Source organism: Pleurodeles waltl, unplaced genomic scaffold (assembly GCF_031143425.1).
Source record: "Pleurodeles waltl isolate 20211129_DDA unplaced genomic scaffold, aPleWal1.hap1.20221129 scaffold_72, whole genome shotgun sequence".
Lineage (NCBI taxonomy): Eukaryota > Metazoa > Chordata > Amphibia > Caudata > Salamandridae > Pleurodeles > Pleurodeles waltl.
In genome coordinates, this window is record NW_027150393.1 from 2,718,856 (window position 1) to 2,824,382 (window position 105,527).

At 48.6% G+C, this 105,527-nt stretch overlaps 28 non-coding genes across 28 annotated transcripts; all 28 read right to left on the reverse strand.

The window, feature by feature from the left end:
- Positions 1-3,235: 3,235 nt before the first annotated feature.
- Positions 3,236-3,307, reverse strand: TRNAP-AGG (transfer RNA proline (anticodon AGG)). The gene has a single exon. It is a non-coding gene; the product is annotated as a tRNA-Pro (tRNA).
- A 3,511-nt stretch (positions 3,308-6,818) lies between these two features.
- On the reverse strand, positions 6,819-6,890 carry TRNAP-AGG (transfer RNA proline (anticodon AGG)). The gene has a single exon. It is a non-coding gene; the product is annotated as a tRNA-Pro (tRNA).
- A 3,502-nt stretch (positions 6,891-10,392) lies between these two features.
- TRNAP-AGG (transfer RNA proline (anticodon AGG)) lies at positions 10,393-10,464 on the reverse strand. The gene has a single exon. It is a non-coding gene; the product is annotated as a tRNA-Pro (tRNA).
- A 7,079-nt stretch (positions 10,465-17,543) lies between these two features.
- Positions 17,544-17,615, reverse strand: TRNAP-AGG (transfer RNA proline (anticodon AGG)). Its single transcript has one exon. It is a non-coding gene; the product is annotated as a tRNA-Pro (tRNA).
- Positions 17,616-21,126: 3,511 nt separating this feature from the next.
- On the reverse strand, positions 21,127-21,198 carry TRNAP-AGG (transfer RNA proline (anticodon AGG)). The gene has a single exon. It is a non-coding gene; the product is annotated as a tRNA-Pro (tRNA).
- A 3,502-nt stretch (positions 21,199-24,700) lies between these two features.
- TRNAP-AGG (transfer RNA proline (anticodon AGG)) lies at positions 24,701-24,772 on the reverse strand. The gene has a single exon. It is a non-coding gene; the product is annotated as a tRNA-Pro (tRNA).
- A 3,502-nt stretch (positions 24,773-28,274) lies between these two features.
- Positions 28,275-28,346, reverse strand: TRNAP-AGG (transfer RNA proline (anticodon AGG)). Its single transcript has one exon. It is a non-coding gene; the product is annotated as a tRNA-Pro (tRNA).
- A 3,501-nt stretch (positions 28,347-31,847) lies between these two features.
- On the reverse strand, positions 31,848-31,919 carry TRNAP-AGG (transfer RNA proline (anticodon AGG)). The gene has a single exon. It is a non-coding gene; the product is annotated as a tRNA-Pro (tRNA).
- A 3,501-nt stretch (positions 31,920-35,420) lies between these two features.
- Positions 35,421-35,492, reverse strand: TRNAP-AGG (transfer RNA proline (anticodon AGG)). Its single transcript has one exon. It is a non-coding gene; the product is annotated as a tRNA-Pro (tRNA).
- Positions 35,493-38,993: 3,501 nt separating this feature from the next.
- On the reverse strand, positions 38,994-39,065 carry TRNAP-AGG (transfer RNA proline (anticodon AGG)). The gene has a single exon. It is a non-coding gene; the product is annotated as a tRNA-Pro (tRNA).
- Positions 39,066-42,567: 3,502 nt separating this feature from the next.
- On the reverse strand, positions 42,568-42,639 carry TRNAP-AGG (transfer RNA proline (anticodon AGG)). Its single transcript has one exon. It is a non-coding gene; the product is annotated as a tRNA-Pro (tRNA).
- Positions 42,640-46,149: 3,510 nt separating this feature from the next.
- On the reverse strand, positions 46,150-46,221 carry TRNAP-AGG (transfer RNA proline (anticodon AGG)). Its single transcript has one exon. It is a non-coding gene; the product is annotated as a tRNA-Pro (tRNA).
- Positions 46,222-49,732: 3,511 nt separating this feature from the next.
- Positions 49,733-49,804, reverse strand: TRNAP-AGG (transfer RNA proline (anticodon AGG)). The gene has a single exon. It is a non-coding gene; the product is annotated as a tRNA-Pro (tRNA).
- Positions 49,805-53,316: 3,512 nt separating this feature from the next.
- TRNAP-AGG (transfer RNA proline (anticodon AGG)) lies at positions 53,317-53,388 on the reverse strand. Its single transcript has one exon. It is a non-coding gene; the product is annotated as a tRNA-Pro (tRNA).
- Positions 53,389-56,899: 3,511 nt separating this feature from the next.
- TRNAP-AGG (transfer RNA proline (anticodon AGG)) lies at positions 56,900-56,971 on the reverse strand. The gene has a single exon. It is a non-coding gene; the product is annotated as a tRNA-Pro (tRNA).
- Positions 56,972-60,482: 3,511 nt separating this feature from the next.
- Positions 60,483-60,554, reverse strand: TRNAP-AGG (transfer RNA proline (anticodon AGG)). Its single transcript has one exon. It is a non-coding gene; the product is annotated as a tRNA-Pro (tRNA).
- A 3,501-nt stretch (positions 60,555-64,055) lies between these two features.
- On the reverse strand, positions 64,056-64,127 carry TRNAP-AGG (transfer RNA proline (anticodon AGG)). The gene has a single exon. It is a non-coding gene; the product is annotated as a tRNA-Pro (tRNA).
- A 3,501-nt stretch (positions 64,128-67,628) lies between these two features.
- On the reverse strand, positions 67,629-67,700 carry TRNAP-AGG (transfer RNA proline (anticodon AGG)). The gene has a single exon. It is a non-coding gene; the product is annotated as a tRNA-Pro (tRNA).
- Positions 67,701-71,210: 3,510 nt separating this feature from the next.
- TRNAP-AGG (transfer RNA proline (anticodon AGG)) lies at positions 71,211-71,282 on the reverse strand. The gene has a single exon. It is a non-coding gene; the product is annotated as a tRNA-Pro (tRNA).
- A 3,511-nt stretch (positions 71,283-74,793) lies between these two features.
- Positions 74,794-74,865, reverse strand: TRNAP-AGG (transfer RNA proline (anticodon AGG)). The gene has a single exon. It is a non-coding gene; the product is annotated as a tRNA-Pro (tRNA).
- Positions 74,866-78,376: 3,511 nt separating this feature from the next.
- TRNAP-CGG (transfer RNA proline (anticodon CGG)) lies at positions 78,377-78,448 on the reverse strand. The gene has a single exon. It is a non-coding gene; the product is annotated as a tRNA-Pro (tRNA).
- Positions 78,449-81,959: 3,511 nt separating this feature from the next.
- On the reverse strand, positions 81,960-82,031 carry TRNAP-AGG (transfer RNA proline (anticodon AGG)). Its single transcript has one exon. It is a non-coding gene; the product is annotated as a tRNA-Pro (tRNA).
- Positions 82,032-85,541: 3,510 nt separating this feature from the next.
- Positions 85,542-85,613, reverse strand: TRNAP-AGG (transfer RNA proline (anticodon AGG)). The gene has a single exon. It is a non-coding gene; the product is annotated as a tRNA-Pro (tRNA).
- A 3,512-nt stretch (positions 85,614-89,125) lies between these two features.
- On the reverse strand, positions 89,126-89,197 carry TRNAP-AGG (transfer RNA proline (anticodon AGG)). Its single transcript has one exon. It is a non-coding gene; the product is annotated as a tRNA-Pro (tRNA).
- Positions 89,198-92,707: 3,510 nt separating this feature from the next.
- Positions 92,708-92,779, reverse strand: TRNAP-AGG (transfer RNA proline (anticodon AGG)). Its single transcript has one exon. It is a non-coding gene; the product is annotated as a tRNA-Pro (tRNA).
- Positions 92,780-96,291: 3,512 nt separating this feature from the next.
- TRNAP-AGG (transfer RNA proline (anticodon AGG)) lies at positions 96,292-96,363 on the reverse strand. The gene has a single exon. It is a non-coding gene; the product is annotated as a tRNA-Pro (tRNA).
- A 3,509-nt stretch (positions 96,364-99,872) lies between these two features.
- On the reverse strand, positions 99,873-99,944 carry TRNAP-AGG (transfer RNA proline (anticodon AGG)). The gene has a single exon. It is a non-coding gene; the product is annotated as a tRNA-Pro (tRNA).
- Positions 99,945-103,444: 3,500 nt separating this feature from the next.
- TRNAP-AGG (transfer RNA proline (anticodon AGG)) lies at positions 103,445-103,516 on the reverse strand. The gene has a single exon. It is a non-coding gene; the product is annotated as a tRNA-Pro (tRNA).
- Between the last annotated feature and the right edge of the window lie 2,011 nt (positions 103,517-105,527).

Sequence of the window (105,527 nt, forward strand, 5' to 3'; positions counted from 1 at the left end):
GAATACAGCGCACCCCTGTGCTTCCCCCTGCGCCAGCTCTAAATTACCTGCTGAGCGCCAACGCAGCCGTTCTTGCACCATGGTACAAGGATGACTGCGTTGAGGGGGAAATTGTTTTTGTGCAGGAAGGGACACCTTCCTGCCCAAAAAAAAAATCTTCAATGGTGATTTGCTCTTACTTCTATGTGTGCTGCAGAATGCATCACACATAGCAAGAGCAAAAACAAGGAGAAATGAAAACATTTCTCCTCAGTGCGCCACTCTAACGACACCCCTGGGATGGCGTTGGATTTTGGCGCTGACGCAGATTTACGCCAACTCCTAAATCTGGAGCAGCATCAAAATGCTATGGTGTTGCTGTGGCACACTCCCAACAACACCCATTGCACGCCCCTTCCAGGGAACGCGCTGCGTGCTAAGGGGCCGTATTTACAAGGTGGTGTTAAGCCACAAAAAGTGGCTGAACGCCATCTTGTAAATACCGCGCAGTGCATAGTGCCACCGGGGCGTCACTAAAAGTGATGCTCCGGTGGCGATAGGGCCTTGTAAGTCTGGCACTTTATTTGCTCAAGGTGTGTGTTCTTGGTGAGGGCAGGAAAGCTATTTTCGCTCTCGTACCTTCCTTCCTTGGCTGGCTTGAATGCTGTAGGCTCAGGCTTCATTGCAAAGGTCAAACAGTGAGCAACTGACTGCCGTAAGCTGGCGCAACTCCTCTTGGTGAGCTGTGACAGATGCCCCAGGAGCGTAGTACCTCACGATGGTGAGGGATAGACACAGTCTCTTTTATCTCAGCTTGCCTGTCAGGTGAGGCAGGAAATGCAAATACTGTGAAAAAGCCCAGCGACTCGAACCAGGGACCTTTCGCATGTGAGGTGCGCATGATAACCACTACACTACACAAGCAGACACACTTGCCGGCTTGCTTCATGTGGCTATGCATTGTACTGGAACCACCACACTATGGAAACAGACACACCTGCTTGCTTTATGTGGCTATGCATTGGACTGGGATGCAAGGATGAGGGCCAATGTTCATGACGCTCAAAGCTGAGCCTTCCGGAACACAATCTCTTCCCTTGGAAGAAAGGAACTGGGATCACTTTCATTCCAAGAGGTGATTTCAGAACTGGACCCGAAATTACCATGGAGAAGCACTGTGCATTTAATGTTCCTACGAGCACTGCTGCTCCAGCACAGAAAAGCAGTTGCAAAGAAATCTCGCATACCTTCATGATGCTGAACCGTCTCGACGCCAGTATAAAGCATGTATTGCATTGCAACATGACATCTTACAAGAGTGAAAAGCAGAAATACTCCTGTTTAAAACACAGACTGAACCTCTAAAGGTAGGGGTTTGTCTGGGATTTGAACCGAGGTCCTCTCACACCCGAAGCGAGAATCATACCCCTATACCAACTAGACTGCCGCTGCATAGTCATTTGAAACATCTTCTGAAGCGTCTTTCAGAAAAGCAGGGCCATTTGGAGGCTCTCTCTCTCTAAGCGTGCCATAGCAATTGATGTTTTCTGTCAAGGATTTTTTGTTTGTCTCTAGCAAGGCAAGAGGTAGTCAAAATGCCCTGTGCCAGTGAGCTGAACTAGGGGACTGATGTGAAAAGCAGACCCTTTCTGGTAGTTGTAACCCGCTGCTAGTCATGGACCCTTGCACCTTAGATTTCCCAACCAGAAGCACTGAAGGGCCTGCTAGCTCTTGAGCCAGAGGAGCATGCCTCTTGGATTCAAGCACACTTGCTCGGTCAGCGCTCGATCAGGCTCGATCAGGCGAGATTTATATTAGTGGCTCATAGGCCTGAAACACTCACCTGGGAGACGCAGGGTGGCTGATTTCCCGGAATGGCCCTTGATGGGGAAATCACCTCCTTTCCCCCGCCTCATTTCAGAATTGTGTGCTAGTCGCAAGACAGTGTTCAGGGGTTCATGGGTACTGCCTACTCCCAGCTGCCTCTCTGTCTTCTTCATGTAAATTGCAAGTCACGAGGAGGCACCATTGCCAATATGCTCCGCCCACCTAACCAAGAAACCTAGTTTGAGCTTGTCTGCCTGTGTTGTTGCAGGGGCAGAGTCTTCTTTGCCCAAAAGGTGGCAGGAGAGCCTCACTTCAAACGATAGAATCAACTGCTTAAGTAGAAACCAGCATGGTAGTTACTGTCATAAAGTGCAGCTCTAACAGAAGGTGTGCCTGAGACGCCCCTTCCAGTAATACACAGAATTTTGATTGAGGGCCCAGCCGATGGGTTGGTGGATTTCTCCTCACATGCCACAGCAGCTTCCAAAGATAGTGGTGTGAGGAGCTGGCTCTGCAAGCAGAGCAAGATTTAAGGGAAGAAAATACACCTGTCAGAAGTGGGATTTGAACCCACGCCTCCATGAAGAGACCAGAAGGCTCAGCTTCACTGAAGATCAAGCTCTCTTGAGTCTGGCGCCTTAGACCACTCGGCCATCCTGACAGCCAAAACAGTGTGCAGGTCGGACTCTTCAGTCTGCACTTGTTGATTTTGCCGCTTGCAATGTTCCTATCAAAGTCACAGCTTTAAAGGCCCCACAATATAACATGGCCAAGAAAAAAAAAAAAAAACAGAACAAGAAACAATGCACATGCACGACCACCGAGGGATGCAGATAACTTTTTAGCGTCCTGCAATAGTAAAGCACGTTTTACACAGGTCACAAGTTTTTAAAGGTCATTTCTGTCTAAGTGTGCATTGAGAGAGACTGAGGTTTTAGGGAGCAAACACAAAAGCTGCTGCTGCCAAGTGTTTCTGCCCGGTCTCAAACCGGGGACTTTTCGCGTGTGAGGCGAACGTGATAACCACTACACTACAGAAACAAGCTTGCTGATTTGACTGAAGGAGCACAGTTCCCCTCATATGTTTGCACGATTTCCTCTATACTTTATCAGCAGTTGCTCGGAATGCGAGGGGTAAGTGTGAAAATTGCAGCGGTGTCGGCCAGCATGCATACACTCAGACGTCCTGAAAAATCCCATAGCTGCGGGCAGAGACAGACAAATATCTGATGCCTAAATGCCAGGAAGGAGAGCCTGTGAAATCATCACACAGGGCGCACTGAGAGCAAGCAGGAAGGAAGCCAAGGCATTGTAATCCATTTTTCGCCTGAGGCAAAAAATATGTTTTGCGCAACAATGCTTCGAGTAAAATGAGAAATGTTGAGGGGTTGTGTATTTTGAGCAGGATTTGATTGTTTTCCGCTAAAATGGGCTCGTCCGGGATTTGAACCCGGGACCTCTCGCACCCTAAGCGAGAATCATACCCCTAGACCAACGAGCCTGGGCACAGAAATGCAACGGCTCCGACCCTGCTCGGAGGATTGGTGACAGAGAGTGGGAGACTACATCCCAAAGCAAGAAACTGCACATGGTGCTCTCTTTTGCAGTACGACTAGAGTCATTTGCATGGTCTTCATCGAACATGACATAAAAAGCCTCTATCCTTTAGACATTTTGGCCCAGATTTACAAGAAAATGACTAAGCGCGACGCTGTGCCAAATTTGCAAGCCCCACGTGCCGTCATTTTCAAAATGCAGGAAAGCGCCGTATTTAGTAGAATACAGCGCACCCCTGTGCTTCCCCCTGCGCCAGCTCTAAATTAGCTGCTGAGCGCCAACGCAGCCGTTCTTGCACCATGGTACAAGGATGACTGCGTTGAGGGGGAAATTGTTTTTGTGCAGGAAGGGACACCTTCCTGCCCAAAAAAAAAATCTTCAATGGTGATTTGCTCTTACTTCTATGTGTGCTGCAGAATGCATCACACATAGCAAGAGCAAAAACAAGGAGAAATGAAAACATTTCTCCTCAGTGCGCCACTCTAACGACACCCCTGGGATGGCGTTGGATTTTGGCGCTGACGCAGATTTACGCCAACTCCTAAATCTGGAGCAGCATCAAAATGCTATGGTGTTGCTGTGGCACACTCCCAACAACACCCATTGCACGCCCCTTCCAGGGAACGCGCTGCGTGCTAAGGGGCCGTATTTACAAGGTGGTGTTAAGCCACAAAAAGTGGCTGAACGCCATCTTGTAAATACCGCGCAGTGCATAGTGCCACCGGGGCGTCACTAAAAGTGATGCTCCGGTGGCGATAGGGCCTTGTAAGTCTGGCACTTTATTTGCTCAAGGTGTGTGTTCTTGGTGAGGGCAGGAAAGCTATTTTCGCTCTCGTACCTTCCTTCCTTGGCTGGCTTGAATGCTGTAGGCTCAGGCTTCATTGCAAAGGTCAAACAGTGAGCAACTGACTGCCGTAAGCTGGCGCAACTCCTCTTGGTGAGCTGTGACAGATGCCCCAGGAGCGTAGTACCTCACGATGGTGAGGGATAGACACAGTCTCTTTTATCTCAGCTTGCCTGTCAGGTGAGGCAGGAAATGCAAATACTGTGAAAAAGCCCAGCGACTCGAACCAGGGACCTTTCGCATGTGAGGTGCGCATGATAACCACTACACTACACAAGCAGACACACTTGCCGGCTTGCTTCATGTGGCTATGCATTGTACTGGAACCACCACACTATGGAAACAGACACACCTGCTTGCTTTATGTGGCTATGCATTGGACTGGGATGCAAGGATGAGGGCCAATGTTCATGACGCTCAAAGCTGAGCCTTCCGGAACACAATCTCTTCCCTTGGAAGAAAGGAACTGGGATCACTTTCATTCCAAGAGGTGATTTCAGAACTGGACCCGAAATTACCATGGAGAAGCACTGTGCATTTAATGTTCCTACGAGCACTGCTGCTCCAGCACAGAAAAGCAGTTGCAAAGAAATCTCGCATACCTTCATGATGCTGAACCGTCTCGACGCCAGTATAAAGCATGTATTGCATTGCAACATGACATCTTACAAGAGTGAAAAGCAGAAATACTCCTGTTTAAAACACAGACTGAACCTATAAAGGTAGGGGTTTGTCTGGGATTTGAACCGAGGTCCTCTCACACCCGAAGCGAGAATCATACCCCTATACCAACTAGACTGCCGCTGCATAGTCATTTGAAACATCTTCTGAAGCGTCTTTCAGAAAAGCAGGGCCATTTGGAGGCTCTCTCTCTCTAAGCGTGCCATAGCAATTGATGTTTTCTGTCAAGGATTTTTTGTTTGTCTCTAGCAAGGCAAGAGGTAGTCAAAATGCCCTGTGCCAGTGAGCTGAACTAGGGGACTGATGTGAAAAGCAGACCCTTTCTGGTAGTTGTAACCCGCTGCTAGTCATGGACCCTTGCACCTTAGATTTCCCAACCAGAAGCACTGAAGGGCCTGCTAGCTCTTGAGCCAGAGGAGCATGCCTCTTGGATTCAAGCACACTTGCTCGGTCAGCGCTCAATCAGGCTCGATCAGGCGAGATTTATATTAGTGGCTCATAGGCCTGAAACACTCACCTGGGAGACGCAGGGTGGCTGATTTCCCGGAATGGCCCTTGATGGGGAAATCACCTCCTTTCCCCCGCCTCATTTCAGAATTGTGTGCTAGTCGCAAGACAGTGTTCAGGGGTTCATGGGTACTGCCTACTCCCAGCTGCCTCTCTGTCTTCTTCATGTAAATTGCAAGTCACGAGGAGGCACCATTGCCAATATGCTCCGCCCACCTAACCAAGAAACCTAGTTTGAGCTTGTCTGCCTGTGTTGTTGCAGGGGCAGAGTCTTCTTTGCCCAAAAGGTGGCAGGAGAGCCTCACTTCAAACGATAGAATCAACTGCTTAAGTAGAAACCAGCATGGTAGTTACTGTCATAAAGTGCAGCTCTAACAGAAGGTGTGCCTGAGACGCCCCTTCCAGTAATACACAGAATTTTGATTGAGGGCCCAGCCGATGGGTTGGTGGATTTCTCCTCACATGCCACAGCAGCTTCCAAAGATAGTGGTCTGAGGAGCTGGCTCTGCAAGCAGAGCAAGATTTAAGGGAAGAAAATACACCTGTCAGAAGTGGGATTTGAACCCACGCCTCCATGAATAGACCAGAAGGCTCAGCTTCACTGAAGATCAAGCTCTCTTGAGTCTGGCGCCTTAGACCACTCGGCCATCCTGACAGCCAAAACAGTGTGCAGGTCGGACTCTTCAGTCTGCACTTGTTGATTTTGCCGCTTGCAATGTTCCTATCAAAGTCACAGCTTTAAAGGCCCCACAATATAACATGGCCAAGAAAAAAAAAAAAAAACAGAACAAGAAACAATGCACATGCACGACCACCGAGGGATGCAGATAACTTTTTAGCGTCCTGCAATAGTAAAGCACGTTTTACACAGGTCACAAGTTTTTAAAGGTCATTTCTGTCTAAGTGTGCATTGAGAGAGACTGAGGTTTTAGGGAGCAAACACAAAAGCTGCTGCTGCCAAGTGTTTCTGCCCGGTCTCAAACCGGGGACTTTTCGCGTGTGAGGCGAACGTGATAACCACTACACTACAGAAACAAGCTTGCTGATTTGACTGAAGGAGCACAGTTCCCCTCATATGTTTGCACGATTTCCTCTATACTTTATCAGCAGTTGCTCGGAATGCGAGGGGTAAGTGTGAAAATTGCAGCGGTGTCGGCCAGCATGCATACACTCAGACGTCCTGAAAAATCCCATAGCTGCGGGCAGAGACAGACAAATATCTGATGCCTAAATGCCAGGAAGGAGAGCCTGTGAAATCATCACACAGGGCGCACTGAGAGCAAGCAGGAAGGAAGCCAAGGCATTGTAATCCATTTTTCGCCTGAGGCAAAAAATATGTTTTGCGCAACAATGCTTCGAGTAAAATGAGAAATGTTGAGGGGTTGTGTATTTTGAGCAGGATTTGATTGTTTTCCGCTAAAATGGGCTCGTCCGGGATTTGAACCCGGGACCTCTCGCACCCTAAGCGAGAATCATACCCCTAGACCAACGAGCCTGGGCACAGAAATGCAACGGCTCCGACCCTGCTCGGAGGATTGGTGACAGAGAGTCGGAGACTACATCCCAAAGCAAGAAACTGCACATGGTGCTCTCTTTTGCAGTACGACTAGAGTCATTTGCATGGTCTTCATCGAACATGACATAAAAAGCCTCTATCCTTTAGACATTTTGGCCCAGATTTACAAGAAAATGACTAAGCGCGACGCTGTGCCAAATTTGCAAGCCCCACGTGCCGTCATTTTCAAAATGCAGGAAAGCGCCGTATTTAGTAGAATACAGCGCACCCCTGTGCTTCCCCCTGCGCCAGCTCTAAATTAGCTGCTGAGCGCCAACGCAGCCGTTCTTGCACCATGGTACAAGGATGACTGCGTTGAGGGGGAAATTGTTTTTGTGCAGGAAGGGAAACCTTCCTGCCCCAAAAAAAAATCTTCAATGGTGATTTGCTCTTACTTCTATGTGTGCTGCAGAATGCATCACACATAGAAAGAGCAAAAACAAGGAGAAATGAAAACATTTCTCCTCAGTGCGCCTCTCTAACGACACCCCTGGGATGGCGCTGGATTTTGGCGCTGACGCAGATTTACGCCAACTCCTAAATCTGGAGCAGCATCAAAATGCTATGGTGTTGCTGTGGCACACTCCCAACAACACCCATTGCACGCCCCTTCCAGGGAACGCGCTGCGTGCTAAGGGGCCGTATTTACAAGGTGGTGTTAAGCCACAAAAAGTGGCTGAACGCCATCTTGTAAATACCGCGCAGTGCATAGTGCCACCGGAGGCGTCACTAAAAGTGATGCTCCGGTGGCGATAGGGCCTTGTAAGTCTGGCACTTTATTTGCTCAAGGTGTGTGTTCTTGGTGAGGGCAGGAAAGCTATTTTCGCTCTCGTACCTTCCTTCCTTGGCTGGCTTGAATGCTGTAGGCTCAGGCTTCATTGCAAAGGTCAAACAGTGAGCAACTGACTGCCGTAAGCTGGCGCAACTCCTCTTGGTGAGCTGTGACAGATGCCCCAGGAGCGTAGTACCTCACGATGGTGAGGGATAGACACAGTCTCTTTTATCTCAGCTTGCCTGTCAGGTGAGGCAGGAAATGCAAATACTGTGAAAAAGCCCAGCGACTCGAACCAGGGACCTTTCGCATGTGAGGTGCGCATGATAACCACTACACTTCACAAGCAGACACACTTGCCGGCTTGCTTCATGTGGCTATGCATTGTACTGGAACCACCACACTATGGAAACAGACACACCTGCTTGCTTTATGTGGCTATGCATTGGACTGGGATGCAAGGATGAGGGCCAATGTTCATGACGCTCAAAGCTGAGCCTTCCGGAACACAATCTCTTCCCTTGGAAGAAAGGAACTGGGATCACTTTCATTCCAAGAGGTGATTTCAGAACTGGACCCGAAATTACCATGGAGAAGCACTGTGCATTTAATGTTCCTACGAGCACTGCTGCTCCAGCACAGAAAAGCAGTTGCAAAGAAATCTCGCATACCTTCATGATGCTGAACCGTCTCGACGCCAGTATAAAGCATGTATTGCATTGCAACATGACATCTTACAAGAGTGAAAAGCAGAAATACTCCTGTTTAAAACACAGACTGAACCTCTAAAGGTAGGGGTTTGTCTGGGATTTGAACCGAGGTCCTCTCACACCCGAAGCGAGAATCATACCCCCATACCAACTAGACTGCCGCTGCATAGTCATTTGAAACATCTTCTGAAGCGTCTTTCAGAAAAGCAGGGCCATTTGGAGGCTCTCTCTCTCTAAGCGTGCCATAGCAATTGATGTTTTCTGTCAAGGATTTTTTGTTTGTCTCTAGCAAGGCAAGAGGTAGTCAAAATGCCCTGTGCCAGTGAGCTGAACTAGGGGACTGATGTGAAAAGCAGACCCTTTCTGGTAGTTGTAACCCGCTGCTAGTCATGGACCCTTGCACCTTAGATTTCCCAACCAGAAGCACTGAAGGGCCTGCTAGCTCTTGAGCCAGAGGAGCATGCCTCTTGGATTCAAGCACACTTGCTCGGTCAGGGCTCGATCAGGCGAGATTTATATTAGTGGCTCATAGGCCTGAAACACTCACCTGGGAGACGCAGGGTGGCTGATTTCCCGGAATGGCCCTTGATGGGGAAATCACCTCCTTTCCCCCGCCTCATTTCAGAATTGTGTGCTAGTCGCAAGACAGTGTTCAGGGGTTCATGGGTACTGCCTACTCCCAGCTGCCTCTCTGTCTTCTTCATGTAAATTGCAAGTCACGAGGAGGCACCATTGCCAATATGCTCCGCCCACCTAACCAAGAAACCTAGTTTGAGCTTGTCTGCCTGTGTTGTTGCAGGGGCAGAGTCTTCTTTGCCCAAAAGGTGGCAGGAGAGCCTCACTTCAAACGATAGAATCAACTGCTTAAGTAGAAACCAGCATGGTAGTTACTGTCATAAAGTGCAGCTCTAACAGAAGGTGTGCCTGAGACGCCCCTTCCAGTAATACACAGAATTTTGATTGAGGGCCCAGCCGATGGGTTGGTGGATTTCTCCTCACATGCCACAGCAGCTTCCAAAGATAGTGGTCTGAGGAGCTGGCTCTGCAAGCAGAGCAAGATTTAAGGGAAGAAAATACACCTGTCAGAAGTGGGATTTGAACCCACGCCTCCATGAAGAGACCAGAAGGCTCAGCTTCACTGAAGATCAAGCTCTCTTGAGTCTGGCGCCTTAGACCACTCGGCCATCCTGACAGCCAAAACAGTGTGCAGGTCGGACTCTTCAGTCTGCACTTGTTGATTTTGCCGCTTGCAATGTTCCTATCAAAGTCACAGCTTTAAAGGCCCCACAATATAACATGGCCAAGAAAAAAAAAAAAAAACAGAACAAGAAACAATGCACATGCACGACCACCGAGGGATGCAGATAACTTTTTAGCGTCCTGCAATAGTAAAGCACGTTTTACACAGGTCACAAGTTTTTAAAGGTCATTTCTGTCTAAGTGTGCATTGAGAGAGACTGAGGTTTTAGGGAGCAAACACAAAAGCTGCTGCTGCCAAGTGGTTCTGCCCGGTCTCAAACCGGGGACTTTTCGCGTGTGAGGCGAACGTGATAACCACTACACTACAGAAACAAGCTTGCTGATTTGACTGAAGGAGCACAGTTCCCCTCATATGTTTGCACGATTTCCTCTATACTTTATCAGCAGTTGCTCGGAATGCGAGGGGTAAGTGTGAAAATTGCAGCGGTGTCGGCCAGCATGCATACACTCAGACGTCCTGAAAAATCCCATAGCTGCGGGCAGAGACAGACAAATATCTGATGCCTAAATGCCAGGAAGGAGAGCCTGTGAAATCATCACACAGGGCGCACTGAGAGCAAGCAGGAAGGAAGCCAAGGCATTGTAATCCATTTTTCGCCTGAGGCAAAAAATATGTTTTGCGCAACAATGCTTCGAGTAAAATGAGAAATGTTGAGGGGTTGTGTATTTTGAGCAGGATTTGATTGTTTTCCGCTAAAATGGGCTCGTCCGGGATTTGAACCCGGGACCTCTCGCACCCTAAGCGAGAATCATACCCCTAGACCAACGAGCCTGGGCACAGAAATGCAACGGCTCCGACCCTGCTCGGAGGATTGGTGACAGAGAGTGGGAGACTACATCCCAAAGCAAGAAACTGCACATGGTGCTCTCTTTTGCAGTACGACTAGAGTCATTTGCATGGTCTTCATCGAACATGACATAAAAAGCCTCTATCCTTTAGACATTTTGGCCCAGATTTACAAGAAAATGACTAAGCGCGACGCTGTGCCAAATTTGCAAGCCCCACGTGCCGTCATTTTCAAAATGCAGGAAAGCGCCGTATTTAGTAGAATACAGCGCACCCCTGTGCTTCCCCCTGCGCCAGCTCTAAATTAGCTGCTGAGCGCCAACGCAGCCGTTCTTGCACCATGGTACAAGGATGACTGCGTTGAGGGGGAAATTGTTTTTGTGCAGGAAGGGAAACCTTCCTGCCCCCAAAAAAAATCTTCAATGGTGATTTGCTCTTACTTCTATGTGTGCTGCAGAATGCATCACACATAGAAAGAGCAAAAACAAGGAGAAATGAAAACATTTCTCCTCAGTGCGCCACTCTAACGACACCCCTGGGATGGCGTTGGATTTTGGCGCTGACGCAGATTTACGCCAACTCCTAAATCTGGAGCAGCATCAAAATGCTATGGTGTTGCTGTGGCACACTCCCAACAACACCCATTGCACGCCCCTTCCAGGGAACGCGCTGCGTGCTAAGGGGCCGTATTTACAAGGTGGTGTTAAGCCACAAAAAGTGGCTGAACGCCATCTTGTAAATACCGCGCAGTGCATAGTGCCACCGGAGGCGTCACTAAAAGTGATGCTCCGGTGGCGATAGGGCCTTGTAAGTCTGGCACTTTATTTGCTCAAGGTGTGTGTTCTTGGTGAGGGCAGGAAAGCTATTTTCGCTCTCGTACCTTCCTTCCTTGGCTGGCTTGAATGCTGTAGGCTCAGGCTTCATTGCAAAGGTCAAACAGTGAGCAACTGACTGCCGTAAGCTGGCGCAACTCCTCTTGGTGAGCTGTGACAGATGCCCCAGGAGCGTAGTACCTCACGATGGTGAGGGATAGACACAGTCTCTTTTATCTCAGCTTGCCTGTCAGGTGAGGCAGGAAATGCAAATACTGTGAAAAAGCCCAGCGACTCGAACCAGGGACCTTTCGCATGTGAGGTGCGCATGATAACCACTACACTACACAAGCAGACACACTTGCCGGCTTGCTTCATGTGGCTATGCATTGTACTGGAACCACCACACTATGGAAACAGACACACCTGCTTGCTTTATGTGGCTATGCATTGGACTGGGATGCAAGGATGAGGGCCAATGTTCATGACGCTCAAAGCTGAGCCTTCCGGAACACAATCTCTTCCCTTGGAAGAAAGGAACTGGGATCACTTTCATTCCAAGAGGTGATTTCAGAACTGGACCCGAAATTACCATGGAGAAGCACTGTGCATTTAATGTTCCTACGAGCACTGCTGCTCCAGCACAGAAAAGCAGTTGCAAAGAAATCTCGCATACCTTCATGATGCTGAACCGTCTCGACGCCAGTATAAAGCATGTATTGCATTGCAACATGACATCTTACAAGAGTGAAAAGCAGAAAAAATCCTGTTTAAAACACAGACTGAACCTCTAAAGGTAGGGGTTTGTCTGGGATTTGAACCGAGGTCCTCTCACACCCGAAGCGAGAATCATACCCCTATACCAACTAGACTGCCGCTGCATAGTCATTTGAAACATCTTCTGAAGCGTCTTTCAGAAAAGCAGGGCCATTTGGAGGCTCTCTCTCTCTAAGCGTGCCATAGCAATTGATGTTTTCTGTCAAGGATTTTTTGTTTGTCTCTAGCAAGGCAAGAGGTAGTCAAAATGCCCTGTGCCAGTGAGCTGAACTAGGGGACTGATGTGAAAAGCAGACCCTTTCTGGTAGTTGTAACCCGCTGCTAGTCATGGACCCTTGCACCTTAGATTTCCCAACCAGAAGCACTGAAGGGCCTGCTAGCTCTTGAGCCAGAGGAGCATGCCTCTTGGATTCAAGCACACTTGCTCGGTCAGCGCTCGATCAGGCGAGATTTATATTAGTGGCTCATAGGCCTGAAACACTCACCTGGGAGACGCAGGGTGGCTGATTTCCCGGAATGGCCCTTGATGGGGAAATCACCTCCTTTCCCCCGCCTCATTTCAGAATTGTGTGCTAGTCGCAAGACAGTGTTCAGGGGTTCATGGGTACTGCCTACTCCCAGCTGCCTCTCTGTCTTCTTCATGTAAATTGCAAGAACGAGGAGGCACCATTGCCAATATGCTCCGCCCACCTAACCAAGAAACCTAGTTTGAGCTTGTCTGCCTGTGTTGTTGCAGGGGCAGAGTCTTCTTTGCCCAAAAGGTGGCAGGAGAGCCTCACTTCAAACGATAGAATCAACTGCTTAAGTAGAAACCAGCATGGTAGTTACTGTCATAAAGTGCAGCTCTAACAGAAGGTGTGCCTGAGACGCCCCTTCCAGTAATACACAGAATTTTGATTGAGGGCCCAGCCGATGGGTTGGTGGATTTCTCCTCACATGCCACAGCAGCTTCCAAAGATAGTGGTGTGAGGAGCTGGCTCTGCAAGCAGAGCAAGATTTAAGGGAAGAAAATACACCTGTCAGAAGTGGGATTTGAACCCACGCCTCCATGAAGAGACCAGAAGGCTCAGCTTCACTGAAGATCAAGCTCTCTTGAGTCTGGCGCCTTAGACCACTCGGCCATCCTGACAACCAAAACAGTGTGCAGGTCGGACTCTTCAGTCTGCACTTGTTGATTTTGCCGCTTGCAATGTTCCTATCAAAGTCACAGCTTTAAAGGCCCCACAATATAACATGGCCAAGAAAAAAAAAAAAAAACAGAACAAGAAACAATGCACATGCACGACCACCGAGGGATGCAGATAACTTTTTAGCGTCCTGCAATAGTAAAGCACGTTTTACACAGGTCACAAGTTTTTAAAGGTCATTTCTGTCTAAGTGTGCATTGAGAGAGACTGAGGTTTTAGGGAGCAAACACAAAAGCTGCTGCTGCCAAGTGTTTCTGCCCGGTCCTCAAACCGGGGACTTTTCGCGTGTGAGGCGAACGTGATAACCACTACACTACAGAAACAAGCTTGCTGATTTGACTGAAGGAGCACAGTTCCCCTCATATGTTTGCACGATTTCCTCTATACTTTATCAGCAGTTGCTCGGAATGCGAGGGGGTAAGTGTGAAAATTGCAGCGGTGTCGGCCAGCATGCCATACACTCAGACGTCCTGAAAAATCCCATAGCTGCGGGCAGAGACAGACAAATATCTGATGCCTAAATGCCAGGAAGGAGAGCCTGTGAAATCATCACACAGGGCGCACTGAGAGCAAGCAGGAAGGAAGCCAAGGCATTGTAATCCATTTTTCCGCCTGAGGCAAAAAATATGTTTTGCGCAACAATGCTTCGAGTAAATGAGAAATGTTGAGGGGTTGTGTATTTTGAGCAGGATTTGATTGTTTTCCGCTAAAATGGGCTCGTCCGGGATTTGAACCCGGGACCTCTCGCACCCTTAGCGAGAATCATACCCCTAGACCAACGAGCCTGGGCACAGAAATGCAACGGCTCCGACCCTGCTCGGAGGATTGGTGACAGAGAGTGGGAGACTACATCCCAAAGCAAGAAACTGCACATGGTGCTCTCTTTTGCAGTACGACTAGAGTCATTTGCATGGTCTTCATCGAACATGACATAAAAAGCCTCTATCCTTTAGACATTTTGGCCCAGATTTACAAGAAAATGACTAAGCGCGACGCTGTGCCAAATTTGCAAGCCCCACGAGCCGTCATTTTCAAAATGCAGGAAAGCGCCGTATTTAGTAGAATACAGCGCACCACCCTGTGCTTCCCCCTGCGCCAGCTCTAAATTAGCTGCTGAGCGCCAACGCAGCCGTTCTTGCACCATGGTACAAGGATGACTGCGTTGAGGGGGAAATTGTTTTTGTGCAGGAAGGGAAACCTTCCTGCCCCAAAAAAAAATCTTCAATGGTGATTTGCTCTTACTTCTATGTGTGCTGCAGAATGCATCACACATAGAAAGAGCAAAAACAAGGAGAAATGAAAACATTTCTCCTCAGTGCGCCACTCTAACGACACCCCTGGGATGGCGTTGGATTTTTGGCGCTGACGCGATTTTACGCCAACTCCTAAATCTGAGCAGCATCAAAATGCTATGGTGTTGCTGTGGCACACTCCCAACAACACCCATTGCACGCCCCTTCCAGGGAACGCGCTGCGTGCTAAGGGGCCGTATTTACAAGGTGGTGTTAAGCCACAAAAAGTGGCTGAACGCCATCTTGTAAATACCGCGCAGTGCATAGTGCCACCGGGGCGTCACTAAAAGTGATGCTCCGGTGGCGATAGGGCCTTGTAAGTCTGGCACTTTATTTGCTCAAGGTGTGTGTTCTTGGTGAGGGCAGGAAAGCTATTTTCGCTCTCGTACCTTCCTTCCTTGGCTGGCTTGAATGCTGTAGGCTCAGGCTTCATTGCAAAGGTCAAACAGTGAGCAACTGACTGCCGTAAGCTGGCGCAACTCCTCTTGGTGAGCTGTGACAGATGCCCCAGGAGCGTAGTACCTCACGATGGTGAGGGATAGACACAGTCTCTTTATCTCAGCTTGCCTGTCAGGTGAGGCAGGAAATGCAAATACTGTGAAAAAGCCCAGCGACTCGAACCAGGGACCTTTCGCTTGTGAGGTGCGCATGATAACCACTACACTACACAAGCAGACACACTTGCCGGCTTGCTTCATGTGGCTATGCATTGTACTGGAACCACCACACTATGGAAACAGACACACCTGCTTGCTTTATGTGGCTATGCATTGGACTGGGATGCAAGGATGAGGGCCAATGTTCATGACGCTCAAAGCTGAGCCTTCCGGAACACAATCTCTTCCCTTGGAAGAAAGGAACTGGATCACTTTCATTCCAAGAGGTGATTTCAGAACTGGACCCCGAAATTACCATGGAGAAGCACTGTGCATTTAATGTTCCTACGAGCACTGCTGCTCCAGCACAGAAAAAGCAGTTGCAAAGAAATCTCGCATACCTTCATGATGCTGAACCGTCTCGACGCCAGTATAAAGCATGTATTGCATTGCAACATGACATCTTACAAGAGTGAAAAGCAGAAATACTCCTGTTTAAAACACAGACTGAACCTATAAAGGTAGGGGTTTGTCTGGGATTTGAACCGAGGTCCTCTCACACCCGAAGCGAGAATCATACCCCTATACCAACTAGACTGCCGCTGCATAGTCATTTGAAACATCTTCTGAAGCGTCTTTCAGAAAAGCAGGGCCATTTGGAGGCTCTCTCTCTCTAAGCGTGCCATAGCAATTGATGTTTTCTGTCAAGGATTTTTTGTTTGTCTCTAGCAAGGCACGAGGTAGTCAAAATGCCCTGTGCCAGTGAGCTGAACTAGGGGACTGATGTGAAAAGCAGACCCTTTCTGGTAGTTGTAACCCGCTGCTAGTCATGGACCCTTGCACCTTAGATTTCCCAACCAGAAGCACTGAAGGGCCTGCTAGCTCTTGAGCCAGAGGAGCATGCCTCTTGGATTCAAGCACACTTGCTCGGTCAGGGCTCGATCAGGCGAGATTTATATTAGTGGCTCATAGGCCTGAAACACTCACCTGGGAGACGCAGGGTGGCTGATTTCCCGGAATGGCCCTTGATGGGGAAATCACCTCCTTTCCCCCGCCTCATTTCAGAATTGTGTGCTAGTCGCAAGACAGTGTTCAGGGGTTCATGGGTACTGCCTACTCCCAGCTGCCTCTCTGTCTTCTTCATGTAAATTGCAAGTCACGAGGAGGCACCATTGCCAATATGCTCCGCCCACCTAACCAAGAAACCTAGTTTGAGCTTGTCTGCCTGTGTTGTTGCAGGGGCAGAGTCTTCTTTGCCCAAAAGGTGGCAGGAGAGCCTCACTTCAAACGATAGAATCAACTGCTTAAGTAGAAACCAGCATGGTAGTTACTGTCATAAAGTGCAGCTCTAACAGAAGGTGTGCCTGAGACGCCCCTTCCAGTAATACACAGAATTTTGATTGAGGGCCCAGCCGATGGGTTGGTGGATTTCTCCTCACATGCCACAGCAGCTTCCAAAGATAGTGGTGTGAGGAGCTGGCTCTGCAAGCAGAGCAAGATTTAAGGGAAGAAAATACACCTGTCAGAAGTGGGATTTGAACCCACGCCTCCATGAAGAGACCAGAAGGCTCAGCTTCACTGAAGATCAAGCTCTCTTGAGTCTGGCGCCTTAGACCACTCGGCCATCCTGACAGCCAAAACAGTGTGCAGGTCGGACTCTTCAGTCTGCACTTGTTGATTTTGCCGCTTGCAATGTTCCTATCAAAGTCACAGCTTTAAAGGCCCCACAATATAACATGGCCAAGAAAAAAAAAAAAAAACAGAACAAGAAACAATGCACATGCACGACCACCGAGGGATGCAGATAACTTTTTAGCGTCCTGCAATAGTAAAGCACGTTTTACACAGGTCACAAGTTTTTAAAGGTCATTTCTGTCTAAGTGTGCATTGAGAGAGACTGAGGTTTTAGGGAGCAAACACAAAAGCTGCTGCTGCCAAGTGTTTCTGCCCGGTCTCAAACCGGGGACTTTTCGCGTGTGAGGCGAACGTGATAACCACTACACTACAGAAACAAGCTTGCTGATTTGACTGAAGGAGCACAGTTCCCCTCATATGTTTGCACGATTTCCTCTATACTTTATCAGCAGTTGCTCGGAATGCGAGGGGTAAGTGTGAAAATTGCAGCGGTGTCGGCCAGCATGCATACACTCAGACGTCCTGAAAAATCCCATAGCTGCGGGCAGAGACAGACAAATATCTGATGCCTAAATGCCAGGAAGGAGAGCCTGTGAAATCATCACACAGGGCGCACTGAGAGCAAGCAGGAAGGAAGCCAAGGCATTGTAATCCATTTTTCGCCTGAGGCAAAAAATATGTTTTGCGCAACAATGCTTCGAGTAAAATGAGAAATGTTGAGGGGTTGTGTATTTTGAGCAGGATTTGATTGTTTTCCGCTAAAATGGGCTCGTCCGGGATTTGAACCCGGGACCTCTCGCACCCTAAGCGAGAATCATACCCCTAGACCAACGAGCCTGGGCACAGAAATGCAACGGCTCCGACCCTGCTCGGAGGATTGGTGACAGAGAGTGGGAGACTACATCCCAAAGCAAGAAACTGCACATGGTGCTCTCTTTTGCAGTACGACTAGAGTCATTTGCATGGTCTTCATCGAACATGACATAAAAAGCCTCTATCCTTTAGACATTTTGGCCCAGATTTACAAGAAAATGACTAAGCGCGACGCTGTGCCAAATTTGCAAGCCCCACGTGCCGTCATTTTCAAAATGCAGGAAAGCGCCGTATTTAGTAGAATACAGCGCACCCCTGTGCTTCCCCCTGCGCCAGCTCTAAATTACCTGCTGAGCGCCAACGCAGCCGTTCTTGCACCATGGTACAAGGATGACTGCGTTGAGGGGGAAATTGTTTTTGTGCAGGAAGGGACACCTTCCTGCCCAAAAAAAAAATCTTCAATGGTGATTTGCTCTTACTTCTATGTGTGCTGCAGAATGCATCACACATAGCAAGAGCAAAAACAAGGAGAAATGAAAACATTTCTCCTCAGTGCGCCACTCTAACGACACCCCTGGGATGGCGTTGGATTTTGGCGCTGACGCAGATTTACGCCAACTCCTAAATCTGGAGCAGCATCAAAATGCTATGGTGTTGCTGTGGCACACTCCCAACAACACCCATTGCACGCCCCTTCCAGGGAACGCGCTGCGTGCTAAGGGGCCGTATTTACAAGGTGGTGTTAAGCCACAAAAAGTGGCTGAACGCCATCTTGTAAATACCGCGCAGTGCATAGTGCCACCGGGGCGTCACTAAAAGTGATGCTCCGGTGGCGATAGGGCCTTGTAAGTCTGGCACTTTATTTGCTCAAGGTGTGTGTTCTTGGTGAGGGCAGGAAAGCTATTTTCGCTCTCGTACCTTCCTTCCTTGGCTGGCTTGAATGCTGTAGGCTCAGGCTTCATTGCAAAGGTCAAACAGTGAGCAACTGACTGCCGTAAGCTGGCGCAACTCCTCTTGGTGAGCTGTGACAGATGCCCCAGGAGCGTAGTACCTCACGATGGTGAGGGATAGACACAGTCTCTTTTATCTCAGCTTGCCTGTCAGGTGAGGCAGGAAATGCAAATACTGTGAAAAAGCCCAGCGACTCGAACCAGGGACCTTTCGCATGTGAGGTGCGCATGATAACCACTACACTACACAAGCAGACACACTTGCCGGCTTGCTTCATGTGGCTATGCATTGTACTGGAACCACCACACTATGGAAACAGACACACCTGCTTGCTTTATGTGGCTATGCATTGGACTGGGATGCAAGGATGAGGGCCAATGTTCATGACGCTCAAAGCTGAGCCTTCCGGAACACAATCTCTTCCCTTGGAAGAAAGGAACTGGGATCACTTTCATTCCAAGAGGTGATTTCAGAACTGGACCCGAAATTACCATGGAGAAGCACTGTGCATTTAATGTTCCTACGAGCACTGCTGCTCCAGCACAGAAAAGCAGTTGCAAAGAAATCTCGCATACCTTCATGATGCTGAACCGTCTCGACGCCAGTATAAAGCATGTATTGCATTGCAACATGACATCTTACAAGAGTGAAAAGCAGAAATACTCCTGTTTAAAACACAGACTGAACCTATAAAGGTAGGGGTTTGTCTGGGATTTGAACCGAGGTCCTCTCACACCCGAAGCGAGAATCATACCCCTATACCAACTAGACTGCCGCTGCATAGTCATTTGAAACATCTTCTGAAGCGTCTTTCAGAAAAGCAGGGCCATTTGGAGGCTCTCTCTCTCTAAGCGTGCCATAGCAATTGATGTTTTCTGTCAAGGATTTTTTGTTTGTCTCTAGCAAGGCAAGAGGTAGTCAAAATGCCCTGTGCCAGTGAGCTGAACTAGGGGACTGATGTGAAAAGCAGACCCTTTCTGGTAGTTGTAACCCGCTGCTAGTCATGGACCCTTGCACCTTAGATTTCCCAACCAGAAGCACTGAAGGGCCTGCTAGCTCTTGAGCCAGAGGAGCATGCCTCTTGGATTCAAGCACACTTGCTCGGTCAGCGCTCAATCAGGCTCGATCAGGCGAGATTTATATTAGTGGCTCATAGGCCTGAAACACTCACCTGGGAGACGCAGGGTGGCTGATTTCCCGGAATGGCCCTTGATGGGGAAATCACCTCCTTTCCCCCGCCTCATTTCAGAATTGTGTGCTAGTCGCAAGACAGTGTTCAGGGGTTCATGGGTACTGCCTACTCCCAGCTGCCTCTCTGTCTTCTTCATGTAAATTGCAAGTCACGAGGAGGCACCATTGCCAATATGCTCCGCCCACCTAACCAAGAAACCTAGTTTGAGCTTGTCTGCCTGTGTTGTTGCAGGGGCAGAGTCTTCTTTGCCCAAAAGGTGGCAGGAGAGCCTCACTTCAAACGATAGAATCAACTGCTTAAGTAGAAACCAGCATGGTAGTTACTGTCATAAAGTGCAGCTCTAACAGAAGGTGTGCCTGAGACGCCCCTTCCAGTAATACACAGAATTTTGATTGAGGGCCCAGCCGATGGGTTGGTGGATTTCTCCTCACATGCCACAGCAGCTTCCAAAGATAGTGGTCTGAGGAGCTGGCTCTGCAAGCAGAGCAAGATTTAAGGGAAGAAAATACACCTGTCAGAAGTGGGATTTGAACCCACGCCTCCATGAAGAGACCAGAAGGCTCAGCTTCACTGAAGATCAAGCTCTCTTGAGTCTGGCGCCTTAGACCACTCGGCCATCCTGACAGCCAAAACAGTGTGCAGGTCGGACTCTTCAGTCTGCACTTGTTGATTTTGCCGCTTGCAATGTTCCTATCAAAGTCACAGCTTTAAAGGCCCCACAATATAACATGGCCAAGAAAAAAAAAAAAAAACAGAACAAGAAACAATGCACATGCACGACCACCGAGGGATGCAGATAACTTTTTAGCGTCCTGCAATAGTAAAGCACGTTTTACACAGGTCACAAGTTTTTAAAGGTCATTTCTGTCTAAGTGTGCATTGAGAGAGACTGAGGTTTTAGGGAGCAAACACAAAAGCTGCTGCTGCCAAGTGTTTCTGCCCGGTCTCAAACCGGGGACTTTTCGCGTGTGAGGCAAACGTGATAACCACTACACTACAGAAACAAGCTTGCTGGTTTGACTGAAGGAGCACAGTTCCCCTCATATGTTTGCACGATTTCCTCTATACTTTATCAGCAGTTGCTCGGAATGCGAGGGGTAAGTGTGAAAATTGCAGCGGTGTCGGCCAGCATGCATACACTCAGACGTCCTGAAAAATCCCATAGCTGCGGGCAGAGACAGACAAATATCTGATGCCTAAATGCCAGGAAGGAGAGCCTGTGAAATCATCACACAGGGCGCACTGAGAGCAAGCAGGAAGGAAGCCAAGGCATTGTAATCCATTTTTCGCCTGAGGCAAAAAATATGTTTTGCGCAACAATGCTTCGAGTAAAATGAGAAATGTTGAGGGGTTGTGTATTTTGAGCAGGATTTGATTGTTTTCCGCTAAAATGGGCTCGTCCGGGATTTGAACCCGGGACCTCTCGCACCCTAAGCGAGAATCATACCCCTAGACCAACGAGCCTGGGCACAGAAATGCAACGGCTCCGACCCTGCTCGGAGGATTGGTGACAGAGAGTGGGAGACTACATCCCAAAGCAAGAAACTGCACATGGTGCTCTCTTTTGCAGTACGACTAGAGTCATTTGCATGGTCTTCATCGAACATGACATAAAAAGCCTCTATCCTTTAGACATTTTGGCCCAGATTTACAAGAAAATGACTAAGCGCGACGCTGTGCCAAATTTGCAAGCCCCACGTGCCGTCATTTTCAAAATGCAGGAAAGCGCCGTATTTAGTAGAATACAGCGCACCCCTGTGCTTCCCCCTGCGCCAGCTCTAAATTAGCTGCTGAGCGCCAACGCAGCCGTTCTTGCACCATGGTACAAGGATGACTGCGTTGAGGGGGAAATTGTTTTTGTGCAGGAAGGGAAACCTTCCTGCCCCCAAAAAAAATCTTCAATGGTGATTTGCTCTTACTTCTATGTGTGCTGCAGAATGCATCACACATAGAAAGAGCAAAAACAAGGAGAAATGAAAACATTTCTCCTCAGTGCGCCTCTCTAACGACACCCCTGGGATGGCGTTGGATTTTGGCGCTGACGCAGATTTACGCCAACTCCTAAATCTGGAGCAGCATCAAAATGCTATGGTGTTGCTGTGGCACACTCCCAACAACACCCATTGCACGCCCCTTCCAGGGAACGCGCTGCGTGCTAAGCGGCCGTATTTACAAGGTGGTGTTAAGCCACAAAAAGTGGCTGAACGCCATCTTGTAAATACCGCGCAGTGCATAGTGCCACCGGAGGCGTCACTAAAAGTGATGCTCCGGTGGCGATAGGGCCTTGTAAGTCTGGCACTTTATTTGCTCAAGGTGTGTGTTCTTGGTGAGGGCAGGAAAGCTATTTTCGCTCTCGTACCTTCCTTCCTTGGCTGGCTTGAATGCTGTAGGCTCAGGCTTCATTGCAAAGGTCAAACAGTGAGCAACTGACTGCCGTAAGCTGGCGCAACTCCTCTTGGTGAGCTGTGACAGATGCCCCAGGAGCGTAGTACCTCACGATGGTGAGGGATAGACACAGTCTCTTTTATCTCAGCTTGCCTGTCAGGTGAGGCAGGAAATGCAAATACTGTGAAAAAGCCCAGCGACTCGAACCAGGGACCTTTCGCATGTGAGGTGCGCATGATAACCACTACACTACACAAGCAGACACACTTTCCGGCTTGCTTCATGTGGCTATGCATTGTACTGGAACCACCACACTATGGAAACAGACACACCTGCTTGCTTTATGTGGCTATGCATTGGACTGGGATGCAAGGATGAGGGCCAATGTTCATGACGCTCAAAGCTGAGCCTTCCGGAACACAATCTCTTCCCTTGGAAGAAAGGAACTGGGATCACTTTCATTCCAAGAGGTGATTTCAGAACTGGACCCGAAATTACCATGGAGAAGCACTGTGCATTTAATGTTCCTACGAGCACTGCTGCTCCAGCACAGAAAAGCAGTTGCAAAGAAATCTCGCATACCTTCATGATGCTGAACCGTCTCGACGCCAGTATAAAGCATGTATTGCATTGCAACATGACATCTTACAAGAGTGAAAAGCAGAAATACTCCTGTTTAAAACACAGACTGAACCTCTAAAGGTAGGGGTTTGTCTGGGATTTGAACCGAGGTCCTCTCACACCCGAAGCGAGAATCATACCCCTATACCAACTAGACTGCCGCTGCATAGTCATTTGAAACATCTTCTGAAGCGTCTTTCAGAAAAGCAGGGCCATTTGGAGGCTCTCTCTCTCTAAGCGTGCCATAGCAATTGATGTTTTCTGTCAAGGATTTTTTGTTTGTCTCTAGCAAGGCAAGAGGTAGTCAAAATGCCCTGTGCCAGTGAGCTGAACTAGGGGACTGATGTGAAAAGCAGACCCTTTCTGGTAGTTGTAACCCGCTGCTAGTCATGGACCCTTGCACCTTAGATTTCCCAACCAGAAGCACTGAAGGGCCTGCTAGCTCTTGAGCCAGAGGAGCATGCCTCTTGGATTCAAGCACACTTGCTCGGTCAGGGCTCGATCAGGCGAGATTTATATTAGTGGCTCATAGGCCTGAAACACTCACCTGGGAGACGCAGGGTGGCTGATTTCCCGGAATGGCCCTTGATGGGGAAATCACCTCCTTTCCCCCGCCTCATTTCAGAATTGTGTGCTAGTCGCAAGACAGTGTTCAGGGGTTCATGGGTACTGCCTACTCCCAGCTGCCTCTCTGTCTTCTTCATGTAAATTGCAAGTCACGAGGAGGCACCATTGCCAATATGCTCCGGCCACCTAACCAAGAAACCTAGTTTGAGCTTGTCTGCCTGTGTTGTTGCAGGGGCAGAGTCTTCTTTGCCCAAAAGGTGGCAGGAGAGCCTCACTTCAAACGATAGAATCAACTGCTTAAGTAGAAACCAGCATGGTAGTTACTGTCATAAAGTGCAGCTCTAACAGAAGGTGTGCCTGAGACGCCCCTTCCAGTAATACACAGAATTTTGATTGAGGGCCCAGCCGATGGGTTGGTGGATTTCTCCTCACATGCCACAGCAGCTTCCAAAGATAGTGGTCTGAGGAGCTGGCTCTGCAAGCAGAGCAAGATTTAAGGGAAGAAAATACACCTGTCAGAAGTGGGATTTGAACCCACGCCTCCATGAAGAGACCAGAAGGCTCAGCTTCACTGAAGATCAAGCTCTCTTGAGTCTGGCGCCTTAGACCACTCGGCCATCCTGACAGCCAAAACAGTGTGCAGGTCGGACTCTTCAGTCTGCACTTGTTGATTTTGCCGCTTGCAATGTTCCTATCAAAGTCACAGCTTTAAAGGCCCCACAATATAACATGGCCAAGAAAAAAAAAAAAAAACAGAACAAGAAACAATGCACATGCACGACCACCGAGGGATGCAGATAACTTTTTAGCGTCCTGCAATAGTAAAGCACGTTTTACACAGGTCACAAGTTTTTAAAGGTCATTTCTGTCTAAGTGTGCATTGAGAGAGACTGAGGTTTTAGGGAGCAAACACAAAAGCTGCTGCTGCCAAGTGGTTCTGCCCGGTCTCAAACCGGGGACTTTTCGCGTGTGAGGCGAACGTGATAACCACTACACTACAGAAACAAGCTTGCTGATTTGACTGAAGGAGCACAGTTCCCCTCATATGTTTGCACGATTTCCTCTATACTTTATCAGCAGTTGCTCGGAATGCGAGGGGTAAGTGTGAAAATTGCAGCGGTGTCGGCCAGCATGCATACACTCAGACGTCCTGAAAAATCCCATAGCTGCGGGCAGAGACAGACAAATATCTGATGCCTAAATGCCAGGAAGGAGAGCCTGTGAAATCATCACACAGGGCGCACTGAGAGCAAGCAGGAAGGAAGCCAAGGCATTGTAATCCATTTTTCGCCTGAGGCAAAAAATATGTTTTGCGCAACAATGCTTCGAGTAAAATGAGAAATGTTGAGGGGTTGTGTATTTTGAGCAGGATTTGATTGTTTTCCGCTAAAATGGGCTCGTCCGGGATTTGAACCCGGGACCTCTCGCACCCTAAGCGAGAATCATACCCCTAGACCAACGAGCCTGGGCACAGAAATGCAACGGCTCCGACCCTGCTCGGAGGATTGGTGACAGAGAGTGGGAGACTACATCCCAAAGCAAGAAACTGCACATGGTGCTCTCTTTTGCAGTACGACTAGAGTCATTTGCATGGTCTTCATCGAACATGACATAAAAAGCCTCTATCCTTTAGACATTTTGGCCCAGATTTACAAGAAAATGACTAAGCGCGACGCTGTGCCAAATTTGCAAGCCCCACGTGCCGTCATTTTCAAAATGCAGGAAAGCGCCGTATTTAGTAGAATACAGCGCACCCCTGTGCTTCCCCCTGCGCCAGCTCTAAATTAGCTGCTGAGCGCCAACGCAGCCGTTCTTGCACCATGGTACAAGGATGACTGCGTTGAGGGGGAAATTGTTTTTGTGCAGGAAGGGAAACCTTCCTGCCCCAAAAAAAAATCTTCAATGGTGATTTGCTCTTACTTCTATGTGTGCTGCAGAATGCATCACACATAGAAAGAGCAAAAACAAGGAGAAATGAAAACATTTCTCCTCAGTGCGCCACTCTAACGACACCCCTGGGATGGCGTTGGATTTTGGCGCTGACGCAGATTTACGCCAACTCCTAAATCTGGAGCAGCATCAAAATGCTATGGTGTTGCTGTGGCACACTCCCAACAACACCCATTGCACGCCCCTTCCAGGGAACGCGCTGCGTGCTAAGGGGCCGTATTTACAAGGTGGTGTTAAGCCACAAAAAGTGGCTGAACGCCATCTTGTAAATACCGCGCAGTGCATAGTGCCACCGGAGGCGTCACTAAAAGTGATGCTCCGGTGGCGATAGGGCCTTGTAAGTCTGGCACTTTATTTGCTCAAGGTGTGTATTCTTGGTGAGGGCAGGAAAGCTATTTTCGCTCTCGTACCTTCCTTCCTTGGCTGGCTTGAATGCTGTAGGCTCAGGCTTCATTGCAAAGGTCAAACAGTGAGCAACTGACTGCCGTAAGCTGGCGCAACTCCTCTTGGTGAGCTGTGACAGATGCCCCAGGAGCGTAGTACCTCACGATGGTGAGGGATAGACACAGTCTCTTTTATCTCAGCTTGCCTGTCAGGTGAGGCAGGAAATGCAAATACTGTGAAAAAGCCCAGCGACTCGAACCAGGGACCTTTCGCATGTGAGGTGCGCATGATAACCACTACACTACACAAGCAGACACACTTGCCGTCTTGCTTCATGTGGCTATGCATTGTACTGGAACCACCACACTATGGAAACAGACACACCTGCTTGCTTTATGTGGCTATGCATTGGACTGGGATGCAAGGATGAGGGCCAATGTTCATGACGCTCAAAGCTGAGCCTTCCGGAACACAATCTCTTCCCTTGGAAGAAAGGAACTGGGATCACTTTCATTCCAAGAGGTGATTTCAGAACTGGACCCGAAATTACCATGGAGAAGCACTGTGCATTTAATGTTCCTACGAGCACTGCTGCTCCAGCACAGAAAAGCAGTTGCAAAGAAATCTCGCATACCTTCATGATGCTGAACCGTCTCGACGCCAGTATAAAGCATGTATTGCATTGCAACATGACATCTTACAAGAGTGAAAAGCAGAAATACTCCTGTTTAAAACACAGACTGAACCTCTAAAGGTAGGGGTTTGTCTGGGATTTGAACCGAGGTCCTCTCACACCCGAAGCGAGAATCATACCCCTATACCAACTAGACTGCCGCTGCATAGTCATTTGAAACATCTTCTGAAGCGTCTTTCAGAAAAGCAGGGCCATTTGGAGGCTCTCTCTCTCTAAGCGTGCCATAGCAATTGATGTTTTCTGTCAAGGATTTTTTGTTTGTCTCTAGCAAGGCAAGAGGTAGTCAAAATGCCCTGTGCCAGTGAGCTGAACTAGGGGACTGATGTGAAAAGCAGACCCTTTCTGGTAGTTGTAACCCGCTGCTAGTCATGGACCCTTGCACCTTAGATTTCCCAACCAGAAGCACTGAAGGGCCTGCTAGCTCTTGAGCCAGAGGAGCATGCCTCTTGGATTCAAGCACACTTGCTCGGTCAGCGCTCGATCAGGCGAGATTTATATTAGTGGCTCATAGGCCTGAAACACTCACCTGGGAGACGCAGGGTGGCTGATTTCCCGGAATGGCCCTTGATGGGGAAATCACCTCCTTTCCCCCGCCTCATTTCAGAATTGTGTGCTAGTCGCAAGACAGTGTTCAGGGGTTCATGGGTACTGCCTACTCCCAGCTGCCTCTCTGTCTTCTTCATGTAAATTGCAAGTCACGAGGAGGCACCATTGCCAATATGCTCCGCCCACCTAACCAAGAAACCTAGTTTGAGCTTGTCTGCCTGTGTTGTTGCAGGGGCAGAGTCTTCTTTGCCCAAAAGGTGGCAGGAGAGCCTCACTTCAAACGATAGAATCAACTGCTTAAGTAGAAACCAGCATGGTAGTTACTGTCATAAAGTGCAGCTCTAACAGAAGGTGTGCCTGAGACGCCCCTTCCAGTAATACACAGAATTTTGATTGAGGGCCCAGCCGATGGGTTGGTGGATTTCTCCTCACATGCCACAGGAGCTTCCAAAGATAGTGGTCTGAGGAGCTGGCTCTGCAAGCAGAGCAAGATTTAAGGGAAGAAAATACACCTGTCAGAAGTGGGATTTGAACCCACGCCTCCATGAAGAGACCAGAAGGCTCAGCTTCACTGAAGATCAAGCTCTCTTGAGTCTGGCGCCTTAGACCACTCGGCCATCCTGACAGCCAAAACAGTGTGCAGGTCGGACTCTTCAGTCTGCACTTGTTGATTTTGCCGCTTGCAATGTTCCTATCAAAGTCACAGCTTTAAAGGCCCCACAATATAACATGGCCAAGAAAAAAAAAAAAAAACAGAACAAGAAACAATGCACATGCACGACCACCGAGGGATGCAGATAACTTTTTAGCGTCCTGCAATAGTAAAGCACGTTTTACACAGGTCACAAGTTTTTAAAGGTCATTTCTGTCTAAGTGTGCATTGAGAGAGACTGAGGTTTTAGGGAGCAAACACAAAAGATGCTGCTGCCAAGTGTTTCTGCCCGGTCTCAAACCGGGGACTTTTCGCGTGTGAGGCGAACGTGATAACCACTACACTACAGAAACAAGCTTGCTGATTTGACTGAAGGAGCACAGTTCCCCTCATATGTTTGCACGATTTCCTCTATACTTTATCAGCAGTTGCTCGGAATGCGAGGGGTAAGTGTGAAAATTGCAGCGGTGTCGGCCAGCATGCATACACTCAGACGTCCTGAAAAATCCCATAGCTGCGGGCAGAGACAGACAAATATCTGATGCCTAAATGCCAGGAAGGAGAGCCTGTGAAATCATCACACAGGGCGCACTGAGAGCAAGCAGGAAGGAAGCCAAGGCATTGTAATCCATTTTTCGCCTGAGGCAAAAAATATGTTTTGCGCAACAATGCTTCGAGTAAAATGAGAAATGTTGAGGGGTTGTGTATTTTGAGCAGGATTTGATTGTTTTCCGCTAAAATGGGCTCGTCCGGGATTTGAACCCGGGACCTCTCGCACCCTAAGCGAGAATCATACCACTAGACCAACGAGCCTGGGCACAGAAATGCAACGGCTCCGACCCTGCTCGGAGGATTGGTGACAGAGAGTGGGAGACTACATCCCAAAGCAAGAAACTGCACATGGTGCTCTCTTTTGCAGTACGACTAGAGTCATTTGCATGGTCTTCATCGAACATGACATAAAAAGCCTCTATCCTTTAGACATTTTGGCCCAGATTTACAAGAAAATGACTAAGCGCGACGCTGTGCCAAATTTGCAAGCCCCACGAGCCGTCATTTTCAAAATGCAGGAAAGCGCCGTATTTAGTAGAATACAGCGCACCCCTGTGCTTCCCCCTGCGCCAGCTCTAAATTAGCTGCTGAGCGCCAACGCAGCCGTTCTTGCACCATGGTACAAGGATGACTGCGTTGAGGGGGAAATTGTTTTTGTGCAGGAAGGGAAACCTTCCTGCCCCAAAAAAAAATCTTCAATGGTGATTTGCTCTTACTTCTATGTGTGCTGCAGAATGCATCACACATAGAAAGAGCAAAAACAAGGAGAAATGAAAACATTTCTCCTCAGTGCGCCACTCTAACGACACCCCTGGGATGGCGTTGGATTTTGGCGCTGACGCAGATTTACGCCAACTCCTAAATCTGGAGCAGCATCAAAATGCTATGGTGTTGCTGTGGCACACTCCCAACAACACCCATTGCACGCCCCTTCCAGGGAACGCGCTGCGTGCTAAGGGGCCGTATTTACAAGGTGGTGTTAAGCCACAAAAAGTGGCTGAACGCCATCTTGTAAATACCGCGCAGTGCATAGTGCCACCGGGGCGTCACTAAAAGTGATGCTCCGGTGGCGATAGGGCCTTGTAAGTCTGGCACTTTATTTGCTCAAGGTGTGTGTTCTTGGTGAGGGCAGGAAAGCTATTTTCGCTCTCGTACCTTCCTTCCTTGGCTGGCTTGAATGCTATAGGCTCAGGCTTCATTGCAAAGGTCAAACAGTGAGCAACTGACTGCCGTAAGCTGGCGCAACTCCTCTTGGTGAGCTGTGACAGATGCCCCAGGAGCGTAGTACCTCACGATGGTGAGGGATAGACACAGTCTCTTTTATCTCAGCTTGCCTGTCAGGTGAGGCAGGAAATGCAAATACTGTGAAAAAGCCCAGCGACTCGAACCAGGGACCTTTCGCTTGTGAGGTGCGCATGATAACCACTACACTACACAAGCAGACACACTTGCCGGCTTGCTTCATGTGGCTATGCATTGTACTGGAACCACCACACTATGGAAACAGACACACCTGCTTGCTTTATGTGGCTATGCATTGGACTGGGATGCAAGGATGAGGGCCAATGTTCATGACGCTCAAAGCTGAGCCTTCCGGAACACAATCTCTTCCCTTGGAAGAAAGGAACTGGGATCACTTTCATTCCAAGAGGTGATTTCAGAACTGGACCCGAAATTACCATGGAGAAGCACTGTGCATTTAATGTTCCTACGAGCACTGCTGCTCCAGCACAGAAAAGCAGTTGCAAAGAAATCTCGCATACCTTCATGATGCTGAACCGTCTCGACGCCAGTATAAAGCATGTATTGCATTGCAACATGACATCTTACAAGAGTGAAAAGCAGAAATACTCCTGTTTAAAACACAGACTGAACCTATAAAGGTAGGGGTTTGTCTGGGATTTGAACCGAGGTCCTCTCACACCCGAAGCGAGAATCATACCCCTATACCAACTAGACTGCCGCTGCATAGTCATTTGAAACATCTTCTGAAGCGTCTTTCAGAAAAGCAGGGCCATTTGGAGGCTCTCTCTCTCTAAGCGTGCCATAGCAATTGATGTTTTCTGTCAAGGATTTTTTGTTTGTCTCTAGCAAGGCAAGAGGTAGTCAAAATGCCCTGTGCCAGTGAGCTGAACTAGGGGACTGATGTGAAAAGCAGACCCTTTCTGGTAGTTGTAACCCGCTGCTAGTCATGGACCCTTGCACCTTAGATTTCCCAACCAGAAGCACTGAAGGGCCTGCTAGCTATTGAGCCAGAGGAGCATGCCTCTTGGATTCAAGCACACTTGCTCGGTCAGGGCTCGATCAGGCGAGATTTATATTAGTGGCTCATAGGCCTGAAACACTCACCTGGGAGACGCAGGGTGGCTGATTTCCCGGAATGGCCCTTGATGGGGAAATCACCTCCTTTCCCCCGCCTCATTTCAGAATTGTGTGCTAGTCGCAAGACAGTGTTCAGGGGTTCATGGGTACTGCCTACTCCCAGCTGCCTCTCTGTCTTCTTCATGTAAATTGCAAGTCACGAGGAGGCACCATTGCCAATATGCTCCGCCCACCTAACCAAGAAACCTAGTTTGAGCTTGTCTGCCTGTGTTGTTGCAGGGGCAGAGTCTTCTTTGCCCAAAAGGTGGCAGGAGAGCCTCACTTCAAACGATAGAATCAACTGCTTAAGTAGAAACCAGCATGGTAGTTACTGTCATAAAGTGCAGCTCTAACAGAAGGTGTGCCTGAGACGCCCCTTCCAGTAATACACAGAATTTTGATTGAGGGCCCAGCCGATGGGTTGGTGGATTTCTCCTCACATGCCACAGCAGCTTCCAAAGATAGTGGTGTGAGGAGCTGGCTCTGCAAGCAGAGCAAGATTTAAGGGAAGAAAATACACCTGTCAGAAGTGGGATTTGAACCCACGCCTCCATGAAGAGACCAGAAGGCTCAGCTTCACTGAAGATCAAGCTCTCTTGAGTCTGGCGCCTTAGACCACTCGGCCATCCTGACAGCCAAAACAGTGTGCAGGTCGGACTCTTCAGTCTGCACTTGTTGATTTTGCCGCTTGCAATGTTCCTATCAAAGTCACAGCTTTAAAGGCCCCACAATATAACATGGCCAAGAAAAAAAAAAAAAAACAGAACAAGAAACAATGCACATGCACGACCACCGAGGGATGCAGATAACTTTTTAGCGTCCTGCAATAGTAAAGCACGTTTTACACAGGTCACAAGTTTTTAAAGGTCATTTCTGTCTAAGTGTGCATTGAGAGAGACTGAGGTTTTAGGGAGCAAACACAAAAGATGCTGCTGCCAAGTGTTTCTGCCCGGTCTCAAACCGGGGACTTTTCGCGTGTGAGGCAAACGTGATAACCACTACACTACAGAAACAAGCTTGCTGATTTGACTGAAGGAGCACAGTTCCCCTCATATGTTTGCACGATTTCCTCTATACTTTATCAGCAGTTGCTCGGAATGCGAGGGGTAAGTGTGAAAATTGCAGCGGTGTCGGCCAGCATGCATACACTCAGACGTCCTGAAAAATCCCATAGCTGCGGGCAGAGACAGACAAATATCTGATGCCTAAATGCCAGGAAGGAGAGCCTGTGAAATCATCACACAGGGCGCACTGAGAGCAAGCAGGAAGGAAGCCAAGGCATTGTAATCCATTTTTCGCCTGAGGCAAAAAATATGTTTTGCGCAACAATGCTTCGAGTAAAATGAGAAATGTTGAGGGGTTGTGTATTTTGAGCAGGATTTGATTGTTTTCCGCTAAAATGGGCTCGTCCGGGATTTGAACCCGGGACCTCTCGCACCCTAAGCGAGAATCATACCACTAGACCAACGAGCCTGGGCACAGAAATGCAACGGCTCCGACCCTGCTCGGAGGATTGGTGACAGAGAGTGGGAGACTACATCCCAAAGCAAGAAACTGCACATGGTGCTCTCTTTTGCAGTACGACTAGAGTCATTTGCATGGTCTTCATCGAACATGACATAAAAAGCCTCTATCCTTTAGACATTTTGGCCCAGATTTACAAGAAAATGACTAAGCGCGACGCTGTGCCAAATTTGCAAGCCCCACGAGCCGTCATTTTCAAAATGCAGGAAAGCGCCGTATTTAGTAGAATACAGCGCACCCCTGTGCTTCCCCCTGCGCCAGCTCTAAATTAGCTGCTGAGCGCCAACGCAGCCGTTCTTGCACCATGGTACAAGGATGACTGCGTTGAGGGGGAAATTGTTTTTGTGCAGGAAGGGAAACCTTCCTGCCCCAAAAAAAAATCTTCAATGGTGATTTGCTCTTACTTCTATGTGTGCTGCAGAATGCATCACACATAGAAAGAGCAAAAACAAGGAGAAATGAAAACATTTCTCCTCAGTGCGCCACTCTAACGACACCCCTGGGATGGCGTTGGATTTTGGCGCTGACGCAGATTTACGCCAACTCCTAAATCTGGAGCAGCATCAAAATGCTATGGTGTTGCTGTGGCACACTCCCAACAACACCCATTGCACGCCCCTTCCAGGGAACGCGCTGCGTGCTAAGGGGCCGTATTTACAAGGTGGTGTTAAGCCACAAAAAGTGGCTGAACGCCATCTTGTAAATACCGCGCAGTGCATAGTGCCACCGGGGCGTCACTAAAAGTGATGCTCCGGTGGCGATAGGGCCTTGTAAGTCTGGCACTTTATTTGCTCAAGGTGTGTGTTCTTGGTGAGGGCAGGAAAGCTATTTTCGCTCTCGTACCTTCCTTCCTTGGCTGGCTTGAATGCTGTAGGCTCAGGCTTCATTGCAAAGGTCAAACAGTGAGCAACTGACTGCCGTAAGCTGGCGCAACTCCTCTTGGTGAGCTGTGACAGATGCCCCAGGAGCGTAGTACCTCACGATGGTGAGGGATAGACACAGTCTCTTTTATCTCAGCTTGCCTGTCAGGTGAGGCAGGAAATGCAAATACTGTGAAAAAGCCCAGCGACTCGAACCAGGGACCTTTCGCTTGTGAGGTGCGCATGATAACCACTACACTACACAAGCAGACACACTTGCCGGCTTGCTTCATGTGGCTATGCATTGTACTGGAACCACCACACTATGGAAACAGACACACCTGCTTGCTTTATGTGGCTATGCATTGGACTGGGATGCAAGGATGAGGGCCAATGTTCATGACGCTCAAAGCTGAGCCTTCCGGAACACAATCTCTTCCCTTGGAAGAAAGGAACTGGGATCACTTTCATTCCAAGAGGTGATTTCAGAACTGGACCCGAAATTACCATGGAGAAGCACTGTGCATTTAATGTTCCTACGAGCACTGCTGCTCCAGCACAGAAAAGCAGTTGCAAAGAAATCTCGCATACCTTCATGATGCTGAACCGTCTCGACGCCAGTATAAAGCATGTATTGCATTGCAACATGACATCTTACAAGAGTGAAAAGCAGAAATACTCCTGTTTAAAACACAGACTGAACCTATAAAGGTAGGGGTTTGTCTGGGATTTGAACCGAGGTCCTCTCACACCCGAAGCGAGAATCATACCCCTATACCAACTAGACTGCCGCTGCATAGTCATTTGAAACATCTTCTGAAGCGTCTTTCAGAAAAGCAGGGCCATTTGGAGGCTCTCTCTCTCTAAGCGTGCCATAGCAATTGATGTTTTCTGTCAAGGATTTTTTGTTTGTCTCTAGCAAGGCAAGAGGTAGTCAAAATGCCCTGTGCCAGTGAGCTGAACTAGGGGACTGATGTGAAAAGCAGACCCTTTCTGGTAGTTGTAACCCGCTGCTAGTCATGGACCCTTGCACCTTAGATTTCCCAACCAGAAGCACTGAAGGGCCTGCTAGCTCTTGAGCCAGAGGAGCATGCCTCTTGGATTCAAGCACACTTGCTCGGTCAGGGCTCGATCAGGCGAGATTTATATTAGTGGCTCATAGGCCTGAAACACTCACCTGGGAGACGCAGGGTGGCTGATTTCCCGGAATGGCCCTTGATGGGGAAATCACCTCCTTTCCCCCGCCTCATTTCAGAATTGTGTGCTAGTCGCAAGACAGTGTTCAGGGGTTCATGGGTACTGCCTACTCCCAGCTGCCTCTCTGTCTTCTTCATGTAAATTGCAAGTCACGAGGAGGCACCATTGCCAATATGCTCCGCCCACCTAACCAAGAAACCTAGTTTGAGCTTATCTGCCTGTGTTGTTGCAGGGGCAGAGTCTTCTTTGCCCAAAAGGTGGCAGGAGAGCCTCACTTCAAACGATAGAATCAACTGCTTAAGTAGAAACCAGCATGGTAGTTACTGTCATAAAGTGCAGCTCTAACAGAAGGTGTGCCTGAGACGCCCCTTCCAGTAATACACAGAATTTTGATTGAGGGCCCAGCCGATGGGTTGGTGGATTTCTCCTCACATGCCACAGCAGCTTCCAAAGATAGTGGTGTGAGGAGCTGGCTCTGCAAGCAGAGCAAGATTTAAGGGAAGAAAATACACCTGTCAGAAGTGGGATTTGAACCCACGCCTCCATGAAGAGACCAGAAGGCTCAGCTTCACTGAAGATCAAGCTCTCTTGAGTCTGGCGCCTTAGACCACTCGGCCATCCTGACAGCCAAAACAGTATGCAGGTCGGACTCTTCAGTCTGCACTTGTTGATTTTGCCGCTTGCAATGTTCCTATCAAAGTCACAGCTTTAAAGGCCCCACAATATAACATGGCCAAGAAAAAAAAAAAAAAACAGAACAAGAAACAATGCACATGCACGACCACCGAGGGATGCAGATAACTTTTTAGCGTCCTGCAATAGTAAAGCACGTTTTACACAGGTCACAAGTTTTTAAAGGTCATTTCTGTCTAAGTGTGCATTGAGAGAGACTGAGGTTTTAGGGAGCAAACACAAAAGCTGCTGCTGCCAAGTGTTTCTGCCCGGTCTCAAACCGGGGACTTTTCGCGTGTGAGGCGAACGTGATAACCACTACACTACAGAAACAAGCTTGCTGATTTGACTGAAGGAGCACAGTTCCCCTCATATGTTTGCACGATTTCCTCTATACTTTATCAGCAGTTGCTCGGAATGCGAGGGGTAAGTGTGAAAATTGCAGCGGTGTCGGCCAGCATGCATACACTCAGACGTCCTGAAAAATCCCATAGCTGCGGGCAGAGACAGACAAATATCTGATGCCTAAATGCCAGGAAGGAGAGCCTGTGAAATCATCACACAGGGCGCACTGAGAGCAAGCAGGAAGGAAGCCAAGGCATTGTAATCCATTTTTCGCCTGAGGCAAAAAATATGTTTTGCGCAACAATGCTTCGAGTAAAATGAGAAATGTTGAGGGGTTGTGTATTTTGAGCAGGATTTGATTGTTTTCTGCTAAAATGGGCTCGTCCGGGATTTGAACCCGGGACCTCTTGCACCCTAAGCGAGAATCATACCCCTAGACCAACGAGCCTGGGCACAGAAATGCAACGGCTCCGACCCTGCTCGGAGGATTGGTGACAGAGAGTGGGAGACTACATCCCAAAGCAAGAAACTGCACATGGTGCTCTCTTTTGCAGTACGACTAGAGTCATTTGCATGGTCTTCATCGAACATGACATAAAAAGCCTCTATCCTTTAGACATTTTGGCCCAGATTTACAAGAAAATGACTAAGCGCGACGCTGTGCCAAATTTGCAAGCCCCACGTGCCGTCATTTTCAAAATGCAGGAAAGCGCCGTATTTAGTAGAATACAGCGCACCCCTGTGCTTCCCCCTGCGCCAGCTCTAAATTAGCTGCTGAGCGCCAACGCAGCCGTTCTTGCACCATGGTACAAGGATGACTGCGTTGAGGGGGAAATTGTTTTTGTGCAGGAAGGGAAACCTTCCTGCCCCAAAAAAAAATCTTCAATGGTGATTTGCTCTTACTTCTATGTGTGCTGCAGAATGCATCACACATAGAAAGAGCAAAAACAAGGAGAAATGAAAACATTTCTCCTCAGTGCGCCACTCTAACGACACCCCTGGGATGGCGTTGGATTTTGGCGCTGACGCAGATTTACGCCAACTCCTAAATCTGGAGCAGCATCAAAATGCTATGGTGTTGCTGTGGCACACTCCCAACAACACCCATTGCACGCCCCTTCCAGGGAACGTGCTGCGTGCTAAGGGGCCGTATTTACAAGGTGGTGTTAAGCCACAAAAAGTGGCTGAACGCCATCTTGTAAATACCGCGCAGTGCATAGTGCCACCGGGGCGTCACTAAAAGTGATGCTCCGGTGGCGATAGGGCCTTGTAAGTCTGGCACTTTATTTGCTCAAGGTGTGTGTTCTTGGTGAGGGCAGGAAAGCTATTTTCGCTCTCGTACCTTCCTTCCTTGGCTGGCTTGAATGCTGTAGGCTCAGGCTTCATTGCAAAGGTCAAACAGTGAGCAACTGACTGCCGTAAGCTGGCGCAACTCCTCTTGGTGAGCTGTGACAGATGCCCCAGGAGCGTAGTACCTCACGATGGTGAGGGATAGACACAGTCTCTTTTATCTCAGCTTGCCTGTCAGGTGAGGCAGGAAATGCAAATACTGTGAAAAAGCCCAGCGACTCGAACCAGGGACCTTTCGCATGTGAGGTGCGCATGATAACCACTACACTACACAAGCAGACACACTTGCCGGCTTGCTTCATGTGGCTATGCATTGTACTGGAACCACCACACTATGGAAACAGACACACCTGCTTGCTTTATGTGGCTATGCATTGGACTGGGATGCAAGGATGAGGGCCAATGTTCATGACGCTCAAAGCTGAGCCTTCCGGAACACAATCTCTTCCCTTGGAAGAAAGGAACTGGGATCACTTTCATTCCAAGAGGTGATTTCAGAACTGGACCCGAAATTACCATGGAGAAGCACTGTGCATTTAATGTTCCTACGAGCACTGCTGCTCCAGCACAGAAAAGCAGTTGCAAAGAAATCTCGCATACCTTCATGATGCTGAACCGTCTCGACGCCAGTATAAAGCATGTATTGCATTGCAACATGACATCTTACAAGAGTGAAAAGCAGAAATACTCCTGTTTAAAACACAGACTGAACCTATAAAGGTAGGGGTTTGTCTGGGATTTGAACCGAGGTCCTCTCACACCTGAAGCGAGAATCATACCCCTATACCAACTAGACTGCCGCTGCATAGTCATTTGAAACATCTTCTGAAGCGTCTTTCAGAAAAGCAGGGCCATTTGGAGGCTCTCTCTCTCTAAGCGTGCCATAGCAATTGATGTTTTCTGTCAAGGATTTTTTGTTTGTCTCTAGCAAGGCAAGAGGTAGTCAAAATGCCCTGTGCCAGTGAGCTGAACTAGGGGACTGATGTGAAAAGCAGACCCTTTCTGGTAGTTGTAACCCGCTGCTAGTCATGGACCCTTGCACCTTAGATTTCCCAACCAGAAGCACTGAAGGGCCTGCTAGCTCTTGAGCCAGAGGAGCATGCCTCTTGGATTCAAGCACACTTGCTCGGTCAGGGCTCGATCAGGCGAGATTTATATTAGTGGCTCATAGGCCTGAAACACTCACCTGGGAGACGCAGGGTGGCTGATTTCCCGGAATGGCCCTTGATGGGGAAATCACCTCCTTTCCCCCGCCTCATTTCAGAATTGTGTGCTAGTCGCAAGACAGTGTTCAGGGGTTCATGGGTACTGCCTACTCCCAGCTGCCTCTCTGTCTTCTTCATGTAAATTGCAAGTCACGAGGAGGCACCATTGCCAATATGCTCCGCCCACCTAACCAAGAAACCTAGTTTGAGCTTGTCTGCCTGTGTTGTTGCAGGGGCAGAGTCTTCTTTGCCCAAAAGGTGGCAGGAGAGCCTCACTTCAAACGATAGAATCAACTGCTTAAGTAGAAACCAGCATGGTAGTTACTGTCATAAAGTGCAGCTCTAACAGAAGGTGTGCCTGAGACGCCCCTTCCAGTAATACACAGAATTTTGATTGAGGGCCCAGCCGATGGGTTGGTGGATTTCTCCTCACATGCCACAGCAGCTTCCAAAGATAGTGGTCTGAGGAGCTGGCTCTGCAAGCAGAGCAAGATTTAAGGGAAGAAAATACACCTGTCAGAAGTGGGATTTGAACCCACGCCTCCATGAAGAGACCAGAAGGCTCAGCTTCACTGAAGATCAAGCTCTCTTGAGTCTGGCGCCTTAGACCACTCGGCCATCCTGACAGCCAAAACAGTGTGCAGGTCGGACTCTTCAGTCTGCACTTGTTGATTTTGCCGCTTGCAATGTTCCTATCAAAGTCACAGCTTTAAAGGCCCCACAATATAACATGGCCAAGAAAAAAAAAAAAAAACAGAACAAGAAACAATGCACATGCACGACCACCGAGGGATGCAGATAACTTTTTAGCGTCCTGCAATAGTAAAGCACGTTTTACACAGGTCACAAGTTTTTAAAGGTCATTTCTGTCTAAGTGTGCATTGAGAGAGACTGAGGTTTTAGGGAGCAAACACAAAAGCTGCTGCTGCCAAGTGTTTCTGCCCGGTCTCAAACCGGGGACTTTTCGCGTGTGAGGCGAACGTGATAACCACTACACTACAGAAACAAGCTTGCTGATTTGACTGAAGGAGCACAGTTCCCCTCATATGTTTGCACGATTTCCTCTATACTTTATCAGCAGTTGCTCGGAATGCGAGGGGTAAGTGTGAAAATTGCAGCGGTGTCGGCCAGCATGCATACACTCAGACGTCCTGAAAAATCCCATAGCTGTGGGCAGAGACAGACAAATATCTGATGCCTAAATGCCAGGAAGGAGAGCCTGTGAAATCATCACACAGGTCGCACTGAGAGCAAGCAGGAAGGAAGCCAAGGCATTGTAATCCATTTTTCGCCTGAGGCAAAAAATATGTTTTGCGCAACAATGCTTCGAGTAAAATGAGAAATGTTGAGGGGTTGTGTATTTTGAGCAGGATTTGATTGTTTTCCGCTAAAATGGGCTCGTCCGGGATTTGAACCCGGGACCTCTCGCACCCTAAGCGAGAATCATACCCCTAGACCAACGAGCCTGGGCACAGAAATGCAACGGCTCCGACCCTGCTCGGAGGATTGGTGACAGAGAGTGGGAGACTACATCCCAAAGCAAGAAACTGCACATGGTGCTCTCTTTTGCAGTACGACTAGAGTCATTTGCATGGTCTTCATCGAACATGACATAAAAAGCCTCTATCCTTTAGACATTTTGGCCCAGATTTACAAGAAAATGACTAAGCGCGACGCTGTGCCAAATTTGCAAGCCCCACGTGCCGTCATTTTCAAAATGCAGGAAAGCGCCGTATTTAGTAGAATACAGCGCACCCCTGTGCTTCCCCCTGCGCCAGCTCTAAATTAGCTGCTGAGCGCCAACGCAGCCGTTCTTGCACCATGGTACAAGGATGACTGCGTTGAGGGGGAAATTGTTTTTGTGCAGGAAGGGAAACCTTCCTGCCCCAAAAAAAAATCTTCAATGGTGATTTGCTCTTACTTCTATGTGTGCTGCAGAATGCATCACACATAGAAAGAGCAAAAACAAGGAGAAATGAAAACATTTCTCTTCAGTGCGCCACTCTAACGACACCCCTGGGATGGCGTTGGATTTTGGCGCTGACGCAGATTTACGCCAACTCCTAAATCTGGAGCAGCATCAAAATGCTATGGTGTTGCTGTGGCACACTCCCAACAACACCCATTGCACGCCCCTTCCAGGGAACGCGCTGCGTGCTAAGGGGCCGTATTTACAAGGTGGTGTTAAGCCACAAAAAGTGGCTGAACGCCATCTTGTAAATACCGCGCAGTGCATAGTGCCACCGGAGGCGTCACTAAAAGTGATGCTCCGGTGGCGATAGGGCCTTGTAAGTCTGGCACTTTATTTGCTCAAGGTGTGTGTTCTTGGTGAGGGCAGGAAAGCTATTTTCGCTCTCGTACCTTCCTTCCTTGGCTGGCTTGAATGCTGTAGGCTCAGGCTTCATTGCAAAGGTCAAACAGTGAGCAACTGACTGCCGTAAGCTGGCGCAACTCCTCTTGGTGAGCTGTGACAGATGCCCCAGGAGCGTAGTACCTCACGATGGTGAGGGATAGACACAGTCTCTTTTATCTCAGCTTGCCTGTCAGGTGAGGCAGGAAATGCAAATACTGTGAAAAAGCCCAGCGACTCGAACCAGGGACCTTTCGCATGTGAGGTGCGCATGATAACCACTACACTACACAAGCAGACACACTTGCCGGCTTGCTTCATGTGGCTATGCATTGTACTGGAACCACCACACTATGGAAACAGACACACCTGCTTGCTTTATGTGGCTATGCATTGGACTGGGATGCAAGGATGAGGGCCAATGTTCATGACGCTCAAAGCTGAGCCTTCCGGAACACAATCTCTTCCCTTGGAAGAAAGGAACTGGGATCACTTTCATTCCAAGAGGTGATTTCAGAACTGGACCCGAAATTACCATGGAGAAGCACTGTGCATTTAATGTTCCTACGAGCACTGCTGCTCCAGCACAGAAAAGCAGTTGCAAAGAAATCTCGCATACCTTCATGATGCTGAACCGTCTCGACGCCAGTATAAAGCATGTATTGCATTGCAACATGACATCTTACAAGAGTGAAAAGCAGAAATACTCCTGTTTAAAACACAGACTGAACCTCTAAAGGTAGGGGTTTGTCTGGGATTTGAACCGAGGTCCTCTCACACCCGAAGCGAGAATCATACCCCTATACCAACTAGACTGCAGCTGCATAGTCATTTGAAACATCTTCTGAAGCGTCTTTCAGAAAAGCAGGGCCATTTGGAGGCTCTCTCTCTCTAAGCGTGCCATAGCAATTGATGTTTTCTGTCAAGGATTTTTTGTTTGTCTCTAGCAAGGCAAGAGGTAGTCAAAATGCCCTGTGCCAGTGAGCTGAACTAGGGGACTGATGTGAAAAGCAGACCCTTTCTGGTAGTTGTAACCCGCTGCTAGTCATGGACCCTTGCACCTTAGATTTCCCAACCAGAAGCACTGAAGGGCCTGCTAGCTCTTGAGCCAGAGGAGCATGCCTCTTGGATTCAAGCACACTTGCTCGGTCAGCGCTCGATCAGGCGAGATTTATATTAGTGGCTCATAGGCCTGAAACACTCACCTGGGAGACGCAGGGTGGCTGATTTCCCGGAATGGCCCTTGATGGGGAAATCACCTCCTTTCCCCCGCCTCATTTCAGAATTGTGTGCTAGTCGCAAGACAGTGTTCAGGGGTTCATGGGTACTGCCTACTCCCAGCTGCCTCTCTGTCTTCTTCATGTAAATTGCAAGTCACGAGGAGGCACCATTGCCAATATGCTCCGCCCACCTAACCAAGAAACCTAGTTTGAGCTTGTCTGCCTGTGTTGTTGCAGGGGCAGAGTCTTCTTTGCCCAAAAGGTGGCAGGAGAGCCTCACTTCAAACGATAGAATCAACTGCTTAAGTAGAAACCAGCATGGTAGTTACTGTCATAAAGTGCAGCTCTAACAGAAGGTGTGCCTGAGACGCCCCTTCCAGTAATACACAGAATTTTGATTGAGGGCCCAGCCGATGGGTTGGTGGATTTCTCCTCACATGCCACAGCAGCTTCCAAAGATAGTGGTGTGAGGAGCTGGCTCTGCAAGCAGAGCAAGATTTAAGGGAAGAAAATACACCTGTCAGAAGTGGGATTTGAACCCACGCCTCCATGAAGAGACCAGAAGGCTCAGCTTCACTGAAGATCAAGCTCTCTTGAGTCTGGCGCCTTAGACCACTCGGCCATCCTGACAGCCAAAACAGTGTGCAGGTCGGACTCTTCAGTCTGCACTTGTTGATTTTGCCGCTTGCAATGTTCCTATCAAAGTCACAGCTTTAAAGGCCCCACAATATAACATGGCCAAGAAAAAAAAAAAAAAACAGAACAAGAAACAATGCACATGCACGACCACCGAGGGATGCAGATAACTTTTTAGCGTCCTGCAATAGTAAAGCACGTTTTACACAGGTCACAAGTTTTTAAAGGTCATTTCTGTCTAAGTGTGCATTGAGAGAGACTGAGGTTTTAGGGAGCAAACACAAAAGCTGCTGCTGCCAAGTGTTTCTGCCCGGTCTCAAACCGGGGACTTTTCGCGTGTGAGGCGAACGTGATAACCACTACACTACAGAAACAAGCTTGCTGATTGGACTGAAGGAGCACAGTTCCCCTCATATGTTTGCACGATTTCCTCTATACTTTATCAGCAGTTGCTCGGAATGCGAGGGGTAAGTGTGAAAATTGCAGCGGTGTCGGCCAGCATGCATACACTCAGACGTCCTGAAAAATCCCATAGCTGCGGGCAGAGACAGACAAATATCTGATGCCTAAATGCCAGGAAGGAGAGCCTGTGAAATCATCACACAGGGCGCACTGAGAGCAAGCAGGAAGGAAGCCAAGGCATTGTAATCCATTTTTCGCCTGAGGCAAAAAATATGTTTTGCGCAACAATGCTTCGAGTAAAATGAGAAATGTTGAGGGGTTGTGTATTTTGAGCAGGATTTGATTGTTTTCCGCTAAAATGGGCTCGTCCGGGATTTGAACCCGGGACCTCTCGCACCCTAAGCGAGAATCATACCCCTAGACCAACGAGCCTGGGCACAGAAATGCAACGGCTCCGACCCTGCTCGGAGGATTGGTGACAGAGAGTGGGAGACTACATCCCAAAGCAAGAAACTGCACATGGTGCTCTCTTTTGCAGTACGACTAGAGTCATTTGCATGGTCTTCATCGAACATGACATAAAAAGCCTCTATCCTTTAGACATTTTGGCCCAGATTTACAAGAAAATGACTAAGCGCGACGCTGTGCCAAATTTGCAAGCCCCACGTGCCGTCATTTTCAAAATGCAGGAAAGCGCCGTATTTAGTAGAATACAGCGCACCCCTGTGCTTCCCCCTGCGCCAGCTCTAAATTAGCTGCTGAGCGCCAACGCAGCCGTTCTTGCACCATGGTACAAGGATGACTGCGTTGAGGGGGAAATTGTTTTTGTGCAGGAAGGGACACCTTCCTGCCCAAAAAAAAAATCTTCAATGGTGATTTGCTCTTACTTCTATGTGTGCTGCAGAATGCATCACACATAGCAAGAGCAAAAACAAGGAGAAATGAAAACATTTCTCCTCAGTGCGCCACTCTAACGACACCCCTGGGATGGCGTTGGATTTTGGCGCTGACGCAGATTTACGCCAACTCCTAAATCTGGAGCAGCATCAAAATGCTATGGTGTTGCTGTGGCACACTCCCAACAACACCCATTGCACGCCCCTTCCAGGGAACGCGCTGCGTGCTAAGGGCCGTATTTACAAGGTGGTGTTAAGCCACAAAAAGTGGCTGAACGCCATCTTGTAAATACCGCGCAGTGCATAGTGCCACAGGGGCGTCACTAAAAGTGATGCTCCGGTGGCGATAGGGCCTTGTAAGTCTGGCACTTTATTTGCTCAAGGTGTGTGTTCTTGGTGAGGGCAGGAAAGCTATTTTCGCTCTCGTACCTTCCTTCCTTGGCTGGCTTGAATGCTGTAGGCTCAGGCTTCATTGCAAAGGTCAAACAGTGAGCAACTGACTGCCGTAAGCTGGCGCAACTCCTCTTGGTGAGCTGTGACAGATGCCCCAGGAGCGTAGTACCTCACGATGGTGAGGGATAGACACAGTCTCTTTTATCTCAGCTTGCCTGTCAGGTGAGGCAGGAAATGCAAATACTGTGAAAAAGCCCAGCGACTCGAACCAGGGACCTTTCGCATGTGAGGTGCGCATGATAACCACTACACTACACAAGCAGACACACTTACCGGCTTGCTTCATGTGGCTATGCATTGTACTGGAACCACCACACTATGGAAACAGACACACCTGCTTGCTTTATGTGGCTATGCATTGGACTGGGATGCAAGGATGAGGGCCAATGTTCATGACGCTCAAAGCTGAGCCTTCCGGAACACAATCTCTTCCCTTGGAAGAAAGGAACTGGGATCACTTTCATTCCAAGAGGTGATTTCAGAACTGGACCCGAAATTACCATGGAGAAGCACTGTGCATTTAATGTTCCTACGAGCACTGCTGCTCCAGCACAGAAAAGCAGTTGCAAAGAAATCTCGCATACCTTCATGATGCTGAACCGTCTCGACGCCAGTATAAAGCATGTATTGCATTGCAACATGACATCTTACAAGAGTGAAAAGCAGAAATACTCCTGTTTAAAACACAGACTGAACCTCTAAAGGTAGGGGTTTGTCTGGGATTTGAACCGAGGTCCTCTCACACCCGAAGCGAGAATCATACCCCTATACCAACTAGACTGCCGCTGCATAGTCATTTGAAACATCTTCTGAAGCGTCTTTCAGAAAAGCAGGGCCATTTGGAGGCTCTCTCTCTCTAAGCGTGCCATAGCAATTGATGTTTTCTGTCAAGGATTTTTTGTTTGTCTCTAGCAAGGCAAGAGGTAGTCAAAATGCCCTGTGCCAGTGAGCTGAACTAGGGGACTGATGTGAAAAGCAGACCCTTTCTGGTAGTTGTAACCCGCTGCTAGTCATGGACCCTTGCACCTTAGATTTCCCAACCAGAAGCACTGAAGGGCCTGCTAGCTCTTGAGCCAGAGGAGCATGCCTCTTGGATTCAAGCACACTTGCTCGGTCAGCGCTCGATCAGGCTCGATCAGGCGAGATTTATATTAGTGGCTCATAGGCCTGAAACACTCACCTGGGAGACGCAGGGTGGCTGATTTCCCGGAATGGCCCTTGATGGGGAAATCACCTCCTTTCCCCCGCCTCATTTCAGAATTGTGTGCTAGTCGCAAGACAGTGTTCAGGGGTTCATGGGTACTGCCTACTCCCAGCTGCCTCTCTGTCTTCTTCATGTAAATTGCAAGTCACGAGGAGGCACCATTGCCAATATGCTCCGCCCACCTAACCAAGAAACCTAGTTTGAGCTTGTCTGCCTGTGTTGTTGCAGGGGCAGAGTCTTCTTTGCCCAAAAGGTGGCAGGAGAGCCTCACTTCAAACGATAGAATCAACTGCTTAAGTAGAAACCAGCATGGTAGTTACTGTCATAAAGTGCAGCTCTAACAGAAGGTGTGCCTGAGACGCCCCTTCCAGTAATACACAGAATTTTGATTGAGGGCCCAGCCGATGGGTTGGTGGATTTCTCCTCACATGCCACAGCAGCTTCCAAAGATAGTGGTCTGAGGAGCTGGCTCTGCAAGCAGAGCAAGATTTAAGGGAAGAAAATACACCTGTCAGAAGTGGGATTTGAACCCACGCCTCCATGAAGAGACCAGAAGGCTCAGCTTCACTGAAGATCAAGCTCTCTTGAGTCTGGTGCCTTAGACCACTCGGCCATCCTGACAGCCAAAACAGTGTGCAGGTCGGACTCTTCAGTCTGCACTTGTTGATTTTGCCGCTTGCAATGTTCCTATCAAAGTCACAGCTTTAAAGGCCCCACAATATAACATGGCCAAGAAAAAAAAAAAAAAACAGAACAAGAAACAATGCACATGCACGACCACCGAGGGATGCAGATAACTTTTTAGCGTCCTGCAATAGTAAAGCACGTTTTACACAGGTCACAAGTTTTTAAAGGTCATTTCTGTCTAAGTGTGCATTGAGAGAGACTGAGGTTTTAGGGAGCAAACACAAAAGCTGCTGCTGCCAAGTGTTTCTGCCCGGTCTCAAACCGGGGACTTTTCGCGTGTGAGGCAAACGTGATAACCACTACACTACAGAAACAAGCTTGCTGATTTGACTGAAGGAGCACAGTTCCCCTCATATGTTTGCACGATTTCCTCTATACTTTATCAGCAGTTGCTCGGAATGCGAGGGGTAAGTGTGAAAATTGCAGCGGTGTCGGCCAGCATGCATACACTCAGACGTCCTGAAAAATCCCATAGCTGCGGGCAGAGACAGACAAATATCTGATGCCTAAATGCCAGGAAGGAGAGCCTGTGAAATCATCACACAGGGCGCACTGAGAGCAAGCAGGAAGGAAGCCAAGGCATTGTAATCCATTTTTCGCCTGAGGCAAAAAATATGTTTTGCGCAACAATGCTTCGAGTAAAATGAGAAATGTTGAGGGGTTGTGTATTTTGAGCAGGATTTGATTGTTTTCCGCTAAAATGGGCTCGTCCGGGATTTGAACCCGGGACCTCACGCACCCTAAGCGAGAATCATACCCCTAGACCAACGAGCCTGGGCACAGAAATGCAACGGCTCCGACCCTGCTCGGAGGATTGGTGACAGAGAGTGGGAGACTACATCCCAAAGCAAGAAACTGCACATGGTGCTCTCTTTTGCAGTACGACTAGAGTCATTTGCATGGTCTTCATCGAACATGACATAAAAAGCCTCTATCCTTTAGACATTTTGGCCCAGATTTACAAGAAAATGACTAAGCGCGACGCTGTGCCAAATTTGCAAGCCCCACGTGCCGTCATTTTCAAAATGCAGGAAAGCGCCGTATTTAGTAGAATACAGCGCACCCCTGTGCTTCCCCCTGCGCCAGCTCTAAATTAGCTGCTGAGCGCCAACGCAGCCGTTCTTGCACCATGGTACAAGGATGACTGCGTTGAGGGGGAAATTGTTTTTGTGCAGGAAGGGACACCTTCCTGCCCAAAAAAAAAATCTTCAATGGTGATTTGCTCTTACTTCTATGTGTGCTGCAGAATGCATCACACATAGCAAGAGCAAAAACAAGGAGAAATGAAAACATTTCTCCTCAGTGCGCCACTCTAACGACACCCCTGGGATGGCGTTGGATTTTGGCGCTGACGCAGATTTACGCCAACTCCTAAATCTGGAGCAGCATCAAAATGCTATGGTGTTGCTGTGGCACACTCCCAACAACACCCATTGCACGCCCCTTCCAGGGAACGCGCTGCGTGCTAAGGGGCCGTATTTACAAGGTGGTGTTAAGCCACAAAAAGTGGCTGAACGCCATCTTGTAAATACCGCGCAGTGCATAGTGCCACCGGGGCGTCACTAAAAGTGATGCTCCGGTGGCGATAGGGCCTTGTAAGTCTGGCACTTTATTTGCTCAAGGTGTGTGTTCTTGGTGAGGGCAGGAAAGCTATTTTCGCTCTCGTACCTTCCTTCCTTGGCTGGCTTGAATGCTGTAGGCTCAGGCTTCATTTCAAAGGTCAAACAGTGAGCAACTGACTGCCGTAAGCTGGCGCAACTCCTCTTGGTGAGCTGTGACAGATGCCCCAGGAGCGTAGTACCTCACGATGGTGAGGGATAGACACAGTCTCTTTTATCTCAGCTTGCCTGTCAGGTGAGGCAGGAAATGCAAATACTGTGAAAAAGCCCAGCGACTCGAACCAGGGACCTTTCGCATGTGAGGTGCGCATGATAACCACTACACTACACAAGCAGACACACTTGCCGGCTTGCTTCATGTGGCTATGCATTGTACTGGAACCACCACACTATGGAAACAGACACACCTGCTTGCTTTATGTGGCTATGCATTGGACTGGGATGCAAGGATGAGGGCCAATGTTCATGACGCTCAAAGCTGAGCCTTCCGGAACACAATCTCTTCCCTTGGAAGAAAGGAACTGGGATCACTTTCATTCCAAGAGGTGATTTCAGAACTGGACCCGAAATTACCATGGAGAAGCACTGTGCATTTAATGTTCCTACGAGCACTGCTGCTCCAGCACAGAAAAGCAGTTGCAAAGAAATCTCGCATACCTTCATGATGCTGAACCGTCTCGACGCCAGTATAAAGCTTGTATTGCATTGCAACATGACATCTTACAAGAGTGAAAAGCAGAAATACTCCTGTTTAAAACACAGACTGAACCTATAAAGGTAGGGGTTTGTCTGGGATTTGAACCGAGGTCCTCTCACACCCGAAGCGAGAATCATACCCCTATACCAACTAGACTGCCGCTGCATAGTCATTTGAAACATCTTCTGAAGCGTCTTTCAGAAAAGCAGGGCCATTTGGAGGCTCTCTCTCTCTAAGCGTGCCATAGCAATTGATGTTTTCTGTCAAGGATTTTTTGTTTGTCTCTAGCAAGGCAAGAGGTAGTCAAAATGCCCTGTGCCAGTGAGCTGAACTAGGGGACTGATGTGAAAAGCAGACCCTTTCTGGTAGTTGTAACCCGCTGCTAGTCATGGACCCTTGCACCTTAGATTTCCCAACCAGAAGCACTGAAGGGCCTGCTAGCTCTTGAGCCAGAGGAGCATGCCTCTTGGATTCAAGCACACTTGCTCGGTCAGCGCTCAATCAGGCTCGATCAGGCGAGATTTATATTAGTGGCTCATAGGCCTGAAACACTCACCTGGGAGACGCAGGGTGGCTGATTTCCCGGAATGGCCCTTGATGGGGAAATCACCTCCTTTCCCCCGCCTCATTTCAGAATTGTGTGCTAGTCGCAAGACAGTGTTCAGGGGTTCATGGGTACTGCCTACTCCCAGCTGCCTCTCTGTCTTCTTCATGTAAATTGCAAGTCACGAGGAGGCACCATTGCCAATATGCTCCGCCCACCTAACCAAGAAACCTAGTTTGAGCTTGTCTGCCTGTGTTGTTGCAGGGGCAGAGTCTTCTTTGCCCAAAAGGTGGCAGGAGAGCCTCACTTCAAACGATAGAATCAACTGCTTAAGTAGAAACCAGCATGGTAGTTACTGTCATAAAGTGCAGCTCTAACAGAAGGTGTGCCTGAGACGCCCCTTCCAGTAATACACAGAATTTTGATTGAGGGCCCAGCCGATGGGTTGGTGGATTTCTCCTCACATGCCACAGCAGCTTCCAAAGATAGTGGTCTGAGGAGCTGGCTCTGCAAGCAGAGCAAGATTTAAGGGAAGAAAATACACCTGTCAGAAGTGGGATTTGAACCCACGCCTCCATGAAGAGACCAGAAGGCTCAGCTTCACTGAAGATCAAGCTCTCTTGAGTCTGGCGCCTTAGACCACTCGGCCATCCTGACAGCCAAAACAGTGTGCAGGTCGGACTCTTCAGTCTGCACTTGTTGATTTTGCCGCTTGCAATGTTCCTATCAAAGTCACAGCTTTAAAGGCCCCACAATATAACATGGCCAAGAAAAAAAAAAAAAAACAGAACAAGAAACAATGCACATGCACGACCACCGAGGGATGCAGATAACTTTTTAGCGTCCTGCAATAGTAAAGCACGTTTTACACAGGTCACAAGTTTTTAAAGGTCATTTCTGTCTAAGTGTGCATTGAGAGAGACTGAGGTTTTAGGGAGCAAACACAAAAGCTGCTGCTGCCAAGTGTTTCTGCCCGGTCTCAAACCGGGGACTTTTCGCGTGTGAGGCGAACGTGATAACCACTACACTACAGAAACAAGCTTGCTGATTTGACTGAAGGAGCACAGTTCCCCTCATATGTTTGCACGATTTCCTCTATACTTTATCAGCAGTTGCTCGGAATGCGAGGGGTAAGTGTGAAAATTGCAGCGGTGTCGGCCAGCATGCATACACTCAGACGTCCTGAAAAATCCCATAGCTGCGGGCAGAGACAGACAAATATCTGATGCCTAAATGCCAGGAAGGAGAGCCTGTGAAATCATCACACAGGGCGCACTGAGAGCAAGCAGGAAGGAAGCCAAGGCATTGTAATCCATTTTTCGCCTGAGGCAAAAAATATGTTTTGCGCAACAATGCTTCGAGTAAAATGAGAAATGTTGAGGGGTTGTGTATTTTGAGCAGGATTTGATTGTTTTCCGCTAAAATGGGCTCGTCCGGGATTTGAACCCGGGACCTCTCGCACCCTAAGCGAGAATCATACCCCTAGACCAACGAGCCTGGGCACAGAAATGCAACTGCTCCGACCCTGCTCGGAGGATTCGTGACAGAGAGTGGGAGACTACATCCCAAAGCAAGAAACTGCACATGGTGCTCTCTTTTGCAGTACGACTAGAGTCATTTGCATGGTCTTCATCGAACATGACATAAAAAGCCTCTATCCTTTAGACATTTTGGCCCAGATTTACAAGAAAATGACTAAGCGCGACGCTGTGCCAAATTTGCAAGCCCCACGTGCCGTCATTTTCAAAATGCAGGAAAGCGCCGTATTTAGTAGAATACAGCGCACCCCTGTGCTTCCCCCTGCGCCAGCTCTAAATTAGCTGCTGAGCGCCAACGCAGCCGTTCTTGCACCATGGTACAAGGATGACTGCGTTGAGGGGGAAATTGTTTTTGTGCAGGAAGGGAAACCTTCCTGCCCCAAAAAAAAATCTTCAATGGTGATTTGCTCTTACTTCTATGTGTGCTGCAGAATGCATCACACATAGAAAGAGCAAAAACAAGGAGAAATGAAAACATTTCTCCTCAGTGCGCCACTCTAACGACACCCCTGGGATGGCGTTGGATTTTGGCGCTGACGCAGATTTACGCCAACTCCTAAATCTGGAGCAGCATCAAAATGCTATGGTGTTGCTGTGGCACACTCCCAACAACACCCATTGCACGCCCCTTCCAGGGAACGCGCTGCGTGCTAAGGGGCCGTATTTACAAGGTGGTGTTAAGCCACAAAAAGTGGCTGAACGCCATCTTGTAAATACCGCGCAGTGCATAGTGCCACCGGAGGCGTCACTAAAAGTGATGCTCCGGTGGCGATAGGGCCTTGTAAGTCTGGCACTTTATTTGCTCAAGGTGTGTGTTCTTGGTGAGGGCAGGAAAGCTATTTTCGCTCTTGTACCTTCCTTCCTTGGCTGGCTTGAATGCTGTAGGCTCAGGCTTCATTGCAAAGGTCAAACAGTGAGCAACTGACTGCCGTAAGCTGGCGCAACTCCTCTTGGTGAGCTGTGACAGATGCCCCAGGAGCGTAGTACCTCACGATGGTGAGGGATAGACACAGTCTCTTTTATCTCAGCTTGCCTGTCAGGTGAGGCAGGAAATGCAAATACTGTGAAAAAGCCCAGCGACTCGAACCAGGGACCTTTCGCATGTGAGGTGCGCATGATAACCACTACACTACACAAGCAGACACACTTGCCGGCTTGCTTCATGTGGCTATGCATTGTACTGGAACCACCACACTATGGAAACAGACACACCTGCTTGCTTTATGTGGCTATGCATTGGACTGGGATGCAAGGATGAGGGCCAATGTTCATGACGCTCAAAGCTGAGCCTTCCGGAACACAATCTCTTCCCTTGGAAGAAAGGAACTGGGATCACTTTCATTCCAAGAGGTGATTTCAGAACTGGACCCGAAATTACCATGGAGAAGCACTGTGCATTTAATGTTCCTACGATCACTGCTGCTCCAGCACAGAAAAGCAGTTGCAAAGAAATCTCGCATACCTTCATGATGCTGAACCGTCTCGACGCCAGTATAAAGCATGTATTGCATTGCAACATGACATCTTACAAGAGTGAAAAGCAGAAATACTCCTGTTTAAAACACAGACTGAACCTCTAAAGGTAGGGGTTTGTCTGGGATTTGAACCGAGGTCCTCTCACACCCGAAGCGAGAATCATACCCCTATACCAACTAGACTGCCGCTGCATAGTCATTTGAAACATCTTCTGAAGCGTCTTTCAGAAAAGCAGGGCCATTTGGAGGCTCTCTCTCTCTAAGCGTGCCATAGCAATTGATGTTTTCTGTCAAGGATTTTTTGTTTGTCTCTAGCAAGGCAAGAGGTAGTCAAAATGCCCTGTGCCAGTGAGCTGAACTAGGGGACTGATGTGAAAAGCAGACCCTTTCTGGTAGTTGTAACCCGCTGCTAGTCATGGACCCTTGCACCTTAGATTTCCCAACCAGAAGCACTGAAGGGCCTGCTAGCTCTTGAGCCAGAGGAGCATGCCTCTTGGATTCAAGCACACTTGCTCGGTCAGCGCTCGATCAGGCTCGATCAGGCGAGATTTATATTAGTGGCTCATAGGCCTGAAACACTCACCTGGGAGATGCAGGGTGGCTGATTTCCCGGAATGGCCCTTGATGGGGAAATCACCTCCTTTCCCCCGCCTCATTTCAGAATTGTGTGCTAGTCGCAAGACAGTGTTCAGGGGTTCATGGGTACTGCCTACTCCCAGCTGCCTCTCTGTCTTCTTCATGTAAATTGCAAGTCACGAGGAGGCACCATTGCCAATATGCTCCGCCCACCTAACCAAGAAACCTAGTTTGAGCTTGTCTGCCTGTGTTGTTGCAGGGGCAGAGTCTTCTTTGCCCAAAAGGTGGCAGGAGAGCCTCACTTCAAACGATAGAATCAACTGCTTAAGTAGAAACCAGCATGGTAGTTACTGTCATAAAGTGCAGCTCTAACAGAAGGTGTGCCTGAGACGCACCTTCCAGTAATACACAGAATTTTGATTGAGGGCCCAGCCGATGGGTTGGTGGATTTCTCCTCACATGCCACAGCAGCTTCCAAAGATAGTGGTGTGAGGAGCTGGCTCTGCAAGCAGAGCAAGATTTAAGGGAAGAAAATACACCTGTCAGAAGTGGGATTTGAACCCACGCCTCCATGAAGAGACCAGAAGGCTCAGCTTCACTGAAGATCAAGCTCTCTTGAGTCTGGCGCCTTAGACCACTCGGCCATCCTGACAGCCAAAACAGTGTGCAGGTCGGACTCTTCAGTCTGCACTTGTTGATTTTGCCGCTTGCAATGTTCCTATCAAAGTCACAGCTTTAAAGGCCCCACAATATAACATGGCCAAGAAAAAAAAAAAAAAGCAGAACAAGAAACAATGCACATGCACGACCACCGAGGGATGCAGATAACTTTTTAGCGTCCTGCAATAGTAAAGCACGTTTTACACAGGTCACAAGTTTTTAAAGGTCATTTCTGTCTAAGTGTGCATTGAGAGAGACTGAGGTTTTAGGGAGCAAACACAAAAGCTGCTGCTGCCAAGTGTTTCTGCCCGGTCTCAAACCGGGGACTTTTCGCGTGTGAGGCGAACGTGATAACCACTACACTACAGAAACAAGCTTGCTGATTTGACTGAAGGAGCACAGTTCCCCTCATATGTTTGCACGATTTCCTCTATACTTTATCAGCAGTTGCTCGGAATGCGAGGGGTAAGTGTGAAAATTGCAGCGGTGTCGGCCAGCATGCATACACTCAGACGTCCTGAAAAATCCCATAGCTGCGGGCAGAGACAGACAAATATCTGATGCCTAAATGCCAGGAAGGAGAGCCTGTGAAATCATCACACAGGGCGCACTGAGAGCAAGCAGGAAGGAAGCCAAGGCATTGTAATCCATTTTTCGCCTGAGGCAAAAAATATGTTTTGCGCAACAATGCTTCGAGTAAAATGAGAAATGTTGAGGGGTTGTGTATTTTGAGCAGGATTTGATTGTTTTCCGCTAAAATGGGCTCGTCCGGGATTTGAACCCGGGACCTCTCGCACCCTAAGCGAGAATCATACCCCTAGACTAACGAGCCTGGGCACAGAAATGCAACGGCTCCGACCCTGCTCGGAGGATTGGTGACAGAGAGTGGGAGACTACATCCCAAAGCAAGAAACTGCACATGGTGCTCTCTTTTGCAGTACGACTAGAGTCATTTGCATGGTCTTCATCGAACATGACATAAAAAGCCTCTATCCTTTAGACATTTTGGCCCAGATTTACAAGAAAATGACTAAGCGCGACGCTGTGCCAAATTTGCAAGCCCCACGTGCCGTCATTTTCAAAATGCAGGAAAGCGCCGTATTTAGTAGAATACAGCGCACCCCTGTGCTTCCCCCTGCACCAGCTCTAAATTAGCTGCTGAGCGCCAACGCAGCCGTTCTTGCACCATGGTACAAGGATGACTGCGTTGAGGGGGAAATTGTTTTTGTGCAGGAAGGGAAACCTTCCTGCCCCAAAAAAAAATCTTCAATGGTGATTTGCTCTTACTTCTATGTGTGCTGCAGAATGCATCACACATAGAAAGAGCAAAAACAAGGAGAAATGAAAACATTTCTCCTCAGTGCGCCACTCTAACGACACCCCTGGGATGGCGTTGGATTTTGGCGCTGACGCAGATTTACGCCAACTCCTAAATCTGGAGCAGCATCAAAATGCTATGGTGTTGCTGTGGCACACTCCCAACAACACCCATTGCACGCCCCTTCCAGGGAACGCGCTGCGTGCTAAGGGGCCGTATTTACAAGGTGGTGTTAAGCCACAAAAAGTGGCTGAACGCCATCTTGTAAATACCGCGCAGTGCATAGTGCCACCGGGGCGTCACTAAAAGTGATGCTCCGGTGGCGATAGGGCCTTGTAAGTCTGGCACTTTATTTGCTCAAGGTGTGTGTTCTTGGTGAGGGCAGGAAAGCTATTTTCGCTCTCGTACCTTCCTTCCTTGGCTGGCTTGAATGCTGTAGGCTCAGGCTTCATTGCAAAGGTCAAACAGTGAGCAACTGACTGCCGTAAGCTGGCGCAACTCCTCTTGGTGAGCTGTGACAGATGCCCCAGGAGCGTAGTACCTCACGATGGTGAGGGATAGACACAGTCTCTTTTATCTCAGCTTGCCTGTCAGGTGAGGCAGGAAATGCAAATACTGTGAAAAAGCCCAGCGACTCGAACCAGGGACCTTTCGCATGTGAGGTGCGCATGATAACCACTACACTACACAAGCAGACACACTTGCCGGCTTGCTTCATGTGGCTATGCATTGTACTGGAACCACCACACTATGGAAACAGACACACCTGCTTGCTTTATGTGGCTATGCATTGGACTGGGATGCAAGGATGAGGGCCAATGTTCATGACGCTCAAAGCTGAGCCTTCCGGAACACAATCTCTTCCCTTGGAAGAAAGGAACTGGGATCACTTTCATTCCAAGAGGTGATTTCAGAACTGGACCCGAAATTACCATGGAGAAGCACTGTGCATTTAATGTTCCTACGAGCACTGCTGCTCCAGCACAGAAAAGCAGTTGCAAAGAAATCTCGCATACCTTCATGATGCTGAACCGTCTCGACGCCAGTATAAAGCATGTATTGCATTGCAACATGACATCTTACAAGAGTGAAAAGCAGAAATACTCCTGTTTAAAACACAGACTGAACCTATAAAGGTAGGGGTTTGTCTGGGATTTGAACCGAGGTCCTCTCACACCCGAAGCGAGAATCATACCCCTATACCAACTAGACTGCCGCTGCATAGTCATTTGAAACATCTTCTGAAGCGTCTTTCAGAAAAGCAGGGCCATTTGGAGGCTCTCTCTCTCTAAGCGTGCCATAGCAATTGATGTTTTCTGTCAAGGATTTTTTGTTTGTCTCTAGCAAGGCAAGAGGTAGTCAAAATGCCCTGTGCCAGTGAGCTGAACTAGGGGACTGATGTGAAAAGCAGACCCTTTCTGGTAGTTGTAACCCGCTGCTAGTCATGGACCCTTGCACCTTAGATTTCCCAACCAGAAGCACTGAAGGGCCTGCTAGCTCTTGAGCCAGAGGAGCATGCCTCTTGGATTCAAGCACACTTGCTCGGTCAGCGCTCGATCAGGCTCGATCAGGCGAGATTTATATTAGTGGCTCATAGGCCTGAAACACTCACCTGGGAGACGCAGGGTGGCTGATTTCCCAGAATGGCCCTTGATGGGGAAATCACCTCCTTTCCCCCGCCTCATTTCAGAATTGTGTGCTAGTCGCAAGACAGTGTTCAGGGGTTCATGGGTACTGCCTACTCCCAGCTGCCTCTCTGTCTTCTTCATGTAAATTGCAAGTCACGAGGAGGCACCATTGCCAATATGCTCCGCCCACCTAACCAAGAAACCTAGTTTGAGCTTGTCTGCCTGTGTTGTTGCAGGGGCAGAGTCTTCTTTGCCCAAAAGGTGGCAGGAGAGCCTCACTTCAAACGATAGAATCAACTGCTTAAGTAGAAACCAGCATGGTAGTTACTGTCATAAAGTGCAGCTCTAACAGAAGGTGTGCCTGAGACGCCCCTTCCAGTAATACACAGAATTTTGATTGAGGGCCCAGCCGATGGGTTGGTGGATTTCTCCTCACATGCCACAGCAGCTTCCAAAGATAGTGGTCTGAGGAGCTGGCTCTGCAAGCAGAGCAAGATTTAAGGGAAGAAAATACACCTGTCAGAAGTGGGATTTGAACCCACGCCTCCATGAAGAGACCAGAAGGCTCAGCTTCACTGAAGATCAAGCTCTCTTGAGTCTGGCGCCTTAGACCACTCGGCCATCCTGACAGCCAAAACAGTGTGCAGGTCGGACTCTTCAGTCTGCACTTGTTGATTTTGCCGCTTGCAATGTTCCTATCAAAGTCACAGCTTTAAAGGCCCCACAATATAACATGGCCAAGAAAAAAAAAAAAAAACAGAACAAGAAACAATGCACATGCACGACCACCGAGGGATGCAGATAACTTTTTAGCGTCCTGCAATAGTAAAGCACGTTTTACACAGGTCACAAGTTTTTAAAGGTCATTTCTGTCTAAGTGTGCATTGAGAGAGACTGAGGTTTTAGGGAGCAAACACAAAAGCTGCTGCTGCCAAGTGTTTCTGCCCGGTCTCAAACCGGGGACTTTTCGCGTGTGAGGCGAACGTGATAACCACTACACTACAGAAACAAGCTTGCTGATTTGACTGAAGGAGCACAGTTCCCCTCATATGTTTGCACGATTTCCTCTATACTTTATCAGCAGTTGCTCGGAATGCGAGGGGTAAGTGTGAAAATTGCAGCGGTGTCGGTCAGCATGCATACACTCAGACGTCCTGAAAAATCCCATAGCTGCGGGCAGAGACAGACAAATATCTGATGCCTAAATGCCAGGAAGGAGAGCCTGTGAAATCATCACACAGGGCGCACTGAGAGCAAGCAGGAAGGAAGCCAAGGCATTGTAATCCATTTTTCGCCTGAGGCAAAAAATATGTTTTGCGCAACAATGCTTCGAGTAAAATGAGAAATGTTGAGGGGTTGTGTATTTTGAGCAGGATTTGATTGTTTTCCGCTAAAATGGGCTCGTCCGGGATTCGAACCCGGGACCTCTCGCACCCTAAGCGAGAATCATACCCCTAGACCAACGAGCCTGGGCACAGAAATGCAACGGCTCCGACCCTGCTCGGAGGATTGGTGACAGAGAGTGGGAGACTACATCCCAAAGCAAGAAACTGCACATGGTGCTCTCTTTTGCAGTACGACTAGAGTCATTTGCATGGTCTTCATCGAACATGACATAAAAAGCCTCTATCCTTTAGACATTTTGGCCCAGATTTACAAGAAAATGACTAAGCGCGACGCTGTGCCAAATTTGCAAGCCCCACGTGCCGTCATTTTCAAAATGCAGGAAAGCGCCGTATTTAGTAGAATACAGCACACCCCTGTGCTTCCCCCTGCGCCAGCTCTAAATTAGCTGCTGAGCGCCAACGCAGCCGTTCTTGCACCATGGTACAAGGATGACTGCGTTGAGGGGGAAATTGTTTTTGTGCAGGAAGGGACACCTTCCTGCCCAAAAAAAAAATCTTCAATGGTGATTTGCTCTTACTTCTATGTGTGCTGCAGAATGCATCACACATAGCAAGAGCAAAAACAAGGAGAAATGAAAACATTTCTCCTCAGTGCGCCACTCTAACGACACCCCTGGGATGGCGTTGGATTTTGGCGCTGACGCAGATTTACGCCAACTCCTAAATCTGGAGCAGCATCAAAATGCTATGGTGTTGCTGTGGCACACTCCCAACAACACCCATTGCACGCCCCTTCCAGGGAACGCGCTGCGTGCTAAGGGGCCGTATTTACAAGGTGGTGTTAAGCCACAAAAAGTGGCTGAACGCCATCTTGTAAATACCGCGCAGTGCATAGTGCCACAGGGGCGTCACTAAAAGTGATGCTCCGGTGGCGATAGGGCCTTGTAAGTCTGGCACTTTATTTGCTCAAGGTGTGTGTTCTTGGTGAGGGCAGGAAAGCTATTTTCACTCTCGTACCTTCCTTCCTTGGCTGGCTTGAATGCTGTAGGCTCAGGCTTCATTGCAAAGGTCAAACAGTGAGCAACTGACTGCCGTAAGCTGGCGCAACTCCTCTTGGTGAGCTGTGACAGATGCCCCAGGAGCGTAGTACCTCACGATGGTGAGGGATAGACACAGTCTCTTTTATCTCAGCTTGCCTGTCAGGTGAGGCAGGAAATGCAAATACTGTGAAAAAGCCCAGCGAATCGAACCAGGGACCTTTCGCATGTGAGGTGCGCATGATAACCACTACACTACACAAGCAGACACACTTGCCGGCTTGCTTCATGTGGCTATGCATTGTACTGGAACCACCACACTATGGAAACAGACACACCTGCTTGCTTTATGTGGCTATGCATTGGACTGGGATGCAAGGATGAGGGCCAATGTTCATGACGCTCAAAGCTGAGCCTTCCGGAACACAATCTCTTCCCTTGGAAGAAAGGAACTGGGATCACTTTCATTCCAAGAGGTGATTTCAGAACTGGACCCGAAATTACCATGGAGAAGCACTGTGCATTTAATGTTCCTACGAGCACTGCTGCTCCAGCACAGAAAAGCAGTTGCAAAGAAATCTCGCATACCTTCAGGATGCTGAACCGTCTCGACGCCAGTATAAAGCATGTATTGCATTGCAACATGACATCTTACAAGAGTGAAAAGCAGAAATACTCCTGTTTAAAACACAGACTGAACCTCTAAAGGTAGGGGTTTGTCTGGGATTTGAACCGAGGTCCTCTCACACCCGAAGCGAGAATCATACCCCTATACCAACTAGACTGCCGCTGCATAGTCATTTGAAACATCTTCTGAAGCGTCTTTCAGAAAAGCAGGGCCATTTGGAGGCTCTCTCTCTCTAAGCGTGCCATAGCAATTGATGTTTTCTGTCAAGGATTTTTTGTTTGTCTCTAGCAAGGCAAGAGGTAGTCAAAATGCCCTGTGCCAGTGAGCTGAACTAGGGGACTGATGTGAAAAGCAGACCCTTTCTGGTAGTTGTAACCCGCTGCTAGTCATGGACCCTTGCACCTTAGATTTCCCAACCAGAAGCACTGAAGGGCCTGCTAGCTCTTGAGCCAGAGGAGCATGCCTCTTGGATTCAAGCACACTTGCTCGGTCAGCGCTCGATCAGGCTCGATCAGGCGAGATTTATATTAGTGGCTCATAGGCCTGAAACACTCACCTGGGAGACGCAGGGTGGCTGATTTCCCGGAATGGCCCTTGATGGGGAAATCACCTCCTTTCCCCCGCCTCATTTCAGAATTGTGTGCTAGTCGCAAGACAGTGTTCAGGGGTTCATGGGTACTGCCTACTCCCAGCTGCCTCTCTGTCTTCTTCATGTAAATTGCAAGTCACGAGGAGGCACCATTGCCAATATGCTCCGCCCACCTAACCAAGAAACCTAGTTTGAGCTTGTCTGCCTGTGTTGTTGCAGGGGCAGAGTCTTCTTTGCCCAAAAGGTGGCAGGAGAGCCTCACTTCAAACGATAGAATCAACTGCTTAAGTAGAAACCAGCATGGTAGTTACTGTCATAAAGTGCAGCTCTAACAGAAGGTGTGCCTGAGACGCCCCTTCCAGTAATACACAGAATTTTGATTGAGGGCCCAGCCGATGGGTTGGTGGATTTCTCCTCACATGCCACAGCAGCTTCCAAAGATAGTGGTGTGAGGAGCTGGCTCTGCAAGCAGAGCAAGATTTAAGGGAAGAAAATACACCTGTCAGAAGTGGGATTTGAACCCACGCCTCCATGAAGAGACCAGAAGGCTCAGCTTCACTGAAGATCAAGCTCTCTTGAGTCTGGCGCCTTAGACCACTCGGCCATCCTGACAGCCAAAACAGTGTGCAGGTCGGACTCTTCAGTCTGCACTTGTTGATTTTGCCGCTTGCAATGTTCCTATCAAAGTCACAGCTTTAAAGGCCCCACAATATAACATGGCCAAGAAAAAAAAAAAAAAACAGAACAAGAAACAATGCACATGCACGACCACCGAGGGATGCAGATAACTTTTTAGCGTCCTGCAATAGTAAAGCACGTTTTACACAGGTCACAAGTTTTTAAAGGTCATTTCTGTCTAAGTGTGCATTGAGAGAGACTGAGGTTTTAGGGAGCAAACACAAAAGCTGCTGCTGCCAAGTGTTTCTGCCCGGTCTCAAACCGGGGACTTTTCGCGTGTGAGGCGAACGTGATAACCACTACACTACAGAAACAAGCTTGCTGATTTGACTGAAGGAGCACAGTTCCCCTCATATGTTTGCACGATTTCCTCTATACTTTATCAGCAGTTGCTCGGAATGCGAGGGGTAAGTGTGAAAATTGCAGCGGTGTCGGCCAGCATGCATACACTCAGACGTCCTGAAAAATCCCATAGCTGCGGGCAGAGACAGACAAATATCTGATGCCTAAATGCCAGGAAGGAGAGCCTGTGAAATCATCACACAGGGCGCACTGAGAGCAAGCAGGAAGGAAGCCAAGGCATTGTAATCCATTTTTCGCCTGAGGCAAAAAATATGTTTTGCGCAACAATGCTTCGAGTAAAATGAGAAATGTTGAGGGGTTGTGTATTTTGAGCAGGATTTGATTGTTTTCCGCTAAAATGGGCTCGTCCGGGATTTGAACCCGGGACCTCTCGCACCCTAAGCGAGAATCATACCCCTAGACTAACGAGCCTGGGCACAGAAATGCAACGGCTCCGACCCTGCTCGGAGGATTGGTGACAGAGAGTGGGAGACTACATCCCAAAGCAAGAAACTGCACATGGTGCTCTCTTTTGCAGTACGACTAGAGTCATTTGCATGGTCTTCATCGAACATGACATAAAAAGCCTCTATCCTTTAGACATTTTGGCCCAGATTTACAAGAAAATGACTAAGCGCGACGCTGTGCCAAATTTGCAAGCCCCACGTGCCGTCATTTTCAAAATGCAGGAAAGCGCCGTATTTAGTAGAATACAGCGCACCCCTGTGCTTCCCCCTGCGCCAGCTCTAAATTAGCTGCTGAGCGCCAACGCAGCCGTTCTTGCACCATGGTACAAGGATGACTGCGTTGAGGGGGAAATTGTTTTTGTGCAGGAAGGGAAACCTTCCTGCCCCAAAAAAAAATCTTCAATGGTGATTTGCTCTTACTTCTATGTGTGCTGCAGAATGCATCACACATAGAAAGAGCAAAAACAAGGAGAAATGAAAACATTTCTCCTCAGTGCGCCACTCTAACGACACCCCTGGGATGGCGTTGGATTTTGGCGCTGACGCAGATTTACGCCAACTCCTAAATCTGGAGCAGCATCAAAATGCTATGGTGTTGCTGTGGCACACTCCCAACAACACCCATTGCACGCCCCTTCCAGGGAACGCGCTGCGTGCTAAGGGGCCGTATTTACAAGGTGGTGTTAAGCCACAAAAAGTGGCTGAACGCCATCTTGTAAATACCGCGCAGTGCATAGTGCCACCGGGGCGTCACTAAAAGTGATGCTCCGGTGGCGATAGGGCCTTGTAAGTCTGGCACTTTATTTGCTCAAGGTGTGTGTTCTTGGTGAGGGCAGGAAAGCTATTTTCGCTCTCGTACCTTCCTTCCTTGGCTGGCTTGAATGCTGTAGGCTCAGGCTTCATTGCAAAGGTCAAACAGTGAGCAACTGACTGCCGTAAGCTGGCGCAACTCCTCTTGGTGAGCTGTGACAGATGCCCCAGGAGCGTAGTACCTCACGATGGTGAGGGATAGACACAGTCTCTTTTATCTCAGCTTGCCTGTCAGGTGAGGCAGGAAATGCAAATACTGTGAAAAAGCCCAGCGACTCGAACCAGGGACCTTTCGCATGTGAGGTGCGCATGATAACCACTACACTACACAAGCAGACACACTTGCCGGCTTGCTTCATGTGGCTATGCATTGTACTGGAACCACCACACTATGGAAACAGACACACCTGCTTGCTTTATGTGGCTATGCATTGGACTGGGATGCAAGGATGAGGGCCAATGTTCATGACGCTCAAAGCTGAGCCTTCCGGAACACAATCTCTTCCCTTGGAAGAAAGGAACTGGGATCACTTTCATTCCAAGAGGTGATTTCAGAACTGGACCCGAAATTACCATGGAGAAGCACTGTGCATTTAATGTTCCTACGAGCACTGCTGCTCCAGCACAGAAAAGCAGTTGCAAAGAAATCTCGCATACCTTCATGATGCTGAACCGTCTCGACGCCAGTATAAAGCATGTATTGCATTGCAACATGACATCTTACAAGAGTGAAAAGCAGAAATACTCCTGTTTAAAACACAGACTGAACCTCTAAAGGTAGGGGTTTGTCTGGGATTTGAACCGAGGTCCTCTCACACCCGAAGCGAGAATCATACCCCTATACCAACTAGACTGCCGCTGCATAGTCATTTGAAACATCTTCTGAAGCGTCTTTCAGAAAAGCAGGGCCATTTGGAGGCTCTCTCTCTCTAAGCGTGCCATAGCAATTGATGTTTTCTGTCAAGGATTTTTTGTTTGTCTCTAGCAAGGCAAGAGGTAGTCAAAATGCCCTGTGCCAGTGAGCTGAACTAGGGGACTGATGTGAAAAGCAGACCCTTTCTGGTAGTTGTAACCCGCTGCTAGTCATGGACCCTTGCACCTTAGATTTCCCAACCAGAAGCACTGAAGGGCCTGCTAGCTCTTGAGCCAGAGGAGCATGCCTCTTGGATTCAAGCACACTTGCTCGGTCAGCGCTCGATCAGGCGAGATTTATATTAGTGGCTCATAGGCCTGAAACACTCACCTGGGAGACGCAGGGTGGCTGATTTCCCGGAATGGCCCTTGATGGGGAAATCACCTCCTTTCCCCCGCCTCATTTCAGAATTGTGTGCTAGTCGCAAGACAGTGTTCAGGGGTTCATGGGTACTGCCTACTCCCAGCTGCCTCTCTGTCTTCTTCATGTAAATTGCAAGTCACGAGGAGGCACCATTGCCAATATGCTCCGCCCACCTAACCAAGAAACCTAGTTTGAGCTTGTCTGCCTGTGTTGTTGCAGGGGCAGAGTCTTCTTTGCCCAAAAGGTGGCAGGAGAGCCTCACTTCAAACGATAGAATCAACTGCTTAAGTAGAAACCAGCATGGTAGTTACTGTCATAAAGTGCAGCTCTAACAGAAGGTGTGCCTGAGACGCCCCTTCCAGTAATACACAGAATTTTGATTGAGGGCCCAGCCGATGGGTTGGTGGATTTCTCCTCACATGCCACAGCAGCTTCCAAAGATAGTGGTCTGAGGAGCTGGCTCTGCAAGCAGAGCAAGATTTAAGGGAAGAAAATACACCTGTCAGAAGTGGGATTTGAACCCACGCCTCCATGAAGAGACCAGAAGGCTCAGCTTCACTGAAGATCAAGCTCTCTTGAGTCTGGCGCCTTAGACCACTCGGCCATCCTGACAGCCAAAACAGTGTGCAGGTCGGACTCTTCAGTCTGCACTTGTTGATTTTGCCGCTTGCAATGTTCCTATCAAAGTCACAGCTTTAAAGGCCCCACAATATAACATGGCCAAGAAAAAAAAAAAAAAACAGAACAAGAAACAATGCACATGCACGACCACCGAGGGATGCAGATAACTTTTTAGCGTCCTGCAATAGTAAAGCACGTTTTACACAGGTCACAAGTTTTTAAAGGTCATTTCTGTCTAAGTGTGCATTGAGAGAGACTGAGGTTTTAGGGAGCAAACACAAAAGCTGCTGCTGCCAAGTGTTTCTGCCCGGTCTCAAACCGGGGACTTTTCGCGTGTGAGGCGAACGTGATAACCACTACACTACAGAAACAAGCTTGCTGATTTGACTGAAGGAGCACAGTTCCCCTCATATGTTTGCACGATTTCCTCTATACTTTATCAGCAGTTGCTCGGAATGCGAGGGGTAAGTGTGAAAATTGCAGCGGTGTCGGCCAGCATGCATACACTCAGACGTCCTGAAAAATCCCATAGCTGCGGGCAGAGACAGACAAATATCTGATGCCTAAATGCCAGGAAGGAGAGCCTGTGAAATCATCACACAGGGCGCACTGAGAGCAAGCAGGAAGGAAGCCAAGGCATTGTAATCCATTTTTCGCCTGAGGCAAAAAATATGTTTTGCGCAACAATGCTTCGAGTAAAATGAGAAATGTTGAGGGGTTGTGTATTTTGAGCAGGATTTGATTGTTTTCCGCTAAAATGGGCTCGTCCGGGATTTGAACCCGGGACCTCTCGCACCCTAAGCGAGAATCATACCCCTAGACTAACGAGCCTGGGCACAGAAATGCAACGGCTCCGACCCTGCTCGGAGGATTGGTGACAGAGAGTGGGAGACTACATCCCAAAGCAAGAAACTGCACATGGTGCTCTCTTTTGCAGTACGACTAGAGTCATTTGCATGGTCTTCATCGAACATGACATAAAAAGCCTCTATCCTTTAGACATTTTGGCCCAGATTTACAAGAAAATGACTAAGCGCGACGCTGTGCCAAATTTGCAAGCCCCACGTGCCGTCATTTTCAAAATGCAGGAAAGCGCCGTATTTAGTAGAATACAGCGCACCCCTGTGCTTCCCCCTGCGCCAGCTCTAAATTAGCTGCTGAGCGCCAACGCAGCCGTTCTTGCACCATGGTACAAGGATGACTGCGTTGAGGGGGAAATTGTTTTTGTGCAGGAAGGGAAACCTTCCTGCCCCAAAAAAAAATCTTCAATGGTGATTTGCTCTTACTTCTATGTGTGCTGCAGAATGCATCACACATAGAAAGAGCAAAAACAAGGAGAAATGAAAACATTTCTCCTCAGTGCGCCACTCTAACGACACCCCTGGGATGGCGTTGGATTTTGGCGCTGACGCAGATTTACGCCAACTCCTAAATCTGGAGCAGCATCAAAATGCTATGGTGTTGCTGTGGCACACTCCCAACAACACCCATTGCACGCCCCTTCCAGGGAACGCGCTGCGTGCTAAGGGGCCGTATTTACAAGGTGGTGTTAAGCCACAAAAAGTGGCTGAACGCCATCTTGTAAATACCGCGCAGTGCATAGTGCCACCGGGGCGTCACTAAAAGTGATGCTCCGGTGGCGATAGGGCCTTGTAAGTCTGGCACTTTATTTGCTCAAGGTGTGTGTTCTTGGTGAGGGCAGGAAAGCTATTTTCGCTCTCGTACCTTCCTTCCTTGGCTGGCTTGAATGCTGTAGGCTCAGGCTTCATTGCAAAGGTCAAACAGTGAGCAACTGACTGCCGTAAGCTGGCGCAACTCCTCTTGGTGAGCTGTGACAGATGCCCCAGGAGCGTAGTACCTCACGATGGTGAGGGATAGACACAGTCTCTTTTATCTCAGCTTGCCTGTCAGGTGAGGCAGGAAATGCAAATACTGTGAAAAAGCCCAGCGACTCGAACCAGGGACCTTTCGCATGTGAGGTGCGCATGATAACCACTACACTACACAAGCAGACACACTTGCCGGCTTGCTTCATGTGGCTATGCATTGTACTGGAACCACCACACTATGGAAACAGACACACCTGCTTGCTTTATGTGGCTATGCATTGGACTGGGATGCAAGGATGAGGGCCAATGTTCATGACGCTCAAAGCTGAGCCTTCCGGAACACAATCTCTTCCCTTGGAAGAAAGGAACTGGGATCACTTTCATTCCAAGAGGTGATTTCAGAACTGGACCCGAAATTACCATGGAGAAGCACTGTGCATTTAATGTTCCTACGAGCACTGCTGCTCCAGCACAGAAAAGCAGTTGCAAAGAAATCTCGCATACCTTCATGATGCTGAACCGTCTCGACGCCAGTATAAAGCATGTATTGCATTGCAACATGACATCTTACAAGAGTGAAAAGCAGAAATACTCCTGTTTAAAACACAGACTGAACCTATAAAGGTAGGGGTTTGTCTGGGATTTGAACCGAGGTCCTCTCACACCCGAAGCGAGAATCATACCCCTATACCAACTAGACTGCCGCTGCATAGTCATTTGAAACATCTTCTGAAGCGTCTTTCAGAAAAGCAGGGCCATTTGGAGGCTCTCTCTCTCTAAGCGTGCCATAGCAATTGATGTTTTCTGTCAAGGATTTTTTGTTTGTCTCTAGCAAGGCAAGAGGTAGTCAAAATGCCCTGTGCCAGTGAGCTGAACTAGGGGACTGATGTGAAAAGCAGACCCTTTCTGGTAGTTGTAACCCGCTGCTAGTCATGGACCCTTGCACCTTAGATTTCCCAACCAGAAGCACTGAAGGGCCTGCTAGCTCTTGAGCCAGAGGAGCATGCCTCTTGGATTCAAGCACACTTGCTCGGTCAGCGCTCGATCAGGCGAGATTTATATTAGTGGCTCATAGGCCTGAAACACTCACCTGGGAGACGCAGGGTGGCTGATTTCCCGGAATGGCCCTTGATGGGGAAATCACCTCCTTTCCCCCGCCTCATTTCAGAATTGTGTGCTAGTCGCAAGACAGTGTTCAGGGGTTCATGGGTACTGCCTACTCCCAGCTGCCTCTCTGTCTTCTTCATGTAAATTGCAAGTCACGAGGAGGCACCATTGCCAATATGCTCCGCCCACCTAACCAAGAAACCTAGTTTGAGCTTGTCTGCCTGTGTTGTTGCAGGGGCAGAGTCTTCTTTGCCCAAAAGGTGGCAGGAGAGCCTCACTTCAAACGATAGAATCAACTGCTTAAGTAGAAACCAGCATGGTAGTTACTGTCATAAAGTGCAGCTCTAACAGAAGGTGTGCCTGAGACGCCCCTTCCAGTAATACACAGAATTTTGATTGAGGGCCCAGCCGATGGGTTGGTGGATTTCTCCTCACATGCCACAGCAGCTTCCAAAGATAGTGGTCTGAGGAGCTGGCTCTGCAAGCAGAGCAAGATTTAAGGGAAGAAAATACACCTGTCAGAAGTGGGATTTGAACCCACGCCTCCATGAAGAGACCAGAAGGCTCAGCTTCACTGAAGATCAAGCTCTCTTGAGTCTGGCGCCTTAGACCACTCGGCCATCCTGACAGCCAAAACAGTGTGCAGGTCGGACTCTTCAGTCTGCACTTGTTGATTTTGCCGCTTGCAATGTTCCTATCAAAGTCACAGCTTTAAAGGCCCCACAATATAACATGGCCAAGAAAAAAAAAAAAAAACAGAACAAGAAACAATGCACATGCACGACCACCGAGGGATGCAGATAACTTTTTAGCGTCCTGCAATAGTAAAGCACGTTTTACACAGGTCACAAGTTTTTAAAGGTCATTTCTGTCTAAGTGTGCATTGAGAGAGACTGAGGTTTTAGGGAGCAAACACAAAAGCTGCTGCTGCCAAGTGTTTCTGCCCGGTCTCAAACCGGGGACTTTTCGCGTGTGAGGCGAACGTGATAACCACTACACTACAGAAACAAGCTTGCTGATTTGACTGAAGGAGCACAGTTCCCCTCATATGTTTGCACGATTTCCTCTATACTTTATCAGCAGTTGCTCGGAATGCGAGGGGTAAGTGTGAAAATTGCAGCGGTGTCGGCCAGCATGCATACACTCAGACGTCCTGAAAAATCCCATAGCTGCGGGCAGAGACAGACAAATATCTGATGCCTAAATGCCAGGAAGGAGAGCCTGTGAAATCATCACACAGGGCGCACTGAGAGCAAGCAGGAAGGAAGCCAAGGCATTGTAATCCATTTTTCGCCTGAGGCAAAAAATATGTTTTGCGCAACAATGCTTCGAGTAAAATGAGAAATGTTGAGGGGTTGTGTATTTTGAGCAGGATTTGATTGTTTTCCGCTAAAATGGGCTCGTCCGGGATTTGAACCCGGGACCTCTCGCACCCTAAGCGAGAATCATACCCCTAGACCAACGAGCCTGGGCACAGAAATGCAACGGCTCCGACCCTGCTCGGAGGATTGGTGACAGAGAGTGGGAGACTACATCCCAAAGCAAGAAACTGCACATGGTGCTCTCTTTTGCAGTACGACTAGAGTCATTTGCATGGTCTTCATCGAACATGACATAAAAAGCCTCTATCCTTTAGACATTTTGGCCCAGATTTACAAGAAAATGACTAAGCGCGACGCTGTGCCAAATTTGCAAGCCCCACGTGCCGTCATTTTCAAAATGCAGGAAAGCGCCGTATTTAGTAGAATACAGCGCACCCCTGTGCTTCCCCCTGCGCCAGCTCTAAATTAGCTGCTGAGCGCCAACGCAGCCGTTCTTGCACCATGGTACAAGGATGACTGCGTTGAGGGGGAAATTGTTTTTGTGCAGGAAGGGACACCTTCCTGCCCAAAAAAAAAATCTTCAATGGTGATTTGCTCTTACTTCTATGTGTGCTGCAGAATGCATCACACATAGCAAGAGCAAAAACAAGGAGAAATGAAAACATTTCTCCTCAGTGCGCCACTCTAACGACACCCCTGGGATGGCGTTGGATTTTGGCGCTGACGCAGATTTACGCCAACTCCTAAATCTGGAGCAGCATCAAAATGCTATGGTGTTGCTGTGGCACACTCCCAACAATACCCATTGCACGCCCCTTCCAGGGAACGCGCTGCGTGCTAAGGGGCCGTATTTACAAGGTGGTGTTAAGCCACAAAAAGTGGCTGAACGCCATCTTGTAAATACCGCGCAGTGCATAGTGCCACAGGGGCGTCACTAAAAGTGATGCTCCGGTGGCGATAGGGCCTTGTAAGTCTGGCACTTTATTTGCTCAAGGTGTGTGTTCTTGGTGAGGGCAGGAAAGCTATTTTCGCTCTCGTACCTTCCTTCCTTGGCTGGCTTGAATGCTGTAGGCTCAGGCTTCATTGCAAAGGTCAAACAGTGAGCAACTGACTGCCGTAAGCTGGCGCAACTCCTCTTGGTGAGCTGTGACAGATGCCCCAGGAGCGTAGTACCTCACGATGGTGAGGGATAGACACAGTCTCTTTTATCTCAGCTTGCCTGTCAGGTGAGGCAGGAAATGCAAATACTGTGAAAAAGCCCAGCGACTCGAACCAGGGACCTTTCGCATGTGAGGTGCGCATGATAACCACTACACTACACAAGCAGACACACTTGCCGGCTTGCTTCATGTGGCTATGCATTGTACTGGAACCACCACACTATGGAAACAGACACACCTGCTTGCTTTATGTGGCTATGCATTGGACTGGGATGCAAGGATGAGGGCCAATGTTCATGACGCTCAAAGCTGAGCCTTCCGGAACACAATCTCTTCCCTTGGAAGAAAGGAACTGGGATCACTTTCATTCCAAGAGGTGATTTCAGAACTGGACCCGAAATTACAATGAGAAGCACTGTGCATTTAATGTTCCTACGAGCACTGCTGCTCCAGCACAGAAAAGCAGTTGCAAAGAAATCTCGCATACCTTCATGATGCTGAACCGTCTCGACGCCAGTATAAAGCATGTATTGCATTGCAACATGACATCTTACAAGAGTGAAAAGCAGAAATACTCCTGTTTAAAACACAGACTGAACCTCTAAAGGTAGGGGTTTGTCTGGGATTTGAACCGAGGTCCTCTCACACCCGAAGCGAGAATCATACCCCTATACCAACTAGACTGCCGCTGCATAGTCATTTGAAACATCTTCTGAAGCGTCTTTCAGAAAAGCAGGGCCATTTGGAGGCTCTCTCTCTCTAAGCGTGCCATAGCAATTGATGTTTTCTGTCAAGGATTTTTTGTTTGTCTCTAGCAAGGCAAGAGGTAGTCAAAATGCCCTGTGCCAGTGAGCTGAACTAGGGGACTGATGTGAAAAGCAGACCCTTTCTGGTAGTTGTAACCCGCTGCTAGTCATGGACCCTTGCACCTTAGATTTCCCAACCAGAAGCACTGAAGGGCCTGCTAGCTCTTGAGCCAGAGGAGCATGCCTCTTGGATTCAAGCACACTTGCTCGGTCAGCGCTCAATCAGGCTCGATCAGGCGAGATTTATATTAGTGGCTCATAGGCCTGAAACACTCACCTGGGAGACGCAGGGTGGCTGATTTCCCGGAATGGCCCTTGATGGGGAAATCACCTCCTTTCCCCCGCCTCATTTCAGAATTGTGTGCTAGTCGCAAGACAGTGTTCAGGGGTTCATGGGTACTGCCTACTCCCAGCTGCCTCTCTGTCTTCTTCATGTAAATTGCAAGTCACGAGGAGGCACCATTGCCAATATGCTCCGCCCACCTAACCAAGAAACCTAGTTTGAGCTTGTCTGCCTGTGTTGTTGCAGGGGCAGAGTCTTCTTTGCCCAAAAGGTGGCAGGAGAGCCTCACTTCAAACGATAGAATCAACTGCTTAAGTAGAAACCAGCATGGTAGTTACTGTCATAAAGTGCAGCTCTAACAGAAGGTGTGCCTGAGACGCCCCTTCCAGTAATACACAGAATTTTGATTGAGGGCCCAGCCGATGGGTTGGTGGATTTCTCCTCACATGCCACAGCAGCTTCCAAAGATAGTGGTGTGAGGAGCTGGCTCTGCAAGCAGAGCAAGATTTAAGGGAAGAAAATACACCTGTCAGAAGTGGGATTTGAACCCACGCCTCCATGAAGAGACCAGAAGGCTCAGCTTCACTGAAGATCAAGCTCTCTTGAGTCTGGCGCCTTAGACCACTCGGCCATCCTGACAGCCAAAACAGTGTGCAGGTCGGACTCTTCAGTCTGCACTTGTTGATTTTGCCGCTTGCAATGTTCCTATCAAAGTCACAGCTTTAAAGGCCCCACAATATAACATGGCCAAGAAAAAAAAAAAAAAACAGAACAAGAAACAATGCACATGCACGACCACCGAGGGATGCAGATAACTTTTTAGCGTCCTGCAATAGTGAAGCACGTTTTACACAGGTCACAAGTTTTTAAAGGTCATTTCTGTCTAAGTGTGCATTGAGAGAGACTGAGGTTTTAGGGAGCAAACACAAAAGCTGCTGCTGCCAAGTGTTTCTGCCCGGTCTCAAACCGGGGACTTTTCGCGTGTGAGGCGAACGTGATAACCACTACACTACAGAAACAAGCTTGCTGATTTGACTGAAGGAGCACAGTTCCCCTCATATGTTTGCACGATTTCCTCTATACTTTATCAGCAGTTGCTCGGAATGCGAGGGGTAAGTGTGAAAATTGCAGCGGTGTCGGCCAGCATGCATACACTCAGACGTCCTGAAAAATCCCATAGCTGCGGGCAGAGACAGACAAATATCTGATGCCTAAATGCCAGGAAGGAGAGCCTGTGAAATCATCACACAGGGCGCACTGAGAGCAAGCAGGAAGGAAGCCAAGGCATTGTAATCCATTTTTCGCCTGAGGCAAAAAATATGTTTTGCGCAACAATGCTTCGAGTAAAATGAGAAATGTTGAGGGGTTGTGTATTTTGAGCAGGATTTGATTGTTTTCCGCTAAAATGGGCTCGTCCGGGATTTGAACCCGGGACCTCTCGCACCCTAAGCGAGAATCATACCCCTAGACCAACGAGCCTGGGCACAGAAATGCAACGGCTCCGACCCTGCTCGGAGGATTGGTGACAGAGAGTGGGAGACTACATCCCAAAGCAAGAAACTGCACATGGTGCTCTCTTTTGCAGTACGACTAGAGTCATTTGCATGGTCTTCATCGAACATGACATAAAAAGCCTCTATCCTTTAGACATTTTGGCCCAGATTTACAAGAAAATGACTAAGCGCGACGCTGTGCCAAATTTGCAAGCCCCACGTGCCGTCATTTTCAAAATGCAGGAAAGCGCCGTATTTAGTAGAATACAGCGCACCCCTGTGCTTCCCCCTGCGCCAGCTCTAAATTAGCTGCTGAGCGCCAACGCAGCCGTTCTTGCACCATGGTACAAGGATGACTGCGTTGAGGGGGAAATTGTTTTTGTGCAGGAAGGGAAACCTTCCTGCCCCAAAAAAAAATCTTCAATGGTGATTTGCTCTTACTTCTATGTGTGCTGCAGAATGCATCACACATAGAAAGAGCAAAAACAAGGAGAAATGAAAACATTTCTCCTCAGTGCGCCACTCTAACGACACCCCTGGGATGGCGTTGGATTTTGGCGCTGACGCAGATTTACGCCAACTCCTAAATCTGGAGCAGCATCAAAATGCTATGGTGTTGCTGTGGCACACTCCCAACAACACCCATTGCACGCCCCTTCCAGGGAACGCGCTGCGTGCTAAGGGGCCGTATTTACAAGGTGGTGTTAAGCCACAAAAAGTGGCTGAACGCCATCTTGTAAATACCGCGCAGTGCATAGTGCCACCGGGGCGTCACTAAAAGTGATGCTCCGGTGGCGATAGGGCCTTGTAAGTCTGGCACTTTATTTGCTCAAGGTGTGTGTTCTTGGTGAGGGCAGGAAAGCTATTTTCGCTCTCGTACCTTCCTTCCTTGGCTGGCTTGAATGCTGTAGGCTCAGGCTTCATTGCAAAGGTCAAACAGTGAGCAACTGACTGCCGTAAGCTGGCGCAACTCCTCTTGGTGAGCTGTGACAGATGCCCCAGGAGCGTAGTACCTCACGATGGTGAGGGATAGACACAGTCTCTTTTATCTCAGCTTGCCTGTCAGGTGAGGCAGGAAATGCAAATACTGTGAAAAAGCCCAGCGACTCGAACCAGGGACCTTTCGCATGTGAGGTGCGCATGATAACCACTACACTACACAAGCAGACACACTTGCCGGCTTGCTTCATGTGGCTATGCATTGTACTGGAACCACCACACTATGGAAACAGACACACCTGCTTGCTTTATGTGGCTATGCATTGGACTGGGATGCAAGGATGAGGGCCAATGTTCATGACGCTCAAAGCTGAGCCTTCCGGAACACAATCTCTTCCCTTGGAAGAAAGGAACTGGGATCACTTTCATTCCAAGAGGTGATTTCAGAACTGGACCCGAAATTACCATGGAGAAGCACTGTGCATTTAATGTTCCTACGAGCACTGCTGCTCCAGCACAGAAAAGCAGTTGCAAAGAAATCTCGCATACCTTCATGATGCTGAACCGTCTCGACGCCAGTATAAAGCATGTATTGCATTGCAACATGACATCTTACAAGAGTGAAAAGCAGAAATACTCCTGTTTAAAACACAGACTGAACCTATAAAGGTAGGGGTTTGTCTGGGATTTGAACCGAGGTCCTCTCACACCCGAAGCGAGAATCATACCCCTATACCAACTAGACTGCCGCTGCATAGTCATTTGAAACATCTTCTGAAGCGTCTTTCAGAAAAGCAGGGCCATTTGGAGGCTCTCTCTCTCTAAGCGTGCCATAGCAATTGATGTTTTCTGTCAAGGATTTTTTGTTTGTCTCTAGCAAGGCAAGAGGTAGTCAAAATGCCCTGTGCCAGTGAGCTGAACTAGGGGACTGATGTGAAAAGCAGACCCTTTCTGGTAGTTGTAACCCGCTGCTAGTCATGGACCCTTGCACCTTAGATTTCCCAACCAGAAGCACTGAAGGGCCTGCTAGCTCTTGAGCCAGAGGAGCATGCCTCTTGGATTCAAGCACACTTGCTCGGTCAGCGCTCAATCAGGCTCGATCAGGCGAGATTTATATTAACGGCTCATAGGCCTGAAACACTCACCTGGGAGACGCAGGGTGGCTGATTTCCCGGAATGGCCCTTGATGGGGAAATCACCTCCTTTCCCCCGCCTCATTTCAGAATTGTGTGCTAGTCGCAAGACAGTGTTCAGGGGTTCATGGGTACTGCCTACTCCCAGCTGCCTCTCTGTCTTCTTCATGTAAATTGCAAGTCACGAGGAGGCACCATTGCCAATATGCTCCGCCCACCTAACCAAGAAACCTAGTTTGAGCTTGTCTGCCTGTGTTGTTGCAGGGGCAGAGTCTTCTTTGCCCAAAAGGTGGCAGGAGAGCCTCACTTCAAACGATAGAATCAACTGCTTAAGTAGAAACCAGCATGGTAGTTACTGTCATAAAGTGCAGCTCTAACAGAAGGTGTGCCTGAGACGCCCCTTCCAGTAATACACAGAATTTTGATTGAGGGCCCAGCCGATGGGTTGGTGGATTTCTCCTCACATGCCACAGCAGCTTCCAAAGATAGTGGTCTGAGGAGCTGGCTCTGCAAGCAGAGCAAGATTTAAGGGAAGAAAATACACCTGTCAGAAGTGGGATTTGAACCCACGCCTCCATGAAGAGACCAGAAGGCTCAGCTTCACTGAAGATCAAGCTCTCTTGAGTCTGGCGCCTTAGACCACTCGGCCATCCTGACAGCCAAAACAGTGTGCAGGTCGGACTCTTCAGTCTGCACTTGTTGATTTTGCCGCTTGCAATGTTCCTATCAAAGTCACAGCTTTAAAGGCCCCACAATATAACATGGCCAAGAAAAAAAAAAAAAAACAGAACAAGAAACAATGCACATGCACGACCACCGAGGGATGCAGATAACTTTTTAGCGTCCTGCAATAGTAAAGCACGTTTTACACAGGTCACAAGTTTTTAAAGGTCATTTCTGTCTAAGTGTGCATTGAGAGAGACTGAGGTTTTAGGGAGCAAACACAAAAGCTGCTGCTGCCAAGTGTTTCTGCCCGGTCTCAAACCGGGGACTTTTCGCGTGTGAGGCGAACGTGATAACCACTACACTACAGAAACAAGCTTGCTGATTTGACTGAAGGAGCACAGTTCCCCTCATATGTTTGCACGATTTCCTCTATACTTTATCAGCAGTTGCTCGGAATGCGAGGGGTAAGTGTGAAAATTGCAGCGGTGTCGGCCAGCATGCATACACTCAGACGTCCTGAAAAATCCCATAGCTGCGGGCAGAGACAGACAAATATCTGATGCCTAAATGCCAGGAAGGAGAGCCTGTGAAATCATCACACAGGGCGCACTGAGAGCAAGCAGGAAGGAAGCCAAGGCATTGTAATCCATTTTTCGCCTGAGGCAAAAAATATGTTTTGCGCAACAATGCTTCGAGTAAAATGAGAAATGTTGAGGGGTTGTGTATTTTGAGCAGGATTTGATTGTTTTCCGCTAAAATGGGCTCGTCCGGGATTTGAACCCGGGACCTCTCGCACCCTAAGCGAGAATCATACCCCTAGACCAACGAGCCTGGGCACAGAAATGCAACGGCTCCGACCCTGCTCGGAGGATTGGTGACAGAGAGTGGGAGACTACATCCCAAAGCAAGAAACTGCACATGGTGCTCTCTTTTGCAGTACGACTAGAGTCATTTGCATGGTCTTCATCGAACATGACATAAAAAGCCTCTATCCTTTAGACATTTTGGCCCAGATTTACAAGAAAATGACTAAGCGCGACGCTGTGCCAAATTTGCAAGCCCCACGTGCCGTCATTTTCAAAATGCAGGAAAGTGCCGTATTTAGTAGAATACAGCGCACCCCTGTGCTTCCCCCTGCGCCAGCTCTAAATTAGCTGCTGAGCGCCAACGCAGCCGTTCTTGCACCATGGTACAAGGATGACTGCGTTGAGGGGGAAATTGTTTTTGTGCAGGAAGGGAAACCTTCCTGCCCCAAAAAAAAATCTTCAATGGTGATTTGCTCTTACTTCTATGTGTGCTGCAGAATGCATCACACATAGAAAGAGCAAAAACAAGGAGAAATGAAAACATTTCTCCTCAGTGCGCCACTCTAACGACACCCCTGGGATGGCGTTGGATTTTGGCGCTGACGCAGATTTACGCCAACTCCTAAATCTGGAGCAGCATCAAAATGCTATGGTGTTGCTGTGGCACACTCCCAACAACACCCATTGCACGCCCCTTCCAGGGAACGCGCTGCGTGCTAAGGGGCCGTATTTACAAGGTGGTGTTAAGCCACAAAAAGTGGCTGAACGCCATCTTGTAAATACCGCGCAGTGCATAGTGCCACCGGAGGCGTCACTAAAAGTGATGCTCCGGTGGCGATAGGGCCTTGTAAGTCTGGCACTTTATTTGCTCAAGGTGTGTGTTCTTGGTGAGGGCAGGAAAGCTATTTTCGCTCTCGTACCTTCCTTCCTTGGCTGGCTTGAATGCTGTAGGCTCAGGCTTCATTGCAAAGGTCAAACAGTGAGCAACTGACTGCCGTAAGCTGGCGCAACTCCTCTTGGTGAGCTGTGACAGATGCCCCAGGAGCGTAGTACCTCACGATGGTGAGGGATAGACACAGTCTCTTTTATCTCAGCTTGCCTGTCAGGTGAGGCAGGAAATGCAAATACTGTGAAAAAGCCCAGCGACTCGAACCAGGGACCTTTCGCATGTGAGGTGCGCATGATAACCACTACACTACACAAGCAGACACACTTGCCGGCTTGCTTCATGTGGCTATGCATTGTACTGGAACCACCACACTATGGAAACAGACACACCTGCCTGCTTTATGTGGCTATGCATTGGACTGGGATGCAAGGATGAGGGCCAATGTTCATGACGCTCAAAGCTGAGCCTTCCGGAACACAATCTCTTCCCTTGGAAGAAAGGAACTGGGATCACTTTCATTCCAAGAGGTGATTTCAGAACTGGACCCGAAATTACCATGGAGAAGCACTGTGCATTTAATGTTCCTACGAGCACTGCTGCTCCAGCACAGAAAAGCAGTTGCAAAGAAATCTCGCATACCTTCATGATGCTGAACCGTCTCGACGCCAGTATAAAGCATGTATTGCATTGCAACATGACATCTTACAAGAGTGAAAAGCAGAAATACTCCTGTTTAAAACACAGACTGAACCTCTAAAGGTAGGGGTTTGTCTGGGATTTGAACCGAGGTCCTCTCACACCCGAAGCGAGAATCATACCCCTATACCAACTAGACTGCCGCTGCATAGTCATTTGAAACATCTTCTGAAGCGTCTTTCAGAAAAGCAGGGCCATTTGGAGGCTCTCTCTCTCTAAGCGTGCCATAGCAATTGATGTTTTCTGTCAAGGATTTTTTGTTTGTCTCTAGCAAGGCAAGAGGTAGTCAAAATGCCCTGTGCCAGTGAGCTGAACTAGGGGACTGATGTGAAAAGCAGACCCTTTCTGGTAGTTGTAACCCGCTGCTAGTCATGGACCCTTGCACCTTAGATTTCCCAACCAGAAGCACTGAAGGGCCTGCTAGCTCTTGAGCCAGAGGAGCATGCCTCTTGGATTCAAGCACACTTGCTCGGTCAGCGCTCGATCAGGCTCGATCAGGCGAGATTTATATTAGTGGCTCATAGGCCTGAAACACTCACCTGGGAGACGCAGGGTGGCTGATTTCTCGGAATGGCCCTTGATGGGGAAATCACCTCCTTTCCCCCGCCTCATTTCAGAATTGTGTGCTAGTCGCAAGACAGTGTTCAGGGGTTCATGGGTACTGCCTACTCCCAGCTGCCTCTCTGTCTTCTTCATGTAAATTGCAAGTCACGAGGAGGCACCATTGCCAATATGCTCCGCCCACCTAACCAAGAAACCTAGTTTGAGCTTGTCTGCCTGTGTTGTTGCAGGGGCAGAGTCTTCTTTGCCCAAAAGGTGGCAGGAGAGCCTCACTTCAAACGATAGAATCAACTGCTTAAGTAGAAACCAGCATGGTAGTTACTGTCATAAAGTGCAGCTCTAACAGAAGGTGTGCCTGAGACGCCCCTTCCAGTAATACACAGAATTTTGATTGAGGGCCCAGCCGATGGGTTGGTGGATTTCTCCTCACATGCCACAGCAGCTTCCAAAGATAGTGGTGTGAGGAGCTGGCTCTGCAAGCAGAGCAAGACTTAAGGGAAGAAAATACACCTGTCAGAAGTGGGATTTGAACCCACGCCTCCATGAAGAGACCAGAAGGCTCAGCTTCACTGAAGATCAAGCTCTCTTGAGTCTGGCGCCTTAGACCACTCGGCCATCCTGACAGCCAAAACAGTGTGCAGGTCGGACTCTTCAGTCTGCACTTGTTGATTTTGCCGATGGAATGTTCCTATCAAAGTCACAGCTTTAAAGGCCCCACAATATAACATGGCCAAGAAAAAAAACAAAAAACAGAACAAGAAACAATGCACATGCACGACCACCGAGGGATGCAGATAACTTTTTAGCGTCCTGCAATAGTAAAGCACGTTTTACACAGGTCACAAGTTTTTAAAGGTCATTTCTGTCTAAGTGTGCATTGAGAGAGACTGAGGTTTTAGGGAGCAAACACAAAAGCTGCTGCTGCCAAGTGTTTCTGCCCGGTCTCAAACCGGGGACTTTTCGCGTGTGAGGCGAACGTGATAACCACTACACTACAGAAACAAGCTTGCTGATTTGACTGAAGGAGCACAGTTCCCCTCATATGTTTGCACGATTTCCTCTATACTTTATCAGCAGTTGCTCGGAATGCGAGGGGTAAGTGTGAAAATTGCAGCGGTGTCGGCCAGCATGCATACACTCAGACGTCCTGAAAAATCCCATAGCTGCGGGCAGAGACAGAAAAATATCTGATGCCTAAATGCCAGGAAGGAGAGCCTGTGAAATCATCACACAGGGCGCACTGAGAGCAAGCAGGAAGGAAGCCAAGGCATTGTAATCCATTTTTCGCCTGAGGCAAAAAATATGTTTTGCGCAACAATGCTTCGAGTAAAATGAGAAATGTTGAGGGGTTGTGTATTTTGAGCAGGATTTGATTGTTTTCCGCTAAAATGGGCTCGTCCGGGATTTGAACCCGGGACCTCTCGCACCCGAAGCGAGAATCATACCCCTAGACCAACGAGCCTGGGCACAGAAATGCAACGGCTCCGACCCTGCTCGGAGGATTGGTGACAGAGAGTGGGAGACTACATCCCAAAGCAAGAAACTGCACATGGTGCTCTCTTTTGCAGTACGACTAGAGTCATTTGCATGGTCTTCATCGAACATGACATAAAAAGCCTCTATCCTTTAGACATTTTGGCCCAGATTTACAAGAAAATGACTAAGCGCGACGCTGTGCCAAATTTGCAAGCCCCACGTGCCGTCATTTTCAAAATGCAGGAAAGCGCCGTATTTAGTAGAATACAGCGCACCCCTGTGCTTCCCCCTGCGCCAGCTCTAAATTAGCTGCTGAGCGCCAACGCAGCCGTTCTTGCACCATGGTACAAGGATGACTGCGTTGAGGGGGAAATTGTTTTTGTGCAGGAAGGGAAACCTTCCTGCCCCAAAAAAAAATCTTCAATGGTGATTTGCTCTTACTTCTATGTGTGCTGCAGAATGCATCACACATAGAAAGAGCAAAAACAAGGAGAAATGAAAACATTTCTCCTCAGTGCGCCACTCTAACGACACCCCTGGGATGGCGTTGGATTTTGGCGCTGACGCAGATTTACGCCAACTCCTAAATCTGGAGCAGCATCAAAATGCTATGGTGTTGCTGTGGCACACTCCCAACAACACCCATTGCACGCCCCTTCCAGGGAACGCGCTGCGTGCTAAGGGGCCGTATTTACAAGGTGGTGTTAAGCCACAAAAAGTGGCTGAACGCCATCTTGTAAATACCGCGCAGTGCATAGTGCCACCGGGGCGTCACTAAAAGTGATGCTCCGGTGGCGATAGGGCCTTGTAAGTCTGGGACTTTATTTGCTCAAGGTGTGTGTTCTTGGTGAGGGCAGGAAAGCTATTTTCGCTCTCGTACCTTCCTTCCTTGGCTGGCTTGAATGCTGTAGGCTCAGGCTTCATTGCAAAGGTCAAACAGTGAGCAACTGACTGCCGTAAGCTGGCGCAACTCCTCTTGGTGAGCTGTGACAGATGCCCCAGGAGCATAGTACCTCACGATGGTGAGGGATAGACACAGTCTCTTTTATCTCAGCTTGCCTGTCAGGTGAGGCAGGAAATGCAAATACTGTGAAAAAGCCCAGCGACTCGAACCAGGGACCTTTCGCATGTGAGGTGCGCATGATAACCACTACACTACACAAGCAGACAAACTTGCCGGCTTGCTTCATGTGGCTATGCATTGTACTGGAACCACCACACTATGGAAACAGACACACCTGCTTGCTTTATGTGGCTATGCATTGGACTGGGATGCAAGGATGAGGGCCAATGTTCATGACGCTCAAAGCTGAGCCTTCCGGAACACAATCTCTTCCCTTGGAAGAAAGGAACTGGGATCACTTTCATTCCAAGAGGTGATTTCAGAACTGGACCCGAAATTACCATGGAGAAGCACTGTGCATTTAATGTTCCTACGAGCACTGCTGCTCCAGCACAGAAAAGCAGTTGCAAAGAAATCTCGCATACCTTCATGATGCTGAACCGTCTCGACGCCAGTATAAAGCATGTATTGCATTGCAACATGACATCTTACAAGAGTGAAAAGCAGAAATACTCCTGTTTAAAACACAGACTGAACCTATAAAGGTAGGGGTTTGTCTGGGATTTGAACCGAGGTCCTCTCACACCCGAAGCGAGAATCATACCCCTATACCAACTAGACTGCCGCTGCATAGTCATTTGAAACATCTTCTGAAGCGTCTTTCAGAAAAGCAGGGCCATTTGGAGGCTCTCTCTCTCTAAGCGTGCCATAGCAATTGATGTTTTCTGTCAAGGATTTTTTGTTTGTCTCTAGCAAGGCAAGAGGTAGTCAAAATGCCCTGTGCCAGTGAGCTGAACTAGGGGACTGATGTGAAAAGCAGACCCTTTCTGGTAGTTGTAACCCGCTGCTAGTCATGGACCCTTGCACCTTAGATTTCCCAACCAGAAGCACTGAAGGGCCTGCTAGCTCTTGAGCCAGAGGAGCATGCCTCTTGGATTCAAGCACACTTGCTCGGTCAGCGCTCGATCAGGCTCGATCAGGCGAGATTTATATTAGTGGCTCATAGGCCTGAAACACTCACCTGGGAGACGCAGGGTGGCTGATTTCCCGGAATGGCCCTTGATGGGGAAATCACCTCCTTTCCCCCGCCTCATTTCAGAATTGTGTGCTAGTCGCAAGACAGTGTTCAGGGGTTCATGGGTACTGCCTACTCCCAGCTGCCTCTCTGTCTTCTTCATGTAAATTGCAAGTCACGAGGAGGCACCATTGCCAATATGCTCCGCCCACCTAACCAAGAAACCTAGTTTGAGCTTGTCTGCCTGTGTTGTTGCAGGGGCAGAGTCTTCTTTGCCCAAAAGGTGGCAGGAGAGCCTCACTTCAAACGATAGAATCAACTGCTTAAGTAGAAACCAGCATGGTAGTTACTGTCATAAAGTGCAGCTCTAACAGAAGGTGTGCCTGAGACGCCCCTTCCAGTAATACACAGAATTTTGATTGAGGGCCCAGCCGATGGGTTGGTGGATTTCTCCTCACATGCCACAGCAGCTTCCAAAGATAGTGGTCTGAGGAGCTGGCTCTGCAAGCAGAGCAAGATTTAAGGGAAGAAAATACACCTGTCAGAAGTGGGATTTGAACCCACACCTCCATGAAGAGACCAGAAGGCTCAGCTTCACTGAAGATCAAGCTCTCTTGAGTCTGGCGCCTTAGACCACTCGGCCATCCTGACAGCCAAAACAGTGTGCAGGTCGGACTCTTCAGTCTGCACTTGTTGATTTTGCCGCTTGCAATGTTCCTATCAAAGTCACAGCTTTAAAGGCCCCACAATATAACATGGCCAAGAAAAAAAAAAAAAAACAGAACAAGAAACAATGCACATGCACGACCACCGAGGGATGCAGATAACTTTTTAGCGTCCTGCAATAGTAAAGCACGTTTTACACAGGTCACAAGTTTTTAAAGGTCATTTCTGTCTAAGTGTGCATTGAGAGAGACTGAGGTTTTAGGGAGCAAACACAAAAGCTGCTGCTGCCAAGTGTTTCTGCCCGGTCTCAAACCGGGGACTTTTCGCGTGTGAGGCGAACGTGATAACCACTACACTACAGAAACAAGCTTGCTGATTTGACTGAAGGAGCACAGTTCCCCTCATATGTTTGCACGATTTCCTCTATACTTTATCAGCAGTTGCTCGGAATGCGAGGGGTAAGTGTGAAAATTGCAGCGGTGTCGGCCAGCATGCATACACTCAGACGTCCTGAAAAATCCCATAGCTGCGGGCAGAGACAGACAAATATCTGATGCCTAAATGCCAGGAAGGAGAGCCTGTGAAATCATCACACAGGGCGCACTGAGAGCAAGCAGGAAGGAAGCCAAGGCATTGTAATCCATTTTTCGCCTGAGGCAAAAAATATGTTTTGCGCAACAATGCTTCGAGTAAAATGAGAAATGTTGAGGGGTTGTGTATTTTGAGCAGGATTTGATTGTTTTCCGCTAAAATGGGCTCGTCCGGGATTTGAACCCGGGACCTCTCGCACCCTAAGCGAGAATCATACCCCTAGACCAACGAGCCTGGGCACAGAAATGCAACGGCTCCGACCCTGCTCGGAGGATTGGTGACAGAGAGTGGGAGAGTACATCCCAAAGCAAGAAACTGCACATGGTGCTCTCTTTTGCAGTACGACTAGAGTCATTTGCATGGTCTTCATCGAACATGACATAAAAAGCCTCTATCCTTTAGACATTTTGGCCCAGATTTACAAGAAAATGACTAAGCGCGACGCTGTGCCAAATTTGCAAGCCCCACGTGCCGTCATTTTCAAAATGCAGGAAAGCGCCGTATTTAGTAGAATACAGCGCACCCCTGTGCTTCCCCCTGCGCCAGCTCTAAATTAGCTGCTGAGCGCCAACGCAGCCGTTCTTGCACCATGGTACAAGGATGACTGCGTTGAGGGGGAAATTGTTTTTGTGCAGGAAGGGACACCTTCCTGCCCAAAAAAAAAATCTTCAATGGTGATTTGCTCTTACTTCTATGTGTGCTGCAGAATGCATCACACATAGCAAGAGCAAAAACAAGGAGAAATGAAAACATTTCTCCTCAGTGCGCCACTCTAACGACACCCCTGGGATGGCGTTGGATTTTGGCGCTGACGCAGATTTACGCCAACTCCTAAATCTGGAGCAGCATCAAAATGCTATGGTGTTGCTGTGGCACACTCCCAACAACACCCATTGCACGCCCCTTCCAGGGAACGCGCTGCGTGCTAAGGGGCCGTATTTACAAGGTGGTGTTGAGCCACAAAAAGTGGCTGAACGCCATCTTGTAAATACCGCGCAGTGCATAGTGCCACAGGGGCGTCACTAAAAGTGATGCTCCGGTGGCGATAGGGCCTTGTAAGTCTGGCACTTTATTTGCTCAAGGTGTGTGTTCTTGGTGAGGGCAGGAAAGCTATTTTCGCTCTCGTACCTTCCTTCCTTGGCTGGCTTGAATGCTGTAGGCTCAGGCTTCATTGCAAAGGTCAAACAGTGAGCAACTGACTGCCGTAAGCTGGCGCAACTCCTCTTGGTGAGCTGTGACAGATGCCCCAGGAGCGTAGTACCTCACGATGGTGAGGGATAGACACAGTCTCTTTTATCTCAGCTTGCCTGTCAGGTGAGGCAGGAAATGCAAATACTGTGAAAAAGCCCAGCGACTCGAACCAGGGACCTTTCGCATGTGAGGTGCGCATGATAACCACTACACTACACAAGCAGACACACTTGCCGGCTTGCTTCATGTGGCTATGCATTGTACTGGAACCACCACACTATGGAAACAGACACACCTGCTTGCTTTATGTGGCTATGCATTGGACTGGGATGCAAGGATGAGGGCCAATGTTCATGACGCTCAAAGCTGAGCCTTCCGGAACACAATCTCTTCCCTTGGAAGAAAGGAACTGGGATCACTTTCATTCCAAGAGGTGATTTCAGAACTGGACCCGAAATTACCATGGAGAAGCACTGTGCATTTAATGTTCCTACGAGCACTGCTGCTCCAGCACAGAAAAGCAGTTGCAAAGAAATCTCGCATACCTTCATGATGCTGAACCGTCTCGACGCCAGTATAAAGCATGTATTGCATTGCAACATGACATCTTACAAGAGTGAAAAGCAGAAATACTCCTGTTTAAAACACAGACTGAACCTATAAAGGTAGGGGTTTGTCTGGGATTTGAACCGAGGTCCTCTCACACCCGAAGCGAGAATCATACCCCTATACCAACTAGACTGCCGCTGCAAAGTCATTTGAAACATCTTCTGAAGCGTCTTTCAGAAAAGCAGGGCCATTTGGAGGCTCTCTCTCTCTAAGCGTGCCATAGCAATTGATGTTTTCTGTCAAGGATTTTTTGTTTGTCTCTAGCAAGGCAAGAGGTAGTCAAAATGCCCTGTGCCAGTGAGCTGAACTAGGGGACTGATGTGAAAAGCAGACCCTTTCTGGTAGTTGTAACCCGCTGCTAGTCATGGACCCTTGCACCTTAGATTTCCCAACCAGAAGCACTGAAGGGCCTGCTAGCTCTTGAGCCAGAGGAGCATGCCTCTTGGATTCAAGCACACTTGCTCGGTCAGCGCTCAATCAGGCTCGATCAGGCGAGATTTATATTAGTGGCTCATAGGCCTGAAACACTCACCTGGGAGACGCAGGGTGGCTGATTTCCCGGAATGGCCCTTGATGGGGAAATCACCTCCTTTCCCCCGCCTCATTTCAGAATTGTGTGCTAGTCGCAAGACAGTGTTCAGGGGTTCATGGGTACTGCCTACTCCCAGCTGCCTCTCTGTCTTCTTCATGTAAATTGCAAGTCACGAGGAGGCACCATTGCCAATATGCTCCGCCCACCTAACCAAGAAACCTAGTTTGAGCTTGTCTGCCTGTGTTGTTGCAGGGGCAGAGTCTTCTTTGCCCAAAAGGTGGCAGGAGAGCCTCACTTCAAACGATAGAATCAACTGCTTAAGTAGAAACCAGCATGGTAGTTACTGTCATAAAGTGCAGCTCTAACAGAAGGTGTGCCTGAGACGCCCCTTCCAGTAATACACAGAATTTTGATTGAGGGCCCAGCCGATGGGTTGGTGGATTTCTCCTCACATGCCACAGCAGCTTCCAAAGATAGTGGTCTGAGGAGCTGGCTCTGCAAGCAGAGCAAGATTTAAGGGAAGAAAATACACCTGTCAGAAGTGGGATTTGAACCCACGCCTCCATGAAGAGACCAGAAGGCTCAGCTTCACTGAAGATCAAGCTCTCTTGAGTCTGGCGCCTTAGACCACTCGGCCATCCTGACAGCCAAAACAGTGTGCAGGTCGGACTCTTCAGTCTGCACTTGTTGATTTTGCCGCTTGCAATGTTCCTATCAAAGTCACAGCTTTAAAGGCCCCACAATATAACATGGCCAAGAAAAAAAAAAAAAACAGAACAAGAAACAATGCACATGCACGACCACCGAGGGATGCAGATAACTTTTTAGCGTCCTGCAATAGTAAAGCACGTTTTACACAGGTCACAAGTTTTTAAAGGTCATTTCTGTCTAAGTGTGCATTGAGAGAGACTGAGGTTTTAGGGAGCAAACACAAAAGCTGCTGCTGCCAAGTGTTTCTGCCCGGTCTCAAACCGGGGACTTTTCGCGTGTGAGGCAAACGTGATAACCACTACACTACAGAAACAAGCTTGCTGATTTGACTGAAGGAGCACAGTTCCCCTCATATGTTTGCACGATTTCCTCTATACTTTATCAGCAGTTGCTCGGAATGCGAGGGGTAAGTGTGAAAATTGCAGCGGTGTCGGCCAGCATGCATACACTCAGACGTCCTGAAAAATCCCATAGCTGCGGGCAGGGACAGACAAATATCTGATGCCTAAATGCCAGGAAGGAGAGCCTGTGAAATCATCACACAGGGCGCACTGAGAGCAAGCAGGAAGGAAGCCAAGGCATTGTAATCCATTTTTCGCCTGAGGCAAAAAATATGTTTTGCGCAACAATGCTTCGAGTAAAATGAGAAATGTTGAGGGGTTGTGTATTTTGAGCAGGATTTGATTGTTTTCCGCTAAAATGGGCTCGTCCGGGATTTGAACCCGGGACCTCTCGCACCCTAAGCGAGAATCATACCCCTAGACCAACGAGCCTGGGCACAGAAATGCAACGGCTCCGACCCTGCTCGGAGGATTGGTGACAGAGAGTGGGAGACTACATCCCAAAGCAAGAAACTGCACATGGTGCTCTCTTTTGCAGTACGACTAGAGTCATTTGCATGGTCTTCATCGAACATGACATAAAAAGCCTCTATCCTTTAGACATTTTGGCCCAGATTTACAAGAAAATGACTAAGCGCGACGCTGTGCCAAATTTGCAAGCCCCACGTGCCGTCATTTTCAAAATGCAGGAAAGCGCCGCATTTAGTAGAATACAGCGCACCCCTGTGCTTCCCCCTGCGCCAGCTCTAAATTAGCTGCTGAGCGCCAACGCAGCCGTTCTTGCACCATGGTACAAGGATGACTGCGTTGAGGGGGAAATTGTTTTTGTGCAGGAAGGGAAACCTTCCTGCCCCAAAAAAAAATCTTCAATGGTGATTTGCTCTTACTTCTATGTGTGCTGCAGAATGCATCACACATAGAAAGAGCAAAAACAAGGAGAAATGAAAACATTTCTCCTCAGTGCGCCACTCTAACGACACCCCTGGGATGGCGTTGGATTTTGGCGCTGACGCAGATTTACGCCAACTCCTAAATCTGGAGCAGCATCAAAATGCTATGGTGTTGCTGTGGCACACTCCCAACAACACCCATTGCACGCCCCTTCCAGGGAACGCGCTGTGTGCTAAGGGGCCGTATTTACAAGGTGGTGTTAAGCCACAAAAAGTGGCTGAACGCCATCTTGTAAATACCGCGCAGTGCATAGTGCCACCGGAGGCGTCACTAAAAGTGATGCTCCGGTGGCGATAGGGCCTTGTAAGTCTGGCACTTTATTTGCTCAAGGTGTGTGTTCTTGGTGAGGGCAGGAAAGCTATTTTCGCTCTCGTACCTTCCTTCCTTGGCTGGCTTGAATGCTGTAGGCTCAGGCTTCATTGCAAAGGTCAAACAGTGAGCAACTGACTGCTGTAAGCTGGCGCAACTCCTCTTGGTGAGCTGTGACAGATGCCCCAGGAGCGTAGTACCTCACGATGGTGAGGGATAGACACAGTCTCTTTTATCTCAGCTTGCCTGTCAGGTGAGGCAGGAAATGCAAATACTGTGAAAAAGCCCAGCGACTCGAACCAGGGACCTTTCGCATGTGAGGTGCGCATGATAACCACTACACTACACAAGCAGACACACTTGCCGGCTTGCTTCATGTGGCTATGCATTGTACTGGAACCACCACACTATGGAAACAGACACACCTGCTTGCTTTATGTGGCTATGCATTGGACTGGGATGCAAGGATGAGGGCCAATGTTCATGACGCTCAAAGCTGAGCCTTCCGGAACACAATCTCTTCCCTTGGAAGAAAGGAACTGGGATCACTTTCATTCCAAGAGGTGATTTCAGAACTGGACCCGAAATTACCATGGAGAAGCACTGTGCATTTAATGTTCCTATGAGCACTGCTGCTCCAGCACAGAAAAGCAGTTGCAAAGAAATCTCGCATACCTTCATGATGCTGAACCGTCTCGACGCCAGTATAAAGCATGTATTGCATTGCAACATGACATCTTACAAGAGTGAAAAGCAGAAATACTCCTGTTTAAAACACAGACTGAACCTCTAAAGGTAGGGGTTTGTCTGGGATTTGAACCGAGGTCCTCTCACACCCGAAGCGAGAATCATACCCCTATACCAACTAGACTGCCGCTGCATAGTCATTTGAAACATCTTCTGAAGCGTCTTTCAGAAAAGCAGGGCCATTTGGAGGCTCTCTCTCTCTAAGCGTGCCATAGCAATTGATGTTTTCTGTCAAGGATTTTTTGTTTGTCTCTAGCAAGGCAAGAGGTAGTCAAAATGCCCTGTGCCAGTGAGCTGAACTAGGGGACTGATGTGAAAAGCAGACCCTTTCTGGTAGTTGTAACCCGCTGCTAGTCATGGACCCTTGCACCTTAGATTTCCCAACCAGAAGCACTGAAGGGCCTGCTAGCTCTTGAGCCAGAGGAGCATGCCTCTTGGATTCAAGCACACTTGCTCGGTCAGCGCTCGATCAGGCTCGATCAGGCGAGATTTATATTAGTGGCTCATAGGCCTGAAACACTCACCTGGGAGACGCAGGGTGGCTGATTTCCCGGAATGGCCCTTGATGGGGAAATCACCTCCTTTCCCCCGCCTCATTTCAGAATTGTGTGCTAGTCGCAAGACAGTGTTCAGGGGTTCATGGGTACTGCCTACTCCCAGCTGCCTCTCTGTCTTCTTCATGTAAATTGCAAGTCACGAGGAGGCACCATTGCCAATATGCTCCGCCCACCTAACCAAGAAACCTAGTTTGAGCTTGTCTGCCTGTGTTGTTGCAGGGGCAGAGTCTTCTTTGCCCAAAAGGTGGCAGGAGAGCCTCACTTCAAACGATAGAATTAACTGCTTAAGTAGAAACCAGCATGGTAGTTACTGTCATAAAGTGCAGCTCTAACAGAAGGTGTGCCTGAGACGCCCCTTCCAGTAATACACAGAATTTTGATTGAGGGCCCAGCCGATGGGTTGGTGGATTTCTCCTCACATGCCACAGCAGCTTCCAAAGATAGTGGTCTGAGGAGCTGGCTCTGCAAGCAGAGCAAGATTTAAGGGAAGAAAATACACCTGTCAGAAGTGGGATTTGAACCCACGCCTCCATGAAGAGACCAGAAGGCTCAGCTTCACTGAAGATCAAGCTCTCTTGAGTCTGGCGCCTTAGACCACTCGGCCATCCTGACAGCCAAAACAGTGTGCAGGTCGGACTCTTCAGTCTGCACTTGTTGATTTTGCCGCTTGCAATGTTCCTATCAAAGTCACAGCTTTAAAGGCCCCACAATATAACATGGCCAAGAAAAAAAAAAAAAAACAGAACAAGAAACAATGCACATGCACGACCACCGAGGGATGCAGATAACTTTTTAGCGTCCTGCAATAGTAAAGCACGTTTTACACAGGTCACAAGTTTTTAAAGGTCATTTCTGTCTAAGTGTGCATTGAGAGAGACTGAGGTTTTAGGGAGCAAACACAAAAGCTGCTGCTGCCAAGTGTTTCTGCCCGGTCTCAAACCGGGGACTTTTCGCGTGTGAGGCGAACGTGATAACCACTACACTACAGAAACAAGCTTGCTGATTTGACTGAAGGAGCACAGTTCCCCTCATATGTTTGCACGATTTCCTCTATACTTTATCAGCAGTTGCTCGGAATGCGAGGGGTAAGTGTGAAAATTGCAGCGGTGTCGGCCAGCATGCATACACTCAGACGTCCTGAAAAATCCCATAGCTGCGGGCAGAGACAGACAAATATCTGATGCCTAAATGCCAGGAAGGAGAGCCTGTGAAATCATCACACAGGGCGCACTGAGAGCAAGCAGGAAGGAAGCCAAGGCATTGTAATCCATTTTTCGCCTGAGGCAAAAAATATGTTTTGCGCAACAATGCTTCGAGTAAAATGAGAAATGTTGAGGGGTTGTGTATTTTGAGCAGGATTTGATTGTTTTCCGCTAAAATGGGCTCGTCCGGGATTTGAACCCGGGACCTCTCGCACCCTAAGCGAGAATCATACCCCTAGACCAACGAGCCTGGGCACAGAAATGCAACGGCTCCGACCCTGCTCGGAGGATTGGTGACAGAGAGTGGGAGACTACATCCCAAAGCAAGAAACTGCACATGGTGCTCTCTTTTGCAGTACGACTAGAGTCATTTGCATGGTCTTCATCGAACATGACATAAAAAGCCTCTATCCTTTAGACATTTTGGCCCAGATTTACAAGAAAATGACTAAGCGCGACGCTGTGCCAAATTTGCAAGCCCCACGTGCCGTCATTTTCAAAATGCAGGAAAGCGCCGTATTTAGTAGAATACAGCGCACCCCTGTGCTTCCCCCTGCGCCAGCTCTAAATTAGCTGCTGAGCGCCAACGCAGCCGTTCTTGCACCATGGTACAAGGATGACTGCGTTGAGGGGGAAATTGTTTTTGTGCAGGAAGGGACACCTTCCTGCCCAAAAAAAAAATCTTCAATGGTGATTTGCTCTTACTTCTATGTGTGCTGCAGAATGCATCACACATAGCAAGAGCAAAAACAAGGAGAAATGAAAACATTTCTCCTCAGTGCGCCACTCTAACGACACCCCTGGGATGGCGTTGGATTTTGGCGCTGACGCAGATTTACGCCAACTCCTAAATCTGGAGCAGCATCAAAATGCTATGGTGTTGCTGTGGCACACTCCCAACAACACCCATTGCACGCCCCTTCCAGGGAACGCGCTGCGTGCTAAGGGGCCGTATTTACAAGGTGGTGTTAAGCCACAAAAAGTGGCTGAACGCCATCTTGTAAATACCGCGCAGTGCATAGTGCCACAGGGGCGTCACTAAAAGTGATGCTCCGGTGGCGATAGGGCCTTGTAAGTCTGGCACTTTATTTGCTCAAGGTGTGTGTTCTTGGTGAGGGCAGGAAAGCTATTTTCGCTCTCGTACCTTCCTTCCTTGGCTGGCTTGAATGCTGTAGGCTCAGGCTTCATTGCAAAGGTCAAACAGTGAGCAACTGACTGCCGTAAGCTGGCGTAACTCCTCTTGGTGAGCTGTGACAGATGCCCCAGGAGCGTAGTACCTCACGATGGTGAGGGATAGACACAGTCTCTTTTATCTCAGCTTGCCTGTCAGGTGAGGCAGGAAATGCAAATACTGTGAAAAAGCCCAGCGACTCGAACCAGGGACCTTTCGCATGTGAGGTGCGCATGATAACCACTACACTACACAAGCAGACACACTTGCCGGCTTGCTTCATGTGGCTATGCATTGTACTGGAACCACCACACTATGGAAACAGACACACCTGCTTGCTTTATGTGGCTATGCATTGGACTGGGATGCAAGGATGAGGGCCAATGTTCATGACGCTCAAAGCTGAGCCTTCCGGAACACAATCTCTTCCCTTGGAAGAAAGGAACTGGGATCACTTTCATTCCAAGAGGTGATTTCAGAACTGGACCCGAAATTACCATGGAGAAGCACTGTGCATTTAATGTTCCTACGAGCACTGCTGCTCCAGCACAGAAAAGCAGTTGCAAAGAAATCTCGCATACCTTCATGATGCTGAACCGTCTCGACGCCAGTATAAAGCATGTATTGCATTGCAACATGACATCTTACAAGAGTGAAAAGCAGAAATACTCCTGTTTAAAACACAGACTGAACCTATAAAGGTAGGGGTTTGTCTGGGATTTGAACCGAGGTACTCTCACACCCGAAGCGAGAATCATACCCCTATACCAACTAGACTGCCGCTGCATAGTCATTTGAAACATCTTCTGAAGCGTCTTTCAGAAAAGCAGGGCCATTTGGAGGCTCTCTCTCTCTAAGCGTGCCATAGCAATTGATGTTTTCTGTCAAGGATTTTTTGTTTGTCTCTAGCAAGGCAAGAGGTAGTCAAAATGCCCTGTGCCAGTGAGCTGAACTAGGGGACTGATGTGAAAAGCAGACCCTTTCTGGTAGTTGTAACCCGCTGCTAGTCATGGACCCTTGCACCTTAGATTTCCCAACCAGAAGCACTGAAGGGCCTGCTAGCTCTTGAGCCAGAGGAGCATGCCTCTTGGATTCAAGCACACTTGCTCGGTCAGCGCTCAATCAGGCTCGATCAGGCGAGATTTATATTAGTGGCTCATAGGCCTGAAACACTCACCTGGGAGACGCAGGGTGGCTGATTTCCCGGAATGGCCCTTGATGGGGAAATCACCTCCTTTCCCCCGCCTCATTTCAGAATTGTGTGCTAGTCGCAAGACAGTGTTCAGGGGTTCATGGGTACTGCCTACTCCCAGCTGCCTCTCTGTCTTCTTCATGTAAATTGCAAGTCACGAGGAGGCACCATTGCCAATATGCTCCGCCCACCTAACCAAGAAACCTAGTTTGAGCTTGTCTGCCTGTGTTGTTGAAGGGGCAGAGTCTTCTTTGCCCAAAAGGAGCAGGAGAGCCTCACTTCAAACGATAGAATCAACTGCTTAAGTAGAAACCAGCATGGTAGTTACTGTCATAAAGTGCAGCTCTAACAGAAGGTGTGCCTGAGACGCCCCTTCCAGTAATACACAGAATTTTGATTGAGGGCCCAGCCGATGGGTTGGTGGATTTCTCCTCACATGCCACAGCAGCTTCCAAAGATAGTGGTCTGAGGAGCTGGCTCTGCAAGCAGAGCAAGATTTAAGGGAAGAAAATACACCTGTCAGAAGTGGGATTTGAACCCACGCCTCCATGAAGAGACCAGAAGGCTCAGCTTCACTGAAGATCAAGCTCTCTTGAGTCTGGCGCCTTAGACCACTCGGCCATCCTGACAGCCAAAACAGTGTGCAGGTCGGACTCTTCAGTCTGCACTTGTTGATTTTGCCGCTTGCAATGTTCCTATCAAAGTCACAGCTTTAAAGGCCCCACAATATAACATGGCCAAGAAAAAAAAAAAAAAACAGAACAAGAAACAATGCACATGCACGACCACCGAGGGATGCAGATAACTTTTTAGCGTCCTGCAATAGTAAAGCACGTTTTACACAGGTCACAAGTTTTTAAAGGTCATTTCTGTCTAAGTGTGCATTGAGAGAGACTGAGGTTTTAGGGAGCAAACACAAAAGCTGCTGCTGCCAAGTGTTTCTGCCCGGTCTCAAACCGGGGACTTTTCGCGTGTGAGGCGAACGTGATAACCACTACACTACAGAAACAAGCTTGCTGATTTGACTGAAGGAGCACAGTTCCCCTCATATGTTTGCACGATTTCCTCTATACTTTATCAGCAGTTGCTCGGAATGCGAGGGGTAAGTGTGAAAATTGCAGCGGTGTCGGCCAGCATGCATACACTCAGACGTCCTGAAAAATCCCATAGCTGCGGGCAGAGACAGACAAATATCTGATGCCTAAATGCCAGGAAGGAGAGCCTGTGAAATCATCACACAGGGCGCACTGAGAGCAAGCAGGAAGGAAGCCAAGGCATTGTAATCCATTTTTCGCCTGAGGCAAAAAATATGTTTTGCGCAACAATGCTTCGAGTAAAATGAGAAATGTTGAGGGGTTGTGTATTTTGAGCAGGATTTGATTGTTTTCCGCTAAAATGGGCTCGTCCGGGATTTGAACCCGGGACCTCTCGCACCCTAAGCGAGAATCATACCCCTAGACCAACGAGCCTGGGCACAGAAATGCAACGGCTCCGACCCTGCTCGGAGGATTGGTGACAGAGAGTGGGAGACTACATCCCAAAGCAAGAAACTGCACATGGTGCTCTCTTTTGCAGTACGACTAGAGTCATTTGCATGGTCTTCATCGAACATGACATAAAAAGCCTCTATCCTTTAGACATTTTGGCCCAGATTTACAAGAAAATGACTAAGCGCGACGCTGTGCCAAATTTGCAAGCCCCACGTGCCGTCATTTTCAAAATGCAGGAAAGCGCCGTATTTAGTAGAATACAGCGCACCCCTGTGCTTCCCCCTGCGCCAGCTCTAAATTAGCTGCTGAGCGCCAACGCAGCCGTTCTTGCACCATGGTACAAGGATGACTGCGTTGAGGGGGAAATTGTTTTTGTGCAGGAAGGGAAACCTTCCTGCCCCAAAAAAAAATCTTCAATGGTGATTTGCTCTTACTTCTATGTGTGCTGCAGAATGCATCACACATAGAAAGAGCAAAAACAAGGAGAAATGAAAACATTTCTCCTCAGTGCGCCACTCTAACGACACCCCTGGGATGGCGTTGGATTTTGGCGCTGACGCAGATTTACGCCAACTCCTAAATCTGGAGCAGCATCAAAATGCTATGGTGTTGCTGTGGCACACTCCCAACAACACCCATTGCACGCCCCTTCCAGGGAACGCGCTGCGTGCTAAGGGGCCGTATTTACAAGGTGGTGTTAAGCCACAAAAAGTGGCTGAACGCCATCTTGTAAATACCGCGCAGTGCATAGTGCCACCGGAGGCGTCACTAAAAGTGATGCTCCGGTGGCGATAGGGCCTTGTAAGTCTGGCACTTTATTTGCTCAAGGTGTGTGTTCTTGGTGAGGGCAGGAAAGCTATTTTCGCTCTCGTACCTTCCTTCCTTGGCTGGCTTGAATGCTGTAGGCTCAGGCTTCATTGCAAAGGTCAAACAGTGAGCAACTGACTGCCGTAAGCTGGCGCAACTCCTCTTGGTGAGCTGTGACAGATGCCCCAGGAGCGTAGTACCTCACGATGGTGAGGGATAGACACAGTCTCTTTTATCTCAGCTTGCCTGTCAGGTGAGGCAGGAAATGCAAATACTGTGAAAAAGCCCAGCGACTCGAACCAGGGACCTTTCGCATGTGAGGTGCGCATGATAACCACTACACTACACAAGCAGACACACTTGCCGGCTTGCTTCATGTGGCTATGCATTGTACTGGAACCACCACACTATGGAAACAGACACACCTGCTTGCTTTATGTGGCTATGCATTGGACTGGGATGCAAGGATGAGGGCCAATGTTCATGACGCTCAAAGCTGAGCCTTCCGGAACACAATCTCTTCCCTTGGAAGAAAGGAACTGGGATCACTTTCATTCCAAGAGGTGATTTCAGAACTGGACCCGAAATTACCATGGAGAAGCACTGTGCATTTAATGTTCCTACGAGCACTGCTGCTCCAGCACAGAAAAGCAGTTGCAAAGAAATCTCGCATACCTTCATGATGCTGAACCGTCTCGACGCCAGTATAAAGCATGTATTGCATTGCAACATGACATCTTACAAGAGTGAAAAGCAGAAATACTCCTGTTTAAAACACAGACTGAACCTCTAAAGGTAGGGGTTTGTCTGGGATTTGAACCGAGGTCCTCTCACACCCGAAGCGAGAATCATACCCCTATACCAACTAGACTGCCGCTGCATAGTCATTTGAAACATCTTCTGAAGCGTCTTTCAGAAAAGCAGGGCCATTTGGAGGCTCTCTCTCTCTAAGCGTGCCATAGCAATTGATGTTTTCTGTCAAGGATTTTTTGTTTGTCTCTAGCAAGGCAAGAGGTAGTCAAAATGCCCTGTGCCAGTGAGCTGAACTAGGGGACTGATGTGAAAAGCAGACCCTTTCTGGTAGTTGTAACCCGCTGCTAGTCATGGACCCTTGCACCTTAGATTTCCCAACCAGAAGCACTGAAGGGCCTGCTAGCTCTTGAGCCAGAGGAGCATGCCTCTTGAATTCAAGCACACTTGCTCGGTCAGCGCTCGATCAGGCTCGATCAGGCGAGATTTATATTAGTGGCTCATAGGCCTGAAACACTCACCTGGGAGACGCAGGGTGGCTGATTTCCCGGAATGGCCCTTGATGGGGAAATCACCTCCTTTCCCCCGCCTCATTTCAGAATTGTGTGCTAGTCGCAAGACAGTGTTCAGGGGTTCATGGGTACTGCCTACTCCCAGCTGCCTCTCTGTCTTCTTCATGTAAATTGCAAGTCACGAGGAGGCACCATTGCCAATATGCTCCGCCCACCTAACCAAGAAACCTAGTTTGAGCTTGTCTGCCTGTGTTGTTGCAGGGGCAGAGTCTTCTTTGCCCAAAAGGTGGCAGGAGAGCCTCACTTCAAACGATAGAATCAACTGCTTAAGTAGAAACCAGCATGGTAGTTACTGTCATAAAGTGCAGCTCTAACAGAAGGTGTGCCTGAGACGCCCCTTCCAGTAATACACAGAATTTTGATTGAGGGCCCAGCCGATGGGTTGGTGGATTTCTCCTCACATGCCACAGCAGCTTCCAAAGATAGTGGTGTGAGGAGCTGGCTCTGCAAGCAGAGCAAGATTTAAGGGAAGAAAATACACCTGTCAGAAGTGGGATTTGAACCCACGCCTCCATGAAGAGACCAGAAGGCTCAGCTTCACTGAAGATCAAGCTCTCTTGAGTCTGGCGCCTTAGACCACTCGGCCATCCTGACAGCCAAAACAGTGTGCAGGTCGGACTCTTCAGTCTGCACTTGTTGATTTTGCCGCTTGCAATGTTCCTATCAAAGTCACAGCTTTAAAGGCCCCACAATATAACATGGCCAAGAAAAAAAAAAAAAAACAGAACAAGAAACAATGCACATGCACGACCACCGAGGGATGCAGATAACTTTTTAGCGTCCTGCAATAGTAAAGCACGTTTTAAACAGGTCACAAGTTTTTAAAGGTCATTTCTGTCTAAGTGTGCATTGAGAGAGACTGAGGTTTTAGGGAGCAAACACAAAAGCTGCTGCTGCCATGTGTTTCTGCCCGGTCTCAAACCGGGGACTTTTCGCGTGTGAGGCGAACGTGATAACCACTACACTACAGAAACAAGCTTGCTGATTTGACTGAAGGAGCACAGTTCCCCTCATATGTTTGCACGATTTCCTCTATACTTTATCAGCAGTTGCTCGGAATGCGAGGGGTAAGTGTGAAAATTGCAGCGGTGTCGGCCAGCATGCATACACCCTGACGTCCTGAAAAATCCCATAGCTGCGGGCAGAGACAGACAAATATCTGATGCCTAAATGCCAGGAAGGAGAGCCTGTGAAATCATCACACAGGGCGCACTGAGAGCAAGCAGGAAGGAAGCCAAGGCATTGTAATCCATTTTTCGCCTGAGGCAAAAAATATGTTTTGCGCAACAATGCTTCGAGTAAAATGAGAAATGTTGAGGGGTTGTGTATTTTGAGCAGGATTTGATTGTTTTCCGCTAAAATGGGCTCGTCCGGGATTTGAACCCGGGACCTCTCACACCCTAAGCGAGAATCATACCCCTAGACCAACGAGCCTGGGCACAGAAATGCAACGGCTAAGACCCTGCTCGGAGGATTGGTGACAGAGAGTGGGAGACTACATCCCAAAGCAAGAAACTGCACATGGTGCTCTCTTTTGCAGTACGACTAGAGTCATTTGCATGGTCTTCATCGAACATGACATAAAAAGCCTCTATCCTTTAGACATTTTGGCCCAGATTTACAAGAAAATGACTAAGCGCGACGCTGTGCCAAATTTGCAAGCCCCACGTGCCGTCATTTTCAAAATGCAGGAAAGCGCCGTATTTAGTAGAATACAGCGCACCCCTGTGCTTCCCCCTGCGCCAGCTCTAAATTAGCTGCTGAGCGCCAACGCAGCCGTTCTTGCACCATGGTACAAGGATGACTGCGTTGAGGGGGAAATTGTTTTTGTGCAGGAAGGGACACCTTCCTGCCCAAAAAAAAAATCTTCAATGGTGATTTGCTCTTACTTCTATGTGTGCTGCAGAATGCATCACACATAGCAAGAGCAAAAACAAGGAGAAATGAAAACATTTCTCCTCAGTGCGCCACTCTAACGACACCCCTGGGATGGCGTTGGAGTTTGGCGCTGACGCAGATTTACGCCAACTCCTAAATCTGGAGCAGCATCAAAATGCTATGGTGTTGCTGTGGCACACTCCCAACAACACCCATTGCACGCCCCTTCCAGGGAACGCGCTGCGTGCTAAGGGGCCGTATTTACAAGGTGGTGTTAAGCCACAAAAAGTGGCTGAACGCCATCTTGTAAATACCGCGCAGTGCATAGTGCCACAGGGGCGTCACTAAAAGTGATGCTCCGGTGGCGATAGGGCCTTGTAAGTCTGGCACTTTATTTGCTCAAGGTGTGTGTTCTTGGTGAGGGCAGGAAAGCTATTTTCGCTCTCGTACCTTCCTTCCTTGGCTGGCTTGAATGCTGTAGGCTCAGGCTTCATTGCAAAGGTCAAACAGTGAGCAACTGACTGCCGTAAGCTGGCGCAACTCCTCTTGGTGAGCTGTGACAGATGCCCCAGGAGCGTAGTACCTCACGATGGTGAGGGATAGACACAGTCTCTTTTATCTCAGCTTGCCTGTCAGGTGAGGCAGGAAATGCAAATACTGTGAAAAAGCCCAGCGACTCGAACCAGGGACCTTTCGCATGTGAGGTGCGCATGATAACCACTACACTACACAAGCAGACACACTTGCCGGCTTGCTTCATGTGGCTATGCATTGTACTGGAACCACCACACTATGGAAACAGACACACCTGCTTGCTTTATGTGGCTATGCATTGGACTGGGATGCAAGGATGAGGGCCAATGTTCATGACGCTCAAAGCTGAGCCTTCCGGAACACAATCTCTTCCCTTGGAAGAAAGGAACTGGGATCACTTTCATTCCAAGAGGTGATTTCAGAACTGGACCCGAAATTACCATGGAGAAGCACTGTGCATTTAATGTTCCTACGAGCACTGCTGCTCCAGCACAGAAAAGCAGTTGCAAAGAAATCTCGCATACCTTCATGATGCTGAACCGTCTCGACGCCAGTATAAAGCATGTATTGCATTGCAACATGACATCTTACAAGAGTGAAAAGCAGAAATACTCCTGTTTAAAACACAGACTGAACCTCTAAAGGTAGGGGTTTGTCTGGGATTTGAACCGAGGTCCTCTCACACCCGAAGCGAGAATCATACCCCTATACCAACTAGACTGCCGCTGCATAGTCATTTGAAACATCTTCTGAAGCGTCTTTCAGAAAAGCAGGGCCATTTGGAGGCTCTCTCTCTCTAAGCGTGCCATAGCAATTGATGTTTTCTGTCAAGGATTTTTTTTTGTCTCTAGCAAGGCAAGAGGTAGTCAAAATGCCCTGTGCCAGTGAGCTGAACTAGGGGACTGATGTGAAAAGCAGACCCTTTCTGGTAGTTGTAACCCGCTGCTAGTCATGGACCCTTGCACCTTAGATTTCCCAACCAGAAGCACTGAAGGGCCTGCTAGCTCTTGAGCCAGAGGAGCATGCCTCTTGGATTCAAGCACACTTGCTCGGTCAGCGCTCGATCAGGCTCGATCAGGCGAGATTTATATTAGTGGCTCATAGGCCTGAAACACTCACCTGGGAGACGCAGGGTGGCTGATTTCCCGGAATGGCCCTTGATGGGGAAATCACCTCCTTTCCCCCGCCTCATTTCAGAATTGTGTGCTAGTCGCAAGACAGTGTTCAGGGGTTCATGGGTACTGCCTACTCCCAGCTGCCTCTCTGTCTTCTTCATGTAAATTGCAAGTCACGAGGAGGCACCATTGCCAATATGCTCCGCCCACCTAACCAAGAAACCTAGTTTGAGCTTGTCTGCCTGTGTTGTTGCAGGGGCAGAGTCTTCTTTGCCCAAAAGGTGGCAGGAGAGCCTCACTTCAAACGATAGAATCAACTGCTTAAGTAGAAACCAGCATGGTAGTTACTGTCATAAAGTGCAGCTCTAACAGAAGGTGTGCCTGAGACGCCCCTTCCAGTAATACACAGAATTTTGAATGAGGGCCCAGCCGATGGGTTGGTGGATTTCTCCTCACATGCCACAGCAGCTTCCAAAGATAGTGGTGTGAGGAGCTGGCTCTGCAAGCAGAGCAAGATTTAAGGGAAGAAAATACACCTGTCATAAGTGGGATTTGAACCCACGCCTCCATGAAGAGACCAGAAGGCTCAGCTTCACTGAAGATCAAGCTCTCTTGAGTCTGGCGCCTTAGACCACTCGGCCATCCTGACAGCCAAAACAGTGTGCAGGTCGGACTCTTCAGTCTGCACTTGTTGATTTTGCCGCTTGCAATGTTCCTATCAAAGTCACAGCTTTAAAGGCCCCACAATATAACATGGCCAAGAAAAAAAAAAAAAACAGAACAAGAAACAATGCACATGCACGACCACCGAGGGATGCAGATAACTTTTTAGCGTCCTGCAATAGTAAAGCACGTTTTACACAGGTCACAAGTTTTTAAAGGTCATTTCTGTCTAAGTGTGCATTGAGAGAGACTGAGGTTTTAGGGAGCAAACACAAAAGCTGCTGCTGCCAAGTGTTTCTGCCCGGTCTCAAACCGGGGACTTTTCGCGTGTGAGGCGAACGTGATAACCACTACACTACAGAAACAAGCTTGCTGATTTGACTGAAGGAGCACAGTTCCCCTCATATGTTTGCACGATTTCCTCTATACTTTATCAGCAGTTGCTCGGAATGCGAGGGGTAAGTGTGAAAATTGCAGCGGTGTCGGCCAGCATGCATACACTCAGACGTCCTGAAAAATCCCATAGCTGCGGGCAGAGACAGACAAATATCTGATGCCTAAATGCCAGGAAGGAGAGCCTGTGAAATCATCACACAGGGCGCACTGAGAGCAAGCAGGAAGGAAGCCAAGGCATTGTAATCCATTTTTCGCCTGAGGCAAAAAATATGTTTTGCGCAACAATGCTTCGAGTAAAATGAGAAATGTTGAGGGGTTGTGTATTTTGAGCAGGATTTGATTGTTTTCCGCTAAAATGGGCTCGTCCAGGATTTGAACCCGGGACCTCTCGCACCCTAAGCGAGAATCATACCCCTAGACCAACGAGCCTGGGCACAGAAATGCAACGGCTCCGACCCTGCTCGGAGGATTGGTGACAGAGAGTGGGAGACTACATCCCAAAGCAAGAAACTGCACATGGTGCTCTCTTTTGCAGTACGACTAGAGTCATTTGCATGGTCTTCATCGAACATGACATAAAAAGCCTCTATCCTTTAGACATTTTGGCCCAGATTTACAAGAAAATGACTAAGCGCGACGCTGTGCCAAATTTGCAAGCCCCACGTGCCGTCATTTTCAAAATGCAGGAAAGCGCCGTATTTAGTAGAATACAGCGCACCCCTGTGCTTCCCCCTGCGCCAGCTCTAAATTAGCTGCTGAGCGCCAACGCAGCCGTTCTTGCACCATGGTACAAGGATGACTGCGTTGAGGGGGAAATTGTTTTTGTGCAGGAAGGGAAACCTTCCTGCCCCAAAAAAAAATCTTCAATGGTGATTTGCTCTTACTTCTATGTGTGCTGCAGAATGCATCACACATAGAAAGAGCAAAAACAAGGAGAAATGAAAACATTTCTCCTCAGTGCGCCACTCTAACGACACCCCTGGGATGGCGTTGGATTTTGGCGCTGACGCAGATTTACGCCAACTCCTAAATCTGGAGCAGCATCAAAATGCTATGGTGTTGCTGTGGCACACTCCCAACAACACCCATTGCACGCCCCTTCCAGGGAACGCGCTGCGTGCTAAGGGGCCGTATTTACAAGGTGGTGTTAAGCCACAAAAAGTGGCTGAACGCCATCTTGTAAATACCGCGCAGTGCATAGTGCCACCGGGGCGTCACTAAAAGTGATGCTTCGGTGGCGATAGGGCCTTGTAAGTCTGGCACTTTATTTGCTCAAGGTGTGTGTTCTTGGTGAGGGCAGGAAAGCTATTTTCGCTCTCGTACCTTCCTTCCTTGGCTGGCTTGAATGCTGTAGGCTCAGGCTTCATTGCAAAGGTCAAACAGTGAGCAACTGACTGCCGTAAGCTGGCGCAACTCCTCTTGGTGAGCTGTGACAGATGCCCCAGGAGCGTAGTACCTCACGATGGTGAGGGATAGACACAGTCTCTTTTATCTCAGCTTGCCTGTCAGGTGAGGCAGGAAATGCAAATACTGTGAAAAAGCCCAGCGACTCGAACCAGGGACCTTTCGCATGTGAGGTGCGCATGATAACCACTACACTACACAAGCAGACACACTTGCCGGCTTGCTTCATGTGGCTATGCATTGTACTGGAACCACCACACTATGGAAACAGACACACCTGCTTGCTTTATGTGGCTATGCATTGGACTGGGATGCAAGGATGAGGGCCAATGTTCATGACGCTCAAAGCTGAGCCTTCCGGAACACAATCTCTTCCCTTGGAAGAAAGGAACTGGGATCACTTTCATTCCAAGAGGTGATTTCAGAACTGGACCCGAAATTACCATGGAGAAGCACTGTGCATTTAATGTTCCTACGAGCACTGCTGCTCCAGCACAGAAAAGCAGTTGCAAAGAAATCTTGCATACCTTCATGATGCTGAACCGTCTCGACGCCAGTATAAAGCATGTATTGCATTGCAACATGACATCTTACAAGAGTGAAAAGCAGAAATACTCCTGTTTAAAACACAGACTGAACCTATAAAGGTAGGGGTTTGTCTGGGATTTGAACCAAGGTCCTCTCACACCCGAAGCGAGAATCATACCCCTATACCAACTAGACTGCCGCTGCATAGTCATTTGAAACATCTTCTGAAGCGTCTTTCAGAAAAGCAGGGCCATTTGGAGGCTCTCTCTCTCTAAGCGTGCCATAGCAATTGATGTTTTCTGTCAAGGATTTTTTGTTTGTCTCTAGCAAGGCAAGAGGTAGTCAAAATGCCCTGTGCCAGTGAGCTGAACTAGGGGACTGATGTGAAAAGCAGACCCTTTCTGGTAGTTGTAACCCGCTGCTAGTCATGGACCCTTGCACCTTAGATTTCCCAACCAGAAGCACTGAAGGGCCTGCTAGCTCTTGAGCCAGAGGAGCATGCCTCTTGGATTCAAGCACACTTGCTCGATCAGCGCTCGATCAGGCGAGATTTATATTAGTGGCTCATAGGCCTGAAACACTCACCTGGGAGACGCAGGGTGGCTGATTTCCCGGAATGGCCCTTGATGGGGAAATCACCTCCTTTCCCCCGCCTCATTTCAGAATTGTGTGCTAGTCGCAAGACAGTGTTCAGGGGTTCATGGGTACTGCCTACTCCCAGCTGCCTCTCTGTCTTCTTCATGTAAATTGCAAGTCACGAGGAGGCACCATTGCCAATATGCTCCGCCCACCTAACCAAGAAACCTAGTTTGAGCTTGTCTGCCTGTGTTGTTGCAGGGGCAGAGTCTTCTTTGCCCAAAAGGTGGCAGGAGAGCCTCACTTCAAACGATAGAATCAACTGCTTAAGTAGAAACCAGCATGGTAGTTACTGTCATAAAGTGCAGCTCTAACAGAAGGTGTGCCTGAGACGCCCCTTCCAGTAATACACAGAATTTTGATTGAGGGCCCAGCCGATGGGTTGGTGGATTTCTCCTCACATGCCACAGCAGCTTCCAAAGATAGTGGTCTGAGGAGCTGGCTCTGCAAGCAGAGCAAGATTTAAGGGAAGAAAATACACCTGTCAGAAGTGGGATTTGAACCCACGCCTCCATGAAGAGACCAGAAGGCTCAGCTTCACTGAAGATCAAGCTCTCTTGAGTCTGGCGCCTTAGACCACTCGGCCATCCTGACAGCCAAAACAGTGTGCAGGTCGGACTCTTCAGTCTGCACTTGTTGATTTTGCCGCTTGCAATGTTCCTATCAAAGTCACAGCTTTAAAGGCCCCACAATATAACATGGCCAAGAAAAAAAAAAAAAAACAGAACAAGAAACAATGCACATGCACGACCACCGAGGGATGCAGATAACTTTTTAGCGTCCTGCAATAGTAAAGCACGTTTTACACAGGTCACAAGTTTTTAAAGGTCATTTCTGTCTAAGTGTGCATTGAGAGAGACTGAGGTTTTAGGGAGCAAACACAAAAGCTGCTGCTGCCAAGTGTTTCTGCCCGGTCTCAAACCGGGGACTTTTCGCGTGTGAGGCGAACGTGATAACCACTACACTACAGAAACAAGCTTGCTGATTTGACTGAAGGAGCACAGTTCCCCTCATATGTTTGCACGATTTCCTCTATACTTTATCAGCAGTTGCTCGGAATGCGAGGGGTAAGTGTGAAAATTGCAGCGGTGTCGGCCAGCATGCATACACTCAGACGTCCTGAAAAATCCCATAGCTGCGGGCAGAGACAGACAAATATCTGATGCCTAAATGCCAGGAAGGAGAGCCTGTGAAATCATCACACAGGGCGCACTGAGAGCAAGCAGGAAGGAAGCCAAGGCATTGTAATCCATTTTTCGCCTGAGGCAAAAAATATCTTTTGCGCAACAATGCTTCGAGTAAAATGAGAAATGTTGAGGGGTGTGTATTTTGAGCAGGATTTGATTGTTTTCCGCTAAAATGGGCTCGTCCGGGATTTGAACCCGGGACCTCTCGCACCCTAAGCGAGAATCATACCCCTAGACCAACGAGCCTGGGCACAGAAATGCAACGGCTCCGACCCTGCTCGGAGGATTGGTGACAGAGAGTGGGAGACTACATCCCAAAGCAAGAAACTGCACATGGTGCTCTCTTTTGCAGTACGACTAGAGTCATTTGCATGGTCTTCATCGAACATGACATAAAAAGCCTCTATCCTTTAGACATTTTGGCCCAGATTTACAAGAAAATGACTAAGCGCGACGCTGTGCCAAATTTGCAAGCCCCACGTGCCGTCATTTTCAAAATGCAGGAAAGCGCCGTATTTAGTAGAATACAGCGCACCCCTGTGCTTCCCCCTGCGCCAGCTCTAAATTAGCTGCTGAGCGCCAACGCAGCCGTTCTTGCACCATGGTACAAGGATGACTGCGTTGAGGGGGAAATTGTTTTTGTGCAGGAAGGGACACCTTCCTGCCCAAAAAAAAAATCTTCAATGGTGATTTGCTCTTACTTCTATGTGTGCTGCAGAATGCATCACACATAGCAAGAGCAAAAACAAGGAGAAATGAAAACATTTCTCCTCAGTGCGCCACTCTAACGACACCCCTGGGATGGCGTTGGATTTTGGCGCTGACGCAGATTTACGCCAACTCCTAAATCTGGAGCAGCATCAAAATGCTATGGTGTTGCTGTGGCACACTCCCAACAACACCCATTGCACGCCCCTTCCAGGGAACGCGCTGCGTGCTAAGGGGCCGTATTTACAAGGTGGTGTTAAGCCACAAAAAGTGGCTGAACGCCATCTTGTAAATACCGCGCAGTGCATAGTGCCACAGGGGCGTCACTAAAAGTGATGCTCCGGTGGCGATAGGGCCTTGTAAGTCTGGCACTTTATTTGCTCAAGGTGTGTGTTCTTGGTGAGGGCAGGAAAGCTATTTTCGCTCTCGTACCTTCCTTCCTTGGCTGGCTTGAATGCTGTAGGCTCAGGCTTCATTGCAAAGGTCAAACAGTGAGCAACTGACTGCCGTAAGCTGGCGCAACTCCTCTTGGTGAGCTGTGACAGATGCCCCAGGAGCGTAGTACCTCACGATGGTGAGGGATAGACACAGTCTCTTTTATCTCAGCTTGCCTGTCAGGTGAGGCAGGAAATGCAAATACTGTGAAAAAGCCCAGCGACTCGAACCAGGGACCTTTCGCATGTGAGGTGCGCATGATAACCACTACACTACACAAGCAGACACACTTGCCGGCTTGCTTCATGTGGCTATGCATTGTACTGGAACCACCACACTATGGAAACAGACACACCTGCTTGCTTTATGTGGCTATGCATTGGACTGGGATGCAAGGATGAGGGCCAATGTTCATGACGCTCAAAGCTGAGCCTTCCGGAACACAATCTCTTCCCTTGGAAGAAAGGAACTGGGATCACTTTCATTCCAAGAGGTGATTTCAGAACTGGACCCGAAATTACCATGGAGAAGCACTGTGCATTTAATGTTCCTACGAGCACTGCTGCTCCAGCACAGAAAAGCAGTTGCAAAGAAATCTCGCATACCTTCATGATGCTGAACCGTCTCGACGCCAGTATAAAGCATGTATTGCATTGCAACATGACATCTTACAAGAGTGAAAAGCAGAAATACTCCTGTTTAAAACACAGACTGAACCTCTAAAGGTAGGGGTTTGTCTGGGATTTGAACCGAGGTCCTCTCACACCCAAAGCGAGAATCATACCCCTATACCAACTAGACTGCCGCTGCATAGTCATTTGAAACATCTTCTGAAGCGTCTTTCAGAAAAGCAGGGCCATTTGGAGGCTCTCTCTCTCTAAGCGTGCCATAGCAATTGATGTTTTCTGTCAAGGATTTTTTGTTTGTCTCTAGCAAGGCAAGAGGTAGTCAAAATGCCCTGTGCCAGTGAGCTGAACTAGGGGACTGATGTGAAAAGCAGACCCTTTCTGGTAGTTGTAACCCGCTGCTAGTCATGGACCCTTGCACCTTAGATTTCCCAACCAGAAGCACTGAAGGGCCTGCTAGCTCTTGAGCCAGAGGAGCATGCCTCTTG